Source organism: Protomyctophum parallelum (assembly GCF_964188405.1).
Source record: "Protomyctophum parallelum genome assembly, chromosome: 21".
Lineage (NCBI taxonomy): Eukaryota > Metazoa > Chordata > Actinopteri > Myctophiformes > Myctophidae > Protomyctophum > Protomyctophum parallelum.
The window spans coordinates 19,967,845-20,112,023 of NC_139713.1; the positions used below are offsets into that span (position 1 = coordinate 19,967,845).

The 144,179-nt window shown below is 43.3% G+C and overlaps 2 protein-coding genes across 4 annotated transcripts; one reads left to right on the top strand and one right to left on the bottom strand.

The window, feature by feature from the left end:
• The first annotated feature begins 11,266 nt into the window (after positions 1 to 11,266).
• LOC310879387 (matrix metalloproteinase-17-like) lies at positions 11,267 to 115,162 on the top strand. 3 transcript variants are annotated; one of them, XR_014571004.1, is made up of 11 exons: positions 11,267 to 11,824; positions 59,303 to 59,435; positions 60,031 to 60,166; positions 77,544 to 77,830; positions 96,219 to 96,395; positions 98,544 to 98,646; positions 104,065 to 104,147; positions 108,030 to 108,182; positions 109,560 to 109,817; positions 112,754 to 114,230; positions 114,439 to 115,162. XR_014571004.1 is itself a non-coding variant. In XM_083794012.1 (10 exons), the coding sequence occupies exons 1-10, from the start codon at positions 11,678 to 11,680 to the stop codon at positions 113,077 to 113,079; spliced, it is 1,803 nt and encodes a 600-aa protein (XP_083650138.1). In that variant the 5' UTR covers positions 11,267 to 11,677; the 3' UTR covers positions 113,080 to 115,162. The 3 variants fall into 3 exon arrangements, 1 of the variants encoding a protein (XP_083650138.1); XR_014571005.1 differs by having other exon boundaries at positions 112,754 to 114,162; positions 114,559 to 115,162; XM_083794012.1 differs by having other exon boundaries at positions 112,754 to 115,162.
• Positions 115,163 to 118,368: 3,206 nt separating this feature from the next.
• Positions 118,369 to 120,879, bottom strand: LOC310878866 (conserved oligomeric Golgi complex subunit 3-like; the record flags this gene model as incomplete). Its single annotated transcript, XM_083793283.1, has 1 exon — positions 118,369 to 120,879. One exon carries the CDS (start codon positions 120,877 to 120,879, stop codon positions 118,369 to 118,371), a length of 2,511 nt encoding a protein of 836 aa, XP_083649409.1.
• Between the last annotated feature and the right edge of the window lie 23,300 nt (positions 120,880 to 144,179).

Genomic DNA, 144,179 nt, shown 5'->3' on the forward strand with positions numbered 1-144,179 from the left:
GTCCAAAAGGCAGGGAAAGGGGCTGAAACCCCCCGGAGCTTTCTTCCGCTGCTTGGACAGGAACAGGGCAGAGTCACAGGGTCCAAAGGGCAGGGAAAGGAACATAGAACCTGGGGCTGAAGAGGTGTTGGACAGTCAGCTCTTCCACAACAAGAACCTCTGAGGAGTGAGGTCGGAGCATCACAACCAGGACTTCGACCCCAACATCCAGTAGCTGGAGCTTTAGATGTCGACTCGATTTGACACCCCAATACCTCACCAGGTCTGGACAGGCTGTGGCCAAAGTGCTGTCCGCTGGGTCCAGTCTGGTCCAGTCATTCTGTCACGTTCCGGTGGTGTGGTGAGGACCCAAATGCAGGACAGCAAGCAGACAGAGTTCAAGATGCAAGATGGGTGATTTATTATAAAATAACAGGGAAAACAACACAAACACTGAACAAGGAGTGACACCAAGAAATTACTGGACAAGGACTGACTGGGGAACAAGACTAATATACACAGGAGGGCTGATTAGTGATTACACATGAGAAACACCTGGGGAAGACAACATAGAACCAAAACAACTAGAACATAACATAGAATTACAAGAGCTAGACAGCCAGAGTCTGTGACTGTGACAGAAATTCCCCAGAGATGCCACATATTACAGTATCTTGCCACCAAAGCACAGCATTAGCATAACGTGTGACTGCTGTAATTATGTCATGCCATATATATGCCATATTGCCAAGCATATATACGGGAAGAGTTACTGTAGTTATGCGGTGAAATAGGAATCCTGTCCCAACCTAAAACTTCACAATTTTAATTCAATTCCTGAACCTCTGCTGGCGATGATTCACTGCATAACCCTTCATAGTTAGATATAATCCATTTTTAGCTTTAGATTTTGAATCGCAAGGTTCTGGGTTAAATCCCGGGCACTGCCAACTCAGCATATCTAGTAGCACATCTTGATGTAAGTGCTCCGCCTCAGCAATCCATCTCCCAGTGTGTTGTAAAGGGGATGCACGCCCTGATACTGACAATAAGCCACTCCAACCTCCTTACTTATTCATGGAGCCCCTTTAATCACTTATAGTATCTTCGCACAGCAGCGTCTTGGGAGATATAGCGGCCATTTGGGAACTGTACGTTTCCCTGTAGTAATCCTCGGCTCTTCCTGGCTTATTGACAAAGTGTCCTTGAGCAAGACACTGAACCCCAACTGCTCCCTGGGTGCCGTTCAATAGTTGACCAATGCTCCTAATAGTTATAGGATGGGTACATGTAGACGTTAGATTCAAGGTACTGTATGTGCAAAATGTGCACATACAGTAAAAAGTTGGAAATCCATGCCCCACCGGCACCCAGGTATGCAATAACCGTTGTACCCTTCTGTCTGCCTGTCTGTTTCCGGTGTGTCTGAGCAACCAGATTGCCATGATATGCCATTGGCGTATCAGTGGTGCTGGAAAAATGCCTATCCGACCGTCTTGACACTGCACTGCCTTGGGACTGTCAGACGGTTCTCGTGATATGTGAAGTGAACAGACACATGTACACACGTACACATGCACAGACAGACATATGGGGATGATTGAGTTAATTCCCTTTTCATTCGGTAATAGCCTTGCCATTAGAATTCACTGCATGGTTTCACTTTTACACCTTCAGTTTTAACCATTACAATTAAGTCACGTTTTATAGGTGTGAATAATAACTGCCAAGCATCTGTTGACACTGTTGACAGTGTTTTAATTAACACCCAAGAGTATTGGCGGTAATAGTTGTATCTATTACTTTAAAGCACCCTTTGTTTCCATACTTACACAGTAGTTATTATGAGTCATGAGACAAAACAGCAGGCCAGCCATTTGGCCCAGCACTATTATTAATGGGATTACAATTTACACATTGCAATGCAACACACATTCAAACGAATCCGCAAAAACGGAGTACATTTTGTCATAAAAAGCAGGCTATGTTTCCACAAACGGATGCATTCCTCATTTGTTTTCTCGTCTGCATTTGTGACATATGTTGTGCCATAAATACTGGACTATCCTTCACATGCCGGTTGTACAGGAAAACAGAAAGATCATCTGTAAAATGTATACAAACAAACAAGGATGGTACTGTGTTAAAACAACAACACTACTAGGGCTTTGACAAAATCTGCCCTATTACAGTATGTCCAAATATAGTCCATGATAGTGGGAAAGATTCATCAAGGCCTGGACTCTGTGGGACTTGTAGGAAGCTGTGGACTGGTAAGGTAATTAGCTTGAGAACTAAAACGATATTAATACCAAGCTTTTGACTGTGACTGACTATATTAGACTCTACTTGGACTCATCAGTTTGCCTCCATGGCCTAATTCTGCCTTTTGCCACCATATTCCAATGAAATGTGTAAACAGTAAAAAGAAGACATTTTTACTTGTAATGCGTTGATCAGAGCTATGGTCACAGAGATGTGGCCATGTTACAGTGTTACACTCTGCTGTATAACACTGCTTTACCCCTAAGTGCTTTTTTTTTTCCTAATGCCAGACCCCTGAACAGGTTTTGGTGCAGATCGGAGTAATGGTGTGCCTTGACAATGTGTGGCCGCTGGAGGTCCCTGACACAGTTGGCTGGAGTTGTGAAATGTGGCCCCTGGTGTGATTATTCTCATATCAGGAAATATGAGAATAATTTCCTCCTTCGTCTGAGTGTGGAATACTTTGGTGTGTCGCGACTAAACAGCACACATCTCAGCCTCGGTGCAACTTGAGTTACAGCCTCTCGAGTTTAAAATCGCTGATTTTAAACCCTCCTTGCAGGTTTTACCAGAGTCTAGCTTTTTGGCTTCCTCCTTGTGGAAGAAGTGGTTTGGGCTGCCAACCCTCTGTCTCTCCGGCCGTCCTCTGCCTCTCCAGATGTCACCACACTCTTCATGGTCGTCACCCAGTCTGCTCCTGGTTGTCACTGGTACTTCCGCTCCCAGTAGTCTTTCAGTATATAACATCTACTGATGCACAAACTTGGACACATCATCAGTGTTGTGCAACATGGCTCCTGGTGTGACTATTCTTATAGCAGACCCCTGGACAGTGTTTGTGCCAAGTTTGGTGCGGAGCAATGGTGTGCCTCGTGCCTGTGTGGCTGGGTTGTACAACATGGTCCTTGGTGTGATGTGTTTGTGTCCACCATCCACCGTCAGTCCGCCACCCTCAAGGCAATTTTAAATCAGGATGTAAAAGCCACATAAAATACCTTATCTCTCCTTGCAAAAGTGTATCTATAATGTGAAGCGTAAATATTTAATTGACACTATACTAGAGTATATCTGTCTGTTCATAGTCAGCATCATTTTATTTTTTACCAGTGCGTACGGTGAAGGTGTTCCAACAGACTTAGTAGTACACACACACACACACACACACACGCACGCACGCACACACGCACACGCACACGCACACACACACACACACACACACACACACACACACACACACACACACACACACACACACACACACACACACACACACACACACACACACACACACACACACACACCTTGTCCCATAGACAAGATGTATTAACTTGAAATGAACCTATAGCTCTCTTTCCCCTTCAGCCAAAAGCAATAATTAGCAAAAGCAAAAAAAAAACATTTATCCTAACCTTAATCAAATAATTACACTGCCTCTGGTACTTGCAGCAGGGTCTCAGATTGTTGCTATCCTTTTCAATTTCCTTTTTTTTCCTTTTTTTCCTCTACTCCAACACTGTATAATACCAGATTTTCTATCCAAAATGCATGCAACTCCGTCATTAATCACAGCCTTCTCTTTTGGGAGGCAGTGCAGGGACTTTTCGGTAGCCTGCCAGCCAGGAACAATATATGTCCCATGGGCTAATTTACTGCTCATTTTATGCTATCTCTGTACTACATTAGATACTGAAGCTGCTATTTCACCTTCAACTTGAATTGGGTTTCAACACGCACTGGCGCCAGTGGCGTGGCTACAACTATGATTCTATTAACCTTGTTCTGCTCAAAGATGATTGGTCAGCCTCCATCGACATCTAAAACAGGATGAAATACCAAATGGCTCGTAAAACAGATGATTTTTCCTTTCTTTCTGTCTAGTTGCAGATGAACTGAAAACAAAAAGTAAATCTTACTTTTTGTCAAATCAACACCTGAGGCTGAGTGCGAAAACAATGCAAAACAGAAACAAGTAAAAGCATTCTGACCACATGGGACCTTTAAAATTCCTATGATGCATTACTTTTTGATTTATAGGTTTATTCATATTATAGTCATCTAAAATGTTTTAGTTTTAGTCTAGTATTAGTTGAATAAATAAATACCATACTATTTTAGTCGACTGAATCTACAGTTGATTCTAAAATGAATTTGGCTGGCCGCTATGATGGCGTTGAAATGCTTGATTTATACTCAGCTCAGTCAGCTTTGTGAAAAAAGTAGATCTAGAAGCACAATCAACTATATTAGGCAGGGGGCCACAACTGTAGAGTGTGTATGTGTGTGTGTGTGTGTGTGTGTGTGTGTGTGCGTGCGTGCGTGCGTGCGTGCGTGCGTGCGTGCGTGCGTGTGGCGGGCCACCAGTTGAATATCCCGTTTGTAGAATAACAATCACAGCAACAACACTGTAGACCTCCTTAAACTCAAACATATCTAACAATTAATTCTACAAATATCTGTGTGTCTGTGACTGTATCTGTCTGTCTGTGTATCTGTCTGTCTGTGACTGTAGGCTATCTGTCTGTCTGTGTATCTGTCTGTCTGTGACTGTATCTGTCTGTCTGTGTATCTGCCTGTCTGTGACTGTATCTGTCTGTCTGTGTATCTGCCTGTCTGTGACTGTATCTGTCTGTCTGTGTATCTGCCATTCTGTCATAACATCTGTCATACCTCTTCCGTATACCTCCATTGTATTCCTCCCATTGGCTGCCGCAGATCACGTGACGCGCGAGTCACGCAGTGAAATGTATTTTTGTGCAACATCCCTCACGTCCTAACAACACCACAATGACGGACATCATCCACTAAGGGCACGGACACGCGTTATACAAACAGCACCATCTGTTTGTTTCCTTTGAATTTGCCTCTGGGGGCAGGCCCCAGTAGAATGTGTATAACAGGATGTTGGCCCGTTCGGCCCAGCCTCAGCCCTCCACTTCCTTGTGCCTGTGTTTTCATTCCCACTATCAACAGTGTATACACATTCTGAAGGGCCTTGCTGACAGATAGCGCAGTACAGAATCTGTTCTTGAGAGATTATACCTAACCTAACTACACTACACCACAACAACTCGATCATGGACACGACGATGCATTACGAGCAGCGCAGGGTCGTGCATGCATGTGTGTCAGGCAGCGCTGACGGGTGGCAACTCGCATGCTCGTGCGTGCGTGTGTGCGTTGTGCAGACGGGATACATGTTAGGTATTGAGTGTGTGTTGCTTGCTTGCTTTGGCAATGTAAACATATGTTTTCTCATGCCAATAAAGCCTAATGTCAGTCTATATTAAATTGCATTACCGACACTGTACATCATTTGGTTTTATATTCGAACGGGTAAGGACTAGTACACATAGTTTGTCAGTTACCCCCATAGTATATTCAGACTCACAGATAAACTTCAAATGGAATCAGACAGCAATCTCTGCCTCATTCATTCTTATTTGTCTGATTCTGTGTTTGTGTTCCAAACAGTGAATGAAAAGGGGGGTGGACAAGACGCATGTGGAGTCTTGGGAATAAATTAAGTTACCTCTTGACAGCCGTAGAAAGACCCAAGCTCAGCCTTAAGAGCACTGCTCCCCAATCTAAGAGGATTCTTTACAGCAAACCTATATCGAAAAGATGAGAGGCCCATATCTGTTGCCCACATATCACCAACCTTTTGGATTCTATTATTTTAATATCCTAAAGTGTGCTTCTTTTAGACTCAAGGGATGAGGAAAAGATTGTAATTTTATTTTATTTTATCTTTTGAGAGCAGCTTTGCTGTCTCTCTCTCTCTGCCTTCAGCCCTTTATCAGCTGGGACATTTCAGTTGATTGTATCGGTGTTGGGTTACATTCAAAGGAATTTCCAGCACTCACAGACGGGGTACCTTCAGGTACTTTATTTAATGGGTACGGGCAGAGCCATAGAGTAAGACAGAGTTATGACAAGTTAAACTCCGTTCACTTCATGGGGCCAGTCCAATGGCGGCTCTTCTACATAGAAGAGCATGGCGAAGAGCATAACAAGTCCTGCATGGACCGGAAGTTGGCAGAAATGAATTGGACTCAGGCAACAGCCCAGCTTTAATGATCTAAAATCCCTTTATTTTAGATAGTTTTTTAGTAATAGTACATAATTACAGAGACTTTAGTTGTTACTGTGCAATACTTTAACACAGTTGGTGTGTTGCACACATGCCTAGAATTGCTCTTATTTGCGCCGCCCTTGTTGAAAACAATGTATTTCAAACTCCAGCTTGTCCCAGTTCAGGCTGCATGAACAGCGCTCGAGCACTCAGCCCCCTCAATGTCGTAACTCTGTCTTACTCTATGGCTCTGGGTACGGGCAGCACACAATCATATATGGTATGTATGCTATTTAGATAGATGCATGCTGGTGAGAATATAATTTAGAGCAGGTCTGTTTACTTGACCACTTAACCTGTTGGTGTTCTTGCCACATACTCTGATCTTGCACTTTATGTCACTCTGGATGAGAGCATGCTAAATGCCTTATTGATTATAATTGAAATCATTGACCTTCGTCATTACTTTGCTTAGACGTTGGTCAATTAAATGAACAATATCGATCTGGATATTAAAGTCATGTGTCGGTAATAGAGTTATAATCAATGTCCCAAGACAGGTTCACAGAATGCTGATTTTACGGGGGCCAGTTTCAAATTGCAGCTGTCCGTAGGAGCCCTCTGAGAATGGTTTTGAAGGAGTCAAGGGAGTCTGAAGGAGTCATGGGAAAAGCCTGGTCTTTCTTTCAAGGTCACGATCTAAACGAACCTCCCCCGGAAGTTGTCCTTTTATCCGCGTGCTCGCGAGTGCGTGCGCGTGCGTGTGAGAGATGTTTTTACACCCAGTGTAATCCTATTAGGTTTCTGACATTTTGATCATTTTAGAACCAATGATACTTGTCTTGTCTGATATCATGGATTAGAAGTGCATTAAGCCTTACTGGTCCGGTGTAAATTGGCATTCAAGAGGTTGCAGCCAAAAAATAATTTATGCTCAGCATCAAATACTATGGAGCCTTCTGTCCATTCTCATGCGTTCATTACATTGGTCTTTGTGCCCATTTTGTGAAAGCTTATGAATACACACAAAACAGCAGTACAAGATGTACTGCAGTTCAAGTGAGACATGACAAAGACTAATTTGTTTTTTTATATGGCAGAACCTTTTGAGAAGAGGTTGTGCGAGGTGAGAGCTTTTATATGAGATTGGGATGAGATTGATTAGGAATTAAATGTGATCTGTACAGTACTAGCCTCGCGTAGCCAGCTACTTATCTGCCTTTGCAATGCAAATTGCCCCAGGCAGATTGAGTCTGGTGTCGCTCAATTGATTGCGTATTTCGCGGACCCGCGGTAGCGTAAGGGTTCGTCTGGAACCAGGCTATAACCAACCAGGGCCCAGTATGCAAATATAGGGCTGGCGTACCTGTGACGTACAATGCAAGAGATTAATTTTTCACAACAAAGATGGATGCAGCCATAATAAACGGGACATTTGTGCTCGTACTGGCTAAATATGACATTAAATAAATATGAATTTCTATCGAATATCTTCGTTGCAATGAAATTGAGTTGAAGTGTTTTTTTATTTTAGGATTTTTAGGGTTAGGGTTGCGTTGTGGCAGTTCTGTGATCTCCCCCGGTCACCAGGCAAAATGGTGGCCCAAGAGCGTCTCTTCCTGTTTTTTAAACAGCTGGTGGATGGAAATGACGCTCGCGCATAGCTTCAACTTGCAGCGTCGGCAAAGCGTTTCAGTTTTTTTTTACGACACGTCAGGTTGCAGCTGCGAGCGAGCGTCATTTCTATGCACCAGCTGTTTCAAAACCCGGAAGAGACGCCTGGACACCATGTTTTGTGCATCAAAGGTGTGCTCACGCCCTCTGTCTGTCTGTCCGTCCGTCCGTCCGTCCGTCTGTCTGTGAACAGATAATGTCATTATCTCTGTTGTCATGTGATCAAGACTAGCTTCCAAAGTCTGTGCGTGCGCAGTAGTGGCCCATTTTGCACAAAACACGAACATGAATGCAGCGGCTGCGTTCTGTTAAACTTTGCACGTATACATTCCAGGAAGAATTGCCACCCTAAATCTATCTGTACTCTACTACTATTATCTGACAGCGTATTTGTACAGACAGACAGTGTATTTTATACTATCTGACTATGTGTTTAAACTTTGCAGTGTAGTACCATATGTGACGGGTGTTATCTGACAGTGTGTTGATTTGTTCTGACAGTATGTCTGTACTATGTGACAGTTTATTTGACCGTGTACATGTACTGATGGTGTATTCATTTGTACATCTTATATCTGTACTCTACTACTACTGACAGTGTATTTGTACAATATGACTGTGTGTTTGTACTGCCCAACAGTGTGTGCTGTGAATTTAACTATATCTCTGCGTTTGTACGTGTGTACTATCTGACATTGTATTTGACAGTACTAATACTATTTGACATGATCTGACTTGTCTGACTGTGTTTGTGTGTTACCTTATGTGTGATTTGTGCATTTATCCTAAACGTCCTTGCAGACTGGATGTGTTTTTCAGAAAAACAGTGGAAAAATGCAGCTAAAAAACCCCAAAACACAGCAGTGTGCACTGTGCAGACACCTTTAGTATTCAGATTGTCTCGATTCTGTATAATTATCTCTCCGGTTTAGCAAATTGTTTGTGTGCTTTCCTGTAATGGCTTCTCTTCTTTTTTTCGTGGAGATTGCAGAGTAATGAGGGGTAGAAAATAGTGTCTCTGCATTTCAGAAGCGCATGCTCTTTCTTCAGTCCAAGAAGCTAAAACCTGCTGATATATGTATATTTAATTAGGTGTCAGTTCACTCCCTGAACACTCCTTCTGGGAGCTCATGACTTAAATGTCAAAAAAATAAAAAATAAAATAAAAAGAACAGCCACAGCATGTACCGTAGAACTGGCTGACTAATTAAGCCGAGACAATAATGATATATCTGTTTAAAGATTTCAAACAGAAACTTCATGTGGAATGGAGTCCCTATAGCTATTAACCCATCGTTTAGCTGCCTCTTTTACTGTACATGCACAATATTTCTTCTCCATTGTTTAGCCCAGGTTCTCAAACATTCTCGCGGCCAGGGACCCCAGCATTGGTATGGCAGCGGACCCCGGCCCCCGTCTGAAAATAAAAGAGAACCCAATTTATTTGTTCAAATGTTTCAATAGTGATTCAAGATTTTCCTAAACATTTTGAAAATAGCAGATTAATAAGGTCACAGTTAACTGGAATCGTGCATTTTGCGTGTGTTGCTCTGGCACCATATATGGTAGAGTGCCTGGATGGTAACCGTAAGGTTGCCAGTTCGAACCCGGGCTCCCCCAGAGTTACTGTCGAAGTGTCCTTGAGCAAGACACTGAACCCCTAATTGCTCCTGATGTGCTAGTTGGTGCCTTGCATGGTTTCCGCTGCCATCGGTGTATGAATGTGTGTGTGAATGGGTGAATGTAATGCACAATCTCTGTAAAGCGCCTTGGATAAAGGCGCTATATAAATGCACCATTTACCATTTACTGATGATTTTACTGTGTACTATAGATGCAGCTGCTCTTCTACACACTCTGGTTTCCAGAGTGGATTTGTGCCTTTCAGTTTTGTGGTTGTTTAAAAATGTTAAATTTTAGTTCAGTTTTTGAGGTGCGCTATATGCCCAGATGTCCAGGTTTGTGTAAACACACAAACATTGAAGACAAAAGTGAAGACAGAAACGTGAGGATGCAAATTATGATTGGCCGGTGTGATTGGGTGGTAGATGTGCCATCGGTCGACGGTTGAGCATTGCATTACAACGATTGTTCCACGGGGACAGGAGGGGCGCTAGCAAAGTATATTGAAGATAAAAGTGAGGCCATGAAGTGAAGATGGAAAAGTGAGGACGCAAATTGTGATTGGCCAGAATGAGATGATGTGTGATGATAAGAGCGCCCCTCACTTCACACTGGTTATTTTTATTAGTTACAGTATAGCATATTTGTTGTTCCTTTTCATAATGATTAGTAGAAGTTCATAATGAATGCATGTGTACGTGAATGCAATCAATATAGTGACCTCACAACATTTTGTTTTATTTTGTTTAGTTAGTTTTGCAAGTATTGTTTCAGTTAGTAACCCCCTTTCAGTCAATGGTTGGAAACCATATGGGAGATGTGGTTAGACTCCCGTCTCACTCTATAAAAAGTGAGCTTTTTGGAAGCAATTTGTGTGCCACTGCCAAGGCATTTCTTAATGAAAACAATAGACCTTTTTCCATGACAGCCAACCAGCATACAATAGTAGAGTAAACAGGTGTTACCAATGCTACAAATTAAGGTTCCAGGTGAAAGTGAGCCTGGCAGGCTTCTATTCTTGTGCATGTTGGATCACTGGACAGGCTCTGCACACTAAATTAATTTTAAATTGTATCTTTGGTAACACCTGTGTGTGTGTACTGTCTGTACACCATTTTTCATGCCAATATGGCTGTTGTGAAACTTGATTTATTTTCATGGTGTTCCCATGGGAATCAATAACCCGGCCACTGCACTGGCCAATTAATTGTCAATGGCTACAAAAATTACCTTTTAATAAATTGTTGGCATATGTTGTTATGTTTTCCCCTGTACTAGGTAGATGATTAAACATACGCCCTAATAAACCTATAAACCTATAACCTATAAACCTTATGTGAGCACAGCAGTAGAGTGGAAAATAGGCCTATAACCGAATATGAATCTGCCTTGTCTTGGCAATCTAATATTAAATAAACTAAGACATTTTCTGATAGCCCATAATGGAGCAAGAATGGCATATTTAATTGCGACGGGGTCATTGGCCCTAACCCGGCGGCCCATTATACTTATAGCCCATATATTTGATGTGTGAAACTGCGTATGAAGCGCGTCATGAATTAAGAAGCCACTGCTGTGCTGAATCCCTCCTCCTCCAGTCTCAGCTACAAGAGAAGTTTCCCCCCACATTCTACTCTCTGCAGCTACTGTTGTTAGAGTCAGCTGTAGCCGAACGCACAGCGCCCATTTACCCATGTGGTTTGTGGGACAGAACTTAGAAGATACACCAAAGCTCGGATTGTTGTTACTACGGGACATATTTAAAGAGATTGATAATAGGCAAGCTCAAGTTGTATATGCACCGTCTGGGCTTCCAGAATATCGCCGTTATGTTTGAGCATTGGCTAAATTCTCTCTCAATCTGGCATCGGATGTGATGTGTTTCGTGCGTTTACGCGCAACAGTGAAGTATAGGGTTTTTTTCTGTTCTTTCCCCCCCCTTCTTCTTTTCTTTTTACCGGTGATTTCCCCTGCAAATGAGAAGAATCTGGACTGGTTCCCGAGAAGGCGAGGGTTGGACCCGGACCGGTCTCCTAGCCCTCCAGGAGTAGCCCGCGGTGGGGCATGATTCCTCTGATTTTCCAGAAGTGGAGGAGTGCGCGGCGCGTGTGGATTATTCACCCGGAGATGCTGCTGTTGTCCGTGTTTTGTTTTGTTTCTCTGGCAAGAGCGGCACCGTCTCTCACGACGGAACAGCTGGACATGGGGGTGGTAAGTTTTGTCTTTTCCTACCACACACACACACACACACACACACACACACACACACACGTGTGGCCAATTGGCCATTGGCATTTATTGAATTGAACCCCAAACAACCCGCAGCAGCTACGTTTTCTTTCTTTTTTTGGGTAGACGTTTATACAACAGATGAAAGAGCGTGTCAACTGTCAATAATAGGCTTCTACTCTAGAATCAGAATGTGAGGAATTTAATTTGCCAAAATTGAATAAATGCGCTGTGTTTCTTATTGGCAGCGTATAGCCTACACTGCCCAGTCTGCCCTACAGAGTAGGCCTACAGACACAGTCTACTGACATGTCACAAAATGTCACATGTAGAGCCCCTTAGGAGACGGACGGGACACAAAGCTACGCGATAGTAAACTACTATCATGCAGAGGGCTTTCTCACCAGAGCGCAAATCATTCCTGGATAGAAATAGTAGTGTATACTGTAGCTGAGCATAAGTGCATATGATATCTGATGCCAAGTTCAAACAATGGCTATTTTGAGCTAGCGTAGGCTATGTATGTAGTAAATGACTAAAACAGATCTAAGAATACCTGACAGTTGGTTGGTAGAACAGAAGGTATGTGGAACTTGAACTTGTTGTGGAAGTCAATTTCCGAATGAATCCTAGGGGGGCTACCAATATCTAGGCATACCTACCGCCCGGTATATAAATATTGAAAATCCTGCCAAAATTGATAGAATCAATACGAGTGACATTCCTGTTCCAAACTTCCATGGACATTTTTATCCATATTGCGCACGGTAATAATGCAAGAAAGGGCTTTGAAACGACTCCATGGAAGAATTATTTGACCAATTATTTGACCAAAAATAAGTGTGTGTATGTATATATATATATATATATATAGCCGGAGCAGCTTGCTATAAAAACCATGGCGAATTCTGTGCATCCCAAATTGTGTCTGTAGCCTATTGTCCCTTGTAGCTTCTGTGACAATTAAGGAGCATTTTGTAGGCCTATGTTCTTTAATCTATGCTTTATTACTATTTCCATTGCTCTTCTCTTTCCCATTTTAACACAGCATCCATTGTATTGCCAGGAGGAGGTTGTATTGTTAGACTGTCACTTGGCATTGGCAGGAAATTCGTGCCATTACAATTTGCAACCAGTGCTATTAGTCAGCATGGCCTTTGACCAAACTTAAGGTTTACAGGCAGAGGATCAAATGACCTTTTTACATTTATCTGTAAATGTAGAAAGATACAGACCACACCAATGCACTGTTTAATAGTAGTCTAATGCGTTACTGATAAATTGTGAAGTCTTCTGACACACACACACACACACACACACACACACACACACACACACACACACACACACACACACACACACACACACACACACACACACACACACACACTAAACCACCCACTTAACCACAAGTGCAGAGGCTTTCCATCAAATTACAGTCAGAGCATCAATATGCAATTTCAGCATTTGAGGGGATTAGGGGAACAGATCTTAAGAGTTACAATATAATCTGTGCTATGATTTCTGCTCATCAAGTCGTTTTACTCCTGGGGGCTTTTCTCTGTTTGTACAGAAATCCCAGGCTCCCTGGTGCACCGTTGATGTAACATCCAAATTAGTTTCCATTCATCCAGAAAAGGACACTTGGTTGTTTACACACTCTCTCCCGACTTTATCACGCACACACCCGTGCACACACGCACGCACTCATGCACGCACAGTCGCAAATGCACAGCAAGTGAGGAAAGAATATATTTCACCATCAATGATTGCTTTGTATTTGTAAGGAGGCAGTAAGGTAGTTCAAACCAAAGAGGTCAGTTCTTTTCTTTTTTTAGGGTGGGGGGGAGGGGCTTTTTCTGCATTTATTTGGTAGGGTACAGTAAGCTCACAGGAAATGGGGAGTGACATGCAGCAAGGGTCCTCGGGATCGGGAGTCGAACCTATGGCACGCTGTCAGGATTAGCAGCCTAGGTACCTGGACTGGACCGCTAGGCCGGCCCGGGCCAGGTCAGTGGTCTTGTTATATCATGTCAATCGATAATCACTCGATTGGGCTCTGGCTTGCATCAATGAAAGTAACATAGCATCATTTAAGCTCCTAGCTAGCAGTATCATAAAGAATATTTGGGGCCCCCTTACAAATTATCGATGCCAATAACCAATATACATTTCAGCAAGATCTGAAGGAGAAGCACATGTGGCATATTGACCTACTGTATCTATCAACTGACAATGTCACCAATGCTCCAACAAAGCACCAGGTGCGGTGTGTGTATGCGTGCGTGTGTGCGTACGCACGCGCGTCGCGCACACATACACGATAACCGTTACACAGTTCACGTTGAACTGTGTACCATTGAAATCCCCCCTGAGGTTTAGCGGTACACTAAACGCCACACCCTGACATCCTGTATCTGTCTTAAAGAACAGACTCTCATTTTGCTGCGTAATTTCTTTAATGAGACCACCATCTGGCCCCATCTGCAGAGGAGAAGAGAAGTGAATTTCACCCTTCTCACTTCCACCGTGCTTTTCTCGTATTCCTTCTCCCTCCCACTGATACTTCTTAAAACAACCCTGGTGTCTTTATTTTTGGGGCAGGTCATTATAGGCATTTTCCAAAATGTGTCTGTTGTGTGCTTCTATGGTCAACTATTAGTCATACACAACAAAGTATAGTTTAAGTGGTTAAATTACTGATGGTCTCTCCACCACCACTAGGCCTACTCTCTCATCATTAGTGATTCTCTCTCGCGCTCGTTCATTTTTCTCTCTCTCCCTCCCTCAAATTAGCAGTGTCACATTCACGCTTAATCTCATGCACCCACCTGGCACTCTCCCTGAGATCCAGATAGTAAGCTTTCCTTCACCGGCCATTTCCGGATCTTCTAATTATGCCTGCGAATGAGGGGGGAATCAAAGAGAAAGCTGGATTTATTGACAGTATAGAGTGTGCTGTGCATCAGCCTGAACAAAAGATGGTAAGGGAAAGAAAGCCCACACCGAACAGAGAATAACAGTATAACTCCATCTAGTCACTGGCGGACATATGTGACCAGTGCCAGTGATTTCAACCACAAGTCGCCAATACTTTAACTTCACAATTGAACAAAATACATTCTTTTTTCTTTTTTTGGTGGTTTTCGTTTTTAGCCACATTAACATTTATTCCATCAGAAAGTCAAATAATAATAATAACAACAGGCTAATATAGCTATCTTATTTGTACTCATCTGGACCATTTACATAAGCCTAATTTTCTGCCACTGTTTTTTGCCCTTTTTTCATACTACAAAATAAATGCAGTAGCCTATTTAAAAAAGGAGAGATAATATAACAACATTCCTAAAGTCGGCTCTTCGGTGCTACTGAAAGTTTCTGACGAGCCGAAATCATTTCGGCACTACAGCGGTAAAATAGGAGTATGAATTGGCCCTTAGACTTCCTATGAATAGAAACCAGTGTAAAATAAAGGTAAAGGGAGACGCTTTATTGTGAAGGGCCCTTCGCGGTGCCCGCCGGAAAGAGTGTTTAAACTGGGCTGCTTACTGGCTGGCTCGTCTGGTTGTGCGTTACAGAAATACTTGCTTACAGACGTATTTGCTCCGGTGTTGCTGACTGAACCGTTTTAGCAAGACTCTACAGTCGCCTGGTAAAGTTGAGTTTTGAAAAGAACCAGAACCACAGACTCTTTCAAAAGAGCTGGGCAAGATATATATATATATATATATATATATATATATATATAATATATTAAAGTAAACTTAAGGTGGCATTGGAAATGGAATCACAACAAACACAATGAGTGGAGGTTGAGTGAAGTCGCATGCCGGTGAAAGACAACAGTACCGGTAATCATAAAGATGGACACATGCCCACGTTAACTTTACCACTTGAACTGAAAAATGACTAATCAACTTTCCCGAATTCCGAAGCTGTCCCATTCATTGCCACAGCCACAGACGGCAGGCACAACTATATGTGAATAGCAGCCTACTAGTGTTGCGCGGGCCGGCTTTTTTGCATAACTCACCCGTCCCGTCCCGCCACGGGAGCCAGCCCAAACACTATTCCCAACCATTCTGCCCTGCAGCCCAAATGACTGGTTAATATCAAAGTAAAATGAGCAGTTGCTTGCTTTGCCGGTATTAATATTAAGTATCGCATCATTCGCAGAATCGCATGCATAATCGCACTTTCTTGATTGCCTGAGTGAGGAAGTGAGGAAGGTGATGGTCCCTCGAATTAACATATAAAACGTATTATACACAACATTCGTGAGTGTAGCTCTCCACTCGAAATGAATGAATGTCATGTTCTCATTTTAGTTTTGATTGTTACTTCAACTTCATTGCGCGGCGGTGGTACCGCACACCCAAAATAGCCGATCTACAAGCTCACAACTTGTAGATCCTATAATTTCCACGCCTGCACGGCCACGCGCTCAATTAAGAAAGATTTTTATAGATTTATGTATTTTCCGACTATCCTTGGGATTGTGGGTGGGGGGTGGGTGGGATAGGGGATGGAGTTTAATTTTTGATCCGCCCCGCCCGCCGCACGATAATTGCGCTGAAAACCTTGGCCCGTCCGCCCCGCGGGACAACCCGCGGCCCCGGCCTGTGCATCACTACAGCCTCAACTTACTAGCTCAGTTTGTAATGACTATTGAGCTATATGTCGATATTTCGATATGTTTCTTTCGATATGCAACCTGTGAGCCTACTGTATGTATTTTCATTGCCTCAGGTATGCTGCAGCTGAGTCACATTGAGGTTTTTAGTCCAAGTGGTACGGCCCCGGTCGGTGTTCACCGCGCGGGAGGTGGGCCTGGGCTGCCCATCTCGCTTTAGGGCCCGTGGGACATTCCCGCCACCACTGCATCTAGTCAACTGACAAACATAATCAATAGTGTTTCTCCTGAGATCGAGAACAAATGAACCAAGGGGACAATTTGCATCTGCAGAGAGAGAGAGAGAGAGGAGAGGAATCATATTTCCCTTAATTGTCCTCATCAGCTCTGTGTGAGTGTGCAAGATTGTAATATCCAGACATTCTAAAGTGCTGGATGATACCGTCTCCATGTCACTGTGCTCACACTCCCAGGCTGTAAGCCTAGAATACTCCTGTCCTACTTCTATCAAGTGCTGTGACCTTCTGTCCCTCACCATTGCATTGTGGGGGCTCAGATTTAGGGCAAAGAGATTATTTCAGTAACGTGTCCAGTGGGACAGGACAGCAGCTTTTAGGAAATAGAAAGATACTGTGAGAGACAATTAACTAATACTAATAATAATAATACTAATAATAATAAACAAGGTTACAAAGTGCTTTACAAATGACAGGAACAGTCAATAATCACGGATAATACTATGGAAACGCTATGGCAAAAAAAGTAGGCCTTCAGAGGTGATTTAAATGATGCCACTGGTTTTGTTACCCTCAGATCCTCAGGTAGAGTGTGCAAAGCCTAGGTGCCTGAGGGCCACAGAAGCCCGATCACCCGATGTAATGAGGAAGGATTTAGGAGCAACCAATTGGACGCCATCTGAGGATCTGCTCTCAGGCTCATACGGGGCATACTCGCATATCTCAATCTGACAAGGATCCTAACCTTGCAACACTTTCAAAGTCATCAGTGGAATCTTAAATTCAATTCTGATTCAACTCACAGGCGACCAGTGGAGAGAAGCAATCATATAGAAAGAGATGGCATTGGCAAACCCGTCCAAGTGTCACCCTAGGCTTGCTAAGTGTAAAGTTTTGCAGACAGTTAAAGTTTGAGGATTAACCCTTCGTGCCTGGTGCCACAATCCGTTTTGGTTTCCCCCCGGGACAGTTTTGTCAGCCGGGGGGGAGGGGTTGATGCTTCACAGTTCTTCTTCATTTCGGCGCTCTTGCGGCAATAGCTGAGTGAATCTTTTTTCACTTTCTCCATGCCATTTGGTGCCCCCCAACAAGGTTGGTGCCCTGTGCTACAGCACCTAAAGCCCTTCCGTTAAAGGACAACTTTAGTTTTTTTCAACCAAGGTTCATGTTTTAGGTTGTTATTAGAGAAACTAAAAGGTGAGTGTTAAATTTCTTTCATTTGCTGCTTTCTTTCGTTTTAGGGATTTTAGCAGTTTTTGACAGGGGGGCGGGGGCATTCGAGCATGGGGCTAAATATGTATTTTTTAACACAATTGTATGGTGATTTATGTTTTTATGGTTTACTATAGTCCTAATAAACGCCAGGAAAATACATCTGGCCACAGAATATCACAGGATCTATTGAATGTGACAAACTGACATTGAGCCTATACACTACAGTATAAGCCTTCCCTCAGTAGGCTACCTTCACATTCAGTAGATCCTGTGATCTTCTGTGGCCAGATGTATTTTCCTGGCGTTTATTAGGACTATAGTAAACCATAAAAAAAGAAATCACCATAAAATTGTTTTAAAAAATACATATTTAGCCCCATGCTTGAATGCCCCCACCCCCCTGTCAAAAACAGCTAAAATCCCTAAAACGAAAGAAAGCAGCAAATGAAAATAAATTAACACTCATCTTTAACTTTCTCTAATAACAACCTAAAACATGAACCTTGGTTGAAAAAAACTAAAGTTGTCCTATAAGCCGACCCTGATGGCATCTTATGTTCGGCTTTCACCTTATCACTCTGCAAGACAGTCCATCACTATGACTTTCACGATGGAACTGGCTGATGAAACTGAGACTCTCCCAAATCCCCTGGATAATTTGATTCAGAACCCAATCCCTCACCCTAACACCAACCAAAGTAACAATGCCTACCCCAACCCATCACAGTGAAATGCCTAACCTTCAATAAAATTGAAGTGAAACTACCAGTAAGCCATAACCTAAAACAAAACATATCTGCCAGGATTCTGTCTGTCTGTCTGTCTGTCTGTCTGTCTGTGGTCACGATGTTTTTGGGTTGTGCCGATGTATGAAAAGGTATGGGGCAATTGGGGGAGTTGCCGAATCTTTGAGAAGTGAACACACTGAAAAGTAGTGTTGTCATGTTGCCATCACTAGGACACATATGATGTTATAATTATAATATAGGCCAATTTGTCATAGTCCACATGTAGCATACATTCTGCAGCAGTTTGTGTGTGTGTGTGTGTGTGTGTGTGTGTGTGTGTGTGTGTGTGTGTGTGTGTGTGTGTGTGTGTGTGTGTGTGTGTGTGTGTGTGTGTGTGTGTGTGTGTGTGTGTGTGTGTGGACTGAAATTATGCAATAGTGGACCAGGCATCCACCTGGAAACGCAAAGCTCAGCGGCTTTACATTCACATACTGTACCAGTAATACACCAACATGAACCATTTGAAATGCTGTGTCAGCTGTTCTGTCTTTAGACATGTCAAATAATGAGCTTTGCGTGCTTTGAACTTGCTCAAATAGCGGACCGGACATACTGTAGCGATCTTAAATAAATGTCACGAATAAGTGACATTTATATACTGCTCATGTCTGCCGAAAGAGTTCTAACAAGTAGATCAAACAGCACTGCCCTCTAGTCTGGCTGTAACATAATGAATCCTATAGCTCTGTGGAAGGTTGGTTCATATTTAGTTATTTGATCTAAAAATACAATATACCTGTAATGCGTTATTTATTTATTGTTAAATAGTTGCACTATGACAGAGGGTGTGTTATACATTAAATACATTTCAGCTTGACCTTAAATCGTGAGTCTTGGCTTGTGTTGGTAATAATAATAATGCATTTTATTTATAAAGCACTTTACATTCTTTCGAATCTCAGAGTGCTACGTGACTGCACATCTCAGTGGCTTGTGTTGGTGTACTGTTTCTCAAAGCAGACAACTGCTCCACAAGACCACAACCTCTGAATGCTACATAGAGCCTGCAACAAACCTCCTGCATGCAGATACAGTAACAGAAGCTGTCATTTGTTTGTCATTTCTGTTCACGAAAATATATTTTAAGTCATATTTTTGAAGCAAGCAAGCATAGGCTTGAACTAATTTGATTTACAACACATGCGTGACTGCAAAGGCTAAATGGAAGTGGGTGTGAGGGTGGGGGGTGTGAGCATCCGCCTTACTCTGTATGATCTCCAGTGCTTCCGTTGCAGAGACTGTATGGTGCAAGCATTTGAAAATTGTATGAGCCAACGGTCTCGCTCGACAGACTAGTATAGCTGTTGCATGTCTGCACCTGGAGGGGCATTGTAATTGACTAGTAGTGCACACACAGAAATGTATTGTAAACCACACATCATACAGACATTAAGGCTAAAAGCATAACAAACTAGAAAAAGTGCCCTACTGGGCACAGGTCTCCACCAGGATGAGCAGATGTGAAGAATTCCAGGCAAAGGTTTTTCCTTGGCCTCTAGGGAGTTGGCATACAAAGTTATCCACAGATCCGTGCAGTTAGAGGTAAAAACACTTTTCGGCCAGTTATAGCGCCACCTTGAGGCTGAGTTGAAATTGTTCATGTGGCATTTCGTCCTCTGCCTAGTGGGAATGTGGGTGCACAATTTCACGGAAATCACGCGATGTGTTCATGATTTGCAGCATTTTGTTTGAAACTGAGCACTCCTGTGAACTTTGGAAGCCAATCTTAACCAATCAGGATGGAGTGTGAGAAATCTGAAAGACCGGTTTCGTTGAATGGCTCTAGAGAGACTGTGTACCAATTTGCGTGATGTTTGGACAAAATCTGTAGGTGTACTGTGCAAAAACTTGTTTTGCACAAAGCGGCCTCCTGGTGGCGCTATAACAGGCCGTTCTGGAAATCTGAAAGACTGGTTTAGTTGAATGGCTCTAGAGAGACTGTGTACCAATTTGCGTGATGTTTGGACAAAATCTGTAGGTGTACTGTGCAAAAACTTGTTTTGCACAAAGCGGCCTCCTGGTGGCGCTATAACAGGCCGTTGTGGAAAGTTTGGGGCAGAGGTTCATCGTTGGCATCCAGGGAGTGTGTGTGCAAAATTTGGCATCGACCGGGTTAACGGTGGCCGAGATTAGCTGCTAACGGACACACACACACACACACACACACACGGACACACGGACGGACGGAGTGCAAAACATACTCTCCCCCTAGCCTTCGGCTGGTGGAGACAAAAAGTCTGGGGGACTTATTTCCATTGTGTATTCAATTGATCAACATTGCACGCACAACACACGCACATCTCCATCTGCTGGCTGGAGTCACAATGGTTATCTGTTATTTGTCATTGCCTATACCATGAATCTGTGGGGTGCTTTTCATACGATAATGTTACCCTATACGTGTGAGAGTAAAAAAATTAAAACATTGAGCAGGGTGGCCTGGCCTGTGCTGGTTCAGTAAAATGATAGGAGGTTCAGTCCCCACGTTGGCTGTCCATCCCAGTCAAAGTGACATTGAGAATAAAGATGAACACCTGTGTGCACCAGCGGGATCGTCACCCCTCCGGTGAAGTGGTAACATATGTTTGGCTCAGAGACGCTAATTCCTAATTATACTTGCTATGATGGAGTGCATGAAGTGCACTACAAGCATTTGTCAAACAACGATGACAGGCAAAGATGGCAGAAGCTGTGTTGCAAAAGAGTACTGTGTCACACGCCTTTAAGCTCAAGCACTATTCACTCCCCAACATGCCAGCTTGGAGCGTTTCAAGTCCGGAGTGGCCTAAATGCTGCCTTTGCAGTCAACTCACGAGACAGTGATTCGTTTGATGTATTGGAAAACCAAAAGCGCCAAGCGGATGTCTTTACAGTAGTTAATGGATCAAACTGTGGGCAACTGAACAGAATTAAGTTCTCTCCGCAAGACGAGTTGCACGCGATCCTCCTCCATTCTCCATTGGCTCCTGCTGATGTCAATGCTTAACAGAGGTTTAGGAGCAAGCGGGGCCATTCCAAGACTCCCCTTATAGAAAACCCCAAATCAAGTCCATGTGGCGTCCCAGTCCTATTTTAACAGAGGGAGCCCCCCTCCCTCTCTCTCTCTCAGACCAGATCAAGGCCGTGGTCGTCTGTAGCTATCCAAAGGACCCAGCAGATCTAGTAATTACTGTGGGTTTTGGTGTTGGCTGGCGCGCATGTGGAGGCTTAAAATAACACAGAGGCCAGGCAGCTCTGCTGCTTTTAAAACACCATCAAGTAAACCCCAAAGCAACAACATAACTCCTATTAATTGTTTCCAGAAATTGTCATTGCGTGCGTGCGTGGGTACGTACATGCAGGCTTGCTAAATTACTTGTGTATGCATTTGCCAGAGTGGCCGCTAGTCAAAATGAAACAAGAAAAATGTATTTAATTGAAAGAAGATTCCCAACTGTAGTCCCTTGGGCTGAACAAGATTATTGTGTGTGGCTGATTGATGGCTCTGTTTCACTTTCTCTCTTCTCTCTAACTCGCTCTGACACACAGCAGGTGATCCTACAATTTGTCTCTTATGAGCATTAGTCAATTCTTAACAAGTTTGAGGAGAGAGGAGGGCAGAAAATAGTGGAGAAACCACTGATGAAGAAGTGTTTGATGTGCTGAGAGATCAACTTCCAACAGTCTATCTAACGATCTTGTGAAGTGCCCTCATTTCTCTGCAGGTCCAAGTGAAATGAGAGATAGAGAAGGAACGGGTGAGGGGGACATGGACAGTATAAAGTACAAAGATAAGAGAAACAGATTGAGAAGGAAGAAGACGGGGACAATATGGGAGTCCCAGAACATATTTTGGTTTGGGTAATGTGCCAGAGACCATGTATTTAATATTATTTTATTATAGTCAGTTTGTGCCAGAGAATAATATCAAGTTGTCTTTTCCCTCTTATCAACAATTGCCCCTTTAGATACTGTGGCCCCAAAATGACGGACCTGGACCCTAATGGATGTGTGAAATCCGTTCTGATGGATTCCGTCTTTTTTTTTTTTACCCTTTTTCTTTAATGAGGGACGCAAACCCTAATTGGACTCGTCAAATTAATTCAGCGATTTATATCTCAAGAGAGTAGCAGACCCGGACTGCAAGATATTACAGAACAGAGCCGACTGGCAGACTATTAGGCTATATGCTAATAGCTAATAATTACAATTGCTATGAAAATGCAGTTTTACCAGTAGATGCCAACGAATGGCTACTCCATTATGGAAGCTGGCAGCTATGTAGCAGATTAGCAGTCCACAATAAGAAATTAAATTGAATGTTTTCACCTCACAGAAGAAGGAATCGCTCACCTTTTGATCTGCTCTCAACTCAGCTTGCAGCCTGACGTGTGCAGCTCAACTTAAAAACTTGAAACGGGGACATTGTGCACAATACTTACGTAATACACAGTACTTTTGCTTTTGGTACATTAAGTATATTTTGATTCCAATACGTTTTAGTACGTTTACTCAAAGTAAATTTGATTGCCGGACTTTTACTTGTAATGAAGTAGTTCTACACTGCAGTATTGATACTTTTACTTAAGTAACAAATATGAGTACTTTTTCCACCACTGCCTGCAGTATGTTACCTCTGCCCTATATTCCCTCAACAACTAACCGTGACCCTATAAGCTGAGGGGACATGGGGCTGACCACCGACCCAGTAATGTAAGGTAATGAATTCCGAACCTATTTGCCCATAATAAAACACAGAATCCAACTCTGCAAGTCTTGGATATTTTCATTTTGGGAGGACCTGTGCAGAGTGCAGAGCTCTAGTCCTTGTCACACTACAAATAGAACACGAATACAGGAATAGTATCTAGATCTGATCAATCAAATGAGGGGGCGGACAGCACAGCACTGGTTGTAAATTTAGTAGCAATGTATGATGCAGCCTTTCAGCAGACTCATTGGGTCCGATACCATTCATACACTGTGCAGAATTTGGAATGTAAACAAAGCAATGTTTGATTAATGGAAAGAAAAAAGAAAAGAACATGTGGATATTTGAAGTCTGCATGCACTACCTGCTGATCGGAACACACAATACATTCTATGCTTGGTTTGATCTTGGTGCAGACTCCTCATTCTGACAGTGTCGGTTGAGATGGATTTCCAATAAATGGAGGACTACATGGTTATACTCTACATTTGTGCCGGTTCTGATAGAGCACGAGCGAAGCTACAGTGTGTAGGCAGTCATTCAGGTGGTACAAAGGAACACGTTGTATTTCCGCACAAAAGGGAAGCTGACATCTCTCCATACTCTCTCAACATTCAGTATTGATCTCTAGAGTTTAGACATGTTGTGATAAGAGAACAATAATTCCTGCTAGCGTACTGACAAACGTCTGAAATATTGTTCAACCAACTCCTGTATTTTCTTCACCCTAAACCTTTCCGACTTGTATTGCCTGCCATTTTCCTTCCAAGGGTAGATCCGTACTTTATTGTGGAGCCAAACTGAAAATAACACAGTTCCACTGTAATCATTTGTACACATGATTAAACCCCGTCTGACATTTCTGTCTCTCTCATTCGCTCTGTGGTTTTGTCTGGACCACATAGTCCCTGTGAAGATGCTTAGAAGTCTTCGAACTTGACATTTATTAACCGTTTGTAATTACGCTTCAGTTAGGAAACAAAAGATTAAGCATTGCTATCAATGATAAACAAAAATACTTTCAGTCAAGTCAGTGATTGGTTGCATTTTGCTGTGCTGCAATTTCCTGCAAAGTCAAATCTTTTTTGTTTTGTTTTAGTGCTGTTATTAACGGTGATGACCTGGTTGACCATCATGGACAAAGTGTATTGATCTAGTGAATAACGCATTTGACCTTAGAAAATAAGTGCTGTATAGGAGGGTGATGATGGCTGTCCTTGTAGATTCTTAAATCACTCTACACGCAACACCATCTTTACAGTCTTTTACATAGCTGGAAGCTATTCTCATTTAAAAGTAGGTCTAGAGGATTATCACTTTGATAATATATATAAAGCATTCAGGAATTGGAACAAATGTGCATCGATTCGTTACATCACATGATATGGTTTTTCGATTAGTGCTTTTAAAACCAAATACTGTAGCTCCATGAACCTATTTATGGTTCTACTATACGCTACATTACTTTTATCTGACGAAGAGTTACAAAAACATATTCATTACATTCCTTTGTTACCAGAGTTAGTAGGGGTTTCTCTAGTATATAGTACTCTCTTCAATTTATAACCTGAATCCCCTGTTATGAATCAGGTAGATAAAGATTTCCTGCCTCTGTTGCAGATGCTGAAGTCCATAGATATTGTACTGAAGGTCGTGTTATTATCATTTAACCTGAATCAATTCTATTTTACGCTGCAGTGCCAGCAGTTTGCAAAGGGCCATAACCATATTTTACACTTTGTAATGACACAGCTTTAATAAAAGGATCACCTTGGAATTAAATGGTTCTGTTTCAATAAGTGCCAATATGTCACACTAGGAATATATTACTGTAGTCTACTCTGTGCACTTGCACTAGTCATGTACAGATATCTGCATAATCGTTCTTATTTAAGTGAGTAGGTCGGACCGTAGGAGTGGCTTATTGTCATCAGCCGAACAATGAAGGGATGTATACCCTTTACAGTTTACACGGTATACTAGACCAGGGGTTCTCAACGTTTTTGTCCGGGGACCCCGGAGATACTTTGGCAGTGTCTCAGGATTTGACAATGTACCCCAAGGAACCCCATAAGAGAATATTTCTACGGCTCTAGCTCTAGCAGTGATTCTCAACCCGTTTCATTTCAAGGACTCCCCGTTTGACATGCATTAGGCTATGGTCCCCTATTTAATGGCATTTCTATCTCTGAGACCCCACTTTGTATTGTAAAATCAATGTTAATTTAACCCAAGAATGTACAAATGGAACCAAAGCGGGGGACCCCTGGAACTCTCTCAAGGACCCCACTTTGGGAACCACTGTACAGATGGCAGATGGATGGCTGAGGTGAAGCATCACACCTACTGTACTGCCCTGCTCCCAGTACTTACCGAGCATCTGACCCGAGACTCATGCACGCCACGATTGAAAGCAGAACATCACGATCCAAAGGCGAGAGCTCTTAACAAGTTGAGCTGCACTATTTCATTGATCTGTTGGGTTTGGGTTTGAAATGTTAAGACACGAGGGCCAAAAAAATAAGCTTTGTAAAGCTTTAGGCATTTTGCATCCGTCAACTTCGATCCGTTTCTGCTCAGTGCACAATGATTTTCCCACCAGCGTGGCATCGTGAACGCCTCTCGTCTCTCAGCCCAACACATACAGTAGCAGTAGAATTGTAGCAGGCCCCGCGGCTAGGCTATGCATGTGCTCGGCTTGGCAAGCAGCTCCTGACTGCATGGCTTCACATCTTTGTCCACAATAGTTTTTCAACAGGGGGTTAATTACCTGTCATTGTCTCCACCAGCCGAAGGCATGGGGAGAGTATGTTTTGCACTCCGTCCGTCCGTCCGTCCGTGTGTCCGTCCGTCCGTGACCAGCTAATCTCGGCCACCGTTAACCCGGTCGATGCCAAATTTTGCACACACACTCCCTGGATGCCAACCATGAACCTCTGCCCCAAACTTTCCAGAACGGCCTGTTATAGCGCCACCAGGAGGCCGCTTTGTGCAAAACAAGTTTTTTCACAGTACACCTACAGATTTTGTCCAAACATCACGCAAATTAGTACACAGTCTCTCTAGAGCCATTCAACGAAACGGGTCTTTCAGATTTCTCACACTCCATCCTGATTGGTTAAGATTGGCTTCCAAAGTTCACAGGAGTGCTCAGTTTCAAACAAAATGCTGCAAATCATGAACACATCGCGTGATTTCCCTGAAATTGTGCACGCACATTCCCACTAGGCCGAGGACGAAATGCCACATGAACAATTTCAACTCAGCCTCAAGGTGGCGCTATAACTGGCCCAAAAGTGTTTTTACCTCTAACTGCACGGATCTGTGGATAACCTGGTGGAGACCTGTGCCCAGAAGGGCACTTTTTCTAGTTAGTTCTTTTTTTTAAAGTACAAAAGCTGTGTGATCAAATGGAGCGGTTATCAACCGCAAGGAGGGATTCTCTCCTACCGCCTGTGAAGGCTGTCTCTATCGACCTGCCCACACTCTGTCGTCAACCACAGAAAGGAGGTGGGATGTAATTTCAAAGAGCAGAGCCAGAAGGAATTGATAGTATTGTGAACAACGTCCTTCATGCACACAATTGGATGAATATGGACTTCCCAGCATTCCTTGGAGAATGTTCTATTGTTGTTATTGTTGTTATTATGTTATTTGCCGTTGAGGAACGTCTTATTAGAATGCATGTGTTTTTATGTTGTGTACAATTTACAAATTAAAATCTAGTCAGAGACAGAGATTGATTTGATCTATTTTCATTACTTTTGCATATAAAATAGGTCTTACTCTCAACCAATTAACAATTTGGCTGCCAAGTTTTCAGAATAAAGGCCAAATAGAGTATAATATCCACTTGCGGCTTGAAAGGCCCTCCTAAAGGCCTCACGTGGGTATCGGGTGGTTTTTGGGCTTCCTCACGGCAGACACAGGCTGGGGCACTAACCCAAACTGCTCATTCGGGTGCAGTCTACATTCCGGCTGTCAACCATCTCTCGAGTGGTCCCAGCCCAGCCTCGTACCCTAGTCAAAATATGGCCATTGAGGAAAATGAATTGGGGAACCCTGCGCTACTGTATGTGCACATGCATACATAGGTGGTGTGCCTCTTTCCAGGGCCGGATTTATCCTCCCAAGGGCCCCCGGGCTAGACAACATTTCAGGCATTTTGGTCGCACGGCAACGCCGGCCCCTCCAAAAGAGAGAGGCAGGCAGGCAGACAGACAGACAGACAGACAGACAGACAGACTAGTCGCTGCCATGCACAGCGACATTGGCAGGGGTTTCCACTTTCCACAGCTACCCCACAACACAGTGTCACTGTCTGAGCAGAAGCTCTCAATGTTTTAACCATAATTCCGTGTGGCACAGTACCCAGTCAGTCTCATCCTCCTCTCTCTGACCTGGTCTGTGGTCTGTGGGAGGCCCCTATAGACATCCAAGTTTTTGATGTGGTCCACCCATGTGACACCAAGTGCCATTAAGTAACATTCTCGTGTAGACGCCGTCGAGGGCCTTTTCCCCGCTGTGCTATATTAATGTTTTTTAAAACCCTCATATTTTGACTATTTTAATCAACATAAACTTCACACTTTTCGTCCAGTTCAGCCAATTTTCAAACGCTTGTGTGATGATGACACTCACTAAAAATAACACGTCTTGAAAATTAGAATATGTTATTTTGGTCGAGCGTCGGTTTGTAAGACACGTTGACACCAAAGCGTAAATCAGGCTGTAGCCAAATAAAGCTCATGTGGCAACCAGTGGTATTCACCCCATGGTGCCACATTCTGTTACGCTACGGTACTGAGAGCTGTTTCTAAATAAAGCTTTGGCTTGCTTTCTTGTTCTTTGTGTGCATGTGTGTGTGTGTGTGTGTGTGTGTGTGTGTGTGTGTGTGTGAAAACACATTTTTACACTCTTAACAATTCAACTAATACTGAAGGATTCAGCTGTTTCTTGTTGTTTCTTTTGTTATTCTCTTTGTAAGATTTTTGGGGGGCTTTTTAAGTGTGTTTGTGTTTGTGTTTGTGAGTGAGTGTGTTTTGTGATTGTTTGACTGTGCGTGCCTCTCTCCTGTCTTGGTGACATATGGAATGTATCTCCCGGCGGGCTACTGGCCACTGAGCTTCATTCAGTAATTGTGTTTGTGGCCTTTGGCTGGCCACCACATGACACCACCACCACCCAGTAGCATCAAAGACTCTTTTGGTGATATCTCCACCCCCTTTATTTTCTCCTTCTTCTTTTGCCACATAGATTTTACCTCATGTGTGGAGCTATACTCGTGCCATATACTGTAGATACTAGTTTGTTCATATTTAACTACTCAAACCCTATTTTCAAACATTTTCAAATTGTTCAAAACGTTACAATACAACATATATATGTTTCTTTCAATATGGCCAAGCTGAGTTTGCACTGTGTGTCTGTATAAAGAGTGTGAAAGTTGGCCGGGTGGTTATTGATCAAACCCTTGTAGAAACATTTCCCCCTAGCAAATCTCTTCATCACATCGTACTTTTTATTTATATTATTTTGTGCAAAACAAATGCTTGCAATGGATTCAGAATCATGAACAACTCCTAGTTTGACCCCTCGGAAATGTTTCCCGCACAAGGTTAAGAGTACCCCAACTTTCAGCAGCTGTCACAGATTCCCCTAGGGAAATTATTTTTTTTCTGAGATTTCTTGGTAAGGAATTTATTCATTGTGTGTGTGTATATATATATATATGATGATTTCGGGTGTGACGGTACAGTACAGTAGAGGGATGCCCTGGGGACCCCCACATTTCTCAACCGTTTCGGACGTGGGGCGGCTGCCGGAACCGGGCCCGGACCCCTGGGCGGTCTGGACCCCACGGGGACCTCCCGGGGACACCCACACTGTAACTCTCATTGCTCAACCGTTTAGGACACGGGGCGGCTCACCGGAGTTGCACCACTCAGAATTCACACAGGTGTGATTTTTTTCCTTGACTACAGCTTCAGTACTGGTATCAAAACAACCATGTTCGTAGTCTGCTACAATTTAAAGAGGCACCTGATACTATAAGCCAGTGCATATCCATATTGAACAAACCTTCCTCTTACATGTTTGTATCCACAAAATGCCTGAAATAGAAACTTCCCCTCTGCTACATACACACAAGTTGTTGTCTCCAGTGGCGCCTTCAGCTAGTTGGCCTCTGTCAACCAGTGTAACAGCTGCACTCCAGGACAATCACACTCACACACGCACGCACGCACGCACGCACGCACGCACGCGCACACAGGCACTTCTTTCTGGATTTCCATCAATTATATTCTTCCCCTCCAGCTCCGTACATTCAACAGCACTGCGCAGATGACTGACCACAATAGCAGGATTGTTACCACACACACACACACACACACACATACACACGTGTACGGACATATACGAATGCACACATGCATGAATGCACACACAATTATATGCATGCATACCCTAAAACTCAAATTGATAAGATAAGAAACTTAACCCATTAAGATTCTACAAAATGCCTTCTAAGTGGGTAGTTCACACAAGCTCAAGGGGTTTCAAAGAAGTTTTAAAGCAAGCTTGACAGCTTGTAGATCTGCAAAGCAAGATGTTTTCCCGCTTTGAATGAGTTAAACATGGTTTAAAGCGTACCCGAGGATACAAGAAGCATTGTCTCCTCTGTGCAGCCTGACTACCTATCTCTTCAGCAGAATTTAAAGTAATTGTAAAAGAGAGCAGACTCAGACTGTAAGCCTCAATTACAAGTTTGAGAGAATATCAAAAGCCATCATACAAAGTACTGTATAGGCCAGGTGGAGCAGTTAGGGGATACTTTGTCAGGGACACTTCGGCACATTGTCAGGGGCGGTATGGAACCATGGAACCGGGTGGCCTCTCTATCCACACGGTCGTTAGAAACAATGTGTGTGTGTGTGTGTGTGTGTGTGTGTGGGATCAATCCTGCTATTGTGGTCAGTCATCTGCGCAGTGCTGTTGAATGTACAGAGCTGGAGGGGAAGAATAGAATTGATGGAAATCCAGAAAGAAGTGCCTGTGCCTGTGTGCGCGTGCGTGCGTGTCAACAATAAACCAATATTAAACCTATAAAACGTTTCTGAAAACTTTCAGAAACGTACAATGCCAACGTTTTTCTTTGGTGACTTGGCTGAACTGCAAAATAAACCTGCAGAACACACTTTTGCTATTACTTCAACACATTATAGAAATATACACACACCTGAAATGTTACAGCCTTTGTGAACATCCCGTTTGTAATTCATACCGGTGATTTATTTTAAATGTATTTTTTCAAACAGAATTCCAGATTTGCTAGAGCCGTCCGTAATCAGCTTACAGGTTGTTGACAAGGGTTTTCATGTCTGCTAAGCAACGATAGAACAGGTCCCTGTTGGCACCAACATCCCAAGGATACAGTGGTCTACCCTCACCTGATTTAGGAGCGCTTTGGCTGGCCTCCACAAACGGGACAGCAGCCCAAGCCCTTTGTGTGCTTGTGGAGCTAGGAGCAGACAATGGAACACATCATTGAAGCTTGCCCACTCCAACAACTAAAAGGAGGATTAGTCACCCTCCAAGCAGCAGAGCAGGAGGCAACAGCTTTGCTCGAGGACTTTTCATTCACCAAGTAAACAAATGGAATGTTCCCTCGTTGGTTCTCGTCATGTGGTCCGGCCGTCCGGGGGACCACCGGGGGTCCTTCATGGGGTTCCAAGGGGTCCCTATAGGTAAATGATTGATAGTTAGGAACATTTGTACACATTCAGAGTGCTATTAACACTGAGCATTGTACACGCTCAGAGCCAGAATGAAATGAACACTGAGGATTTTACTGTAAAATAAGTGTCCAAAAAAAGTTACATACCGGTATCAAATGGGAATACATGGCCTAATTTGTATCTAACTGGGCGTGGATTATAAAATTATATAACGCTTACAGTAGGTTAAAAAAAGCAATGTATTGGATCGTGTACTTGACTCGTGTACAACAGGCATTGTTGTTGGCTTTTTATTGCTTTTACCTTCAATACCCCAATGATTTCTCTCTTGGATGAACGTAACAGGATCTTAATACTTATCCTGCCCCTTTGGAACCAAAACAAATGAAAATCCTTTCCATCAGCACGAGTCTTGCAAGGCCCACCCACCCACACCTATATTCATTGAATGGAAATCACCAGCCTTCTCACAGATATCATATAATCCCCACTTCTTCATTTCAGTAGCTGATCAACTACGAGTGCACGTGTCCCTCCGTACTCTGGTGTCATGGGAATGTCCTCCCGAGCGACTAAGGGAATATGAATCCATACATACAGTACATAGGCTGTCGTCTCTCTGGTATGAAACTCTTGTTAACCGGTGACTGTGACGTCTCCATTGGGGCCTATTGGTGCGCGGAGGATACAGAAATATGGAAGCAATGTGAGTGTTTTTGTCATCAAAAACTCATCTCATCAAAACACAGGCATGCATACATGACTGTGCAAGTGTGTTTATTTCCTTGAGTGTAAATACTTATTCTCATACTGTCAGCACTGATCCAATGTTTGTTCGATGTGACTAAGAACACTTAAAATGAGTATAAATCTAAATTAGGTTACACCTTTACTTCAGGCCCAATCAAATGGAATAGTAGTCTTTATATGAATTCAAGTCTTAAAGCTTAAAGGCAGCTGCCGTGTGAGAGGCCAGAATTGTCCATAAAGAACAGAAGCCTTTCTGCTATTTATGCACATTGTCCAGACAAACGTCATTTAAGGAGATTGCTATGCAAATCCAGGAAATAATAGGTTACACGTTAATTACCTACCTGGCAGGTTTTACTCTTTGTGGAGGTGATTGGCAGCCATGCATGGAAGTATAGGAATGCATAGAGTTGCACAGAAAAAACACGTACGCCTACAGAGTCAGACATGGCAAAGAACAATGGTGTACTGCTATAAATTATCTGTGGTAGCCTACTGTACGTATTGTATAAAACTCATCTCTTTTGTATAAAACTCATCTCTTTATCTTCTGACTTTCATATTATCTCTGCAGCTTTAGAATCTAGATACTGTAGATTAGATTAGATGTCTTCTTGTACTGTACCTGCTATTTAGATGGATGTAGGGGTTGTTGCTCGCTTGTCCACACTAGATGCGATATGCTATTTGGACAGATACTTTGACACCGGCTCTAGTTATTGTGTAGCAATTTATAGTTTTCTTTGCATTCACTGTGTTTGACCACTTACCCTGTTTTAGGTTATTTCAAGATATTTACGCAGATTTCGAAGTTGCTCTGGACAAAGAGTGTCTGACAAATGCCTGAATTGTAAATTGTACATCTCTGAATCATACATCTAGCGAGGGACTTATAGGCCTACTGTAGTACTGTACTATATGGCCATAAATTTGCAAACAACATTGTAAAGCTGTCTGTGTTTCTGTACGGAGGAGAAAGAAAGGCCTGAATGTAAATCAGCCTAAAGCCATTATATAGCCATGATATTTGTTCATGTCCAGATTACATCCACATTGAACAATCTTTGGATCTGAGGATTTCTGTTGCATGTAACGCGAGTGAAGGTGTTCTGTGGTATTATTAATAATATGCATATCGTACATACTGTCAGAGGTCGACATGAGCTATGATCTCCCCGTTTACACTGGGCCCCTGATATGCAGTAATTTATTTATTCAGCTGCAGCTGTGTAGTGAGAATCACCCGATTCAGTCGTCTGTTTCCGCTCTATCCTGTTTGGCAGGATAACTTGACGTCTTGTTTAAGGCAAGCTGGAAACTGAGAATGGACAGTGCCATTCACAGCACTTGAAAAAGGTTACCAGCTGTAAATGGTAAATGACATTGAGTCATTGACAATGCACGAGCTGAAATGAAAGATACTATATTTGGGAGAACCACATCGCTTTACCATGAGAAACAACTGCTCCATTCAGTGTTTTACCAAGGAGGAAGTTTGACATTATTTCCCCAAAGGTTTTGACTTCCTCTTCCTGGAAGTGTCCAATTTAACTGAAAGGGACACACTATTCCATTATTCATGGTTAGGGTGAGTGTTAACCACCACATCTGTGTGTTCATCTTGTTCATGTGTGTGTATGCATTCATACTTTTCATAGGCATTCAGTAACACACTATATTTCACACAAATCTCAAAGTGCTACATTGATTAAAATATAATTATACATAAAAAGAAATTAAATTAATACAATTCTGAAGAGACATCCCTTCCCAACTAAACATGTGGCTAAGAAAACGTTCCATGTTTAAAAACACACAAGGCATCAATACGTCCATTTAGGAAAATGCCTCGTTGAAAAGAAAGGGTTGTAGGAATGTAATATTGTCTATGTAGCTACTCTCACCTGAGGGAGAGAGGCAGAGAGGCAGATGACTGATGACCCTCCAGAAGTGTGTATTGCATAATACTGGTCGGTGTTGAATCCTAAGCAGCATGTTATTGATCAGAAGAGTGTTTGTTTGTTTGCGCTGCCACCAGCCATGGGACTATGAATTCCCCAGAGCAGGCAGAATCCGTCTATCTGACAGAGACCCCATGGCTGGATGAACTGGAGGAACAGTGAGTAACCACTCGGGAGGTGGCAGTGATACAGAGGGCGAGATAGGGGGCTTGTGAGATAGAAGAGACGGTGTCTGTTAATGAGTGTTAATTAATGCTACTGCTGATGGATGCTACAGGATCTTATTGGACTTTGATCAATATCCTAATTAGCATCCTGTCTGCTGTCTGGTATTGTGCTTCCCTCAGGGAGACTGAGGCCCACTGCAACACTGTGTGTGTATACAGGCTGACTTGTCTGGTATTGTGCTTCCCTCAGGGAGACTGAGGCCCATTGCAACACTGTGTGTGTATATGGGCTGACCTGTGAGTTGTGACGTTGTTGAATCCACAGTCAGCGGGAGGCGTCTGATGGCAACCGGTGGTTCTCAAAGTGGGGTCCGGGGGCCCTTCTTTGAGGGGGTTCCAGGGTGTCCTCAGCCAAATGTGTTAACCCATTCTGACCTGAGATCAGATTCTAAAAATGTCTTCTACATCCTGACAGTTTTCTGAAAAAGCTATGTTTCTATGTCAGTCGATTTTTCAAAAATAGCAAACCTACAAGCTTGTAGCGCGCCACTCGGTGGCTCGCTATGAGCTTGTAGATCTGCTATTTTTCAATAGCTAAAGCATAACATAATGCTAACACCAAAAGGGGTTCCTTCCCAAAATGGACATCAGCTATTTACAAGCTTACAACTATTTTCGAAAAATCTTGGAAGAAATGTGAACATATTGGAATATCTTGGAAATATTTTTAGGAACGGAAATCCCTGGCACAAAATGTTTGCAGATGGGGTCCGTGGCCAAATACTAATTTGGGGGTCCTTCCTTGGCATGAAGACGTTCAGTTCAGTGAAAAAAGTGACACCATGCATCCCTGCTAATGTCCAATCCACCTTCTTGCCCGCCTGGTTGCCATAATATGTCTAAAAACTACAATTTCAACCTACATGGTTTGTGAGGATAATGTCAAAACGGTTCGTAAATGTTAAAAAAATACATCTATAAGCTCACAATACACCACAATCCTACCACTTGCCTCACATTGTGAGCTTGTTTATTGGATATTTTTGCCTTATTTGCAAGACACTCATATGACGATAAAATATGGCATTTATTTATGCGGGGGGGGGGGGGGCATACAAGGCTGTTCCTAGACATTGGTTGTAGCACTAACCACTAATTACAGAAACAAATTGACCTAACCTAGAGCATGCAGCTGGTACTAATGAGGCTAATGAGAACTTATAGAACCAAATAAGACTAATGTGAATTTATGGAACCTAATGAGGGCAGCAGGGTAAGTAATTATTCATGTGGACTAATTTATTCTTAGGAAGGTTTTGGATTCATTTCACACCTCAGGTTGTGAAAAAATGTTTTATGTATTTGTTTTATAATCCCCTTTAAAATAAAGTTAAAAAAAGGCCTTAAGTGATTAAGGGTTAACAGCTACTTTGCTCAGTTTCAGTTTGGAGTGATTCAGGTGTTGCTGAGGCATGTGCACAAATAGACATCAAAGGGGGCTTGAGCCCCTGCCCCTGCCCTACCCGTCTGGCTTCCAGACAATGAATGCAGCATTTTCTATGGTGCCATGCCATACCCGAAGGCAGCATTCAGGAGAATTTCCATGTCGTACACTGCATCTCCAGTAGCTAAAGAGTGCAGGGTTGCTCCTCTTAAGTAGCTCATCTACAACTTCTCAACAATAAATGAAGTGAAAAATCTAAGAAATTTCTTAAAAATACATTGAAAACTTAATGTTTAAGAAGAAGTAGGGAAATCTATCTAGGTCTCACTAGTTTGGGTCCTGGGAAAATGTTGAATTTCTCTTTCGAGTCTTGAGCTAAAAGGGCTGGGAATCTTCACCTCCAGAAGTATATAATAATAAAATAATGATGTGCTTCAGCACCATGGCCAGCTCCACTCTGCTCTAACCTGGAATAGACCTGTGATTCAGCAGCACCATGGCCAGCTCCACTCTGCTCTAACCTGGAATAGACCTGTGATTCAGCAGCACCATGGCCAGCTCCACTCTGCTCTAACCTGGAATAGACCTGTGTAAGGCCCTAGTGTACACACATATCAGACGAACATGCTCTGTGCCGTCCGTGTTTCATGGCCGTCTCAATGCTTTTCCAATGGAAGTCACGTGGTTTGACCAAACACTTGTTTGATGGGGGGAGGGGGAAATCAAACAAGTGTTGGGTGACTGGGTCAAACCACGTCCAAGGAGTCTTGGGCTAAAAACGGCCATTGCAATCATCACAAATGTGATGAGGTCACAAGTGGCTATGGCCGTTTTAGCCCAAGGAGTGTTTTTTGTGCAAAACTAATGCTTGAAATGGATTCAGAATCATGAAAACCCCCTAGTTTGACATGTGCCATGCTACATAAAGCATAATGAAAATTTAAAAATCTTGCCTTTATATACAGTAGGATGTTAATGGTATGGTCACATATTCTCTATTAAACAAATTGCTCAATGCCGACAGCCGGTCAGCAAGTGGATTCATGAATGTATAGACAATATTTTAGGCCAATAAAAAAAGACTATATACCAAATGTCCCACTTTAAAGGAAAAGAAGCCTGTTGGCTGGCGAACTGTTATGTGATCCGGCAGCACCATGGCCTCTGCTCTAACCTGGATCAGAGTGCCCACCCAGCAGGAGCAGAGTCATTCAGGCAGTCCAGTCGTGCACTCGTGCAGAGAATGTTAGATAAGAGAGGCATGGGGGCTGAAATAAATACCCTAAAAGGGAGCTAAACGCAGCCAGAAATACATCTGGCAGTAAATGAGTTGATAAAGTATTCAATCAATCACGAGAAACGTGTTGGATTCCATTCCAACACAGTGGGCTTATACATTTAACCTTGTCCTGATCCATCTGCTGTGATCCTTCAGTTTAACAAGCGTCCCCAAGGGACTCTCCATCCCAGAACACCTTCTGATGAAAGCTCACTCGCCCGCCTTCCATTCTTCTGATATGCGCTATGCGTGCACGGACACACACACACACACACACACATATACACTCAATGTGTAAAGATATTGCGTCAATGGCATATGTGTTCATTTTCTATATGCATTTAATATCACACACCCGATAAGCAAAGCAGTGACCATTTTTGTTCCTTGGACTTTTGTTTGTTTATGCAATATGCATTAAACCTTGGACCTCAGTGTGAATGCGGAACGTTTTTTTGTGTGTTTTTTTTACCATTACTGACTGCATCAGTAATGGTGTCGATGAGAAATACTTGACCCTGTTGGAAAGATTTGTAAGATAAGATCTAGCAGCAACAGCAGTAAGGCAAGGCAGTAAGCGTGAAACACGGGAGAGGTACAGGAGAGAGAGAGGAGAGATAAGACTAAAGATGAAATGAAATAGTCTCACAGTCTATTCTGTGGCTGAATGTGCTCCTCAGTCCCCATCCCCGCTAGCACATTGTATGTGAGGGATGAGAGGGTTCACTGGGATGGGGTCGAGCTCTGTAATCATCCTCTCCTTCGCAAACCACCTCCAGAATATCCAGTTAACTCTGAAAAGGCTGGTGAGGACGGCTATACCTCCATATTCAGTTTGTTAGCATCCATTTTGCATTGGTCTACCATTGTCCACCTCCCGATGATGATGACAATGCACAAATAACTAAGTCTACCAAATAATGTCTCACTGTTCTTTTCACTTTGTTATTTTTCAAGAACACACACACCCACCTCCTGTACGCACACACACACACACACACACACACACACACACACACACACACACACACACACTAAGATTTGTACTAAGATGTCTCAGAGGAGTTGCTGAGCTGTCGTTGCTCAGGCTAACCTTTGATGAAGGATAAGACGTCGGCTGCAAGCTGATACTCTGTGGGAGACGGCGTCTGCAGATACAGTGCACTCAAAGATCAAATCATGACTTTTAAGAGGGGAAAGAGGCAAAAATGCATCAAACAGATCATCTCAGACAGATCATATCTAGACAGCGTGCCTTTTCATTCTCACTTTTTACCGCCCGGTAAACCGGCTTCCAATTTAGCGTCGCCAAGCCTCAGCAACAGCCTCTGGTTGTCACCTCCAATCTCCTTCTCTCTCTGTCTCCTTTGGCCGGCTTTATTTCTCATCTGTTTTCACAGGTGAAATCATCCTTCACTAAAAATGTGTTTACCTTCAAACTCTGGCACTGGTTGTATATTCAAGTGCTTCCAAGACACACAAACATGAGCAAACATTCATTGGGCCTCATTTATCAAATGTGAAAAAGCATTTGGTCGTGAATTGCTCGTAAATGCATTCATGCAAGCAATGTGGGATTAAAAAATGTTTTTGTATAGCTTGCCAGTTTGTTTGTAGGATCCAAAGAGATTTCACAAGTGCTCTGTACCGTTTGTATATTTGTATGCATAAATGTCAAAAACAAACATGTATTATTATTTAGTTTTAGTTTATATCATTCTTTTAGTTGTACTATGATGGAGCCTTGGCACTAGTGTCAGCAGAGGCTGCTGAAATACCGCTTCTTCTCAAGGCGCAGAAGAGACAGCTTGTTGAATATTCAAACAAATGTGCTCTCAACATCGGCACAGGAAAAAACCCACTTAATAATAATTAAGTAATTGTGTTTTCACTGAAGCTAAACGTAAGCAATCAACACTTCACCGAATCCAAAACAGTGCAGAAGTAGGAGTACCGTAATACATTTAGGTTAAGCCATTAAGCCACTTAAACTCACAATGCCGATATCGATATTGTCAGATAATGGCAAATACTAGATCGGCCAAACCCATATGATGTGTATCAGGCGGGCTCTAATCCAATGGATCACAATGTGGGGTCCAGGGAGTGGGACCCCTCAGTTGTTCCTTGAGGGGGCCCTAAATGAACCCTTACAGGTCCGTAACTCTGCGTACAAAATACAAACGGAACCAAACTGGAGTTATGGTGGTTGGAGCAGTGGCTCACAGTGTAGTCACCCCTCTGGTCTGTGGTGCTTCATAGCTTTTGGGAGGGTCAGGGCAGGTCACGGGGTTAAATGTCTCCTGATGACTCATTTCCCGTCAATAAGGCTGGAGATGGAGCACTCTGAGCAGCTGCTGTTCGGGGGGACACAGACACAGACAGAGAGGAGCTTTGTGGGACGGAACAGGTCATGTTCACAACAAATTCAGCTTTTCAGAGAGGTTGCCGTGGAAATTCCAGGGTGGCAACTGCCAGCTGACAGCTCTAATGTTAGCTGTGTGTGTGTGTGTGTGTGTGTCTGTGCGTGCGTGCGTGTGCGGTACTGTGGCTGTGTTTATGTGTGTGCTTGTGCACGTGCGTGTTTCTTGCTGAGTTGTGTCTGTGCCTTTGTGTGTTCATGCATGTGCATGTGTGCACACACACACACACACACACACACACACACTCACACACGTGTGTGTGTGAGACATGCAGTTTTGCAGTAGCAGTGGGTTCCTTTGAGGACGGAGGAATTGGGTGTGTCGTGAACTTTGACCTGTGGGGAATCAGGAAGACGGTTGGGCCCATGTGAGAAGAGGTGTTATGTGGTTTTTGACATGGCTGTCTCCAGTCTGCCGCAGGGAGACAGTGACTGTTGTGACCAGGGGTCACAGACACCAACACATGTTTACTGTTATCAGGGTGTTGTTTGAGGTACTAGACAATAATGTCTAGTACCGCAGTGGTAGGCGACCTTAGGCACGGGTGCCATCATTGGCACATGGGAGGGTAATCACAGGCGTGAGAGATTTTTTTTGTTTTTGTTTTTTGTAGTAAATTATATTATGTACTCTAACACATATGTACTCTAACACACACAAATTACATCCTGCGAATAATCATTCGATCTATGACTGAGGAATGAGTCTGATCTGAGTCTAACTCTAATGATCATAAACTGTATGCCCTGATGAGAAAGAAAGTAGTTCTGAAGAAAAGGCTGGTATTATGGACAATATAATATTGATATAGCACGCTGACAATCAAGGAAATAAAAAACATGGCACTTCATGTCAAAAAGGTTGCCGACCCCTGGCCTACCTCAACTGAATCTGATCTACTCCAGGCATCAAATCCCAAAAAAATTTTTAAATGCCAAGTACATTTTCTATGTTCATTTGACCCATTGAAACCTGGGAAAGCATCTCTGTCATTTTAGATTTCATACCATAATTGTATACAAAACTCTTGTGTGTACAGCATGGAACCAAACGGACCCTTATCCATTTTGTACACACTCGGAGTCAAGTGAGCATTTCACTGGGCATTTTACTGTGTAGGTGAACATCACTGCATGATGAGAAGTGTCATAATGACTCAATCAATTATGCAGGTGGTGAGAGCCCACGCCGCCCTGCTTCGCCACGACTGCCCCCTCAACACTCATTTCATTGCATTGTTCATTGGTGTAATGGGCGGGAGAATCATACTCATACTCTCTTTCCCTCTCGTTCTCTACTCTCTCCACTCTCCCCTCATATCACTCTCTCTGTCTCTCTCTCTCTCTCTCTCTCTCTCTCTCTCTCTCTCTGTCTGTCTCGTGTTAAGGTCATGGGCCACAATGGAAATTGGTCAAGGACTTTATCTCCCCCTCGCTGGCTCACTCACATTGTGGCGTATAAGATTGCCATGCCAACACGATAGTGTACACAAAGGTGTCGCACGCGCACAGACATGTGAAGTGGGTGCAGTCATCCTGAACATCTGACTCGAATAAGAACGATTCTGTAAAAGAGTGTGAGTGGGTGCACGCACACGTCTTGTGACTTGATCAGATACTCGCAGTTGTGTGCTTTTTTTTTTTGCGGTGGCATAAACGGCAAGATGGAGGGAATAGATTAAGGTCATGGCTGCTCCTCGTACCCTTTTCATGTGACATGTGTAACACAGCAGGAAAAACATGAATTCTGAGTTTCATGTCTGCCTGTTCGCTTTACCTTCATCTGTGTTTACCCCAAATTTCGCACAATCCTATATTTCTTAAGCCCTATACTTTGTTGTATGTTGTCAATAATAATCAGCTATTTTCACTGAATGCACACATGACTGTCGCTGGATGTTCAGCTATTCTGCCGTTCCTATAGAATAGGGCCATTATAGGGTTCATGTGGTTAATTTGCTTGGACGTATAAATCAGAATTTTGAGGTAATGCAATCTCATGGGCCAACCACCCTACCAGATCCATACCTTGACCGTAACCTCGCCAAACGCAAAGTCTCTCAACCTCTCCATTCCTCGCACAAAGGAGCAGTTCATCCACAAAATTGCTTATTTTCTATCAATTCCACACCCCCTGAAGCCTTGAATTCGTGGAGATGTATTTTTTAAATTTGTTTACTGGTGGAGACTCAAAGAGTTATCAAAGAGTCTCCTTCTGACCGATGACCCGGTCATCAAACGATTAATTGGCTTCACTCCATGAAGTGAATTCAAGGCTTCATGGAGTGTGTAATTGATAGAAAATAAGTAATGTTTTGGGTGAACTACTCCTTTAATGACTAAACACAACTCATTTTAACCAAGGCCATGTGTGATGTGCCTGCAGTCTATTTAACATTGTGGGTATGTTGGGTAAGAGAGTGGCGACACGCTTTGATCTCGCCACAAAGCGGGGTGCCTACATATGGTCTATAGTTCCAAACATTGGAACTATCCCATTGAGATAAAATGAGCACTTCCGCATTCCATTGTTACAATGGGAGTCAATTCAATTCAAAGGAGCTTTATTGGCATGATAATACAAATGTTTACATTGCCAAAGCAAGTATCACAGTACAATACGAGTTGAAAATGGGGAAACTATATACAGTTGGAGGGGGTACAGCATTTTGTAAAAAATTGTCACATTGCATCGTTATGTACATGTTATAACAGGGTATAAAGCTTTTTTTTTTAACAAATAGCAGCACTTTTTTGCAGTCAACTGAACTGGGGGACAAATGGCAGCATTTTTCTCAGGGCTATTTAAATCGTTTACAGAAAACACAGATTTCAGATCTGTTTAAAGGTAGCAACTCTGTTTACATGTGCAAGGTCCAGCGGTCTACTTGGTACAGATAGTAGTCAAGGAGTCAATGCTAGTGTTGCCACTCTCTTACTAGATTACTCTGGGCCCACTGCCAATAGTTAATGCAACTCTGTCAGCCATCTAATAAAAGCATGTGCGTGCGTGCGTGCGTGCGTGCGTGTGTGTGTGCGTGCGTGCGTTTGCGCGCGCTATAAAAGAAGAGTGCTGTGCATGCACGCATGTAGTGGGCTGCAGTACTATGATGTAGCCCCCTACATCACATCTAGGCCACCAGCTGAAGTGGGAATTCTACACTCGACAACACATTCCTGACACCATGTCTATCCCTGTCTCTGTCCAACCGACACCACATCAATTCAGTAGCAGACCCAGCAGCGTGTCTGTGTCAAGCGTGTCTTAAACCCAGTTTGCTCTACTAAGACCGCTAATATTTTGGCCACATATTGGACTATCTATTTGTATCTTAATGTGAAGTGCACTTGGCACATGCCATTGTTTTATTATGCTGTACGGCATAACGCTGATCTTACGATACTGTAGGCTGCCTGGAGTGCAACCTTAACAGGTTCAAGAACTGTTTTGTTTCCCCACTTCCTGAATTTCCTGAATGAGGGTGGGATTTGACCTTCTTCATACCAGCTCAGTGACCTTGTGGATAGAGTGTCCGTCCTGAGACTGTGAGGTCGGGGTTCAATCCCCGGCCGTGTCATACCAAAGACTATAAAAACATTGTTACCCAATGCCTCCCTGTTTGACACTCGATCAGCATAAAGGGTTTGAAGCGTCATGTCCAGGCTGTATGCTTGTACATTTAATTGTTATTGATGACTGTCAATCTCATGGTTGGCTGTCAGCTTGCTAAGCCATTTTCACTTTTCTTCAAAACACATTTTGACTTTTCGGTACTCATCATTTCTGGCCCTATCCGATTACAACATCACAGGCATAATTTTCATAATCCGTATCGTTCGGCTGTAATCGGCTTCTGAAGTTAGTGCGATGGGCCTGTTTCACACAAAATGACACAAATCACGAATGAATGTCCAATCCCAAAAGCAATTCCATTTTCATCGATAGGGGGCGCCGTCAAAGTTGCCCACTCCTGATCTATAGCTGGTGCTGTATGCCTGCAGTTAAGCACCGTAAGGCTGTGTACCGAACTGTACTTCTTCAACAGCACATTGCACACACCACAATATGTGCCGTCCCAGACTCTTCTGTCTTCGTGATAACATGACTGTCACACTACCTCACACCAGACACCGGTCAAATCCTCAAGTGTTAACCCTGAGAGTGTACGTTCAAATGTAACCAAATAACCAGATAAGAGTGGAGCCTGTGCATGCATACGGTACACCCCAAACGTAAATACTATTACATATTGATTCTTGACCTGGCCATGATGAAAGTGATGATGTGCAGTCCTGTTGGTTCTATTCAAATACTGAACCCTGATCAGATTCTAAAAATGTCCATCCAAACAGTTTTCTGAAAAAGCTATGTCGATTTTTCAAAAATAGCAGATCTACAAGCTCGTAGCGCGGGAGCAGACATGTACATAACTACATGGAATACACAGTGTTTTTTGTTTTTCCCAACTTGACATTTATATCATTTTTTTCTTTTCGTTTTAATGGCGGAAATATCACGCTGGCAATTAATCTGTTTATTTAATGCCAATACACAAGGCTACAGTAGTCTTGTTACTAATTTATAAAATGCCAGAGAGCAACCTAACACCCAAGTTGTGCTCACTGATGCTGCTTATTTATGAAAGACTTAATGGAGAAACGGTTATTTTTTTCTACAGCAGAGCCAAGTGGAGCATGAATAAAAGGTTCATCGGCGTTCACCGCGAGGTGTGAAATGAATCCAAAACCTGCCTGAGGAGAAATGTGTCCATGTGAATAATGACTAAAAGCCCTGGCCTCATTTGGTTCCATAAATTCACATTAGTCCTATTTGGTTCTATAAGTTCTCATTAGCCTCATTACCATATGTACGCTCTAGTATAGGCCTATTTGCTTCTGTAAGCAGTTAAGTATTGTGAAGTGCTGCTAAAACACATGGTTAGGCGTGTAGTCTTCATTTAACCTCTTGAACCCCAGCATCCATATTATGGCTGGGAACATATGTATTGATATAGTTCAGTAACAAGCTCTGCTCTTTAGTAAAAAAGAAAATGCAGGATATCAATTGTATCCAATCAGGGGAAACACAGGATTCAGGACAGTGTTGATTTCGTCGACTAAATCTAAGACGAAAAATGTCGTTGACAACCATTTTCCACTGACCAAAACTAAAAGGAAACTAAATGAAAACTAAGCTATGATGACTAAGACTAAAAAAACTAAAATGGGCAATTAAGTCAACAAATAAAAAACTAGACTAAAATGTTAGGAAGGGACTAGTGGACAAGAGATCCAGTGGACAAGAGATCCAGCACAAGTCATTTTACACTTGGTTGCATGCTGAAAATAGCAGCTATTTTCAGAAAGTGTAAAATCTGTCATGACGGCATCAAGGCCCGCCAAAATACATTTTAGTCGACTAAAATCTTATATTTAGTCTAACACTAAAACATTCCAGATGACTGCAATGTGACTAAAACTAAATGAAAACTATTCAAGAGACTATATGACTAAAACTAAAATCTAAATTTGCTGCCAAAAACAAGACTGATACAGGATGAAGAAGTGAAATTGGAAGTGATGAAATGAACACAAAAGAATAACAGACGAAACTGGAACCGAACACCGTGAAATTGAAGCTCTTTGGGGTTCTCTCTGCTGATTGGATAAAATTGGTACCATGACTTCAAAATGGAATATATAATTTTGTTTTCCACTTACACCAAATCTGCAATTTATTTTCTAATGGAATATAGAGCTATAAAAAACATTTTCTCTCAGAGTAAATGTTTTAAGTAAGCAACATGCAATCTAGTATCAATAAATCTATTAAAGGAGAATTCCATACTAAAAGGCTTTCTTACCTTTCTTTGTAGTTGTTACGTCCCCATCAAAGAGGTCCAGGTGTCATTTTGTGCAAAAGCTCCTTATTGGCTATTTCCCCTACCATAAGCCCTAAATGAATTGCATTGAATTGAATGGGTTGTATGGGGTGTTGTGCTAATTCGCTTATTTCCATCGAAATAAGTAGTAAAGTGTGCCGCTTGGGTTATTATTTACACTAGTCCTTACCCGTTGTGAGATATTTGCCCCCCCTTGTGGCCGTGAAGGGTGCGCCCGGGTGCGTTTGTAATTGACTAATAAATAAATAAATAATCATTAATGTGTCAAATCGAAAAAACGCCCTCCATATGCATATGGTCAATGCCTGTGTGAAAAGTGGGAGTGATTGGTGCACGCATTAAGGAGTTACGGCACTGTTTCTGACAGACACACGGACACACACACACTCAGACATTCGGTTAATTATAGTATGATTATGAAGAGAGGATATATACAAAATAATTATAATTTTGAGCGATGGAAATAAGCGAATTAGCACAACATCCCATACATCCCATTCAATTCAATGCAATTCATTTAGGGCTTATGGTAGGGGAAATAGCCAATAAGGAGCTTTTGCACAAAATAACACCTGGACCTCTTTGATGGGGACGTAACAACTACAAAGAAAGGTAAGAAAGCCTTTTAGTATGGAATTCTCCTTTAAGTAACTCGGACACTGAGTAAATATCAAATCTAGCATTGCTAAACAATATGCTATGTAAATGACATACATTACATAATACGTACATATTCATGAACAAGTAACTACCGGGTACATACATATGGATGTAGTAACTAACATCTGCACAGGCAACAACTACTAAGAAATAACTACGTGCCCTTTGTGTCAGACAGGAATAGCACAAAAAAAAGAAAAAAACCCTATAATGATAATTGAACTCAAGCATTTTTACACTCTAGTTTGATGGCAGAAATGTTCATGTTTGTGCAGTTGATGGGTTTGAAAGATTGAGACACAGCTGCAGTAGTGGAGCCCACAGTTGACGCCACATTAATATTAATATAAGTCATGCTGTGTAACTTTTTCAATTAAACTAAAGCTGTTTTTTTTATACATCTTTCACTGGTATATTTTTCACAATAACCATTCCACATAAATGTGTTTTTCTGCTCCATATGCAGTCACTCGTGCCAAAATGACGCAAGGATCGGAAATTCATATATTTTCGTTTAAAAATAACCCTGGCAAACTGGTGATAGGACACTGCAGTGCTTGTTTTGGAGCGGTATCTCCTGTGTTTTTGTTTTAAACTGAATTCTCATTTCCAACTTCCAACAGAAAGAGGTGTTGTCAAAATAAACAACTATTGAAATGGATGTTACACGGTGGGACTTTAAATTTGTCTGTGCATCCTATCCTTTTGACACGGTTCTCCAACTAAGAGTACAAGGGATGTATCATTTGTTTGGCCGGTTAGATATGACTATAATTAAATACTGTCAGCAGCATATTGTTGTCACTGTGGTTAAATGCTTAGGCTCTGATGTATGTCCCGGGTTCAATTCCCGAGCCGAGAACTTTGTCAGTTGTCACTCCCCTACTCTCTCCCTGTCTATCTTCACTGTGGACTGTAAATAATGGCAAATAATGGCTCTGGCTCAGAAATAGTGTTTGAAGTGTCCTTGAGCAAGACACTGACTGAACTTTGCTCCGATGAGCAGGTTGGTGCCTTGCATGGTTTCCTCCGCCATCGGTGTATGAATGTTTGTATTTATGGGTGTAAAATACCTCGGAGGAAAGCCGGTCTTGGATCAATGAACAGCCAATATAGTGTCAGAGCATCAAAGGGAACAAAAACACAGGTCTTTGTATGAGCGTCCCACGGTCTCCCACTGGCTTCAGCTCTCCTATTCTCCTATTCGCTGAGCTTCTATCATACAGTAGGTCTCTTTGGTTCCATACTGCAGCTTATAGGCCAAGGTAATGCACGTGCGTACGTGTGTGCACTGTCGCCCTTGAACCTGGACCCATTGAAACTGGGGAAGCATCTGTGTCATTTTAGTCACTTTGAGCTAAAAAGCATTATTCTATACTTTGGAAAGTCCAAAAAGCAGATATACAAGCTAGTTGTTGCTTGTAGATTTGCTATCTTTTTTAAATCATGAAAATGTGTGCACATTTTTGAATATATGCACATACTATGTATACTTTTAAAGTGAACATGTTTAACTAAAATCTTTGCTTCTGGAGGTCCCTGGAACAAACTATTTTGAGATGGGGGTCGTCGGCTAAATACATATTACTTTTGTTATATATTTGGGGGCTTTTCTGCCTTTGATAGTGACAAAGTAAGCACTAAGCTGACAGGAAATGGGGGAGAGAGATGGGGAGTGACGCGCAGCAAAGGACGTCGGGATTGGCAGTCGAGCAACCCAGGCCATTTAGGCGGTCTTTGACATAAAAAGGTTTGAGCACCACTGATTTATAGCAACATACATGTACGTATTTTCTCCAGAAAACTGTTTAGAAGACAGCCGGCCTCGGGTCTTCAAGGGTAAAGTTGCTAGGCCGTGTTTTGTAGTGGTGGTTAAGGTCACAGAGACCAGTGTCAGGATATCATTTCAGTGGTCTGCTTCTCCACAAGCTTAGCCCTTCACACGCCTTCTGCACTGGTTCAGAATGCTGATGTGCGTGTCGTCGTGTTATCGATTGGATCACACCGGTTTATGCTGCTGTCTCACCTGTGTGAGTATTGATATGTGCTAGTGTGTGTATAACCTAATCATCCTGTTATAGCCACTAACCAATCTCCCCCTTTCTCTCTCCTGCCCTCATTCTGTCTGCTGTGCTTATTTCTGTCTGAGATCCCCCGGTGCATCTGCTCTGCATGCTAACAATTAGGGCACAGGTTTGGATGCGGTGTGTGGTATCATTGGTAATCCGTGGCATCTCACAACGTGTGTGTGTGTGTGTGTGTGTGTGTGTGTGTGTGTGTGTGTGTGTGTGTGTGTGTGTGTGTGTGTATAAACAATTTATCCATTCAGCAGATGCTCTTACTCCTTCCCTGCTAAGGGCGAGATTAGACAAGATAAATGTATGATCACAGATCGCCTAGGATGAAATCGGACGAGATAAGGGTTTATAATGGTTTTTTACCGGCTCTTGGCGTCATCGTCGCCCGGCAACGCTTTCCTTCCGCATTGGTGATGTCATCGATCATTTTCCATCATCGGGTCCCGGGCTAGCGTGATCCAAAAAAACGTTGTATTGGCATTTAGCTCAGATTGAGTTGATCGCACAAAATATCCATGTTTTTGGAGGTCAATAAAAAATCATCGTGACCTCGCGGGACCGTTGCCAGCGCTTCCAACGAAAGTATCTGCCCTGTGCCCCGGAAATTATTCCAGTGTAGTACGTCAATTCCAGTGGTGTCGCTTCAAATAGGGGCCAGCCATGCGGCCTGAAAACCGTGATGCTCTGAGCCAACATCGCCATCTAGTGGTCGGTGGGGAAGATTCAGTGCAGGAGCAGCAGGTGGGTATTGCGGTCACTATATTGCATTGTTGGGACAAAAAATAGACCTGAGTCAGAAGGCAAAGCTCTCGATATACTGACTCGATATTCATTCCTACTCTCTCACCTATGGCCAAACCGCTTGTATTGTGGATACAAGCGGTTTGAGAACCCCTGATCTATTGGGCATTCCATGATGAAACATAATGCAATGCTGGCATGAAGTCACTATAACACTGTCTGCTGTGGCATCAATTCTGCTCACCCTGGTTGTTTGACAAGGGGTTCATGGCACTTTCTCTGACCTTGCACTCTGTAAGTCGCTCTGATAGGAGCATGTGGTAAATGCCTAAATTATAATTGTAATAATCATTCCACTCCCAGGCACAGTATGAGTAATATTACAGGCTTGTAATAGTCTTATAGAAAAAGATTCTAGTGGATATTAATTTCCATAGGAGCTCTGTTTCTCAGTTCTGATTTAATCACTACTCTACTTTACTCTAATTTAGCGTCCATGGATGAGATTAAGTTTTTTTTTCTTTCTATTTGACTATTTTCAAAGTACAAATGCAACCTGGAAAATGTAGATTATTGTGCTGTCTATGCATTTAATCTAAGCCAGGCCTAGAAGAATGATGTATGGTAGCAACACATTTGACAATAGAGCGCCGCAGTCCCTCCCCCTTTCAGAAAAACTAGTGGCCCAGGAAATGAAAACCCAATGCATTCTCCCATCGGCACTTCTTATTTAATTTATTTAAAGACGGTTACGCCACGGACAAAGCCAACTTGGATCGTGACAAATCATGACAATGAAGACAATATTTTGGGCCGATCAAATCATTAGAAAGAAGAAAAGAAAGTCAGGAGACAACACTATTTGTTTTGTTTTTCGTCTTATAAATTATTTGATCGGCCCAAAACATTGTGTTCATTGTCATGATTTGTCACGATCCGAGTTGGCTTTGTCCGTGGCGTAACCGTCTTTAAATAAATTAAATAAGAAGTGCCGATGGGAGAATGCATTGGGTTTTCATTTCCTGGGCCACTCGTTTTTCTGAAAGGGGGAGGGACTGCGGCGCTCTATACCGTTGGCATATAGTATCGGTAGTCCCTGTGGTTCTGGTACAGCACCAAGGGGCAGAACCCCACGCTGGAATTGAAGCTCACTTCCAGGTTCTTTCAGAATGGTGGGACCTTTTTTGCCCCGGTGCCACACACCATGCCTAAAATCTCTGGCACCATGCCAAGACAAGCCAAGAAAAAAAGGGGAGTGAAATGTTTAACATTATACTACAGACAATTGGTTAAAATAAGTCCTCAAGCATGTGCTGAAATGGGCATGACGGAACACCTAGAGAGACGTTAATAGAAGATTTGAGAACAGAATAATCAAAAATCAAAAATAACAATGTGTGTTATGAAACTTCTCTCATCTGACTCCTCTTCTATTTTGAGGGCAATCGTAATGAATTAATCAAAATTTATCAAATTAATGAATTAATAAATCAAAAAATGATTCTCCCCTCAGCCAGCACCGGGGCAAAGCTTTTTCCTCAATGTATCTCAATGAGGTTTTGGGGCAAACTTTACACTTGATTTTATTACTTTAGTAAACTTTTACTTTTTCCATAAACGGCTGCATGCGGTTGCAGCCAATAGCATTAATTTCCGTTTTCATTTCAGACTGGATATAGAAAGATGGCAGATTTGAAATTGCTGAAAAATATTACAATATATATATATATTTACGGTCTGGAGAAACCAATAGTCACTTTGTCCATATGTTTTTTACGTTCTGTGCAGCACTGTCTGGATGTGTGTTTGAGTGGAAAGTGGAAATGATAGACTGTCGGTTTGGACATGTATTGCCACATCACATGTTTACAAGATTACCCACTTGGTTGGCTGGAGTCCCTCAGGGCTCTGTTTTCTACATTAAACATCTTCACTGAAAATAGCTGATCTACGAGCTCACAATGCATCGATTTAAGATCTGTTATTTTCTGCCAAAGCTTTCCTCAGAATAAGGATGGTGGCTGTGGTTTAAGTGGATACAAAAGTTGGTGAAATACTTGTTGCAGTTTCAAGGTGGAGAAAGAACAAAACACACAGAACATAATAACTGTTTTAGGGACATAAACAGGAGGGCTTTCAATATTTTCAAGAGGATATGATTGAATATGCTGCTATTGAAAACACTCATCTTGTCTTCTTTTTCCTGCTTGTTTCACTCTGTTGTTTCAAGGTTCAAGGTTCAGCTTTATTGTTCCACTAGGGAAAATTGGGTTTGCAGCCACAATAATCCGAGCAGTCCCCAATTTAAAAAGCACAATACATAACAGACAATACAACACAAAACAAAATGGCACACTACAAAACTTCTTTTCACTCTCTTCTCTCTCCCTTAAAAAGTGAAAGCAGCATGCAGACAATGTGCAAAAAAGCAGCATGCAGATAAAGTGCAAAAACAACGCTAACCATGCTAACTGAACTCTCCATGGAATTCACAGCTTATTCTTTGATGGAGTTTCTCTTGTTTAACTTTCATTGCTCTTGTTTCTATATTATTCCTCTTGTTTCTTTCTCTTGTTCCTCTCTGGCTTCGGGTGTTTCATGTTTGGTAGGTCTGTAATAACAAAACACACACACACACACACACACACACACGCGCGCACACACACACACACACACACACACACACACACACACACACACACACACACACACACACACACACACACACACACACACACACACACACACACACACACACACACATTCACTGCGTTGCTATCAGTGTGAGTCTGACAGTTAGATAAATGACATGGTTTGCTATTCCTGTGCAGAACTCTGACTTTACGGTGTGTGCACACAGAGTAAGCAAGTAAGTAGATTGTGCAAGCACACACGCACAACACCCACGCTCAGACACATGCGCATACACACGAACAGTCTCAAGTTTCATTTGCATTTATATGTACAAAAATATATGTATTTTTTGGGGGGGAGAAAGACCTCAAAAATCTACCAGGCAGCTGGGAGTGATGTCCTTGGGCATACATCAAACAGCACTTTCTCACAACATGACAGCTTTCTCAGAGCACACCTTCAGACAGAATTGCATGGTGAGAGGCCATTCTCACACTTGACTTGTTGTGTGAGTCGCATTGAATGCTAGAGCCAAAACCTGTTTGTTTATTCTGTTTGGTTTGGTGAGGTGAGAAGAACAGACACACTCGGGTGACAACTCTGGGAACCAGATTAAACGTATTCAGCATACAGTATCTGAATGTTGTCACTTCTGTCACACAAGAAAGATGATAAAATATCAGTTCTTCAATGCAGTATTTGTAGTTCTTATGAAGGAGTGCAATCATTCCCACACGTTCAGGTGATAGGAGCGTAGTGTACAAAGGCTGTTTGTTCATCGTCTGCCCCACAATGGGAAAACCTGGGCTTGAACCGAGGTAGCCGGTATCACCAGGTACTGCTTTAGTGAAACAGAGAGAGAGAGTTGCACTGTTGCCTGATAATTACAATGTGGAGCGTGTGTGCATGCGAGAGACAGAGGGGAAGAGGGGGAGAGGGGGAGCCGTTACGTTACATGATTACCTTCTGAGAAAAGTAACTTGTTCGATTATTTTTGCGTTGTTTTTTGCATCGACAATTAGCGTAAAACCCGCCCTCGAGGAAAAATAATGCATCCCACCATGTGTTGTGGACTGTGGAGCTGCTGCATTGACATTGATGATCTCTTCCCCAATAAATCCAAAAATAGGGTGAAGAATACTTCCACAGCCTTACTAAAGGAAAAACTGTCCGTCTTCTCTCAACACTGCGACAGGTCTTAAATGTAACTAGCAGTAACGGCATTGTTTTTGGAAAAGGTAACCCGTTATATAATGACATTATTCCTAGCGCCGTTACACCCAACACTGTCAAGAATTACAGTTGTTGAGGTCAATACAACTGGCATTCTGTGCAATGATTCTTGTCTATGGACCGTTACCCTTACAACAGTCGGTCGGTTACCTTCCATTCTGCCTGAACGAGAACCCTTCGGAGAATCCCAATGGTTTTGGCCTTACTTTGCCCTGTCAGCGGAATGAATTGCTGATGTCGTTGTTGTTGTTGTTGTTGTCGTCAGACCTCTGAATCAACTGACATTACTGCAATCTTTCCACTTTTTCCCATTTCATTTTCCCCCTTGTTACCATTACTCCTGGTGACATCTTGCTCTAAAATCAATGTTTCCTGGTTGCCATCCCCCGTCCCCACGCGTCTCTCTCCCAACATATTTGCTTCTTCCTGTTGATATTGTATAAATGAGATGTAGGGGAATTAGGTAGATGATAAACCCCTTTTCATGCACTAAAAGACATCTCGAGCAACCAATGGCTTAATTGCCTGCACCCAAACTCATTCCGCAAAACATGTGGGTGCTGACTCCTGTTTAATAGTGCAAGCAGTAAAGCTATTAGATCTTTTGTATTATTGAATTAAAACTGGCTAGGGTCCATGATAGCTTCTAACTGTAACCAGCAGTGATGGTTTGCAAATGGAATCCGAAAACGGAGTCGGCCCTGCTTAGGTACACAGCTCAGATGTACTCTGGAAAAACACTCTCAAACACAGAGCTTCAAGCCCATCTCTCTTCCATGACATGTGTATCCATGCATGCAATGTGCACACTGGTATTTCCATATGCAGCTCCTGTACATATATTGCTGCATATGGGAATACATTTTGTGAGGTAAACCATGACACTGGGATTGGGAAAGCTTTTTTTTAAGGTTACGATTTTTATCCTATATTAAAATTGGCTTCAAGGTGGACCGGCAGGCGGACGGACCACGTCATCATGTCACCATGACTCAGCCCTAACCATATCAGGAGTTCCCAATGCAGCTACGCCCAAACATGTCACCATGACTCAGCCCTAACCATATCAGGAGTTCCCAATGCAGCTACGCCCAAACATGACTCAGCCCTAACCATATCAGGAGTTCCCAATGCAGCTACGCCCAAACATGACTCAGCCCTAACCATATCAGGAGTTCCCAATGCAGCTACGCCCAAACATGACTCAGCCCTAACCATATCAGGAGTTCCCAATGCAGCTACGCCCAAACATGACTCAGCCCTAACCATATCAGGAGTTCCCAATGCAGCTACGCCCAAACATGACTCAGCCCTAACCATATCAGGAGTTCCCAATGCAGCTACGCCCAAACATGACTCAGCCCTAACCATATCAGGAGTTCCCAATGCAGCTACGCCCAAACATGACTCAGCCCTAACCATATCAGGAGTTCCCAATGCAGCTACGCCCAAACATGACTCAGCCCTAACCATATCAGGAGTTCCCAATGCAGCTACGCCCAAACATGACTCAGCCCTAACCATATCAGGAGTTCCCAATGCAGCTACGCCCAAACATGACTCAGCCCTAACCATATCAGGAGTTCCCAATGCAGCTACGCCCAAACATGACTCAGCCCTAACCATATCAGGAGTTCCCAATGCAGCTACGCCCAAACATGACTCAGCCCTAACCATATCAGGAGTTCCCAATGCAGCTACGCCCAAACATGACTCAGCCCTAACCATATCAGGAGTTCCCAATGCAGCTACGCCCAAACATGACTCAGCCCTAACCATATCAGGAGTTCCCAATGCAGCTACGCCCAAACATGACTCAGCCCTAACCATATCAGGAGTTCCCAATGCAGCTACGCCCAAACATGACTCAGCCCTAACCATATCAGGAGTTCCCAATGCAGCTACGCCCAAACATGACTCAGCCCTAACCATATCAGGAGTTCCCAATGCAGCTACGCCCAAACATGTTGGCATCAAACAAATCAGGTACCGCCATAAAAGTGCACAAAGGGGGGCATATAGTGATGACATCAAGGATCTCCATATATGGGTAATAAAGGGACGTGGACTGACAGATACAGAGATCTCCATATACATTATCAATGCCTGCACCAGATCTCCATATACATTATCAATGCCTGCACCACTTCCCTACAAACTTTCAACCTATTTACAAACTTTCCTTGAACACTGTGCTAGCATGCCCTTGCCCATTTAGTCAAGGGAATTGATTCGCCTCCCATTGATTAGCCTCCCATACATCGGAATGGGCCAATGGTCGGACAAGCCCATATCAGGTACCGGAATGTTAAGGTCATTTAGCTAATGGAATTCTCCCACTGTTGTTGGTGGAGGAGGGTTCCTTACCATCGATCCGAGTCACTCACCTTTCAGTGCTGATCAAAAACCCATTTAAAGTCAACCACGTCTGTCTGGCCATGTGATCTGGAAGGAGGGCAGGCTCAGCTGTTGTGGAACTGAACAGACGAGGAGCAGAGCAGGAGAACGAGAGACTCAAATTCCTGCTAATACAATCTTAGTATAAATTTAGGAAACCTCTGCCTGTCCTCATTAGTATTCCCCCTCCTGAACATGAGCATTGGGCATTCTTCATCTGATTATTAGCATTTCTGTGAACTCTCACTCTGCTGTGGATGGAAATCCCCTCCATTTTTCTCCTTAGTGGGTTGACCAATAGATTTCAAATTGCACACTGACATTGACCTATGTACTGTATATGCAAAGAGTGAGGAAGCGGATTCTTCCCTTTCCCCAAACTTATAAGCTCTTTATAAGCATTTCTGTGAACTCTCACTCAATTAAGACTGCTGTGGTTGGAGACGGGGGGGGGGGGGGGGGGAATTAAAAAACTTCAGTGCACTGTGCCTACACATGTTGCGACCTGCGCAACATGTGTAGGCACAATGCAAGGAATAAATGCATTCGCCATGTATCCGAAGGAAGTCTGATCCAATCATTTTTTGATTTCTCCAGTTTAATCCTGAGTTTAAGTTTTGTTGTGTTCAAGATCTGATTTTAGGCATGTTTAAGCCTCCAGGAAAATCCGTGTTGAGGTTCTTAATCCACTGTTTTTCATTAAAACGTCTTTGTCCTACTGTAGTGTCCAGTTGGGATTGTGTTGAAGTCCAGCGCATTTTAGAGCTTCAATGCCGTGAGCCATGAAATGTTGCACAAACCTTGTGGTTGTCTTTTTTCCATTGTTAATATTGTATCTGTGTTGTCCCAGCCTTGTACCTATTGTTTTACCCGTTTCTCGGACATATTGTAAACCACATTTTTCACATGTGATTAAGTAAATGCAGTTGCTGGTTCTGGTTGTTATTTGTTGTTTAATCTCTAACACGCGTTTTGTAGTTCTATTTTTGACTAATTGTTTGGGTTTGATTGAAGTATTCTGGTCCCTGGCGTGCTGGTGTGTTGATTTATTTTAGCTTGCTGTGTACTAGACAAGTAAGACGCGCAAACGCGGGAAGCGAACGCAGCTCGTGTGTGTGTGTGTGTGTGTGTGTGTGTGTGTGTGTGTGTGTGTGTGTGTGTGTGTGTGTGCTACAGCTGCGCCCTGTGTGTGTGTGTGTGTGTGTGCTACAGCTGCGCCCTCTGGTGGTGGGCGGGTGGTGTAACAGCGGGACAGACACACACACACATACACAGACATTCAGCCCTTGCTGTCATAGTAAGTGGCTCACTGCGTTCGCAATAATCTTTAAGGTTTTTGTTTTTTCTGTAGGCCGATATAATTTTATAATCTTTTAGAAGATCATCCGTTCGGTTCTCAAAATTCCTTTTTATTCTGTTGTTGACTAGTGTGCTCTGTGTTGAATAACTGGTTATCAGGGCCAATTTAGGGCCTGGATCCCGCACTCTTATTTCTAAGAAGGTACTTTGAGCTTTCCGGAGGAATGTCCTAGTGTATCCTCTTAGTCTGAGGGCCTTAAATAGTGTTTTACAAGCTATTTTGAAATCACAATCCTATGGAATCTTAGTAGTTGTGATTTGACTATCCCTGTGTAGGAGTGTGTCGGGTGGAATGACGTTTTGTGTAATAGGGCGTGGGTGTCTGTTTCTTTAAAGAATACTTTTAAGTCTAGTTTCCCATTTGTGTTAAAGTTTGGGCCCTTGAAGATTGTTACATCAAGAAAGTCAATCCTTTCAGTGTGTGTCACAAATTTTATCGTTATGGATCTATGATGGCTATTTAGAACATCAATAAATTCCTGGAATTCTTCTTTGCTATGTTCCCATATTCCAAATATATCATCCAGAAACCTATAGTAATGTGTTGGTTTAAGTCTGCATTTTTCTAGTGCTGTCTGCTCCCATATGCTCATGTAAATGTTTGCATAAGATGGTGCAAATCGCTTTCCCATGGCCGTCTCTTTGATTTGTAAATAAAACTTGTTGTTAAAGGAAAAATCATTCTGGGTTAGATTTAAGTCTAGTAATTGGAGTAATTCCTCCTCTGGTCGATTTGTGTCTGGGTATTTACTAAATACTTTTTTAACTGCTAGTAGGCCTGCTTCTGTCTCAATGTTTGTGTAGAGGCTGTCTAGGGGAGTGGCTCATAGGAGAAGTGGCAGGTTTAATTCCAATATTGTGCTTTGCTCTTTATAGTAGCATGCTGTACCTATACCTGTGCTCACCGCTCAGGGTTATACACACAAACAGCACCACAGAGAATGCCAGCAGTGTGAGAAAGACAGCTGAGTCGATGGTGCAAAGTTATTAAAAAACAACAACTTTGATTAAAAGGCCTAACAAAGCAGCAGACTCAGCAAGCCTGTATGTGTGTTATTCATGTGCAGCTTAGCTTTAATTATAAAACGGTCTTATCAATCGTGTCGGCAAGAATCGACCCATAGAAGTGACTTTGTCCGTCCCTGGTGGTGTCCCTGTGTCACTATGTATGTTTAGGGTACCAACAGGGGGCGCAGTGGCACCACTCACTTCAGATTGGTCAGATTTTTTACAGTTGCCGTTCTCATGCATTGTCTCCTCAGTGGGTCGGTATATGCAGGGCTGCACACAACTTTTTTGGTCTAGTACTCAGAGGAGCACCTGGAGGAGTTACTTGGTGCTCCTAAAAATGCGGCGACCCATCTCGCCGGATGGATAAAAGAGGGATGCATGAATAACTTAGCAATAGCAAAAGGGACTGGGGAGTCAATGGAGAGTATTGCAACTCTAGATTCATCCCATTATAAAAAGAATCTAGAGTTGCAAATTGCAGCTATAGGTCCATGTGTATTCCAGCCCTATGCATTCTAATACAAACTTCTTATTACTTCCTAAGGAGCATCAAAGCAATATATATATTTTTTTAAACATATGTTTATTGATTTTCTTTAAAGTACAAAGAAGTATTTTCAAAACAATTTACATATATTTTTCCCCCCCACATCCCCATGGCAGCACAAATACAAACAAAATCTTATCACAAAATGATTTGACAATAAATACAGTACAAAAATAATAATGACAAAACTAAAAATAAAACGAAAATAAAACACATTACATACAGTTAAACAAAACACATTACATTCAGTTAAACAAACAAATGCACAGTTCCCTACCCCCACCCCACAGCTATCAAAGCAATATTTAGATACTTTTTTATTTTTATTTTATTTAAATAGCCGATCTACTAGCTCACAACGTGTTGCGGAGGAGACACGTTGTGAGCTTGCAGATCAGCTATTTGTTTAACATACGACACATTGTACGGCGAAGCATACGTCAGGCTTCCCTTTTGCTTTTAGCCGAGGCGATGTACACAGTCACCACAGAGTCAGACACACATGGCTCCTCGGTGCAAAATAAACAGTGTACACTACCCGACTTTACGATAATAAGGGACAGTATGTCGGGACACGCTGTTGTCATGTTGATAAGCTTCATGTTGTGCAGCAGCAGTGCCAGTCCGCAATGCTTTGCACTGTGAGAGACGGCATCGCACACGAGAAAGTTGCTCCAGCACCCGGAAAACAAACACAAGCACAGCGGCGAATGGGAAGAGTGCAAAGCATCCAAAGCATGCCCTTTTACAACTTTAACTTTTTAGTTCGCTCCACATCTGAAACGGAGAAGCCGAATCATTTGTGTCAGGTTTTTTGATTGACAGCACATAATGAATTTTGACGATCCATGCGCACTGGCGCACCGCTTATGTGCAGCCCTGGGTATATGAAATCTGAAATTGATTCAACTTGAACTTGAACTTTTGACTTTCTCCAAATGTAAACTGTTTATTTTTGCCACAGGCGATATGATCTGTAGTTGTGGTCACACGTCTGAAGACAAGTCTGCACAGAGGTTCGGTGTGTGTGTGTGCTGTGCATCGCGGATCTGGATTAGTAGGCAAAAAAAGACTAAAAGAAAGACACTGTCAAATCAATAGTGATTATGAAAGGGAAATCTAATTATCGAGCCAAAAATAATTCAACCTGGTGAATATTGCTCTTTCCATAAATATTCAGCAGCCAAACGTCTTAATTTGTACAAACAAGCTTGCACACATACAAACACACCCACACAGACACACCTACTGCACACACACACACACACACGTGCCTGCGTGCCTGCGTGCACGCACATAACTGTCGGATAAACAGCAGGCTAAATCGGATAAATGCCAAGCAGGTGTAATTCATTCTCTGTGCTTTGAAATGCATGCCTCAGGATCAATTTGTGCTTTTTTAACCCGCAGGAGAGTGTAGATTTGGTTGTGTGTACAACTACAAACTGTACATACACTCTCGGAGTTAAATTAACACTCCGGATATTTCTGTGTAGAATACTTGGAATACCCTTGAAATGAGTGGAATGACAGTTTTAACACTCTCGTGTGTCAATTGTTTCTCTTCCAGGATTGGCTGAGCAAGTTTGGTTACCTCCCCCCGTCTGACCCAGTGAATGGCCAGCTTCAGACCAAGGAGGCTCTGACCGAGGCCATCAAAGCCATGCAGAGGTTTGGAGGCCTGCAGGAGACTGGCATCTTAGGTATGTCACTGTGTGTCTGGGAGGGTTTGGACTGGAGGCCTGCAGGAGACTGGCATCTTAGGTATGTCACTGTGTGTCTGGGAGGGTTTGGACTGGAGGCCTGCAGGAGACTGGCATCTTGGGTATGTCACCGTGTGTCTGGGTGGGTTGGGAGGTATGTGATGTGCACAGTAAAATCCTCCTGTTGGTTTAACTCTGAAGAGGACCGGTAATTGTGTCTGAGTTACAAATGGATACATTAATTCCAAGGATTCTGAACCCCAGCATGGGATGCACACACATATCCGACACACCAAAGGTCCGACATGTGGAAATCACCCGTCGCTCCCGACAATGCGTTGGTCCGACATGCGTTGCACCGTGTGGTTAGGTTTTGGGTAGGGTGTCGGACCAATAGTATGTCGGAAATAAGGCATGTATTCCCCCCCATCATGCCTATTCTGGGGATAACTGTGAGAACAGAATCAGTTTTAATTGTATGTCAGCTTTTTAATGTCTCTAATGTTATTGATCACATTGATCAGTTTGTTCATATTGTGCAGACCATGGCTGAAAGTTACACGTTGCTGTTCTGCTCTGTTCTGCTCCTTTCCAGACCAACCTACCCTGGGCCTGATGAGTACCCCCAGGTGTTCCCTGCCTGATGTGTCCGAGACCGAGGTGGCGAGAGGCCGCAGGAGGCGAAGTCCCACTCCCCTGAACAAATGGGCTAAAAGACATCTCTCTTGGAGGTAAAGCAGGTTTCTTGTCTGCTATGTTCAGCCTGCAACCAAGCATACGATGTGTTGTCTTTTAGTTCTACTCCATCTCTTCTCCACTAGTCCCTCCCTAACATTTTAGTCTAGTTTTTGTTTGTTGACCAAAAGAAAATATGGTCTTACTTTTAGTTAACATACTGTAGCTTATTCTTTATTTATTTTTGAGTGGTGCAACCACTCCAAGGAACAGCAATGTATGTCCGCCTATGTATGTCCACCTATGTATGTGGCCATGAGCACCAGAATGACTATGAGTACCAGTAGGGGCGCTGTTGTGCCAGAAACAGAGAGAGAGATAGTATTAGTGCTGCACTGTTGCCTGCTAATGAGAGAGAGAGAGAGAGGGAGGGGGGGGGGGAGAGGGGAGTTGCACCACTCAGTTCACACAGGTGTGATTTTTATTTAGTTTCCGTCTGTAAAAAAAGGGCAGTCGAAGAAAATTTCGTCGTCATAGTCGACAAAGTCGGCACTAGAGCAAAGGCCTCGTCACTCAGTCATTCCGTAATGGATCCGTGTTAGCCCGGCAGCATGGAACATCTGTCACAGGATAGGGTTAAATTATGGAAGGAGAGAGCCAAACAGATGCTCGGTCTCCATGCTGATTTACACACGTTATGAGCCTGAACCAGCTACTTCACAGCAGCCAGGAGAGTGAGGAATGGGAGCTATAGCTGTAGTCTGGTCGGTGGAAAGACACCACTGTGTGTGTGTGTGTGTGTGTGTGTGTGTGTGTGTGTGTGTGTGTGTGTGTGTGTGTGTGTGTGTGTGTGTGTGTGTGTGTGTGTGTGTGTGTGTGTGTGTGTGTGTGTGTGTGTGTGTGTGTGTGTGTGTGTGTGTGTGTGTGTGTGACACAGAATGAGAGATAGATGCTTGGCGAATTGTGTGTGCGTGCATGAGAGACAGATGCTAGGTAACATCAACATGTCTTATGACATTTATCTTCTTTGTATACCACACACAAACATGCCTCTCACGTTTATTGTCACAGATCATGCAAACAATAGTTTGTAGCAGCATTATGGAAAGTGAAACTCTTGTGCACTTCCTCAACAGTGTCTGATATAAAACACCTTGGTGGTGGCTAACAAGCTGCATTAGTCAGTCCTGGCTTCTGTCATTTATCCCTCTCTCGTCAGCCTCCCCTCTCCTCTCCTCTCCCCTCCCCTCCCCTCCCCTCCCCTCCCCTCCCCTCCCCTCCCCTCCCCTCCCCTCTCCTCTCCTCTCCTCTCCTCTGTTGCTGTCTCACTTGTGTACCGGTGCCAGTCAAACAGCTTGCTCCTGTCAGCCCTTCACTGCCGTCTGTGCAGCCTGTCTGCTCAGATCGCAGGAGCCACCTTTATATTTAACAAAACTGCAAAAGGAAGGACATCAATTTATTCACCCTGGAGCCCACTGCCAGACTACACAGATGGTGTATTTATTGTAACTTTATGATAAACTCCTGTGGAATGTGTGTTGACTTCAAACCCAGAGAGATCGCCATATGGTGTCACTAAAAACTCCGTAGCAACATGTTGATATTCTGTCCATGTAGGTCTCCTTATTTGGGCGTGGGGGGAGTTGATGATAGAATTTTTAGTCCTGTGTGTTCTTTAATTTCATTGATTTAATACCTGTTTTATATCAGCGCTCTCCCCTGGAACACAGAGATAAATGAAATGGATAGTTCTGGTGTTACACGTTTTTGTTTTCCCTCAGTTGGCAGTGGAAGAGTGACACTCATTTCGGTTCCCTCGGCATCCTGCGTACAGTATCTGTGCCAGGTTTTACATTACATTACATTTGAAATGACTCTGAAACAAGGCAGATATTCCTTGTTTGTGCAGGTCGCGGGGACTACTTTCTTGTAAATAACAATGTTTATACGATAATAATAATTTCTACAACTGTTTTAACTGGAGCATGGTTTCGGGGATTTTTATGTTGCCATTTTGGTAACCATTTAATAAAGACACGCAAGGCCCCATGGTTTATCTGTGATTTCAGAACAACTAAGGGGGTTGTAGGCACTCTGGGTCGTGCCCAACAACAGCCTTTAGCTGTTCTCAAATCACTGTGAACCATGCACGTCGCACGGCCTCTTGGGGCATATTGCTTTTATTTTTATTGTTTCCTCAGCACTTCTCATATAACATTTGGAAGATTGTTTTGATGGTTTGATGGTTGTATAACACTTCTGCCTTTATTAGGATAGCATACACCACAGGGAATGACAGGGCTAAGCAGAAGTGAAGCAGTAAAGTTAATACGCCAGATTCAAGACCACAGGTCCCACGCACGCACGCACGCTGTATACAGAGAGAGAGAGAGGCAGAGACCCCCCCACCACACGCACGCTGTAAACAGAGAGAGAGAGAGGCAGAGACCCCCCCACCACACGCACGCTGTATACAGAGAGAGACAGAGGCAGAGACCCCCCCACCACACGCACGCTGTATACAGAGAGAGACAGAGACCCCCCCACTCCCTTGAGTATAGGGATGCTTCAGTAGGTTTCATGTGGTTACTAAAGCGCTTTTCAATGTGTACATTCTCTCTTTCTCACACACCAGGCATCAAACTGCTCGTCAGGAGCAGTTTTCGGGGTTCAGTGTTTTGCTCTCAGTGTCTATAAAGTATACACTTTGATACGGAGCCATGCGGGAATCGCACCGGGAACCTATACCGGTTCCCTGGCGGCCGCTTTATCACATAAGCCATAGGCTAGTGACGATGGACCCAAAAATTGGAGATACCCCTACCGGAGGTAGAACCAAACGCAACATAGTTTTTCCTCATCTCTAAGGCCTCCCATACATGAAATGGTGAAAATAGTTTACTGCAAAAGTGGTGAAATTGATATATAAAGTTATACACCCCAAACTAAAAATAAAGCCTGTCCGTCTGGGCACTCTAAGTCTTGTAGATTCACAAAGGACTGCCACCCCAGAGAGAGAAAGAGAGAGAGACTAAGAGAATGAGTGAAGCTAATACAGTCTCGTGCTGTTTTATTGACTGAGATGGATATTTACCAGTGGTCCAGAGGGAACATCAGGAATGATGATCAATACAAGGACAAACTGCAACCACAAGCTGGCAGCAGAACAGCTGCAGGAAAACATGCATGCATAGATTATCATAAATTCTGTAGATTTTTCTGAAATTGTTCTTTTCTTCTTTTTTCATTCCATCATTGCGTCATTGTGAAAAGGCAAATATACATTATTGTATATTGTTGTAGAAGGGAATTTAAAAGAAGAATAAAACAAAACAATTGCTAATATGGAAATATGGAACAGCTCTTCCCACATTCCCGTTTCCCTGCATGGCTTTGAGTCAAAGTGTATAGTTGAGAGCAAAGTGTCGCATTATAAGTATCAGAGCAAGAATTTCCTTCAGTGTAACATACTATACATAATATCGTCTTAGCTTAACCCTGGGATAGACGTGTCTATATAAAGCATGTTTGGATTAATGATGTGAAGATTGTAGCGCTTCACCAACAAAGTCGTTTGGCATAGTGGACCCTAGACCTCTTCAGTAGGAGTCACTAAAACACAATTGAACACAGTACATTTAAAACGCATTGTGAATGCGCGCAGACAGTACATGCTTTAGCTGGCAAGCATAGCTGTGTTCATTAAATACGAACATGCGCCCACGTGTGGCACACACGCACAACCTGAATGTTTTCTTCCCACTGGGACTCCCTGCTCGGATGAACTAAAGAGAATCCACGCGCAGCGGCCTTATACCGTGGATGCGTTGAAAGTGTCACCTCGGGCGAGGAAGAAGAGCTGGGGTGCTGCACTGCTGAGGCGCTGTGCCAGCCCGCCACCCCCTCCCTACACACACCCCGAGGCCATGTTCTTCATGGTTTCTTCAACCAAGCTTATCCAATACTTTTTGCATATCAATGTGAACAACACACAGAGAGGAAGTATATATCGATTCAAGTTGTTTTACTCCTACAACCTGCTTCCTTTAGGCAAAAGTTGAAGCAAGCATGCTGTGAGGCTGATCCCATGCTGGTCTGACCAATCGAACAGCATACCCAAATAGTACTATACTGACTTCTTGAGACAAATGTGAGTCGTGACCAAACGGCAAATGTTTGACTGGAATGTGGAAAGTACAGTTCTCAAGTCATAGAATTGTGATGTTCCGCAAAAAAACAAAACAGTTGGCACTGTCTAAAGCAGATGTGAGCCACGAGAGGCACCACCGAGCAAGCCGTCAGGTGAGTCGCCGCGCCCAACGTTGCGAAGTCGGCTTCAGACGACTCTGCGCCGTTTGAGAATCGTAACGTCCCCTCTAGTCAACATGTGTTGTTGCGTGTACCCCCGAGAATCGTAACGTAGCGTCGTGGGTACCCTCGAGACGTAATTTGCGAGTGTGAATGGACGTTCTATAATAGGTCAGTAGTGTTTTGATCATGTGGACTGGGAGATATACCGTGAGTCATCGGATGATGATGGCGTCGATGAGTGTGCATATACGCGGTCATGGGATTCATCCAGAAGTGTATAAAGGACTGGGTGTTATCAAACCAGAAGCCGTGGATTAACAGGTACGCGAGACATCGCCTTTGCCTCCGGAGACAAAGCAGAGGGGAAACAAAGCGGCTTTGCCCCTCCACCACAAAATCTCCTTATTTCTCACATAAGTCGTTGGCAGGTACGAAAAGCCTGTTATGTTCTCTGCACAGTGGTCACAGCAACTCAACTGTAATATTACAGCCAGAAGACTGAGATACTGAGATGTGTGGCAGTGACTCGTGTAGCATGTGGCCGGCACTACACACCAGATCGGACCGCGGGAGTGATAGGACTGCCAACAATGAGGACACGGCTAACAGAAGAGATGGCAACAACCTGAAATAGCGGTGCCATGCAGGAGAACATCGACGTCAATGTCAAACAATACCAACGACCAACGAGTAGATCGTGATACAGGAAGAGAGGAGGGAGGGAGGCAACACTCCATCACCGGGTCTGCTGGAGAGAGAGAGTCAGAAACTTCCAAGTTCGTCTGCAATGTCCGGACCAGCAACACAACACAACGCACGCACACCAATGCGGCACGCAACACAGGCACACACGCACGCATGCCAATGCGGCATGCACGCACGCCAATACGGCACACACACACATCTTAGACACACTGCACGACTAGTTAGCATCAGGCTAATCATGTTAGCCCATTATCATCCAGCAGACTGGCAGACGTGCCAGAGGCTAATCAGCTTATTACCAGATGTATGGGTTCTAAAAATGTGAGGAGAGTAATTGCAAAGAAAAAAAAAAGTGTGGATTTAAAATGGTGCATTATGGTAAGGGTCCATGTTTAGGATTGTACTGTGTAGTAATAGAGGATGGAGGAAGGGTACAGTACGTATGAGAGGAAGAAGAGGATGGAGGAAGGGTACAGTACGTATGAGAGGAAGTGGCTGTGTAGTAATAGAGGAGGGAGGAAGGGTACAGTACGTATGAGAGGAAGAAGAGGATGAGAGTTCTATGTATCTAGTGGTGGACAGTAACAGTACATTTACTCAAGTACCCTAAATGAGTGTTTACTTGAGTAGTAGTAAGTACTTTGGGAGACTAAGTGGATATTTGGTGGAGACTTTTCCCTCCACTGTATTTTTATTATTATTTTTATATATTTAGGAAAATTCAATACAGCAATGCATTGACATTAAAAAGTAAATTAATTGTAACCTAATTTGTTTTTAAAGTAAGTTGCCTACTCAAGTACTTTAACTCATGTACACATTTGACAGAGCAACTTTCACTTGTAGTCGAGCAATATTTGACCAACAGTATCTATACTTTGACTCAAGTACTGTAGGTTTGAGTACTTCGCCCACCGCTGCATTTTCCCATGCAGCTGCAGTAAATGACTTCCACACTTCCACACACAGATTGGGTGCTCTCATTATAGATAAACAATGGCTGAGCCAGTGGAGAGTGGATGTCTTTGCTCGTCGAGTCTCACAAAGGTCTTCTCCCTCTCTGGTCCCAGACCGGCTGCAGTGGAGACCACCAGCCTGGAGTCACTGATTGTTGTTATCGCACAAAAGAAAATGGACAGGAGGTGTCATTCTCGGCGAGGGGAAAAAAAGAGGCTGAGATGGAATCACTAAAGGCTCACAGAGAATGTGAGAAAGAAGAGAGGAAGATATCTGGACTCTGGAGAGAGAGCAAAGGAGGTTTTACAATAGAATCCTCAGTGTTAATTCAAGTATTTTTGAGGGCTGCTAGCCCCTCCTATGCCAAGCTTTCCTTTCTTGTAAACACAAACATTGAAGAGTGATCTTTTTTCTTCTTTTTTTTTTAGGTGCACTAGCCCTTCCAACGTCTGGCTTTCAGACATGGCGTCATGCGGCAGCCAAGTCTATGGACTTTTAATGTTTGTCTTATTCATGCTCCACCCAAAAATCAGCAAGCCCCCAAAAATCAACGGGCCAAGTTGCCACTCGTGGCAGCCAAGTCTATTGACTTTTCATGTTTTCTTTAAATGAACAACTACTACTAAAGCTAGGACATTCTGTGGACCTGGTTCCACATAGAAAGGTTTGGGCCTCCACTGTGTATTTCAGACTTCATGTGTCTTCATGTGTCTGTGACTTTGGGCACGGCATGATCACAGCCCCATTGACCGATTATATCATTTGAGTTCCAAAACATTTCAAAATATATAAAAGATAAACAATAAAAAAATAAATTGTGGCGGTACTTCTGTAGCCTGTACTCTGGCAGTGTGCATACACAGTTTGGCACTCATCCGTTTAGGGATTTTCACGACTACGATTATCTCTGGACAGACAGACATTCTGTAATAGACCCTCTTGGTGATTTTCAACCTAAATTGTTACCTAAATACCACTGTTTGTTGTTCTATGAGAAGATTAGTTCTTTTATGAGAAGTGTGTCGTTCAATGTCTCAGAGAGAGGAGAAAAATAGAAACAGATACATAGTTTTGGAGAGAACGGGAACCCTTTAATGTAGAAACATCATTCACTTATTTTTTAGATGCGCTAGCGCCTCCTATAAACCGCTATAGTGTAGATTCTGTCTTAACACAAACATTAAATGCCATGACAATGCTGCAAATCGGCTGTCGGAATGTCTGTCAGAATGTCGGTGGAAACCATTGGCCAATAAGGGACCACCATTGTTGGTGACGTAACTACGGTATGTTTCAAGGTTGGTATAAGCGCCCCTCACTTCACACGGGTGTGATTTCTTTATTTGTCTATGTTGACGGGACAAGCATATTCATGAACATTACAACCAACTTAATACTTCATCTACTGCGTGTGTGCGTGCGTGCATGTATGCGTGTTATTATTATGAATTAAGCATTAGGTGCAAAGCCTCCACTCCTTAGAGCACTACCATAATGGTGGTAGACGTTGTTCGGTCTCCGTAAAATGTCAAAGTTGATGACCCCCCACTTCTATCTTTCTAAATGGTACTTTGAGTCAGTGTTAACATTTTCTGCAGTCGGCTGTTATGGCAGACAAGGCCATAACAGCTGACACTCTCTCTCTCTATCTCTCTCTCTCAACCTCCCTCTTTCCACTCCTCTGTGATTCTGTCAATCTCTCTCTCCCCAATACTAATTATATCCACCTGAGTCATCAGGCAGAGAGTCATTGTGGTTGTGATTGTGGGGGGGTGGGGGGTTGAGGAGGTGGTGACAGTGCTATCTAATTAAATGTCAAATAGGGACGAAGAAAGTACAATGATTGTTAGAGAGAGAGGTGTGTGTGTGTGTGTGTGTGTGTGTGTGTGTGTGTGTGTGTGTGTGTGTGTGTGTGTGTGTGTGTGTGTGTGTGTGTGTGTGTGTGTGTGTGTGTGTGTGTGTGTGTGTGTGTGTGTGTGTGTGTGTGTGTGTGTGTGTGTGTGTTCTCACACGTGCCTGTGTGCTCACAATGTGTCACAGACTTGTTGTGAGCTTGTAGTTCGGCTATTTTCGGAGCGTGACACCAACACAGCCATGCACAAAATTACTTTTCTTAGGTCGCATTCTCACCTAACACTTTGGTAGACTCGATGCGACTGGGCAGCAGCACGCAGCAGCAGGGAACTTCATCAATGTGTTCCATTCATAAAGTACACAGTGAAATCTATGGTGTGAAAAATAATACTTCGGTCTTCGAGTAATAGTTAGGACGTAAAATTAGGGTAACGTGTGTCGGGGACTAGACGTCTCTCTCTCTCACTCTTGTGTGCGTGCGTGTGTGTGTACGCAGACAACAACACAAAATGAATTTTGTTGAGTTTAATCGACATGAAGAAAGTTCCCACTCCCTCCCCACACAGTGACAGCACGATCACTCACGTTATCCGTCTGTGCGTAAACATGGAGTACTGCATATTTACGCACAGACAGACTGAATATTCTGTACACTACAGTGTTTTATATGCGTTTCCTTAAGCAATTGATTAATGTACTCGTCACATTTCAATGAGGGCTTCAGTCTCCTACTCTCCTTATTTGCCCACGTCTATCCACGGTTAAACAGGACATCTTTGCGCTGCGTAAAATGAATATCCCTTCTCCGTCTTCAACTGTGTTTAGCTTCATTTCCTTTATTTGCTGCGGATTGCATTGCCACCTGGCCTGCACCGAATCGAAATCAAATGCGATTGGAAGTGAAGCGAAACCCCCGTTTTTTGGCGGAGTAGAATGCGGTTCTTTGATGCGCATTTCGAATGAGGCTTCACACCTGCCAACTGAAGCGCACTTTCCGACAATGTGCAGCAGGATTCGTTTTAATCGCAGTAAAGCTTTCTGGTGTGAAGGCGACCGTAGTTATCCACCAATCCCTCCTTTTGTCTAGTTTTTGTTTGTTGACCAAATTGTCTATGTATACCGGTAGTCATAGTTTTGGTCATTCATCATAGCTTAGTGTCTATTTCACACTTAAAAAAGGTAGTCAACAAACATTTTTTGTCATAGTCGACAAAATAGTCGACAACGCACAAGCACAGTCTCCCACAGTGCTGCTAGGTTAAATGGGAGTGAAGCAGCCTTTATCCATCCATCTGTCTGGCTGACTAATGGACCAAAATGACCTTAAATCACATCCAGAATAGGTCACAGGTCTGTTCCCGGGTGGAGGCTATTGTTACTTTTTGATTGTTGTAATCCTGCAGATGACCACGTCTGGTTCCCATGGTAATAATGTAAAAGTACACTTAATGACCTCTGTCCCAGGAGGGAAACCCTTACATGTTTCCATACCTTCACTTTTGGACAAAAATAGCGAAAATAGCAACTTGTAGATCAGCTATTTTTGGGGCGCAACCCAGCACTCTTTATCTACTGTAGATGTGGTGTATGACATGGATTTCTAAACAAATTAGTTCAATGTAAAATGCTGCGTTCAAGTTCAGGAGATTTCGGGGAAAATAGCAATTATCCTGAATGCTGCCTTCCGGTATTTGCATTTCTTTCACTGTAGTAAATGCTGCATTCATGGTCTGGAGAGGGCAGTTGTTTTACAGACGGGTAAAAGGGCAGGCGCTGAAGCCCACTTTGATGTCTGTGTGTACACGTCCCTGCATACCTTCCTGTCATTATATGAATTCTATTCTCTCTCTCTCGCTCGATCGCTCGCTCGCTTGCTCGTGTCCGTTACACAGCTCTTAATTACAGTTCTGTCAGTAGAATCGTCCGGCTCACTTGTTCTCCTTTCTTGTGTGTACACATCATCACTATCCTTGTATTTCATCTGTCAGGTGGCTATTTTCAGCAAGTGTAAAATCAGTTACGACGGCATCAAGGCCCGCCAAAACACATTTTAGTCGACTAAATCAACTGTAGATTTAGTAAGCTAAAATCTTATGATATTCAGTCAACTAAAACTAGACTAAACATTCCAGGTGAATAAAATGTGACTAAAAGTAAATAAACGTTTCAAGAGACTAATGACTAAAACTAAAATAGAAATTTGCTGCCAAAAACAACACTGATCTCAGGGACGCCATTAGGGAATTTCATTACATTTGGCACAAATGTTCACTTGGTTTCACGGATTAACTGACTGGAAAGTAGTGTTTTTTTGTTTGTTTTTTTTGCATTCGTACTGTACTATATTATTTCTAGTTAGTGTTTCCCTATAACACCTGGGCCCAAGAGTTCAAAACATTGAATCCCTCTCTGGATTAGATTTGGATTTTGACTTATGACAAACTTATATATTTTATTCCTATTGACACAATATTTGCTGTGTGTGCACATCCCTTTTTTAAACATATGTTTATTGATTTTTCTTTACGACATAGTATTCTTAAAACAATTTTTCACATATACTTTTACACTCGAATGGTAGCACAAACACTAAAACTAAAACAGGATTATGTCCATGAATACAAGAAACAAAACACATTACATACAATTAAACAAATGATAAATGTCCCCATCACAATTCCTTACCCAACAGCTGACAACTCAAATTAACCACTATGCATCCAAAGCCTCTTCAATGTCACCCCGCTTAATGAAGTCCAAGAACATCTGTTTTACCTTTTAAATGGTGCCCCATTTGCAAGGTACATGCAGCCGTTTTGGCAGAGAAGATTGGCAAAATGTTTGTGGTCCCAAACCACATACTATTATGCTACATTCTGTATTTTTCTTTTCTTTGTGCCGTGGAAAGGACTTGTCTGTATTGTCCCACACCTTGTCGAGAGTCTTCATTCTCAACTCAGAGAAGTCAGCAGTGCAGCACAGATTCATAGAAACCTTATGGTGTCATGGATGTGGGGGAGGATATATACCTTTGATGTGTACAGGTGAATGAAAGATAGAGACTAATCCTGTCCTTGAGCTACAGGCAGTATGGGTTTCAATTAAATGAGGAATGGATAGAGAAACGTATCACACTGCCGAAGGGGGCATTTAGTAGATATAGATAGGGAGCTAAAACAGCACACATTTAAGATGATTCATTATTATTAAGTTACTTTGTTCAAGAATGGAACCTTGATGATAAATTCTAAAATGCAGTGGGTAGGCCAACGTGAGGACACGTTTGTTGTGGTGCATGTAAGTGTGGAAATCCCAAATCTCTCTCTCTCTCTCTCTCTCTCTCTCTCTCTCTGTCTCCCTCTCTTCATCTCACTCTCTCTCCTCTGTCCCTCTATCTATCTACAGTATCTCCCTCTCTCACTGTATCTCTCCTGTTCTCTCTCCATCTTCATTTCCGTCTCTCATGACCCCGTCTCCATTTCCCCACCAACTTTTCAACCGTACATATTTCTTCCTCGTCGTCACCGTCCTCTTCTCCATCAAACCTGAGAATCATCTCTTACCCTCTCTGTCACTTTCTCTCATTTCCACCTTCGCTTCCTGTTACCGCGTCACCTCCCATCAACTTTGGTGCCATTTCCCATTCCGTTAGCTGCAGAGAAACGTGGCATAATTTGTGCTCCTACTTTGTGGTCTCTCTCTCTCCTCTCCCCCCCCCCCCCCCCCCCCCCCCCCACACACACACACACAATATTTGGATAAATGCCTACATAGTACTATGCTGACAAAACACACATTATCCTGCAGTCCCTCTCTCTCTCTCTCTCTCTCTCTCTCTCTCTCTCTCTCTCTCTCTCTATCTCTCTCTCTCTACAACACACAGGTTCAGTGTTTACTTGTGAATTCAGAACCCACAGACAGTCAAACGAGCCAGATAATCAGTCCCTGGGGACAAAACCCACAGACAGTCAAACGAGCCAGATAATCAGTCCCTGGGGACAAACAAGGAGCACTGGAGCAGGCTAGGCAGGTAATCCAAGGCCTGGCGTTGCAGTCGGGGCGTGCTGTACCAAACGGGCGGGTCAGGACAATCGGAAAACACAGAGATTAGTAGAACACACAAGACAAGAGAGAAGCACTGCGGCTGCGTTTATACAGGGGGAGTCGGTGAGGGAATGGAAGGAGACGGCCGGGTCTGATTGGCAAATATGATCTGTGCACAGGTGAGCTGATGAGGGGATGTGGTCAGATCTGGAAGAAAAGGACGCAAAATATAGACTTTAAAAGGCCGGAATTCACGCCAAGCACAATACAACAATCAGTATGTGAGAGTCCACACTGGTGCTGAAAGACACATGCAATACCATATGGATAATCTGACTGGTTATTAATTGTAAGGAGGCGAGATAGGCCACCTGATGTAATGCCAGCCTACCAGCTGGCTGTAATCTCCTAATCTCTCTTAATGACAAAGCTATCACTGATAGATTTAAGGCTCATTCATACTCCAGTTTTAGGTGATAAGGTGACCACAGAAACGGTGGTTAGTAAAAACAGAGACGTGTTCGGGTGAGCCGTGAGTCTCTTATCACCATGGCGTGACGTCATGTTGTAGTTTATGGAGTACGATGAGGCCTTTAGCCTAATGACAAAACTATCGCCGATAACGGGGGTGCGGGCAATTGCATCCCAGATGTTCTTCTGATGGATTTTGATTGGATTGACAGTGTTGAACGTGATCCAAATGATATCTTTTGCCACTATCACTTTGTTATAGTTGTGGTCTGAGTGAACTCTGACAACCACTTTGAGTTAGAATGAGTTTTTAAAATGGCATTATCGTTCTTGATGTGAATGTTAGGATAATGGGATGAAATCTCTCTGTGGCTGCATGGGTCTGTCATTATATTTTGCAGTATAATATATTAGCATTCAAGCTTTGTTTGTAAAACGGCAAGTTGAAAATACCACAAAGGGAGAACCAATGGAATGATGTTTTCACATTATGATATACGTGATACTATTGTCTCCAAGTGAAGGAGCAGAGTGTTCTATCAGATTACCCTTGACCTTCTTCTCCAAATGTAGTTTATCGATCTAAGGCTTTTTGAGTGCCTTCTCCTGTAAGAGCATTATCGATCTGCATGTTATAAGGCAGCTACTTGAGCTCCTTTTTGAAGGTGCATGAATATATGTTGTATATGATGGAGCGGACAATTTCTGCTTTAAAGGAGCATTCAGTGATTTGGGTGATTTGGAAAACCCCCCCGATCCTCCCCAGTAACAAGATGTGCACATGCACATGCTCTACAGTGGGACACACACACACACACACACACACACGAAACACACCAACAGCACGTGCACCAAGGTCCGCCCCCTATCGATCCTGATTGGATGAAGGCTGGGCCCTCTAGCCAGGGAGGAACTCCTTATATGGTCAGCACAATCTATAGTAGAGAGGATTATCAAAAAATTAAATGTGATATTTGAATTAAGTGAAATCACTGAATATACCGTTTAAGTGAGGGGAGAGTTGAAGGATGCTTGATGTCAATGTTGATCCCTCTGGTCTCAGTCTAGAGGCATCATGCAAAACTACATCTTTCATACAGTAGGTTGTACCCAAATGACCAGGGAAGCATGACTATTATACAGTATGGAAAAACCAGAGTTCTTCATAGTTGATTATCCAAAAATAGCACAAGGGACAGTTACATTGCAACCAGGGTATTGGTGAATAGTACCCTCTAATATTTGACAGGCAAATGTGTCAACAGACTCAACACTTTCAAAAATGATCAAAAATGATGATTTTTCAATGCACAGATACAGGCAATTAGGAAAGCGCTTTGGCAAATGAGCTCTTATCAGCATTTTCCTCTCATTTGCTACAACAAACATGTTATGCCCCCTTCTTGATAATAATTGATTTTAGTGTGAGAATAAAGGGGAAAAACACTTATCATCATCTCCCTTTCGGTCCATTTGGACCAATACTATGTCTTGATATTGGCTGGTTTGTGCAATGTGAGAGGAGGCCGGGGTCTCTGCTCAGTTGCCTGCATGGTTTCCCACCCAGCCAGCTTCAGCAGATGAAACTGATTAAATTCCCATCGATTGAGTATACCTGTTTTTCACATGTGCTGCCCCGGTGCGGGTTGCTGGCTTGATCGAGTGGACAAATAGCCTTGGTAGAGGGGGTTATTGTGTGTGTGTGTGTGTGTGTGTGTGTGTGTGTGTGTGTGTGTGTGTGTGTGTGTGTGTGTGTGTGTGTGTGTGTGTGTGTGTGTGTGTGTGTGTGTGTGTGTGTGTGTGTGTGTCTCAAAATCCTCACAGGCAACAAGGTCTTATGTCAGAGACACTAGATCAACATACGTTGGTCAGCACAAAAAAAACAGCTCTAAATACATGAATAAAACAATCTGTCATCGTTATAAATAACCAAATATAACCAAATGTAAATTGACAACTGTCCGCCTGATAGCAGAAGGAATGAAGGATTTACTGTAGCCACTTTGTTCTCCTAAGGAAGCGGAAAATTATAACCCTGGGCTGAGGACGTTACAGTGAATCCACGGGACAGAACATGGTCAGGTTGGCGAATAATTCCTTTCTGGGCCACCTGTTTCTCCCAAAGGAAGCACACGTCTCTTTGTTGGGCTCCAATTATTTTGAAGCACACTTTCGGAACGCCATTTAGGCTATTCAGTGTCCTTGACAGACAATCCATTGAACCAGCAAGTAAATGAGAAAGTTAGAACTTTCAATGATAAAATACATTACATCAAATAAGTCTCCAGATAGAATTATTCTTTATATGAACTACTCACTCTGTGCTGCCTAGAATTCATGAATGCTTTTTTTATCTTCACATACCCCCACAGGGAATGAAGAACTGAAGATATTTGATGAGTTGGAGAAGTTAATAGGGGACCAAGTTTAACAACAGAAAAAATACACCAATAGATCTGAGTATATTATTAATACTCACAAAACTCCCACAGTAACTTAGCTACTTTATGTATTTCGAGGTAGTCCGTTTCAAGGACGAACCAGGAGAGCACATGTGTGAGCGTGTGCGTTCGAACTGGGCTCGTGTTGGTGATGTAGTGAAAATGAGGATACATACAAGTGAAGGTCTGATTGATACCTAGTTTATTGAAATGTTCCTGCTGCTGTGTAGTCAGAGAGGAACGGTGATAGATAGAAAGGTGCTAAGAGGGAGGCAGAGAGAGGATGAAAGAAAGCGAGAGGTCTGTGGGGAGAAGCACTGAATCTGCAGCTGAAAGCTTGTTTTTGTGATCTCCTGCCAGAGTTCAGTTCAGAGCAATGCACAATACATATAGAAGCCAGGTATTGTCCACATGTCTATCAGGGTGAGCGAGCAGCAGGCGCACCCAGCATGAGATAGACAACACGATGACATCACAGCAAATATGCAAACCAGGGCTGGTGACGAATAAACGAAACAGAAAACATATCGCTGATGCCTCATTCATTCATTCATTCATTCATTCATTCATACATGTTGATGCCTTTATACTTATCTTGCTACATATTATAATCATGGTTTGTGTGCGGATGTACTAATGACACAAACAACCAGTCGTAGATGAAGTACTCAGATTATGTATAGAAGCACCACAAGTAATAGCCTGAGTAATAATAACGAAATACCAAACTTGTATCGATGCGACACATTGAGCTTGTTGTATTGAAGTAAGTGGTTAATGCATGGTATTATTATTACTATTACTATTACTATTATTATTATCTCTACTAAAGTAACTCTACAAAGTTAGTAGTAACTGAAGCTGTCAAATTATTGAAGTGAAAGCAAAAAGTAAAAAATGTCATCCATCGCGGTGGCAACAGCTCCACCAGAGTGCTCCAGACTTCCCTCTCCAGAGCAACATTAGTACCTTCCTCCTGGGGGATCCCGAGATGTTCCAAGGCCAGAGAGTCGATGTGATTGCTACAACTGCGCCTCCCCCGTGGGTCTCCTCCCAGTGGGACGTGCCTCCCTATAGGGAGATGCCAGATCCCCGAACCACCTAAGCTGACTCCTTTCCAAGCAAAGAAGCAGCGACTGTACTCCGAGTCTCTCTCACACGACTGAACAACTCACCCTATCTCTAAGGGAGATGCCAGCCCCCCTGGCTTCGACAAAAAGTAATTTCGTCCCCTTCTATTCGCGACCTTATTCCTTCGGTCATGACCCACACTTCATGACCATAGGTGAGAGTAGGAACGAAGATTGCTTCGTAGACAGAGCTATGCCTTCTGGTTCAGTTCTCTTTTTGTCACAATAGTGTGGTACAGCGACTGCTGCTGCTCCAATTCTCCGGCTGATTTCCTTCTCCGTCCTCCTCTCACTCATGAACAAGACCCCGAGATACTTAAACTCCTTCACCTGGGGTAATTCCAAACTTTCCTGCACAATCTGCACAATCCATCAGTTTCCTGCTGAGAACCATGGCCTCAGATTTGGATATTACATTATTATATTATTTTTTTATTTGGCTAGATTTGGATAATACAATATTTGCCTCTGAGATATTGGAATAGAAGTACTTATGAAGTATTAACCGATTGACATACTTAAGTAAAGCAAGTACAGTACTTTGGTAATTGTAATTTGTTACTTTCCACCACTGCAAACATTTTTAGGGTGAATAATTGATAACATGAAAAATTCTGTGTGTAATAAGGGTCGTTAGTCTAGACTAAGACAGACTTTGGCTCCCACAATTTCCAAATGCATCTGGTCATCTGGTCAGGGTAATTTATCCACTCCCATTTCGCCTGTACAGACAAATAGATGCTTAGCAGAAATTAGCAAAATTCTCATCTTTTACCCGGATGGAATCATGAGGTAATGGAATGAATTAGAGACTCTTATTATCTTGCACTCCCCTATAATCTTTCTCATGTCATCTCCTCTGCATGCTTCCTCAGAGGGCAGACAGAAATATAGAGAAATGACTTAAATATGCAAAGCCTATTGATGCCAGGTTGAACGTGCGCAGACAGTAACCTGGAAATAATGATTGATTTCATCCAGATGTCTTTACAAAGGTGAAAACTGCTATTAGCTCAAACAATAACGATCAGACAATTATGTAATCATTTGTCTCTTTCGGTTGGAAACCTCATATGTCCAAAACGGTTTATTTTCAGGATTAAAATAAAAAGAATAGCGCCTGGGCCATGGCTCAATGGTCCTTGGCTGGTAATCCAGTCTGGCAGTGTGCCGCGGGTTCGACTTCCGATCCCGACAGCCTTTACTGCATGTCTTCTCCCCATCTCTCTCCCCATTTCCTGTCAGCCTACTGTCTGTCCCTCCATAAAATTTTTTAATAAAGGCGAAAGAATAAAAATAGCTAAAGTAGCATTTCGACAAACTAGAAACGCGAGCTGCCACTTTTGATCCTTTCGTGTGACGGGCCTATACTCTCCCTCTCATCCCACAGGGTGAGGACCTTCCCCAAGGAGTCACCTCTCATATACTATCTATACTCTCCCTCTCATCCCACAGGGTGAGGACCTTCCCTAAGGAGTCACCTCTCATATACTATCTATACTCTCCCTCTCATCCCACAGGGTGAGGACCTTCCCCAAGGAGTCACCTCTGCTGGGGAGAGACACGGTGCGTGCTCTCATGTACTACGCTCTGAAGGTCTGGAGCGACATCGCGCCGCTCAACTTCCACGAGGTGGCGGGCAACGACGCCGACATCCAGATAGACTTCACCAAGGCGGACCACAACGACGGGTACCCCTTCGACGGCCCGGGGGGCACCGTGGCACACGCCTTCTTCCCCGGGGAGCGCTTCACCGCCGGGGACACCCACTTTGACGACGACGAGGCCTGGACCTTCAGGGCACCAGGTGAGGCACGTTGGTCGCCGAGAGCATATAGTGTGTGGCTGTGGCTCGTGCAGTATCTACCTGCGTATGCATCCGTCCATACAGTACGGTGTGTGCGTGTTTGTGTGCGTGCGGCTGTGCTGTGATGATGAGATGATATATATATCAAACCCAAACGTCTAGTTGTCTGTTTTAAGTAGATTTCAGGAAAACGAACAAGATGGTTATAGATATGATCTTATTAATCACAAATCCTCTCCTCTCCCATCTCCATATCTTGTTGCCCCATCAATTTCCTCTCCTATCTTGCGCTTTCCTCACCTCACTTGATCCCTCCCATCATCCCACATATCCCTCTCCTCTCCCTTTAATCTGGTCGGGTGGACTTGGAAAACATGACTCATGCTGCCTCACTCCATCATCCGCTCCCCCTCTGCCTGTACCCCTGTCTCTGAAAGATGAGAGCAGAGACTGAGGGAAGGGTGATGAGGGAGAAAAGGATAATGTGACGCTCATGGGGAACATTTTGGCCAAAACATTCTAGACTCCCAAGGTAGGCTGTGAGCGCGAGGCAGGGCATGGCATGACTAGAATCATTATAGACGAGGAAGGAGAGCCAGTTTTTTGTTTGCCTTCACAGTTGTCCCAGTCTGTTAACTAGAACAGCTCAACTCTTCTCAAAAACCAAGCTATGCATGTGTCTAGCCTTTGTTCGTGCTCCATATTCACTGTTTAATGTTTGATTTATTCAAACTATGTATATACAGCAGTAGCATACAACTGAAATAATGTAGGCGGATAATATATTGGTTACAAGCGATGCTTGTTATAAAGCGAAGAATTGTTCAGTCCATTCCTTCCCATTTCATCAAGAAATTGATGAGGCAGAATTTTAATCTGCCGATGTTGGAAGCTTGATTTTAGAGAAAGAACAAAAACAACATTTAAATATCACAGCAGCCAACACATTCAGAGACATACAGATGGTGTATTTTGATGATAATTTGGTGATCATTTTGAACACATTTTGAAGAAGTTAAATCTCAAGTCCATATTGATGAGGTGCTATCAATCAAGGAGAAGGTTGGTGTTGGAGGAGTGGAGGCTTTGAGTGGCAGGTTTTGGGGCGATGAGTTCTTTAAGTTGGGGGGGGGGGGCATTTACAGGGATTGAAGATCAACGGTTTCGCTTCTGGGGGCTCCTGACACATAATATTTTGAGATAGGGTATGTACGTCCGCAGCCAAATCCATATAATTTTGGGGGGTCCTTGACGTAAAAAGGTTTTGAGCACCCCTGATATACTGTAGCAACATATGTTTTTCAGAAAACTGTGAGGTTCGGAAATGTGCTACCTGCTGTTGGCCTACTACACTTTTGATGCGTGTGTAATAATAAAGCTCAAAGGAGCATTTTCCCCGCCCGGGAGTGCTCGAGACACCGCAGGGACGCACGCACATGCACTGGACAACCCCAACTTTCTGAGTAGGGTCGGTAAGTGCAGGCACTCAGCACACCCGGGATGCAGCGCACTAGATTTTCCAACGACAACACGCTGTGAGTGACACTGAATAAACAAATGACAAGAGTGCACACCAGTGCGCTCAGTGCGAATTCCCAAACGCACGTGTCGTGTAATTTACTAACCATACACTAACTATAACTTAGACAACAATAGACAAAAAAGGCTGAATGAGTTTCTCTATACTAAACGGCATACTGCAGGAAAAAGTAACCAGGCAATGGCATCAGACGCTCAGATGAAGGAGCACGCAGAGAGATGAGCTGAAGTGTAGAGTTTGTATTTATTGCAGCAACCGAGACAGAGACAGAGAGCTTCCCGCGGCCCAGCTGTGGCCGCGGAGCACATAGCACAGACTGACCGTGATCCTCAGCCTGCACCAACCAGTCCCCTTAACATTGCAAAAACAGACATTATATGCGTCTAACATCAAACAGAGGTGTTTTACACTTTTACATATCAACAGTGGGGGAATGCATAAAGAGTGACGTCTGAGATGTAATCAAGTGACCTGTTGTTGAGACAATAGTATGCAAACAAACAAAAGGCATGTAAAACAGGCCAACGACACCTTGACTTTAGATATCAAAGACAGGCCTCTGAGACTGACTGCCTTGAGAAACATGAGATATGCAAAGAACGATGGTTCCCAGAGTACTATTGCTTTCAGCTAGACAGACAGACTACTACAGCTTACTTAGCACAGAAATGTAGTTTGATCCAAATTATAGAATGATTATAGTATACAAATGATTGAGTCCATATACGACACACCCTTAGAAAACATTTGTAGAATCGGCCTCAGGACCGTCTTGATGGGTTCTACTGTACCACCTATTAAAACCAATTATACAGGTCGTTTCGAGGAAGCAATCTGATTGGTTGAAGCAGCCTTCTAGCCGTGGTTCAAACGAGCACCACTCCACAGTCCACACCTAATCAAAACAAAGAATTCAGCTGCTCTGTTTTCCCAGAGTGCAGCAAACTAGGCTAGCTAGTTTCTTGGGACATTGGTGGACGTAGTGACTACGTCTGTCATTAAAAAAATATGTTTTTTCAGCGATTTTCTTAGTTTTAAGGGTGATTATTGCCACTTCAGTGATGCTTGCGGAACTCGACTACGTCTCGTTCCTGACCGTATCACTGTCGTGGCAATAATCACTTTTAAACCACACCCTCTCGTGTAATATTGCTTAATTAACCCATTTAGGCCTGACGTCGAAATTGAATGTCTTTTTTTCTGAAAAACCTCATGTTTCTATATCAGTACTGGTTCTCAATATTTCATGTGAAGGACCCCAAACATTATATGTAATATGCCGCCGACCCCCATCTGAGAATATGTTGTAGGGACCCACCAGAAGCAAAGATTTGAGTTAAATACTGAAACTCTGAAAGAATATTCAAAGATTTGAGCTTGTAGATCTGCTATTTTTCAATAGCTAAAGTATATAACATAATGCTTAAAACACCAAAAGGGGGTTCCCGCCCAAAAACACCTATAACATCTTTATAGTTTTACTACTGTACAACCATAACCATGATAACAACATGTCTGCAAGGATGAACACATTTTGTGTGCACAGTGGCTGTGTCGGAGCCCCAACATTGGATATTGATAAGCTCTGATGTGGAAAGACACATGAAAACAGAAACAGAAGGTCATCATGGGTTCATGAAACTCTTCAAAGACGGTCGGGAGGTCCTTCAACATATTTCATAGTCCAGTGGCTTTGAACATATTTTCCATTAGCAATTTCTCTCTCTCTCTCTCTCTCTCTCTCTCTCTCACTCACGCAAACACAAACGCACACAAACACACTCAACACTCACACACTCACACGATGCACACCGGTGGATGCCCTTTAAATGTTATCTTATTCTTATCATTCATATTCTAATTGAATTTAAAACTGCTACATTGAACGTGAGTGATGTGTTGATGATGACATTTGGTTGCAAGCAGAGTCTATGCATGTTTTGAACCTACAGTACGTAGATGCACATCTTAATGGGAATAATGCAGCCTGTGACGAGATTCTGACCTACAGTGCAGTCACTTTATGCTGCAAATGCTTACAGTATGCTTCAAAATTGAGTAAAAGTAAAACAAAATATTGGTAGCAAAATATATATCCTTACAAAAGTAAAAGTACTCATTATGCAGAATGTCCCATTTTACAAGTTTCTAGCGTTGCATTGTGGGTGTTGCATTGTTCAGCGCTTCCGTTTTGGGCTTCCATTCGTTCCTTCGCACTTTTTCATTTTTTTCATTTACGCAACATCTATAGAATCCGACCAGTCCTTTCGACCCCTAACCTTCATCCTTTCATCCCGTTTGGACTAATGTAACGCCCTCTATTCATCACTCAGCAAAGGATCCATACACCGCCTACAGTTAGTACAGAACGCAGCCGCAAGACTCATCACTGGAACAAGAAAATCTGAACATATCACCCCGGTACTGGCCTCACTACACTGGCTCCCTGTACATTTTAGAATTGATTTTAAGATTGTAATACTGCTCGGAATGGCCTGGCACCGCAATACCTAGCGGATCTTCTTAAACCCCACCAGCCTGTTCGCCAATAATGTATTAATGTTTTGTAATAATAATCCAAATCTACAAAGTAACAGTAAAGTAAACAGTTTTCAAATAATTGTATGGAGTATATTAAAGTAAAGGTACTGAAAATTGGAAATACTAGTACAGTACTTGAGTACATGTACTTAGCTACTTTACACCACTGTATATATGCACGTTTTGTCAATAAAAGAACATCATCATTATCATGGAAATGTGCCAACACTTTGCCTGACCACTCCTCACTTCCCTACGAGCTCGCCCGTGGGTGCACAGAAGGACACAACTGCATTTGCTTCACAACATGGTCACGCAGCATGACAATGACAAGTGCGACAGGTGTAAAATAGCAATGTTTTGTTCTTCAAGATTAATGTGGCATCCAATGCCCACAGCTGCTTGAAAGATTTATTTGAACACGTGGATTTGTGGAAATGTGCAGAAATAACCACATAGTGATTGAACAGAGTTGAGCAAACAGAGAATAATTGTATCTAGATTTGTAATTTAGACTAAAGTGAAGTGGTTTAAAGTGGCTTTAATTTTTGTATTGGTTTACTAATGACTTTGTATGTTGTCCAATTTGCTGTTCCAAAGGTTCTATACCTGACACTATGCTAATCAAATTAATACAACAATGTTGTCAAAGCTTGATACAATTAAGTATTCCATAACATTTCAGCACTTGCACAGCAGACCCAGGATCAAATAAAGAAAAAATACCTAAAAGTTGTACAGTACAGTACAGTACTTAGTAACTAGTAAATGTCCTAGTTACTTTCCACCACTGAATGAGACCGTCGGCTGCTTCTACGGCAGCCTAACGTAACTGAGACCCTCTTCTACGGCAGCCTAACGTAACTGAGACCCTCTTCTACGGCAGCCTAACGTAACTGAGACCCTCTTCTACGGCAGCCTAACGTAACTGAGACCCTCTTCTACGGCAGCCTAACGTAACTGAGACCCTCTTCTACAGCAGCCTAACGTAACTGAGACCCTCTTCTACGGCAGCCTAACGTAACTGAGACCCTCTTCTACGGCAGCCTAACGTAACTGAGACCCTCTTCTACAGCAGCCTAACGTAACTGAGACCCTCTTCTACGGCAGCCTAACGTAACTGCTGCACCGGCTTAGGAAGTCTCACCTTGCACATCATCATTCATGCGCGCTTTCACTTATCTAATCAACCCCATCCCTGTCCTACAGCACACGCATCTAATATGTCTCTTATGTTATTGAATAGTTTGGCTTTGATATGTTTAGCCCCCATCCTGTGCTTATTGCTGTGTTTTCCTGTCCTCTCTCTGTTAAGTGACAGATGCGAGGCACTGAGGCACAGGGAAGTAACTTAATTAAACAATGCTTCATTTTCTCTGAAGTCGCAGTCTGTCACGTCCACCTTGCTGCAAGGCCCAGTTGATGAATCATGTGTCCCATGGCATCGCCGCCTAGTCCGTAATTCAGACGACGTCTAAGCTGATGTTCTACTTCTTATCAACACCTCTTATCTTATATAATATCGCGTATAAGGCGGGAAGCTTGAAGTCCTCCTTGGTTTAGCATTCTTCCTCGTAAGATATCATATATCAGCACGAGTTGTTGTTCACATCAACAACTTTTTTCCTGCATCCAGATAACCTAAGATTTAAAGGTTAGGTCAGCTTTAAAGTTGAAAAGTGAATGTTTTGACTGCAGCAGATTGCAACAGTATAATCTTCTCAAGAGGGATGGATGTTATCAGATGACTGCAAAGCTAAATAATTGCTTTTGCTTTAATATGCAAAGTGTTTAACAGTGGAAATACTAATCCTTTTTGCTGTATTTTTCATCTACAGTCCACCTGACCCAAATGGATCATATTTAACTGAAACCTCCTTAAACTCTACAGATTTATGTCATTGCCAGTGATTTTAACATGTTGGTGATGATGGTGCTTTTTAATGTTTTATTAATATCAGGTAGTTCTTTAAAAATGGCCCAGGACATATACTCTGGAGTCTTGTTTTTGGTTTGAATATTGATTATTTATTTTATGGATCACAACTGATTTGATTTGTCATTTAATCCAGTCCCTTGCCCTGCCTGCTATCCAGAGCCGAAGAGTTTGATCAATCCTCAAGGGGGCCCGGAAAAAAAGTTGTTGTTTTCGCTGGTACTTTTAAAGCAGCTTCTATAGGCCAAAACTTTCAGGACTATATTATAATTATTATTATTATGAGAGGGGGAGAGAGGGAGAGAGGGAGGGAGGGAGAGAGGGAGAGAGGGAGGGAGGGAGGGAGATATATATATACGGACTTACGGAGGGAGGGGGAGAGAGAGAGAGAGGGAAAGTGAGAGGGGTTGCTGGGATCGGTGTGGAGTGATTGATCGATTGATTGCGCGGTGGCGGCAGGCAGCCGGTCACTCAGGGGAGAGAGATACGCTGAATCACTTTTTTCTGTGAGAAATGTCACGATTACACTGTAGTGTAGTTGGAAACAATTGCTCTCAGCGAGGCTGCTCTCACGGTCCAACACGTGGGGCACAGCGGTTTCAAAGACGAGTCTCTTTGGTGAATTCTTGATCAGTGTTATTATGTCACGACTCAAGAACAACTACCATGAAATTCTGACACGCTTTGATGTTGTGGACATCTGGCTAGGTGAAAACAAAAGAAACCCGATTAGCATTTGAGTACTTGGGTGGCCGCACCCAACACTTTTAACACCTCTTGGACGGCCGGCGGAGTAGTTTCTCAAGACAGACTGTTGCCTCGCAACAGTTGAGGAACAACAGGGGAGGCGCTGTTTTCCCGAATATTTGACGATGGGATTCTCAGATTGCCGGCGGAGAGGTCCAAAATGTTTGGAATTCCCAGAAAATCTGTAATGTAAATGTAAAATGTCCACGAAAATCTTCATGGGGGCCTAAAGGGGCCCTGAGAGTCTTCATGGGGGCTGTGCCCCCGTGGCCCCCACAGACTCTACGTGGTTGCTGCATAGCATTAGCTCCCACATACTTGATCACCTTTTTGCTGCAAGTTTCCTTTCCATTTTAACTGCTTTATGCACAAGTGATGTTGACTACTTGGTGCAGTCTTTTAATGAACTCTGCCTCTCAGCCATGGATAAAGGGACCCCAATTAAAACTAAATTGGCTCCTTTGATCAAGTCATCCCCTTAGATAAATTACAATATTCGCTCTCTATAGCGAGACTGCAGGACAGGTGAATGCCTGTGGAAATCATGTCTGCTATCTTTTATTTAAAACAACTTCTAATAATGTGCTAAACTATAGCACATTATCAAAAGTTGGCTAAAGGATGTTAGTGCTACTTACTTCTTTAATCTTGTGCCTAAAAGTCAGCACAGTAGTTTTATTTGACACCTTTTGTAACTAGAGGTTCGAGCCACTATGCAGCCCTACACCACTTATCCGACCAATATGTCTATGCCTGCCGGCACTCCCATTAGACAATTTTAATATAGGATAGGATATTGTTACTCCTGCAGCTGTTTCTCACCTGATGAACGTACCCCTCCCCCTCCAAACAAACAAACTAAAACTAAAATAAATTACATTCACAAATAACATTGTATGAAAAGTTGTGCTATACTGGCAGTCAGAGCAGTGACGGTTGTTTTCATTTTGAGAAACATTGCAAAGCTCAGGCCCATTGTGTCGAGTGGCGATGAGAAATGTTGTAGCGTTATGTGATACGCGAGTTTCACCTGTTTTGATTAAGACAAAGGGAGGGCAGGGATATCTTCTTTGCCACTGTGAGGCACTCGAACGAACGCTACATGTATACAGAACTGTACGTGCCTCTATGATGGCATTAAAAACATATAAACAAAGCAATACACGCTGAGCAAATCACAACCACAAATTACACATATTGCACATGCTCCAGTACATATAATGCAAGAAATTATTATGTTGTTGTTATGTTGTTATGTTAGTGATGATGTACTATGTTTGCGCAAGCCCTACAGCCTCAAGCACTGCAATTACATTTTTAATTGGTACAGTAGGTACAACTTTTTCCTTAATGGTTAGGTTTACATTGGAGTACTCGTAACATCTCAGCGCTTTCAAGTAGAAACCTTGTGTCTCCGCAGTTTGTAGATTAATGCCCTGTTCTATCATAGTGTAGTTGTCACACAAAAGCTGCGAAAATAGCCGATCTGCAAGCTCACAGCGTATTTGCGTTGTGAAATAAAAAGTGGTTACGTGTTTATGTGGGGTTTTTTTATGGATATTGAACCGATGAAAAGTATTAACAAGAACCGGAAACTAAATAATAACTACATTGGATCCATTGGGGGACACACAGGTTATTTTTCTAAGGTTTCCACCCGGCAGCGATTGTCTGCGGGACGGTAAGAGAAGGAGAACAATGTTCTCTGGGCTTGTCTGAGAACAGACCACTCATCCATTCACTATACTATGGCGTTCTTTCCTCCTCTGTCTGTACCAGACGAGCAGTCTTGGATTTGTATTCTGCCGTATCATGTTGACATTCTTTGCCCAGTTATGCTGTTAAATATGGCCTGGTGGTAGAATTAAAATATGATCCTCTGATGCACACCATGCACCCCTAGAGTCTGCATAAAAGAGGCAGCTAGCCGTTGTGCATTAGTCTGAGTATAGCAGCCATTTGAACATTTTAATAATGACTAGAAAATACTGTTCCTGAAGAAACGGTGAGGGCTCGAGTAGTTTGTGGCGCGGTCCGTTTGGAGCCATGCCGTCATTTCTAACAGCAACCTTGAACTTGTCACCTCCGTTGTCAGGCCCCACCCTGACTGGCACCCCAGCAAAAAAAAAAAAAAAAAAGGTACCATTCAAACCGCTACAAGTTCTCTACTCGATGATGAGGTATTGACCCACATGGTGTCACAGCCCCGCTCCTTCTGTCTTCCTATTGATTGACCCACATTTCGTCACAGTCCAGAGGGTAAACGGCCCCGGGATAATTAGCAATAGTGGACTCGCTACTCGAACCCACAACTAGAAAGAAGAAACAGTGTGGTTGCAGTGTGATTGTTCTTCACTGGCTCCCGATGGAATTATTATTGGGGTGACTTACAGCTCTGTATTGATCACCTGCCTACATTAGAGCTCTACTGTACAGTATGTCTCCAGCAGGTCTCGTTCAGGTCCTCTGATCAGGACCCACTATAACTAAACTAAACTAAACATGTGTGCTTTGGAGGTTGTTGCGTATGCACTTTGGATCTCTCTCACTTTGTACTTAAGGACACCTTTAAAAAGCAGCTCAGCAAACATTTTAGACTTGCCTTTGTGTAGTAGGCCTATTTAATTGGGGGGGGGGGGGGGGGGTTTCAAGCAATTACTCAGTGTTACATACTTAAAACACATTGAATGCCGACTGATTCTCAATAATGGAAGTTAAGGGTGCTAAGGTTTTTTGTTCATTCATGACTACTTTTTCAAGGCCCACAGCAAACGTTGTAATCACACCACAAGAAAACACCAAACCAAAGCTTATGTTGCTGCCTTTCTTCCATCCTTGAAAGAATCGGATCGATCCTTTCAAGGATGGAAGAAAGGCAGCAGCAGCAATGATCAGTTGCAACCCCTCTGTAATCCGGCCGTATATAAACCGTTTAGAACGCGATTTTTTTTTTTTAGAACCGGCCTTATCACTGCAATTATGATGAATAATAAAGTGTTACAATCACTATAGTCTGGTTGCACTCCACACTAACACTGATTATCTGTGTCAAGACAATCTAAGTCCCAGTGCTTTCGATCGTGGCCACCGGCTGGCATCAGCCCCGACCCGGCCACCCGCTGGCATCAGCCCCGACCCGGCCACCCGCTGGCATCAGCCCCGACCATGCCACTGCTGGTCACGGTCCCTCAGAGATACAATCCGTGAAATTGTGATCTCGTTTGTTGGTTATCTTGTTTGTTCGTAGTATGAAGAAGGAAAGGAGCCATAGATCTGTCCGACGTCGGTCCATGAGTGTTGCAGTGTCAAGGCTGTTAAGATTGTATGTACAACACAGCATATGGGCGCCGCCATTGTCCCTCTATGCTCTAAACACAAACCAACAGGAGGGGAGGGGGAGGGGGGGGGGGAGCTGAAGGTTTCGAGTTGTTCACGTGATCCTGGGTGTTGCAGTGTGATTCAGGCTGACTGGAGTATGTTACGATCCTATACAGGGCATGGACGCCGCCATCCTGTTTCAGGAGGGGAGGGGAGACCCGGGAGAGGCAAGCAGTGTGATTCAAGGGTGAATGGAGTATTACGATGCTGGCCACACAAGTGACCGAAAAAAGAAAAGAAAAAAAAAAACGCAAATCACGTAAAACTACGGGGTCTGCATCGGAGCGGATTGATGGATGGATTCAAACTGTGTGTTAACATTATCATAATTGTATCCCACCCCAACTCCTCCCAGTGCAGCCAGCATGTTATATTTATTAAATTCTTTGTTGTATTTTATACACTGTATGTTTATATGCTATAATTACTGTGTAAAGCACTTTGTGACATATCTGCTCTCGACTGGTGCTTTATAAATAAAGTGACATGCTCACTTACCTCAAACTGAGGTCACCCAATGCCATCGTTAAATGTGCACAATTAGTGCTGAGTTAGCAAAATGCTAAATGCCCCATTTATTTGGGCAGCTATTCTCCTGCTGGTTGATTGATAGTTCAGGTATCCATGGAACTTTTCTGGGGTCATTTAAACGAGGCCTGGAATTGCTTTTTTGTTGTTTTGACAGGCAACAGATTGCCTTTATTAATTATCTCTCTAACCGATGCCCTGCAAAGACTGCAGACTGAATACCGTGGCTTCAACAAAAAGCCTCATTAAGCAGTAGTTTTTATTTTCCTTCTTTTTTGCATGACTTCCAAGTCATTGCTGTGTGTGCGTGCGTGTGCGTGCGTGCGCACACGTGTCTGTGTGTGTGCACGTGTCTGTGTGTGTAGGTGAGGTGGAGTGATGAATGAGAGCGTAACAGATGTGTTTCTACATGGTTGGTGAACATGTAAGCTGCAGTAAGGGGGTGGTCACACCCACACAGGCACACACATCACTACAGATGCAGCTGCTTCAAGACGCCTCGGCAAAGCTGTGCCGGCAAAACAGTGCGGCGTGCCTGCCGTTGCTGTGCTACTGGATAAGTGTTTGAGAAATGAGTTTCCCTTGAGTTATGTAGTTCATCATAATTATACCGGGGATATAAACCTTTCGTCTTCATTTGCCATAGTCCCACCGTTCCTGCCACATCTCCTGGCAACAGGAAGAGGTGCTGTGACCCCCACGCCTTGGAGCGGGCCGTACCAAACAACGGTTTCACTGGCTACACATTTCTTGGTTTCTGTAGTTTGTATTGTACCCTTTGGACAAGTGGGAAATCATCTTTGTTCCTTATGATATACAGTACTCTTGATAGTGAAAATGTATGCACTGCACAAACGCCTTGAAATAATGTCTGAAAGCATAACCATCCTGGGCAGAGGTAATACGCATAACTATATATAACTATATGAAGTTATCCAACCATGGCTCTGGCTCATACACTATACCCCCAGGCATAGTTTAGATAAGAAATGTAGAGTCTAATGTCACAGTATACATTTTATGCTGAAAGGTGCCGTATTATCCCTGGAGAAGATACGGCGGTTGACCAATCAGTGTAAACTTTAAGCCTTCTCGGTTTAGTCTACCACTCCCTCAGACTGGGAAAGTACAGTAAAGGCTGGATATGTGATGATGATAATACTGTCCAAGTGTCCATGTGCTGTTGCATGTCCCCACGTTAAAGGGTAGAATTTCAATCATCTAGAACATTTCAGCAAAACACATTTTCAAACTAATCCAAGGGCCAAATCATGCAAGCAAGTAATAATTATAATTTCTTTCCTCTTATTTCAACCTATTAGTTGCCAATTTACGTAATAGATTGTGTGTAATTATTGTGACAAATGTGATAAGGTGCTAAATACATAAGCCTAATATAGGACTGTGGTTCCGTGAAATAAAGAGCATTGAGAATTATGTGAGTCGTCATGAAAGGCTGGCCACTAGCTGTGCTTGTGTTTTCTCTCTACAGTGCTGCATCGTCATTAAACTTTAAACACGCTTCTGTGGGTTACATATTGTACATACCATACAGTAGTTCTTAACGCATTGGAATTCGGGAGAGCATGGCCTTGCGGTCCGGGCACCTACAGTAGGCTCCAGTGTAGCTTGACAGCGTGTTACATCTGCTTGTACATCTGCTATTTTGGGACAAAAGTGAGGGGTGTCTTATCATCATACATCACATTCGGTGCTCAACAAATCAAATCATCACAAATGGCATTCCGGCCAATCACAATTTGAGTCTTCACTTTTCTGTCCTTGCTTTTAACTTTTGGCTTCGATGTTCACCAAAAGCTGGACATAAGAGGGGCTCAAAAATCGAGACGTTGAATAATTTTGAATTGGGACAAAGTTTGAGAACTACTGATTCAGAAGGCATTTGTAGAATGGTCCTCGGTTCTTAATGGGTTAATCAATCTGTGTCCCAGTTGCAGTACATCTAGATTCTTCACCTTCACGGTACTGACTGCACATTAAACAACCTCAAACATATAGTAGGGGACTATGCATTTCACCAAGCTCTTCATCATCCTACATGACGTCTGACGCTGCTGATAGACCTGCTGTAATATTGTATCCGCAGGAGCGCCATCCATCAATGTGTTTACTTGTGAATTCATTAAGTGCCCTGTACTAACCCTGGCAAGTCAAGTAAGCCGTAGTGTATGTACGTATTTTGTATTGTATAATAAAGTCATCTCTAAAGGGGCATTTCACCTCAAATAAAAAGCCTTTTCCTGATCTATACTGTAGCCTACAGCTGTTGGCAGGCTTTTGGCATATTGATATTATCGTTTCTGCAAAGAGACTTTGCGGTTGTGTTTTTAAAATGTAGTTTTTTCTCACGTTGTGTTACACAAACCAAATGGCATTGAGAGCTTCATTGCCCACTGAAACTATCTGAATCTACAGCACCAAGGCCATTTTGTAATTCATCAAAATTCCACTAGTCAGAGCCACAGGGTCACCCCACACAGTAAAATCATGAGTGTTAATTATTTTGTTTTACATTTATTTTAGTGTAAACATGGACCTGCAAGGTTCTCTCAGTCTGTGAATCTTACTGTGCATCTCATCAAAGTTTTTTTTAATGATTTTCAATAAAGCATACAAAATTGACTTACACAAAAGAAAAAGACAAAAAACAAAACACAACTAGCAGTCCAAAAAAAAGAAAACCCCTCCACACTCTGTTGTTGACACTCGTGGTTATATCATATACAATGTACCAATACAAAATGTACTGTGCATCTTAACATCATACAATCTTTCATGAAATATTTTCTGACAGAACGCCTTCCTGTGAATCTCACTCTCTTCGGTAGCATGTCATTGTTCCGACCTCCCGTTAGTCCGACTGATTAACACTATCCCCTAACCTTAACCTCCGTCTTAACCGGCCGCGTATTTCGAGTTACTGGGTTCGATTCCCGCTAGGGACGTGTTCTCTCCTCCGCGTCATCAGTGCCCATACCTGAGGCGGGGTTGGCAAAATTGCCTTTCTGTGTGAAGTTTGCATGTTCTCCCCGTGTCCCCTAGGGTAGGTACCCTCACAAAAACATGCAGTAATCCTGGTCTCTAAACTACCTCCCCCTGGCCAGCCGGGGTGCCTGATGGAGGGGAAAGGAACTGGTTGGAATAACGTGTTCCTTCCACGCGCTACGTCCGGCCGGGGAAACTCCCCCCCCTGTCAGGTGAAAAGAAGCAGCTTGGACTCCTCTTGCATAGAAGGAAGCATGAGGTCAGTCTGCTGCCCCCCCAGGTTGGCAGAGGAAGTGATTACATTAGATAATTGACACTGGGTGAAAAAGGATTACAGTTTTCATCATTCATAAAGTTTCATCATTCATAAAGACTGCTGTAAATTAAACTAGAGGGCCGTTAACAGTGTTGGGCAAGTTACTTTGAAAGCGTTGCTTGTAAAGCTACAAGTAGCTCACCATGGCAGTAGCTTGATCAAGCTACATAGCTACCCCTGGAGAGATGTAGCTTGTAAAGCTACAGCTACATGGAAAAAGTAGCTCAAAGTAGCTCAGCTACTTTTTATTTTTCAGCGTTAAATTGAGAATGTACATGCGGGAGACCCCTCCTCCCCTCTGGGAGACCCCCCCACCCTGCTCCCCTCGGGGAGACCCCTCCTCCCCCCTGCTCCCCTCTGGGATTCCCCTCCCACCCTGCTCCCCTCTGGGAGACCCCTCCTCACCCTGCTCCCCTCTGGGAGACCCCCCCACCCAGCTCCCCTCTGGGAGACCCCTCCTCCCCCTGCTCCCCTCTGGGAGACCCCCCCACCCTGCTCCCCTCTGGGAGACCCCCCCACCCTGCTCCCCTCTGGGAGACCCCTCCTCCCCCTGCTCCCCTCTGGGAGACCCCCCCACCCTGCTCCCCTCTGGGAGACCCCCCCACCCTGCTCCCCTCTGGGAGACCCCCCCACCCTGCTCCCCTCTGGGAGACCCCTCCTCACCCTGCTCCCCTCTGGGAGACCCCTCCTCACCCTGCTCCCCTCTGGGAGACCCCTCCTCACCCTACTCCCCTCTGGGAGACCCCCCCACCCTGCTCCCCTCTGGGAGACCCCCCCACCCTGCTCCCCTCTGGGAGACCCCTCCTCACCCTGCTCCCCTCTGGGAGACCCCCCCACCCTGCTCCCCTCTGGGAGACCCCTCCTCCCCCTGCTCCCCTCTGGGAGACCCACCCACCCTGCTCCCCTCTGGGAGACCCCTCCTCACCCTGCTCCCCTCTGGGAGACCCCCCCACCCTGCTCCCCTCTGGGAGACCCCTCCTCACCCTACTCCCCTCTGGGAGACCCCCCCCACCCTGCTCCCCTCTGGGAGACCCCTCCTCCCCCTGCTCCCCTCTGGGAGACCCACCCACCCTGCTCCCCTCTGGGAGACCCCTCCTCACCCTGCTCCCCTCTGGGAGACCCCTCCTCACCCTGCTCCCCTCTGGGAGACCCCCCCACCCTGCTCCCCTCTGGGAGACCCCTCCTCCCCCTGCTCCCCTCTGGGAGACCCCTCCTCCCCTCTAGGAGACCCCTGCTCCCCCCTGGGAGACCCCTCCCACCCTGTGATACCAGGGCCAATCAGAGGCCAATTAGAGGCAGCTGTCAAGTGCTGATATGCCCTCAAAGCAATCAGAAAAAGGAACAGTCCTTGATTTTTCAAAGGGGGTTCTAGTACAAGAATTAACACAGCAACCAATGGTCAAAATTAATATATTTCTTTCATGTTATTGCCCAAAATTGTAGCTTGTAACTTGAGTAGCTAAGCTACAAAAAATGACCCAAAAGGTAGCTGAGCTACTTGACGAGGTACACAAATATGAATGTAGCTAAAATACCACAAGCTACAGCAAAATGTAGCTCAGCTACGTAGCTCAGCTACATGTAGCTTAATACTCCCCAACACTGGCCGTTAATCATCCACCCACTGCATAACCCTGATCAGTGAGACGGTTTACTATACAACGACAGCCCACAAACATCTCTGTCCTTGTCAGTGAGACAGTTTACTACAACGACAGCCCACAAACATCTCTGTCCTTGTCAGTGAGACAGTTTACTATACAACGACAGCCCACAAACATCTCTGTCCTTGTCAGTGAGACAGTTTACTACAACGACAGCCCACAAACATCTCTGTCCTTGTCAGTGAGACAGTTTACTACAACGACAGCCCACAAACATCTCTGTCCTTGTCAGTGAGACAGTTTATTATACAACGACAGCCCACAAACATCTCTGTACTTGTCAGTGAGACAGTTTACTATACATTGACAGCCCACAAACATCTCTGTCCTTGTCAGTGAGACAGACAGTTTACTATACAACGACAGCCCACAAACATCTCTGTCCTTGTCAGTGAGACTGTTTACTACAACGACAGCCCACAAACATCTCTGTCCTTGTCAGTGAGACATTTTACTATACAACGACAGCCCACAAACATCTCTGTCCTCGTCAGTGAGACATTTTACTATACAACGACAGCCCACAAACATCTCTGTCCTTGTCAGTGAGACAGTTTACTATACAACGACAGCCCACAAACATCTCTGTCCTCGTCAGTGAGACATTTTACTATACAACGACAGCCCACAAACATCTCTGTCCTCGTCAGTGAGACAGTTTACTATACAACGACAGCCCACAAACATCTCTGTCCTTGTCAGTGAGACAGTTTACTATACAACGACAGCCCACAAACATCTCTGTCCTTGTCAGTGAGACAGTTTACTATACAACGACAGCCCACAAACATCTCTGTCCTTGTCAGTGAGACGGTTTACTACAACGACAGCCCACAAACATCTCTGGGAAGCTTTCTATGTCATCAGTTCTCAACGTGGGGTCCGGGGGACACGCCAGGGTCCTTGAGGAGGTTCCAGGTGTCCCCAGATTGATCGTTATATATAGGAGCAGACTCACAGCGCTTTCTTTAGGTCGGCTACTTTCGGCACCAGTATAAAGTATACATAAGGTATATATATACGTAACCACGGTCTGTGGACCTCACCGATGCACATCATAAATACAATACATTCAAGAAAGCATGTATACATGTGCGGTCTCTCTCTCTCCCTCCCTCTACTGTGATTCTCTGGGTTCTTGTGTCCATCTGTTTCTAGTTATTATATGTATGATCCCTCTGTCTCTCTATGCACTCTTCTCTTCTCTTCTCTTCTCTTCTCTTCTCTCTCATTAAGCTTACATCGCTGCTATGTTTCTCTCGCGCGCACGCTCACAGCCCCCCCCCCCCCTCCCCACACACACACACACACACACACACACACACACACACACTTTCTGTTACTGTTACAAGTCTTCAGAACTTGGCTCATCCACCCAAATCTGTGAGTTCTGACTTTGATGACAGACATTAAAGTCCATCCTGTGACCTCAGAGATTAGAAACTTGCTGGTATCTAAATAAGATTACACACTACTGATTTCCCTTTACTGTACGACTCTCTCTCTCTCTCTCTCTCTCTCTCTCTCTCTATCTCTCTCTCTCTCTCTCTCTCTCTCTCTCTCCCCCTTCCTTTCCACTCCCCACCATGTGCTCCTGTAGATTACAGTCAGCATTTTGGCCGCTGAACATATCCCAGCTGACTACTGTAGCCATGACTGCATCTCATACATTGTCCTTTGTGAGTGTAGAAATGAGGTGTCACTAAGCCAAGTCCACTGTGAAGGCTAAAAGCCTCCTGACTCCAGAAGCTCTGCCTCTGGAAGCTATAAGCGATTGCTCCGTCACACGTTAGCATTCCATGCGTTAGCGTTTTTTCCTTAGCGGCTCTCTCGCGTAGCGGAACCAGACAACGGGAGGGGGGGTGGGGGGGTTGTTGCTTGGTGGCTTTTCATTTCCCAAATGTGCTTGGGGGGGAAATGCTTTTATAAGCCGCACAGTCTCCTCAGGTGTGTCTTTCCACACTCAGATTTTGATTGGCAGCCTGAGGGCTCAGGTAGTATTACCATAGTTATCGCACACAGCACCGTGTGCCTGAAAGCATTCAGAGCCTCCAAGCTGTCTTCCGCAACTCTTAACTTCAACTAGATAAATATTAGTTGAAAAAAAGGCTGGTTGAATGTACACTTCTGCAATGCAGGAGGAGTTCTTACCATTACAATGTGTTCAAATACATTATACAGTAAGGCAGCCAAGGTCCACCTGGTTCCATTTCTACACTTGTTTAATTCAAAATTGTTAAATTAATAGGATTTTACTATGTGATACTGATTCTATTCGTCAGTGATATGCGACCTTTGTGATTTGAGAATGATGTTGATGTCGTGAACTGATGATTAGGGTGAAGTATTAATCATGAAATCATTCTAGTCAAAGTGAAAATGCACTCCACTGTCCTCCCTCCCTCCTACCCCCCCCCCCCCCCCCCTCCTATTGGCCAGTCAGATGAGTTAAGAGGCCATACATGTGCTAAGTAGCAGCAAAAAGAACACTTCACTACTCATACCATAGCTAAAGGTGATTTTGGTGATTCTGTGGTTTCCTTGACAACAAGAGGAAAAAGAGACGGCCTGCAAAATGCATTATTTTGTATAGTGATCTGAACCTAACTCTGTACTCTCTCTCTCTCTCTCTCCCCCCACGCTCTCTCTCTCTCTCTCTCTCTCTCTCTCTCTCTCTCTCTCTCTCTCTCTCTCTCTCTCTCTCTCTCTCTCTCTCTCTGTCTCTCTCTCAGATGCTCATGGGATGGACTTGTTTGCCGTTGCTGTCCATGAGTTCGGTCATGCCATTGGCTTGGCCCACACGTCAGCCATGGAATCCATCATGAGACCATACTACCAGGGGCCCGTGGGCGACCCCCTCAAGTACGACTTACCCTATGAAGACAAGGTCCGCGTCTGGCAGCTTTACGGTAGGGCTAACCGATGTGTTTTGAAATCGATCAATATGCCGGTTATTTATAAATGTCATTCAAAGTACACTAAGAACTTTATTTGCAAAGCATCTTTCAAAAACATAGTTACAAGGCGCTGTACTGTGCCTGTATATGAATGAGAGAGTGCGTATTGTTCTTGTGCATCTCTTAATGAGTGACAGAGTGTCTGTATTTTGTATGCATATCCTGGCCTAGTTTTCCCCCTCATCTTGTGTTCCACCTTCTCCTTACCTCCGCCCATCTCCTCCCTCCCTCCTTCCCTCCCCTGCACTCATGTCCTCATTTCCCTCCCTCCCTCCCTCCTTCCCTCCCCTGCACTCATGTCCTCATTTCTCTCCTCCCTCCCTCCTTCTCCATCATCTTCCGCCATATCAAGACCTTTCCTTTCACACCAATCCCGGCCACACTGGTAGCATGGTTCGTGGTTGTAGTGTACTGTACACCCCTGGCATTTATTGCATCAGACACATCTGGAACGACGCATCCTACGTAGTAACAAAAACCCTTTTATATAATTCAGTCTGACGAGAACCCAGTACTCGATGCCAGTACTTGATTCAAAGTGTAGACACTCTTGGTCAAATATTATCACCTACAAGGGAAACTGGGAAAGTCACATTTTTACTTTGTAATTTGTCTTTGAAATGTAGTGGAGTGAAGTCAATTCCAAAATAATTCATACTCGAGTCAAGTAAGAGATACTCAAACCAACAATAACAATGAATGACCAGAGTATGGGATATCAAAAGCAGATGCTTTTGATACTCCCCCCGCCCCCCGCCTGAAGATTTAACCCTGAATGCAATATTGTACTTGCTGCCGTTGTCCACGGTTTTTGTGTGTGTGTGTGTGTGTGTGTGTGTGTGTGTGTGTGTGTGTGTGTGTGTGTGTGTGTGTGTGTGTGTGTGTGTGTGTGTGTGTGTGTGTGTGTGTGTGTGTGTGTGTGTGTGTGTGTGTGTGTGTGTGTGTGTGTGTGTGTGTGTGTGTGTGTGTGTGTGTGTGTGTGTGTGTGTGTGTGTGTGTGTGTGTGTGTGTGTGTGTGTGTGTGTGTGTGTGTGTGTGTGTGTGTGTGTGTGTGTGTGTGTGTGTGTGTGTGTGTGCGCGCGCGCGATGCGGGAGGCCTCATTAGTTTCTTTAGAAGAACTTTATTGATTTATTTAGCTTAAAACTGGAGAGTCTGGCTGGAGAGAGGAGGTTTAATTGCCATTCCATATGGCATCAGCCTGTTATAACACCACACCATGATAGACGCCTGGCGATAGTGGATAAAGTAGGAGAAAGGAGGAGAGGGAGATGAAGACTTCAGGCTAATGAGACGGAAAGAGTAAACAATGGCTGTGAGCAACGTAGACCAGCCGCTGGTAGAAGTCCTTACATGAGTTCACCTCAGTCCACTTGGGTTCGCTTCAGTTCAGTTACGGGGTGCCATTTGTGATCCCATGCCGTGCCACCCCCTACCGTTCACATTTAATGTCAAATGTCCTTCTTTGATGCATATTTTCCTCTACCTTTGAATTAATTTTTTTTTGCAGATCAATCTGTTTTGAGGCACAATGTGCCTCTAGATCCACACCTTATGACTCGTTGTGAGCTTGTAGATCAGCTATTTTCACGCATTTTGAAATAGTGTTTATCTTTTTGCCACCTTCTATTGAATTTTACATTTTTGCTGTCTGTGTTTTATCTATTGTTCTTTTTTTCTCTTTCTATCACTCTGTATATCTTGAACACAAAGTAGTTGTGAATGTAATGCCATTCAGTTTAATACTGTTAAATTCCGTTTCATGAAATTTCATGAAATGTAATTTCCATCAATTCAGTAGATCCCACCTAAACTGACCTGAACCGACCTAAACTGAAGTAAACTGAAGTGACCTACTGTACTGTACTGTACTGTACTGTACTGTACTGTACTAGAAGCGTAATTTCAGAAGAAACAAAAACGTGTCAAAAATGGAAATAACTGCAATGTGTTCAGGAGAAAAAATGGGAAAGAACAATTACATAAAATAGACACATTATAGCAAAAATAAACCATGCATACATAATAAAGTGCATAATGAACTGTTCATGGCTGCGGTGGTCGGTGCGTGGCAGTTGACCCTTGACCCTCGCCCTCTCCAGGTGTCAGGGAGTCTGTGTCGCACACCAACCGACCAGTGAACCCCTCCCAGACGGAGGAACCCCCTGTCCTGCTAGACCTGCCGGAAAACAGATCCACTGTTCAGTGAGTACAATCCTGTATAATGTCCACAATGCTTCTCAAATGTTTTTTAATTTCAAAGTCAGGTTTGGTTTGCACCGTTCAGGCCACGGAACCCCGTATCTCAGAGTGTACAAATGGAACCAAATGGAACCAAATCCACTTTGTTCCATTTGTACACTCGGAGTTACAGACCTGTAGCTGATATGTATTTACATGACAAAGACATGGTAAATATTCCGTATTATTCAAATCAACAACACTTTTATGGGGGCGCAATTAAGTAAATTATTTAGATCAGTCTAATGTCATTTTCATTTTAACCAATTCAGTCAGACAACTCACGAATAGATGTAACCAATATTTATTATAGAATGAGAATACAAGTGCACATATGATATTTGACTTGGCGTTCGGCTCCTGCTGCATTTTCTCCCTGCTCGGCACGATTGAACACCATCATAAAACATTAAGAGCAGGGAGATAGATATACAATAAAACCCATTGGGGAGCATAAATAACAGGTGGTGCTGGGGTGGTGGTGGGAGCAAACATCACATAACAACCAGGAACCATATGCAGAGGAAGGCAGGTAGAGCATGCAGTCTAGTGAGCTTAAGTAGCCTGCCCAATTGATCAGCTGACTGCCACGTCAGCGAATGACGTGTGGGACTTGCACACAATTATACACCCACATAGTAATGCAGCATGTTAACCCCTTGAGCACTGCATGAACCCCCTCGAGTATGTCTGAATTAACTAACTCCGCAGGCTACGCATCATTTATGTACAGTATGCCCTATACTGTCTGGAATTTATACTTTGAGGTACTGTGCCTCGCATTGCAAGGCATCATGAGTGAGTTTGTCTTGCCCAAAATAGAGATGCCAGGTTAAAAAGTGGTTAAAGCTGTATTGTTGGATACACAGGCCCTATGATACACAAGCAGGATTATCATTACAAGCCAGTGGGCCTGGAAATAAGGCATCTCTCTCCCTCCCCTGCAACACACTCCCCTGTCTATCAAATTGCCTTGACAAAGCAAGACAAATTTAGCTTCTGCCTGCAGTTTAGTTTTTTGTGTCAAGGGAAAAGGTAGTGAGGTTAAGAAGTCATCTTGTGCTGGAAAATCCACCAAAATGCAGTAGTGGGAGTCATGGTGGTGGAGGTGGTGGGAAGATTTTAACCATTAAACCATTAGTCAAGTCAACCGGAGTCCCCCAGGGGTCTATACTTGGCCCGTACAAAAATGGCCTTTCTACAGTACAAGCTAAGCTTATGGATCAGCTATTTTCACCGAATGTTTTCCTGTTATGACATGCCCAGAATAGAGACACTAGGGTTCATGTGGTTAGATTGCAAGGGAGGTGCCACTGCCAAGGAGATTTTACAAATCTCGTAAGAGCTTTAGGAGAGGAGGACATAGGCCACAACGCCACGTTTAGATAACAGAGGTCTCGAAGAGTCCCGTTGTGTACTCCCTTTTTATTGTGACAGTGAAACACTGTAGTGTGCATGCCAGGTGGTTAGGTCGGTGGCGGTGTGACGCACTAGATAGACCAGTCACGCATGTGTAGAACCACTTCCGCTCTAATTCCTATCACACGGCTGTTTGTTTACATTAACCAATCAGGGGCGTAACTAGCGTGACAAAGATTGCGTTGGTCGACCAGCCTGTGTGGGGGCCTACTAGAGCCCTGCACGGGCCCAGATTATGGGCCCTGGCCCCGGCCCGGCCCGATCCCATGGAATTAAGGCCCGCTGTGGTTCCGCCGTTTTAAAGCCAGGCCCGGCCCGAAGCCCGACACCTTTTCTAGCGAGTCGCTGGCCGTGCATTCACAGTGCGCGCAGCGCAGCAACAGCAACAGCTGAATTGTCAATCAGCAGCGCTCTGCAGGCTCTCGCGCACTTACATTTTCTGTGTGTGTGTGTGTGTGTGTGTGTGTGTGTGTTTGTGTGTGTGTGTGTGTGTGTGTGTGTGTGTGTGTGTGTGTGTGTGTGTGTGTGTGTGTGTGTGTGTGTGTGTGTGTGTGTGTGTGTGTGTGTGTGTGTGTGTGTGTGTGTGTGTGTGTGTGTGTGTGTGTGTGTGTGTGTGTGTGTGTGTGTGTGTGTGTGTGTGTGTGTGTGTGTGTGTGTGTGTGTGTGGGGCCCGTTGGTCAGGGACAGAGTCAGCCCGGGCGGGGCCGTTTTGTCAGGCCGAGGCCGGGACCTTGCAGGGCTCTAGGGCCTACTGACGTCTAGTCGTTACATTTGTATTCCTAGGATGAGCGGGGCGAGGGAGTGCTTGCTCATTCTAGGAACTAAAATATCAACTACAGCTCTGCTCCAATGTAATAAGCATACACAACGTGAGCCGATGTGAGCCATGACATTCACAGGGAGTCCCTCTCGTACCCGTTCACATGGAGGCGGAGCATTTCCAAAGATTTCCAATCTGGAAGTAAAGGGGTGACTTGATCTAAATAAAGTCATACAAGCTCCAATAACAATGAACAATACAATCAAAACAACAATATTGATTCAACATTCACAAAGAGGTCTGACAAGAATACCACAACTTTCAATTCAATTAAAGTTTATTAAAGTGCCAAATCACAACAAGTTGTCTCAAGGCACATTACATGGAGCAGAGACTCAACATTGTGCCACCCTGAGCAAGTTATTTGCCAATTTGCCATGAATCTTCTATGTGAGATATCAGACCATAATTTTACCCTATGGACATTCAACCAAAAATTCAAGCAAAAACATCTCACTAAGCCCTTTACTTAGTGTTCCAATAACATTTGAAGAAGGCATTGGAACAATGTGATTGGTCCAATGTTACAGCGAATAACTAAGTTTAGGAAATCTATATAACAGTTTTATTGAGTGACATGTAAGTTAAGCTGTAGTTTGCTTTACATGAAAAACACCTTAGCTTGGCTAAGGGTTGACGCGCACGCACGCACACACACACACACACACACACACACACACACACACACACACACACACACACACACACACACACACACACACACACACAAACTAGAAAGGTTAGTGATACATGCTTTTTCATCAGGCCAGGTGGCCTATCCCAGGCTGTGTAAACGTGGGTTGCAGCCGTTGTAAGCCAGAGGAAGTAAAGTTGTACCTTTCTTTTCACTTTCTTTTTCATTAAATGATAGATGGGGCAAATGGAAAATTGATCTGGGAAAAAACTTTAACTTGATAGAATGAAACAAAGACACCAAATCCAATGACGCTCCATGTGAATTGTGCTCCGACTAATGACATTATCGTCAGCAGCTTCTACAATGTTTCGACTGAGCTCAAGTTGAAGAATTGACAATTCACTTTGAATGCCTTATCGATGGCAGAAAACCAGTGTTTAGTCTTAAGGGGATGTATCTGTTTATGAGGTTGTAAAAAATAAATTTGTCTTTGAAAAGTTCTAAAGCCACGTCTGGACAGTAACTTTATAAAGCACCGTAGAGAGGCTAATGCACACCCAAATGAACACCTCATAAACCTGTCCATAAAACAGAGTGCCATCCATCTGGAAAACTGCAAAGGTTACCCCTGTCTTTACCCCCTTAAACCCCTTAAGCGTCCGTATTCTGGCCTTGTGATAATAGCAGTAACTTTAATAGCCTCCCTCCTGGCCAGCCGGGGCGCTTGGTGGAGGGGAATGGAACTGGTTGGAATAACCTGGGAACCCCCCCCCCCCTCCCCCTGTCAGGCATTGAAGGAAACATGAGGTCAGTCCGTTGCTCTCCCCAGGTTGGCAGAGGCAGTGTAGTGCCCAGGATTGGACTGGGTGACAAAAATGTTAGTTTTTTTGGGCGGTCCAAACCGGATATCTTTTGGCCGATAAGTATCTTCACCATTTATCTTACCAGTTTTGTCAAAGGTGACTATAAGAAGTAGCCATGCAGAACAACAGAACAACATCACTATACAGTGAGATTTATTATACGACCAGGGGTGACTTTAGAGCTTTCACCATGATGAACCGTGATGCACTTCTCTCTTGAAACTGTCACACTTTGCATTCCCCTCTGCTGGATGGAATCGTTAACGTCAAATAGGAAAAGAAAAATGGCTAATGCTGACGTGCTGATAAATGTGCAGTTTTGTGCACCATCCCAATTCAGTACAAACATTAAATCAATTTGTGGAGAGGCACTTAGAGCTAGCAGAAAAAACATGGATGGTTGTCATGACGTGCACATATTTGTTGGTATAATTACATCTCATTGAAACCAGAATGCATAATATTGGCATGAGGATCCACAGACTGACTTGTCTTGCATTTACTTTCTTTCTAGTCCAGCATACAATGTTACTGTACCTACTGTAGACCAGGGATTCTCAACCTGGTCTACAAGTTTATCTTTTATTATTTTTTGCAACAGAATTGCTGGAAAATCGAAATGAAGAGTTTACATAGTACACATGGTACATGCATAAACTTTGATTATATCTGGTTTCAGTATTTATGTATAATGTATTTTTCTATTTTTAAGGTTTATTGTAGCTGTCAATTTGTATTGGGGTGGGGAGGGGGGAGGGGGTTGGGGGCGCGAGACATGGCCAAAGCATTTCCCAGCCAAAAACGTTGAGAACCCCTGAACTGTCCTAGACTACAAAATGAAATGCCTTCATTCGGCATCTGATACTGACGCGCACACATGCTGGATACACGCACGCACAGCACAGACAGACAGTAAAAAAACATGTTTGACTTACGTGTGAAATGTCGCTGCCTGTGTCTCACCTCCTTTCAAACATTGACTGGTTCAGCGGCTCACTTCTTGTCCACGGCTCCACTTGTGAAGGAAGTGTGCAGAAGGTGGATTAGCGCTGCTGACACAGGTCACTGACGTAGTCCTCTCTGCAGTGACATGGAGTTGTGAATAGAGATCTTTGTTGATAGGATCACTGGTGGGCTTCTAGTCACACAGAGAGCCCTGTGGTGGTAATTGCCTCGTCATTTGCATGCCACTCGTTTAAACCCCTAGAAAGCCACGGATCAATGCACTGGGGGAGCTGATGTCATGCTGGTCATCACGTCTATAATGAAGTAATGATATCGCCTGGGTGTGATTGAAATTCAGACACGCATGCATGCGCACACGGCACACGCACACACGCACACACACACACACACACACACACACACACACACACACACACACACAGTGTGCTGTGCGTTTGCTGCATACAGATGCAGCACATACATACTGTACATACATGGACACATACATTCGGTATTTCAGGCGCAGATGGTTAGTGAAGACATAATGAACAAGAGTAACGTTATGTTGTTATGAATTATAAGTCACAAGCTACAGGCTTGTCCGGGCTGTTTCATGACTGAAATATGATTTTGTTTCCCCTCTTCTTTCCTTTTTGTCTTCCCCTCCTCCCGTTCTCTCCTCCTCCTCTCCGTCTCAGACTGGGATCAGACGCCCCAGACAGATGCACCAGTAACTTTGATGCGGTGGCCCAGATACGAGGCGAGGCCTTTTTTTTCAAAGGTACGGAAACCCCAAATTAAGGAAAGCGTGAGGGAGGAGAGCAAGGGGAAGACCAAATGAAGAGTTTGATTAGACCAGTGGTTTTCAACCAGTGGTCCGGGGACCGCCGGTCGTCCTTGGGGCGGTTCCAGGTGGTCCCCAGCTAAATGATGGAGAGTTGATCTTTAACTCTTGAGAGTGTACGGGACTTACATTATTTTTCAACATCTACAGTACATTACTTAATTTACAAGAAGTCTACACAATGTAGAATTGTTATTTTGAACAACGTTTGTCAAAAGCATGGAATTGTAGACAAAATCCAACGACAACTCACAAAGAACTAAAATATTCTTTAGTCCGTGACTCAAAAGCCGAATAAATAATGGGCCTTGAAATGAAAAGCGTTGAAAAGCACTGATTAGACAATGAGAGAATGAGAGGAAGACGGAACGTGCGGCGCAGACTAAACAAAAACAATCGATTGTAAATAGCGAATACAGCAGATCTACCAGCTCACAATGTGTCACAATGTCACGCATGGTGAGCTATTTGCGTACCTTCATTACCTACAAAGTTTAATTTACTACAAAGTTTAAAATATAGGGATTAATCAATCTAATCGATGTAGTCTGTATTATAAAAAGAAACTCCATTAGAATGTGTGCGCAATGATGCATACTTACTTTTTATTATAAAAAAGTACTTCTCTATTATCCCATTTTGGGCGGGAATCCCTTTTGGTGTTAGCATCATGTTATGCTTTAGCTATTGAAAAATAGCAGATCTATAAGCTCGCTAGGAGCTTGTTGATCTGCTATTTTTGAAAAATCGAAGAACGACTGCCATAGAAACAGCTTTTTCAGAAAACCGTCAGGATGTAGAAGACATTTTTAGAATCTGATCTGATGGATTATTTGATTAATCAAAAAAACGATAAAGTGATCACTATGAAGATGATTGATGGTTGCAGCCCTGAGGCCGTAGTCGTGGTGACTGATTGAGATCCCACTATTCCCGCTCATTCAAAGGGCTTCTGATAACTTCTGAGTCTAAGGATATCAATGTGTCCGTATGGTTTCATCTCAATTTCCTATTAATCACAATACATTTTGTACAGAACCGCTGCTGTGTTTGTAGAAATCCTTGTGTTAGTTTAATTCGGAGAGTGTGGAAATGTAACCAAATCCTTGCTTTTAACAATGTGTTACATTTTGAACACTTTCAGAGTTACAAATGTACAAATTAAGGATTTTTACTGTGCATGTCTGTCAGCAAGCTTTAGGAGCTGCTTACCGCTGCTGCCATTTCTCACACATACTGACCTTGGGGCGGAAAGTCATTCAAAAGTCATTTCACTCTCTTCCTCAAGACTCAAATTACTTTCTGGCATAAGACAAATGTCACTCTCAGCTCCAAAATATATTTAGTTCACAATGCAGTAGCTAGTTTCTTACTGGTGTTAACAGAGAGCACATCTGACTTCTTTCCTTTGGCTCAAAGTTCGGAATTTCTTAAATCTGTTTCGTTTAAGAATTTATATTAACCTTAGAATGTTATAATGTTGCTGATGTCTGAGGTGGGTTGTCTTTCAGTACCTTCATGATGCTCAGTGATCATCATAGAAGGTACAGTAGGTTTGTTTCCTTGCCCACATCCCTGTTTCTTTCTACAGGCAGGTGTTTGGGTGAATTCCACAGACTGATATACCAACCTACACTGTATAGAAATAATAGCCAGTTCTCAGCCCATCTGGCATTTCCAAAGTCTAGGCTTAATATTCCACCGTGCATTGGATTTACCTCTCATTGCCAAACAAAACTTGGCCTTGCTCTCTCTTAGGACAGTGAGTCAGACTGTAGTGGTCAATGCCAGAATGAAGTGAGTAGGTCACGCAGCTGGAGAACTGCAGTCCAACACAGCCCAAGGCTTCAATACAAACAGTAATTCAGTATTTTACCTGTGACGTGAGCGCCCCCTCCTGAGATACTTCCGGGTCCTACTTTTGTGTCGCTTTTGTGTCCCCATGGAGTTATACTGTGACGCTCCGTCGGACTAAATCTGAGACGAAAACAACCACGAAAGTCAAATTTTACCGCTTTCCTCGCAACAACAAAGCTGCGCTGCTCTCCCAAATCTGACAGTGACAGGCCGTCTGTCCCACATGGAATACTATCGCCATTTTATTTTATTGTGTCAAATAAATCCTCATAATGAAAACTAGATTCAACATACTCAAGCCTGCACACATTCTAAATATACCCCAGAAATATTTTACCGATCAAATGGACTGTTGCCACCTTCAATAATAATGATAATAATAGTCTTTATTGTCTCCACATCATATATTTTTGTTGTCATGGACACTTGTACAAAACATTAATAATTCCACTCGAGTTGGAAGCATTAAGACCCATTTTAACCCTCAATGGCTTCCTTTCTGAAAAATAACGTCACTGTAAAAAGATTCACGCGTTTAGATATTCAATTTACAATGAGATGCGGATGGGAGCTGGTGCCACTTGGACCCGGACGTAACGTAGCACTACAAAATGACGTCGGACTTAAATACTGAATATCCGTCCCTATCCTCAAGCTGAACTATGGTTCAGCTTGAGGACAACTACACCAGATCAAGCCCCCAGGGCAGCCGGTGAAACCTTGAAGCCATCCCACCCTAGTGGCCAAAGCTGGAACAGCAGGTGGGGCAAAGTCTATGCACGAGTAAAAGAGCGCGCAGCTGGGGTTTAACAGAGCGCTCATTCATGAATCGATTCAGGTGTGTTCAGGGAGGTTTTGGTGCTCAAATCAAGAAAATGTAGACCCCCTTGTGAAAGTAGAGTGTTCTTCCGGATGCTTCAAACGCCACTGAGCAACTTTAATTGGAATTGATAGCTGGGGTGCGGCAGTCCACTCTCTAGTTTATATATAACTCTATGCACCACTAACACACTTAAAAGCAACAGTAAAGTGTGATCCTAAATTGTCGCTGTGCTAGTCATGACATTTTCACCATGCACGTTCTCCTCATTGGCGTCTTTTAAGCCAATGAGGAGTCTACAATGCCTTCCCATACTCTGAACGGGCGTAAGAGCTCCGGTCACAGAATTTGATGCGTCGTCACATCAGTCAGTCCGGAACGTCCTCTCAGACTATGGGGTCACATGACAACTGCCGTGCTACATGGAGTTGTGCATCAGTTGGTTCAATAATCTATTTCAGAACATTTACATTTTGATGGAACAATCAATCAGTCCTCTCTCTGGTCACTGTACCAGCACATTTGCATTCAGTTGACTTGCCTGTTCTGTTTCCCATTTTTTTGCCATCATGTCTAGACAGTAGACACATTTTAGACGAGGTACAATTTTCAGTACACAGCAGTGCTGAACCGTTCTTTTGGTTGCATCTGTGGAAATATCATGTGGATTAGTGTAGATGTTTGGGGGAATTGTACATGTATACCTACTGTATCTGCTATGGTTTTTGAGCTGTGCTTAACCGCTCCAATGACTGGCCACGTGTGTCTCTATGTGTGTCTATGTGTGTCTGTCTGTCTGTCTGTCTGTGGACAGCCATTATACCATTGGGTGACCTATCAAGTGCCGCTGTTTTTGTATCCTTTGAAAGTATTGTGAGGTTACAGGTGCATGATGGGAAGCCGAGTTTTTAGTCTAACACCAATGTCACTTTTTTATTATTATTATTATTATTATTATTATTTATTTGTAGAGTCGGCATCAGGTCTTTAAGCATACAATGTTTCCAAAGATCAGCGGCGATATCCGTTTATTGCTTTGACAGCACGGAAAATGGATCCACAGATCCGGCACGCACCACTGTGTACTTCTTTTTCCTAATTGCAACGTCTGTGTTTGGTCTCTCTACTCTCTTTCCACGCAGGGAAGTATTTCTGGCGTCTAACCAGAGAGAAACACCTGGTGTCTCTGCGTCCCGCTCTGATCCATAGCTTCTGGAGAGGCCTGCCAGCCAACCTTCACAGTGTGGACGCCATATACGAGAGACCCGGAGACCACAAGATCGTTTTCTTTAAAGGTATTCTAAAGCAGTGGTTCCCAAAGTGGGTTCCGGGGACCCCTAGGGGGTCCTTGAGAGAGTTCCAGGGTGTCCCCAGCTAAATGATAATTAGAAACCTTATGGGTCTGTAACTCAATCAATGTTAATTTAACTCTGAGAGTGTACAAATGGAACCAAATGGACCCGTTAGTCCATTTGTACACTCTCAGAGTTAAATTAACATTGATTTTACAATATAAATTGGGGGTCCCAGAGATAGAAATGCCATTAAATGGGGGACTGTAGCCTAATTCTTTCTTGAGATTAAACTGGTTGAGAATCACTGCTAGAGCCGGAAAAATCTTCTCTTATGGGGGTCCTTGGCATATCTTTTCAAATGGGGATCCGTGGGGCTAATAAGTGTCAATTTGGGGGTCCTTGACATGTTTTGGAACCACTGTTCTAAACAAAACATTGGACGCTAGTTTATCTATACAGATCTGTCTTGGTCAGTTGCCCTCGGGTTTTTGTTAGTTTTGTTTTTCTTGACCACAAATGGTGAGAATTTTTAGATGAATGTACAGTTCGCCAAGTTGCTGTGGATGAGAGCGTCCTTCTGAGTCATTTTAAAAGCAGAATAGCAGACAAGACAGTTTCAACAATTTCAACACAAAGGTGCAACATACTTAACCACTTCAACCATGACAAATTAACCACTTCAACCATGGCGCCTCATACACGGCATGTCAATATAGCCGTAGCTCCATTAGATGACATGTTGTGGGCTTGTCTTTCAGCTATTTATGAAATCATTTAGAAAGGGTTTAGTGGTTAAGGGGTTAAAGAATAAAGATGAAAATGTGCTGTGTGGCGTGTAGTAGAGAGACATGAAGGAAAAAACTCTCTCTCTCTCACATACACACACACACACACACACACACACACACACACACACACACACACACACACAACCTTGTGGTGAAAAAAATATTTTAATTTAGAAAGTGTGCTTATATACAGTATCTAACAGATGGTGACAGAATAGTATCCCACTGGGTTCGTTCTTCAGTGCTACGATGACAAAAACAAATCATCTTCTTTATTACGCCCAGCAGGTGAAAAATGTCCTTTGATAATTTGACATCACAAATACATCATCCGTCAGTGAATCATGGCGTAAACATGCAGATATTTGATTTGATTGTCTTTCATACAAAAGCAAATTAATCTGGGTAATAACATAAGCAGTTTTTCTGCAACACACCAATATTGTTTTGTCGACAAAATCAACTGTAGATTTTGTAGTAGATAAATGTGAGCAATTTAGGGAGAACAGTAGGGATCTACTTTGGTTGGGGTCCTTGACTCACCACGCCTCTCTGTCCCCCCCCCCCCCCCCCCCCCCCCCACACGCAGGTCTAAACTACTGGGTCTTCAAAGACAACAACGTGGAGGAGGGATACCCCCGTCCCATCAGCGACTTCGGCCTGCCGATGGAGGGCGTGGACGCCGCCTTCGTCTGGCTGCACAACGACAAGACGTACTTCTTCAAGGACAATCACTACTGGCGCTACGACGACCACCTGAGACGGATGGACCCGGGCTACCCCAAAGACGCCACGCTGTGGAAGGGGCTGCCGCCGCACCTGGACGACGCCATCAGGTGGTCTGACGGTGAGTGTCCTGAACGCTAGAGAGCAGGGCTCCTCAGAGTGGGCGCCGCGTGACGGCAAGTCCAGGGCAGAGCCGTAGAGTAAGAATGAGTTACGTCGTCAACTCCGTTCACTTCGTGGGGCCAGTCCAATGGCGGCCGTTCTAAATAGACTTCTATTGGCGAAGAGTGACAATGTCCTGGACCGGAAGTTGGCAGGATGCGCTGGACTCAGGCTACAGCCCAACTTTAATGATATTAAATGCTCAGTTTTCTGCCCCCTCAATGTCGTAACTCTGTCTTACTCTATGGCTCTGGTCCAGGGGTGGCACAGAATGCACAGAATTATAGCATCAGTTTATTAACCACTTAAACCCTCTGTACTTAGTCAAATGGACGCGAGTTGCACTGTACTTGCATGCCTTCTTTTTCGATCTACACCAAATCTCTCCACCAAAAATGGCAGATCTACAAGCTCACAACGAGCTTGTAGATGGGCTGTTTTGGGCGAATGTGCTCCCCTGAATAGGGATGCTGGGGTTAAATGACATACTGTATCTTCACGGGAAAGATTTACATACTTACGTACTGTAATATGACCTAAATGTATAGGTGCTATGCAACAATGTATTCAGGATGAAAACGTTATATCCCTGAGCCAAAAGGTTTTGAGAACCACTGCTGGCTAGAGTCCCTATTCTGGGCACAAAGTTTCTGCGAAAATAGCAGATCTTCATCATGTTGTGATGCAATATGTTGTGAGCCTGTAGATCAAATATGTTATACATGTGACAACGATATACTGTACTGTACAGGGAAGTGTAAATCAGGCTTAAATATAATAATTGATATAAAATAATTGACACGAGACGCTGAAAAGAATGATTCCATCAGTGCTCTAGTTCAGCTGAAACACTACTAAATGTTCAGCTGGAGGGGAGCTTTAGCCTTTAGGTGCACTTTCCCAGGGCCGGATTTACCCTCCCAAGGGCCCCCGGGCTAGACAAAATGTCAGGGCCCCCCTGGGCGGCAAAGCAGCGCGGCCGGAAAAATATTTTGTATTTTGTTTTAATTTTGCTGTAATTTTGGGGTACCCAGCCCCCCAAAAGAGAGAGGCAGGCAGGCAGACAGACTAGTTGCTGAATGGATGCAGCCACTAGTGCCAGTAATGCAGCAAAACATTTCACAATGTCCACAATGTATAAAATCACAGTAAGAGAGATGAGCAATAAAGAAAGAGTAAAGCCACTAATAGTGCACTAATGCAGTTGCCAGCTTTTCAGCAAAATATTGGGGGTATTTTATTAAAATGTTGGTGTACCCAGCCCCCAGAGAGAGAGAGAGAGACAGACAGACAGACAGACAGACAGACAGACAGACAGACAGACAGACAGCTGTGCATGCATGGCAGGCTTTAGGGCTTCCCACAGCTACCCCACAACACAGCATCACTCATGTCTGCAGTGCAGACTGCAGAGCAGAAGCTCTCAATGTTTAACCATAATAATAAATATACAATAACTAAACATAAATCAAATCATATTAAAAGCCCACCCTAGCCCAATGGTAAGTCTGCCTCCATATGGCAAAATGTGTTGTATTTTATATTGTAAATATCAAGAAGAAACATTTAGTACAGCAGCGTGTGCCCACGCGGTCACACACAAGCGAGCAGGTTAATATTAGGTTAGTACTTTGTGAACGTTCCCAATGCCGTGAATTATGCATGTGAAGTGTACATGAATTATATGAATATGAATACAATTAAAGTAGTAGAAATACAGTAAGCGAGGTGAGGAAAGGAAGGCAGAGGATCAGATGTATTACATGAATCTACAATAACACGTAGGCGTTGTTACTGTATGTTATTTCCCCTGTGGTGACCGCCATCGATCCATGCCCTCGCTGGCTCGCTTACTGTAGATATTGAAGTTGCACCTGCAGAAAAATCTATATATGTTTTTATTTGTACACTGTTATTATTGGTTAAGGTGTGTTTAATATACGCACGTGTTTAATATACGTGTGTGTAACTGTGTATGTGTGCGTGCGTGCGGGCGTGCGTGCGGGCGTGCGTGCTCGTGCACACTGTGAAATGTCTGTGCTTGTGTGCAGATCTATATGGCCCAAGGACATGGTGCTTTATTGACATTGCATGATAATAGATGATAATGCATGATAATAGACTGATATGAGTACATGTGCCAATCCTTTTGATGAAGAATTGAAAAAACAGGATCTGAGCAAGCAGTTTGAGCATCGACTGCAGTGCATCAAACCCTTTGCCAAATGTGCCCTTTGAAGTGTTGCAAAGAAATTGAGAATACAGACGATGACCTTATGCTGAGCGAAACAACAACTACTTTGTTTTACGAGGTCATGGCCGGTGTTCTGTAACAGGTCTGGGAGAAAAGGCTAACCACTGAAAAGCAGACAAGGCTCAAGAAGATGGCTCACGCATGGTCTCACACGTGTTGGCACTTAACCCGCAAGTCGCAACCCGCTTTCCCATACGCATGTGGGCAGGATAGCAATTTCAGGGATAGCGCAACAACACATGGCAACATTGCAGGCTGTACAATTCTTGTCCACAACAGTGTGTCAACAACACAAATACAATTGGAATTGGAGCTGTTTGCACAGCTAGTCTCAGTCAGAGAAAGAGAAATGGAGATAGAATCTATAAGAGAGGGGAAGTATTATAGACTAAAGATAAAACGGAGAGAGAGAGAGATGTGAGGAAGAGGAAGAAAGGGAATGTTGTGATAAATACTGGAGAGGAAATGGGAAACGTCAACTTCTCCAACTCATTTAGTACTCATGGTAATAACAGCATGTGGGTACAAGTGCATGCTCTTGATAATGAGCTCTATACTGTATGCTTGCTCCATCAGTTTGAATCCTTTTTATATTTATTCTCTCTCTCTCTATCTCCCCCTCTCCGCCCATCTTCTTGCAGGCTCCTCCTACTTCTTCAAGGGGAAGGAGTACTGGCGTGTGCTGGCCAGCGACATGGAGGTGGAGGTGGGCTATCCCCGGCTCATTGCTAAGGACTGGCTGGTGTGCACGGAGATGCAGTCGGACTCCCCGGACACGGAGTCCAACGGCACGGCGACGAGGGTCAACGGGCAGCACCACCCGGACCACGCAGAGAACGGCTACGAGGTGTGCTCCTGCACCTCGGACACGGCCTCCCCCCTGGGGGTCCATCGCTCCCCCTCCCCCCTCTGGCTCCTGACGCCGCTCTGGACGCTGTCACTGGCCCTCCTGCCCTCACTGCTATGATGTTAAAGAAAGGGAAGAGACTTTCAAACTGAATCAGGAAGTAGTATGGCCAAGTCGGCTGAGAGCGGGGTCGATGGCCCGTTGACTCTTTAATCACATGAAGCCTAGCGTCCCTATTCTGGGGGGCCAAACATTTGCTGAAAAATAGCCGCTCTGTGAGCTCACAAGGGGGGTCGCCAGCACGACCCCCCTGTGAGCTCGTAGGTTGGCTGTTTTCGCCGAAGAGATTTGGTGCGGAGGAGGAAAAGGAAGGGTCCTGGTATAGACCCTTGGGAGACCCCGGTCAATGAAGTATGAAGGGTTTGTTAAGGGTGGTTAATGTGAGGACCAGTGTTTACTCAGATGAAACCGCAACAGGATAATTTGTTCTTGTAATTACAAATCTGTTGATATCTTTTAGTTGTTATTTATTTCCCATGATATCGAGTGAATACTTTTTATAGGAAGCGTACGTGTTTTTATTGCAGCTAACATCAGTGTGTGCGTGTGTGTGTGTGTGTGTGGGGGGCGCCTAATTCTGGAGATGTTGGTGGCACGCTATGTCAGTTACACATGTTTACAGCGACAGTATCTGGCCACGACAGTGTTGACAGGTGAATTGCACCCTGAAACTTAGAAGGGTAAAACAAAATGCAGTAAATGGCACCCAGGAAAGCCATCACACATCCTGTGTATGTTTCCTGCTATTACGATAAGTGCTTTAATATCATCCATGCTTATTTAAATTGTATAAGGCCTAAAGTAGCTGAAAGAACTTATGGACAACATGATGTTCACTGGAATCAGGATGAATGGATGGATGGATGCTAACTCTTAATACCATCATAACTTCTCTCCCATGGCCTTTTGTGATCTTTGCTTTGTGTCCATGGAATCATGAAGTAAATTCTCTACCCATATCAAAGTGAGCAACAGAAAGAAAGATGTTTTCTGAGAAAAACATTTACAATAATGGATGAGGGAAGATAATGTCATAATGTCTCCAACAGGGATGCTGTGGGTGTGTGTTCTCTCCTCCGCGTCATCAGCGCCCATCCCTCTAGGTGGGGTTGGTGAAAGGGCCTTTCTGTGTGGAGTTTGCATGTTCTCTCCATGTCTCCTAAGCCAAATTCCAATACCCAGAATCTCGGCTACTCGCTCACTCGCACTCAGTCACTCCAGCAAGGTGGTGTTATGGTGGAATTGGTGACCTGCTGAAATATGTGACAACCTTGTAGACAATCACATAATGTAAATGTGTCCTAATGTCAATTGTTGCAGTTTGTTCATTAGCAGAGTTCAACCTAACTGTATTTAGGCCATGTATTTAAAGACTTCCATGTAATAGTTGTGTGAACAAGATGGTCACATATTTGGCAGGTCACCAATTTCACCGTCATTTGCCATGCTGGAGTGAGCGAGTGTGAGTGAGCGAGTGGCCGAGATATTGGGTATTGGAATTTGGCTCTAGGGTAGGTACCCTCACAAAAAAACATGCAGTAATCCTGGTCGCTATACTGCCTCCCCCTTATCAGCCGGAGCGCCTGATGGAGGGGAAAGGAACTGGTTGGAATAACGTGTTCCTTCCACGCGCTACATCCCACCATGGAAACTCCCCCCTGTCAGGTGATAAGAAGCGGCACCGCTCACTCCTCATGCATTGAAGGAATCATGAGCTCTGTTCGGGGCTCTCCCCACTTTGGCAGAGGGAGAGTAGCGCCCAGGATTACAGCTTGGGCAATTGAAAAAATGGGTTACAAAAATCGTGGGATATTTCTTTTTACAAAACAAAAATAATAGTCAGACCAAGGATTGGATGTACAGCATAGGAGAATGTCATTAGATTGCTTTTAGTCCTCTCAACATGGCAACTGCCTGGATTTATTCTTATTATTGTTAAAATATGTTTACATACACTACAATATAAATAGATACATACATTTGAATTGAAAAGGTCTATGGCTGTTTAAGAAGATTATTGTGAGCATTTCAGGCTGTGTTTTCTATTAAACGTGAGATATTTTTGTAGAAAATAAAGAATCACAATATCTTGTTTGCCAAAAATAATAAAACCGAATGTTTCTTGGTGATTCATTTGATAAACTAGAAAGACTGTTGTCACTGTGTACTGAGTACAAATCTCTGTCAGGAGTTCTCCCACCATCTTTCTATCTGTGGAGCATATTGCAAAGAAAAAGCATGGGAAAATGGAGGGAAGAGCGATGATAAAGGATTCTGGTTATTAATGCCTTTTTTCCAATTATATGATGTTTGTACAGGCCGGACTGGGAATACAAATCTGAAAAAGGCGTGCATGTCCGTACAGTACGTGCGTGCAGAGGGAGAGGGAGGTCTGTTGACGAGGAGGTTTATTGGAATCTGTAGGAATCTGAAGTTATTTTGGAAGCACAGAATTGGCTCCTGGGGACACCTGTGGACCAAGCCATCCGTGGCAGAACGTTCTGGATGCTGCAGGGCTGCATAGAATAAGCAATCAATCACCCTGGAGATATATTGCACTGCTACTGAAGAGTATACAAGTCGAGAGCAATCCCAATCACCTGAAGGAGCCTCTCTGCTGCACTTATGCAGTAGCGTATTGATCACAGAATTTTATGGTGATGATGTCCCCATGTCTGTCATCCATTGACTTACATTATATCACTGCATTGCAGTCAGTTTGGCCCAAACTTAAAATCTATGTCTATCTGTGTCAGGAAAATTTATTTTATTTGTTTAAGGCACTGTCAATGCTTTCAGGGGAAATGATTTAAACCAGTTACAAACTGCATCATTTTGTTGGAAAGTTTGACTAAAGTAAGCATGTAAGAGCAAGCAACTCGTAAAAGTAATTCTTATGTTTGTGGACACTGGTTTTGAAAACACTGGATATACCTGTAGCTTTTTAGGTTCAACAAACAGTCTTACACTGCCCTCTTCTGGTGGCTACAAGTGGTGAACACAACAATGATCCAAGTAATCAAGTTTATCAGTTTGGGTGATGAATAGCTCTAAGATTAGGTTTAGCCTACAAGGAGAATCACCTGGACGATGTAGAATTAGTGAAGTCTACTTAATTTCAATAGATAAAGTAAGAAAGACAATGGCATCAATTAATTAGATCAATTATCTTTTCTAAAATAAATGATTAAACACAGGCAACGCTCTTTTGAATTGAAAAATAAATCATTGACCTCTGTTCTTATAGAGGGTCCTATTACAATAACAACATTTCAAAGAACCTCGTGTGTGTGTGTGTGTGTGTGTGTGTGTGTGTGTGTGTGTGTGTGTGTGTGTGTGTGTGTGCGTGCGTGCGTGCGTGCGCGAGCGAGCGTGTGTGGCAGCAGGTGTGCTTGGATGATTGTGTGAGTGATTTTGTAGATTGTTGGAAGGAGCTGATTGGTTCCAGGCTTCTGGAGGCAGTTTAAGGTCACATTCTCACCTAATACTTCGGTAGACTCAGATCCGTATGGGCGGGGAATTGGGATTATTGCATTTTTAATTGGCTGGGGTTTGCCTTCACACTGTCATTCGCAGCAATTGGAAACGCAGCAGAGGGGACCTTTATCAATGTGTTCCATTCATAAACTATAGCCTACACAGTGAAATCTATGGTGATAAAATTACACTCATATAACGTGCATGTGTCGTGCCGTCTGGGACCCCCCCCCCCCCCCCCTCCTCTCTCTCTCTCTCTCTCTACGCACGCAGCCGCCACACACTGTTCTTTTGGGCATGGAGGCACAGCGCTGCATGAGCGCACTGATATAACTCCCCAGTCCCACACAGTGACAGCACTCCATGTTTACGGCACGCACAGACAGACAGACAGAATATTATGTAGGCTATAATACACTGCAGTGTTTTTATGTGTTTTCTTAAGCAATTGATTAATGTACACGTCCTCATTTCGATCAGGGCTTCAGTCTCCTTATTCGACAACGTCTATCCACAGTAACGGGACATCTTTGCGCTGCGTAAAATATGCCTTAACCGTCTCCAACTGTGTTCAGCTCCTCACCCGCCACATTATGTTTGCTTCATTTCCTTTATTTACTGCGGATTGCATTCACACCTGCACCGAATCGTAGTCAAGTGCGATTCGAAGCGAAGCGAAACCCACGTTTTTGGGCGGAGTAAAATGCGGTTATTTGCTGCGCATTAGGATTCGAATGAGCCTTCACACCTGCCAAACGAAGCGCACTTTCTGACAATGCGCAGCAGGATTCGTTTTAATCGCAGCAAAGCTCTCTGGTATGAATGCGACCTTAAAGGCCATTTTTCATTACACTACAGCCAGCTGCCACATTTTGTATGCTTGTAGAGTCAGTTCGGAGAGTTATGGAGGTCCATGCCCTAATGCTTACCGAACCGCAGGGTCCTAGAAATATCCATCCTATACACAACAGTCTCCAATTAAGTTGATATACACATTGCACCATAAGGGTCCGAGCACAGCGGCATCAAGGAGCATGCTCCTGCAGACATCAAGTGCACTGGTCAATGACATTTTGGCAGGCACGTGCAATACACCATGCTCTCACTGCATATCACATACACTATACTGAAGTATTTCCTGTTAAAGTCAATTTGTAGATGTTGTATATCAACAAACTAATCAAAGAAAAAAAAGGAATAAAGATATTTTGGGAATGTTGTTTAGCTGCATTTTCAATGTTCATTTCTTTTTGAAAATGTTTATGTACACGTACGTACTATAACTATTTTAGTTTTATACTGAGGAAGACCATGGGTAAGTGCTCAGTCCAGATTGTGGACTACACACAAACACACTTGGACCCCTTTTCCACCGGTTGGTTCCCAGTGGGAACCGGTTCAGTTCTTTTTGGTTTTTAGTCCATGAGCCAGAGCTCCAAAATTGGTGGGCAAAACTATACCCTATATTAAATTGTTTATAGGATCAATACAAGTAAATTAATACATGATAACCCTTCCACAGTAGTAGCTTTTTCATGTTTTTGATTATTTTGCATATTTTCCTACATAATGCCTCATTTGCATATTTAAAAATGTAAAATTTGTAATACAATAAATCATTGTCTTCGTGTAAGTACTCAATTGGGAGAGTTTAATGGTGATAACAATCTAATATAGGTATGGTTTTGCCCACTCAATTCATAATTCACGTTTCAATTTTGGAGCTCTGGCTCATGGACTAAAAACCAAAAAGAACTGAACCGGTTCCCACTGGGAACCAACCGGTGGAAAAGGGGCCTTGGTGTGCTGGAGTCACAGCCAGCCCCACTATGCTGTGAAGGAAATACTCCACAGTCACAACAAGCCCGGAGGCTATCTATTCACAGACAGCAGCAGGTTAATCTGTTCTGTAGCGGGACATGCAATTATTTGAAGATCTTCTCTGCTGTATTCCTCCTGAAGCAAGGTATGGAGTTGCTGGAATACTCGCTGGATGTTATTCTGCACAGGCTTGAGAAGAAGGGACTCTGTGTCTCTGTTAGCCAGGTACAGGGACATGCTCTGTAAAGTGGCTGGCAGCTTGCTCTCCATCGCCCGGTAAGTAGACGTCACCATATCATTGATCTTTGCTGGCTGTGCCCAATGCTGCTGGGAGAGATTGTATGGAAGACCTTCTTTGATCGCCATGCTTTTCAGATCTTCCACCTTGGTGAGAAACTCCTGAAGGTTCCCCACGAAGATCTGCGTCTGCTGCTGTATGAACTGCTCACAGCTGACCGTGAGTTGCTCGTCCACATCCTTCTTAGAGTCAGTGCAGTGCTCCTTTATCTCCGGTCTTCCCTCTAACAGGAACTCGAGTATGGCATTGTAACTGTTGTATCTGAAGAATCTGGTAACAGCCCTCGGGGTTAGTATTTTAAATGCTGCATTTCGCGTTTTCTTTAGGTCCAGTGAGATTTCTTTGATGGCGAAATCAATGCGGTAGGGGGCAATCTGTTGGCGCATTATCATCAGGTGTTTGATCAGGAACAGTTGCCCATTTACTTGGGTTTTGTTTTTAGCGATGATATCGGAGGCTTTAAGCAGTGACTGTATGCAGGCAGATAAGGCTTCTTGAGATAGACCCTGGAAGACCACCCTATCTATACTCCTGTAGAGCTTGGACAGACAAGACAGTGTTCTTCTGACCGTAGGGTACCACATGCCATGCAGGTCAGCAGGAGAAAGGTCATGTATTATCCCAGCATTGCTGTTTCTCCTGGCTACCAGACCCTCAAGCTGCACGTCAGAGAGTGAAGAATCGTGCGACGCCACCTTTAAGCTCCGAGAGATTCTCTCCATCGTCTCCAGTTTCTCCGGGTAGGCCAGGTCCCCTGGAGCAGGGTTGTAGCCAGAGATATCGGTCTGAATGTAAATGTGAGTCCTGTAGACGAGTCTCTCCTGGACATCCTCCAGCATCTGCTTCAGCAGCACTTCAAAGGCGCCCAGCTGACAAGCCTCGTCGTGTACGTGATCTTCCAGCATCTCGTCCCCGAGGATGCAACAGAGCTCGGACAGCGTCTCCAGGTGGATTACGTGGATGACCAGTGGTCGGAGCACATCATACAGGGACGAGCACAACTTCTCTAACCGTTCATCTAGCTTGGTCGTAGGTTTAGAGAAGAACTTTTTGTACAGCTGGTGCTCATCCTGGCAGACGTGAACCATGAAGGCACAGCTGCTGCGCACCAGCGCGCAATGGTCTTTGCTGTTTAGACGAGTCAGTTCGGTAACGGTGGACGTGATGCTGGGACTGAGCAGCTGTTCTCTGTGCTCTAGGTAGCACAGGTGTATCTCATTTAGGAGTTGATAATACTCTGGGATTGTCTCAGTCCGCTCCTCTATATGTTCAATGAGGGATCTAACTTTGGGTGCAGCAACTCTAAACCTGGCATAGTATTGTGTAAAGGCATCCTCTGCGTTGGCCGAGCCCAGCAGATCCTTCCTGGTTAACTGGCTGGTGAGATTCTGCATGGTGTTAACAATGTGGCGCTTCATTAAAAGCGTAGCTTTGGAAATGCATTGTTTAAATTTGAGCATATGAACTGGGTAGTCTTTGAAGTTTGGATGGGAAGAAACATACTCAATGCAGTCATGCAACCTTGACAGCGTTGGAATAAAACCTTCACTGGCTACAGACAACATGGGTGCACTCAATTGTGTGTTTATGGTGTCCAACTCATCAAGGTGCGACAGTGTCTGCTGTATAGCATCTGCCAGGCCAACGTGCTCTGTCTGCTCTTTAAGCAGTTGCTGAAATGCCTCATGCAGGGTTCCTGTCTCAGTAGATACAAGCAGGTACTGCTTCTGAAGGGACTGCAGATGTTCCAGAGCAGCATTGACAGATTCCAAAATAGAATTGCATTGCTCCTGGTAGCAATTTAGATGGTCTCTGGTCTTCCTGTATTTCTCTGCCTCGTCCTGGTCCATTTTTGATTCTAGCTTGGCAAACCAGGAAGACATCTGTTGTGCAGTTTCTATCCTGTCATTCTCCATATGGAGCATTTGGAACCCCCTGAGCAGGACATCTTCTGTTGAGCCTGGCACCGTTGCGAATGGTGACTTTAAAGAACACAACGGGAAACTACACAAGTCCTCAGCTGGCAACTCGGAAGGAATTGAGAGTGTTTCGGCAGCAGCCTGGATTTCAAGGATGGAGTCTGATTGCTTCTCTGTGAGGGGTGCTATTGCGTTGTCACATAGATCCCATAACAAAAGTTTCTCACGCGTTTCATCCGAAACTGACGACCTATAGACACCATCCTCCTTCCGGACAGCACCGCCAACATCAGCAGCGACAAAGGGATTCTCTGATGGTGGTATGTGCTGCACTGGGCACACCATTCTAGTCTTAAGCCTGACTAGTGCAGTACCCCATTATCAGAGTAGCTGGAGGCAAGTCTATGACGTCAGTACAATTATGTCAGTCATCTCCATATTTGGGTATATGCAAACTTGAGTCCGTTCAGCGTTGTCCATGGGCAAACTGTGTTTTAATGAATGTGAGAAGCCGACAGACAGACAGATATACTGTACATACTGTATAGAGATTCCTGGAATTAGTGCAGTACTCATTATTAGACTCAGGGCTTGTTCATGCCGACCGTAGAGACCTGCTTCCTCGTCTGGCTAGTGGTGATGATCAGCTGCTGAGTTCCTTTAGGGAATGAGGATCAAATATGTTGAAGAACAGCTTGAGCTTATTTGCACTTACCACCCCCGTGCTTCACTTCCCCCGCAACACTCACATGCACACTGTGTGCGCGTGTGTGTGCGCGTGTGTGTGCGCGCGTGCATTCCTAACCCCCGGAGTGTGTGCTGTTCTTGGGCATGACACTTACAGTATCCCCTAATTGCTCCCTATGAGCAGGTTGGTGCCTTGCATGGTTTCTTCTGCCATCGGTGTCTGTGTGTGTGTGTGTGAGTGTGTGTGAATGGGTGAATGTAATGCACATTGTAATTTAAAGCACACAAGTACAAATTGTGAGTACTTCTTTTATCGCTGCTTTAAAGTATTACATTTTGTTGCCACATTGTACTTCACATTGTCACTTTGGTCATTTCATTCAACTTGCAAAAGGGGGACAGAACAACGTATGATAATATGTTTAATTAATTAGCATGTTAGTATAGTGAAGTCTGCCTTTCTTTTTTATGATCAGCACTTTATTTGGATTTTTTACAAATAGATAGAAAAAACAAACACAAGCAGCAACAACAACAACAATAACAACAGCATAATAAATATGCAACCGTATCATTATGTATACTAAGACGGTAAACAATCAAAAGGGCATTGCCTGACCATGGATCAACCTGCAACATGACTGAGGAACACGTGCCACTTCAAATCATATCTAACTGATTATTCATCTTAAAAGATAACTTCTCCAAAGCAGCCACAATACCAAGCTGAGTGAACCATACATGTGCTGGAGGCAAATCATCAGACTTCCATTCCTTAACAATGATCTTCCTGCCCACCATTAATGCTGTATGAATCCAGTCAGCTAGAGGAGATGGATCACCCAGAATAAACAGAGCAGGTGTATAAGGAATATCCTGGTTTGTGATTTGCATTATATTCTCATGAATAGCACACCATAGAGTCTGTACCCTAGGGCACTCCCACAATACATGAATAAGTGTACCGGGGTCCTCACCACACCTCCAGCAAACCGGACTCTCTCTGAGCTTAGCCCTGAACAGATTGTCAGAGTCAGTAGACGCTATTCATTATTTTAATAATAATCTGGTTCTAAGTTCATAGTTTGCCTTTCTAAAATGTGGTTGAAATTAAAGGGACATAAATAAATACTAACTATAAATAAGATATTTATGGTCATATTTCATTATAATAATGAATTGAATTTGGATTTCCTGTCTGCTGTCCTCTGTAAATGAAATGAAACATGGCCACCTACATTCAGACAAGGTTAGACCATTATTGAACCTAAGGGATTTAAATTGACTCATCAGTTGACAACCAGTTGACCAATAAGATAACAGCATATAATAATGTTAAAAGATTGTATTTACTTATGAAGACATATAGAACCTTGTAGGGTTCACAAACTTGTAATCACCACTATAGGTGTAGGAAAAGGTCAACACATTGTATTAGGCATAAGCAGTGGGAGTGGGGAGGTATACGTCATCATCACACATCAGCTACAATCACCTGGCTTTTATTAATAACCTCATTTAGTTACATTAAAGCAGCACTATGTTACTTTCCTCTTCTACCCTGGATTTGAACACTGTTTCCTGCTCCAAGTGCATTGACCTAATAGAGCCGGCCTGCTTGCTCTGGGAATAAATGGAATCTTGACCATCAGGTCAACATTTGTCAGATCCTGTGTATAGGTGAGACATGACCTTTGGCTTTGACACAAACTTAATAGTAGGGAGACAAATACAATCACCCCAATTGTATAAGTTATATATTGTATTAACATACTCTACCATACCATTGAACAATATTACATTTTATTCATGGAAAGTAGTTAGTAATTAGCAGAAGATACAGGTATGGGTAGAATATCAATCAATCTTTATTTCACTCCAATAGGTAAATAAACAATTCAGGGGACACAACGTAAAACAGCAACAAAAACATCTAAATCTAAACAAAAATCATACACTCTCCAGAAACACTACTGTAGGTACCTGATGCTGCTCTTCTTAGGCATGGTCAGTCATTATTACATTTTTTGAGACATTCAAACTCATTGTAGAGAAGCACAGAAACGTAGCAACAATAGTAACAAAAACAGTAACAATATGACAGTGAGTCATCCCTGAGTCTGTGCTTATTATGTAGACAGACACCTGCATTCAGATTTGATTTGAATTCACCTTGGCTTGACATGACAATTTTCTTTTCTTTTTTTTAGTATTAAACGTATAGTCAATAAATGAATTTTAAGTGCAAAGTAAAGAAGTGGTCAAAGTCTATGGTATTCACACCACAATTAGTCTATTCATGGACTGGTCAAGTGTGCAGCTGGTATAGACCACCAGTAGGTAGAAACATGCAAAGGTAACCAACAGCATATTTCTTTTAATAATTTCTCCCTGTAGGCCTGGGCCGTGGCTCAGCGGTCCAGGCACCTTGGCCGGTAGCCTGAGCCTGGCAGTGTGCCGCGGGTTCGACTCCCGATCCCAATGGCCTTTACTGCATGTCACTCCCCCATTTCTGTCAGCCTACTGTCTGTCTCTATACAAATTATAAAACGAAAGGCGAAAGCCGCAAAAAAAACATTTAAAAAAAAAGAAAATCTCCCTGTTCCTTGATCTTTTAGTAAACAGAAAATTACAGGTGGGTTGCCAATTTCATCCAATCACGAGAGAGAGAACCCATTTATCAGCTTCAATTTGATCTAGTTCCAATTCCAATTTTGCGTTTGTTTCATTACTTCCAATTTCATTTATTTGGTCTGTATCCTGTTCTCTCTGATTGGAGGAAATTAGTATCCTCCTGAACAGAAAATGTATGTTCTGTTTACTAAAGAGAGACAGGGAGACGCCTGGTACTGTAACAAATAGCAATGATTACTTTGCATTTATAGTAACAAAATAATATCACTTACAGCTGTGGTTTTCAACACTTTTCACATCAAGGCCCATTATTTATTCAGCATTTGAGCCACGGACCACCATTTGATGACATTTAGCCTCAGACCCAAAACTTGCAAATATTGATCAAAATAATTCTTCTACATTCTCTAATTGTGTAGACTTCTTGTAAATTAAGTACTCTGATTGTGTAGACCTTGAGAGCGTAAAATGTTATGCTCAAAAGAGTTAAAGGTATATAAGGGTCCATTTGGTTATCAACTATACATCATTTAGCTGGGGACCACCTGGAACCCCCTCAAGGGCTTTTGTTTTTGTGCACAGCAACACTCTTTAATACTGTCCAATACCATTTGTCACACTCATGCTTTCTAAGGTGTGATTTGGGGCCCTAAAGATGAATACAAAATTAATATCAACATCCTAATATACTGTCCAATAATTAGATGGGGAGGGGGGTGAAATTATGACAGGCAGTTTCTGTTGTCAAAAAACACTTTGAAATACACTCATGCTTTCTAATACAAAATCAATATCAACATCTTAAAACTAAAATGTATGCCATGAAATATTCTTTAAGGGCATGTCATGTGATCTACCTGCACGGCCTTTGTGATCTACTGGTAGATCACGATCTATGCACCCCTGTTCTAGACCTTTCTTTATACTATGCAATGTCTAGTGCTTTCAAATCATCTTTTTAAATGTTTTGTTGTACACAGGTTGAGTCCTCGTATAAGCCCTTTGGTCTTCCTGCCTCCTCCTTGCAATTTCATTTTTTATGTATTTTACCTTTTGTATTGTTTTGATACTGTGCTAAATAAAATTAAATCTAACTTTTTTCAGAAAGACATTTCTTTTTTTTATAATAAGAAAAATAGAGAAACAAATGTCCATTCAGCATTCATACTGCCTCCAAATGGTTCTGTGTTCTGAATGCCAGACCACGCCCAGACACTAATCTGATCAATTAATCGCAGCTGTAGCATCTTGCTCCATCTTCTACAGCGACTGAATCCAAGCCAGCAGAATGGATTTAATACCTGGATGCGTTTCTGACATACTGTAGGCAATCAATCCCTCGTGGAGGTAGGCAGATCTGAGAGACAACATGCAGGAGTTCTGAATGATGTAAATTTGTAGTTGTCTGAACGAAGTTCCGTTGGGATGGAGTATGTATTGGGCTTTAGGTCCAGGAGTGACCCGGTTCTATCTGAGGCAGGGTATCGATCTTCAAGATGAAGTCATTGGATGCACAGGATGGAGAACAGATAGACCAGGACGGGAGCCAACAGAGCGGTCAGCAGGATGGAGCAAGCCCTAGGAAAGAGAAAGAGAAAGAGACTATTTTTAGCATTTCTTGTACATATTTGAATTGGGGTGCATACTAAGTTTAGACTAGTAGTCATTGGTTAGACATGGGTTAAGGTTAGGTTTAGTGTGCTGCCCCGTGGGAGGTTAGGTTTAGGGTGAGGGTTTGAGATAGGTTGTAGTTGTAGGACTAATGACTGGTCTAACCAATGACTAGTCTAAACCAAAAACTGTCTAAACTAAGTACTGCACCCCAGCTTTGACATGGATTTTCACACTTTGAGCTAAACAAAAAACACAATAATTCTCTAATACTTACGATATCATAAATAATAATGTGCGTGTGCGCTCATGTGTACCAGTGTGCTGTAGAATAGCATGAGTTAAAAACGTACAGTAACACTGTGAAAGAATATATATTCAAAGAGTTGCACACATTTTCACTTTTTTTTTTTTGCAGATCTACAAGTTCTCATTTTCACTCTGCAGTCCTCTAGGAAAAGGTTGCAGTATCCGTTGCAAAAGTTTATTTCCCCAAGCCATCACACTGTGATGTGCAATATCCTCTATCCTTTCTCCTATAAGAGGACTGCATGTGTGCAATATTTGTCTCATTAAGAAACCGACTGATTGTATCAGTAGTGTATAGTATTGTAGTTTTAGATTATAGTAAGCCAGTGGAACTGAATTTCGGTCAATTATGCATTTCATGTACTGTTGCATGACAATAAGCCTGTAACCGAAAGCTTGTTTCTTGAAAGTTATATTTAAAATAGTATAGCCCAATCAGACCAATAAACCAGTGGACATACTGTACCCCTAAAAGACCATATGAGCCATAATATGTATTATTACTCTTGCCATTATCTTGCTGTTATATTTCAAATTATAGCCCAATCAGACCAATATACCAGTCATATATGTCCAGCCAGCCACCCTTACCTTCTTCAGTTGATGATGTGCAGAGAGAACAGGGTGCCCCCTGTTGGCCAGCATGGGAGTTACACCAGGGTAGCAGGGAAGAGACAGGTGGACCAACGACTATTTCTGTCTTCAAGCCAGATGAATGTGGCAACCAGCTCCTGCATGACAGAGACTAGCTATATAAACAGCATACAGTACACTGAGTGAGTACAGTATGACATGTCATTGTCAAATAAATAGTATACAGAGAAAAGAAAGCAGACATGCAGTCAGATATAGTAATAAACAAAACTAACTTGACAAAGCTGCATGCTGCTTTGATGCCAGTGGCTCATAGCTTACAAAACGGTTTCTGTTACAGTAAAGCTCTGTTTTGAATAGACCCATCAACAATACTAACGAAGCATTGTGATAATGAATGACATAACAGCTTTAATAATAGTTCTGACATTCCAGGCTCCATCTTTTTGGGTCTAGGAGATTCAATGTCATGCTCAAGTTTTTCTCTTTTCTTACTACATCTCAAAGGCAAATATTAAACTTTTCACTGAACCACATTAATTTGAAACCTTAGTTACAAGTTACTTTGCAGATTTACATTAAACAAATTAGTCAAATTTGACTACATTTACTTTGTTACTTTAAGTATAGATTAGATTTAAGCATAAGCACATTGGCTGGAGTCTCCTTGGACGTCCTCTGGAGTATGTTGGTTTCCTGTGGTGATTTTCTGTAACAGGTTTGTTTTAAGGGACGAGGTTAACCTCACTCCCAACCCCCAATATGGAGGACTAGGGGTTGTCCTTAGTCTGACCGCTGCCCTTTGAGCTGTCTGGCATGGTTGGACCTGCCAGGGGAGCCCTCTGGGTCAACGCCGGGTCACAAGCTCCGCCACCACGTCAAGGTGACAACCCATGGACGGAGAACCCAATTTAGTCATTGCCAATTCCCAATTGTCCCCAAGTGTCCTGAAGTCCCTGTTGCTGCTATAAACGGCTACAGTATGTGCATCAAGGATATTAGAGTTAACTGAAATTAGTGAATAACAAACATATTTGGGGATTTTAGTTTAGTTTTTTCCTACTCTTCCAGTTAACAGAAACAAATAAAAACTAGGGTAAAAGACTAATACAATTTATCTAAAAATCATATAGAGAAAATGTCCTTACTTTTAGTCAAATATTTAATACAAAAAACTATTACTACTGTACCAGTTTCAACTGTGACTATCTTTTAAAATGTCATGTTTTTATTACACAAAACCTTTTTTTAATTACCTTTCTGAATCTCACCCCCTGATAAATAACCCGTATTACAATACAAACTGAAACCAACACTACAATTAATATATACTAAACTAGAAACTAAGCCTTCTCCAAAACATAAAACTATAAACTTTAAAACTAAATTAAAAACAAGTTTAAAACTAAATTCAGAACTATAACAACCTTGATGTGCATCAGCAGCTTCCGCAGTGCAGCAAAAAGTACATGATCACTTGATCCATTGCCAGATTCCCACCTGCAAACACTGTAGCCAAATTGTGTTTGTTGGAGCGCCAGCCAAACTGGATGCACTGCTGCTGCTGGGTGTTGAACCAAGCTACCTGCAGTGGTGGGAGAGTGTTTTACCTCTACCGTCATCCAGACGCTCCATAATGTTTAGATTGTGTGTGCATATGTAGATAGAAAGAGATAGATGACAGACAAACGGAGACAAACAGATAAGATAGATGCACAGATTCACTTTTTCTTGTTTTTTGTCATTTATCATGTAAATCAGTAAATGTGCTTACACAGTAGCATACAAAGGTCTCTGTCCTTGTGTTGTGTTTGTGTCTGTGTGAGTAGGCCTGTGTGGGCATAGGAACACCAGGAGTGGTTAGGAGCAGGGCTCAACTACGTAACCCAGCTCAAGTGAGGGATTCAAACCTGGGACCCGGTGTTACAAGGTGCAGTCACCTGAAGAGCCAGGCTCACTGGCAAGTGGTAATGCAGCTGCCTTCATGCTACAGTTGTCCATCCTGCCTAGAAACACGTCCACCACGCACACCAGGAGCGGTTAGGAGCAGGGCTCAACTAACCCAGCTCAACTGGGGGGACCTCTGTGACCAATCAGAAGGGACTCCTCCTCACTCCTGTCGAAGTCCACTTAACACCCTTTCACACCCTCCACCGCATCCAAAACCTTGGCATAATTTTTGACCCCACCCTTTCATTCCTCCCCCATGTTAACCAAGTCACCAAAACCGCCTTCTTCCATCTCAAGAACATTGCCTGTCTCCGACCCTCTCGGTCATTCTCCGCAGCTGAAACACTCATCCACGCCTTCATCACATCCCACCTTGATTACTGAAACAGTATCCTCTACAGCACCACCTCCAAAGTTCTTAATAAACTGCAATATGTCCAGAACTCAGCTGCCCGTCTATTTACCAATACCCGTTCCAGAGACCATATTACACCAGTCCTCCGGTCAAACAAAGAATCCACTTCAAAACACTCCTGACCACCTACAAAGCACTAAACAACCTGGCTCCCCCATACCTCTGTGACCTCCTCAAACGTCATGTCCCCTCCCACTCCCTCAGGTCTGGTGATGCAAACCTCCTCGACGTCCCCAAGACCAAACTCCGGACATGGGGTGACAGAGCTTTTGCCTTTGCTGCCCCAACCCTGTGGAATGCCCTCCCTAAGGCACTCAGCAATGCCCCCACCCTCCAAAATCGCCCTCAAGACCCACCTCTTCAACATTGCCTTCCCTAGCTAACCTTTTTCACTGTCTTAATGTTTTTATAGCTTTTAGTGCTAATATCTAATAGTTGTTTTTATTTGTGTTACCTCTGTAAAGCCCCCCCCCATGTAAAGCATCTTTGGGTACTCAGAAAAGCGCTATATAAGTTTGAGATATTATTATTATTAACAACTGGCTGCCTCCAAGGCAATCCGGACATAGATGCACAGATTCACTTTTTCTATTTTTTTTTCATTTATCATGTAAATCAGTAAATGTGCTTACACAGTAACATACAAAGGTCTCTGTCCTTGTGAGCATAGGCACCCTTCCTAGGAACACGTCCACGCGCACCAGGAGAGGTTAGGAGCAGGGCTCAACTAACCCAGCTCAACTGGGGGGACCTCTGTCACCAATCAGAAGGGACTCCTCCTCACTCCTGTCGAAATCCATAGAAAGACACAAAGTGACATCCCAGTGTGGTATTCACATTTGTTAATATTGCCAATTCGGGCCAGGGGATCTACATCGTCAGGTCCTCGTTCTGGGTTTGAGGCTCAGCATGGCGGCTCCCCGCTGTCCACACGCAGCTCTTCGCTCAAGGCTGACCCAAGCAAGGCATCCCAGTCAAAGTCAAAGGTCACGATCACGTCCTCTATGGGGCTGGTGCTGCTCAACGGCTCTTCACTGTACAGACCCAGCTCCCCAATCAAGGTTGAGTCGACTGTAAGGACGTCCAAGTCCAAGTTGACCGTCAGGTCGTCCTCTCTGGGGCCGGTAAGGACATCCAAGTTCATGTCCCAGTCGAAGTTGACCGTCAGGTTGTCCTCTATGGGGCTGGTGCTCAGCGGCTCTCCGCTGTCAAGAGCCTTGAGCAGGTAGCCGAACTCCCTGCTCAAGGCAGAATCAAGGAGCTGATGGTGAACGAACGGACTCTGTGGGAGCCAACCCAAGGCACTGCTAGGAGGTGAAGGAGCCGCACAGGAGACTGCGGAGGTAGCAACACCGCAGAGCTCTGGACCCTGATGCTGCTGTATAGGACCGAGCTCCCTACTCAAGACCCAATCAAGGTGGACGTCCAGCTCTTTCTGTTCCTCTGTCTGAAGCACCAGGGAGCTGGATCGACGGGGGACTTTGGCCACAGTAGCTGTAGAGTCTGGACGCTTCTTCCTCTTGAGCTTGCCGATCTCCTTGCCTGGCTGTTTCTGTCCCACGCTGGTGGCGTCATCAAAGCCCCTGATCAACTGCTGCGACACAGACTGGCCTGTGGGGTTACAGGGACGACAAACCGTTTGCAGGGAGTTGGCTGGGAGTGGGATCTGCATGAGCGGTCTAGGCAGTGACGGGTCCTTCTTGAAGTCGGAAGTCCCCTTGTTGAGAGCACGGAGAAGGATGCCCTCGGCATACTGCGGGTCGACCGTCCAAAAGCCTCCCTGACCTGGGTAATCTCCCTGCCGAGAGACACTGATGAACTCCTTAATGGTGGACAGGTTGTGCCGGATGGAGCTCTTCCAGGAGTCAGGCTTGTCGTGGTGGCGGAAGTAGGGGAAGTTGTCCATGAACCACTGGTAAATGGAGGCGGTGGCGATGTTGCTCTTCCTGCTGGCTTGCATGGCCATGCAGATCATCATGGGGTAGGTGTACGGCGGCTTCTTTCCACGGGCGCCGCAGGGCACGATGCCAGGGAGGCTCTTCTCCTGCGTCAGGCTGCAGGCCAGCGTCATGGTCTGGAAGGGTGCTGGGTCCGCAGCCAGAGGGGACAAAGGCACCCGAGAAGAACTCACCGGCTGGCGGCAGCTGATGGCAGGATGCGTCTGGCTGGCCCTCCACCTGGCTGGGACCCTCTGCCGCTGGCACCAGGGACGGAGACGCCACAGGCCGGTGGCCTGAGCAGCCACTGCAGGCTGGTCAGGCTGTCATCCACGTTGACCGAGAAGGAGGCGTTGTCCGGTTCCTTGCCCCGGGGGGAGGTCGTCACCATCTCGGACCAGGAGACTGCACCACACAGCATGGCTCTACTCTGAAACCTCTGCTCTGTCACACCTCCCTAATCCTTCTCTCTCTCTGTGTGTGTGTGTGTGTGTGTGTGTGTGTGTGTGTGTGTGTGTGTGTGTGTGTGTGTGTGTGTGTGTGTGTGTGTGTGTGTGTGTACGTACACTAGTACTGGTCTATTGGCGTCTTCTCGTTGTCCTTCTTCCTCTGCTTCCTGCTGCACTGAGGAGAGAGAGAGGGGGGGAGAGAGAGAGAGAGAGAATTAACACACAAAATTCACACATAACTCACACAAGATTATGAAAACGCAACTCATTTGAAAGCAGATAACATGACCTTTTGTTTTAAAGTGGGTGTGCGTGTTATCTAGTGGTGGATAAGTTCTGTAATCAAAGTACAATACAAAAGTAATACCATATAAAATCATACATTTGGCATTAAAATACATTTACACGAAGGAGAAAGTAATTTGGTAGTAATTATAAATGGCCTTTTTCAGAATAAAATCAGTCAAAATTGCTCAAACCTTTTCAAAAATAGTATAAAATAGGGCTAAAGTTGTTGATTCTTGTTTTGTATTAATAATCTAAATCTGCAAAGCAATATAGTAATTAACTAAGGCTGGGGCAAGCAAATCTACCATAGAAACAACAACTGGCTACAAGCAGGAGGGGAAACTCATTCTATGAATATGTTTAAAGCATCAATGTGGTGTTTTAATTGAGATTTTATCATAAACCAAATGTAACAAAGGTATCTGTATAGTATACTCAGTCCTAGTCTCCGTTACGAACAAGTTGAAAACATCACCGCATCGAAGCTCAACGGTTATTTTGACAAGAGAGTAGCGACAGGACGATCGAGTTGAGTGATTTCATGTACAGTCATTTTCAAAAAATAAAAAAAGCGGTTCTATTTGACAAGCGACAGAAGGATAGTTGCTACGGTCCTGTGGCATATTTGTCATTGTCTAACTGTACACTAGCTAAACACTAGCTATAACCAAAACTCAGCCAACATCATTGACAAGCGACAGGATAATTTCCAACGGGACACCGTTATTTTTCAAATTTAAACATTACTCTAAAAACAAAACGGCTGTAAATGATCCACAACGAGTTCGGTTAGATAACATTTACATAACACACTTCACGCTACAGTCAAACATTATGCAAAGACAAATCATAAAAATGTCATGTTCCACCACAATTCCGTTAAAACGGCATTTTGAAGAAAATCAACTAACCTTTCAAACTGGTCGACGATGAACGTCAAAATGAACGTCAAACCACAGAAGCAGTAAGAAGAAGATGAAAGAAAGGACAAACGAATATGAAAGCAATGATCAGTAAGTCTGTGCTGTATCGTCAACGGGTTTCCTGAGGAGCTGATGGGATGCGACTTAAGTCAAACAATGTCTGAGAAGCATCTAACGCCAACGGTACCTCTGTTAGAACCTCAGTATACACCTGCTTCTCAAGTCCGTCCTGCAACGCCATTGGCCCGCTGCCTATGCTCTTCGCCTTCTGATTGGTCCCGGCTCTGATCACGCACAGTCCACGCAGTGAACGTCCAATCAGCAGCATGCTCCTTCCGCCTGGTCCCGCCTCAGAAATCGTCCGCGGGAAAACTAAACTACTGTACCGGTTCCGTTCCGTCCAGTGAGTCCATGAATGATTAGGTAAGCTAACGTTGTTGATTTATTACGAGAATGCTTATGCTACTAACGTATTATAGTTATGGTTGTTTGTTAAGCGTTTCTCTAAATTCAGTCACATTATTCACATAATATGTCTCCAGTAAACCGGGTGAAGCTGTTTCTTTACTGTACTGTTTTGCCAGGAACTACTTCATGTGGAAGAACCATAGAGTTATATACTCTAAGGGAAGAACACGTACACTGCTCGGTTCTATAGGTGCTGTTAGGCGCTGCACTGCCTGCACAGCTGTATTGAATTATCTGATTATCACAGAAGCTTCAAGCGTTGTCGCGTTCGCTCTGTGGACTCACTGGAGTGGGCTGACATTGAATACCACCACACCACACCACCACCAACAACAACAACAACAACAACAACAACAACAACAACATTGTAATCATCATTTGACTGTTATTTATGAGTGTGTATTTTGTGTTGTTGTCTTGTTGCACTAGTAAATTAAAAAGGGGGGAGTTGGAGTGTATAGTGTATGTAGGCTACTGTTTAGCCAGGAGCTACTTTATGGTAGAACAATGCAAATCAAGGTTATATAGCAGTCCTGTTTTTATGGAAACAAGCCATAGTGCTTTCTTGGGGTCAAGTAGACAAGTATTACATATGGGTATTACATGCGTTTGTAATAAACTGTACTCTTCTGTGCTTTTTTTTTTTTTTACTGCAAACTGTTAATACTCCATAATAATCATTCAATTCAAAAGTGCTCATGGTACCCAGCTCTCGCATGTGCTGTGCAGCTCCAGTATATGACGGCTTGTGGTGGTGGACATTTTTGCCACAGACATACAAAATGAGTGGACAATATTACCAGAAACGCATGAATAAATAACCCTGAATGAACAAAACAGGACTGTAACTCTGAGTGTACAAAAGGGGTCCATTTGGTTCCATTCGAAGGGGGTCTTTGCAAATAAAATATTTGAGAACCACTAATACTAGACTACTAGTTGACTCCTATTGTGCCATAGTGTCATAGTAAATAATTGTCATACATATTCTGAAGAAAACCTGGAGACAGTAAGTGGGTGTTATATGATCAAAAATAAGAACATTATGTTGTGTAAAATAAAATAAATGCCACGGACATGACATCTTTGCCACAGCACAGACACATTTGTCCGTATATGGACATGTTGGTGACCACTGCTCATGTGGGCCCTAACCACTCGGGTATCGGGTCACCCTGACAATTGAATAATTCCTGTTCTGTTTTATCTTTAACTTATAGTGCAAGAGCAAATCTGTCTGCCACTCGTCAGCCCCACCAACCTCCATGATGTGACGGATTGAGAGTCAGCGGAAGCGGGTGAGGGAGTGGACGTGGGGAAAGCATCCCAGGGCTGCCACAGCCCACAGGCTCATCTTTGAAGCCAAGAACCAGGATGCCTTTCCAGTCCTACTACCAAAGAGCAAGTCCACGCTAGTCCATGCAGGTACCCTGCCTCACACTTGCATCGCATACATGTTGCAACAACCGATGGTGTAACAATCACCCTGAAATGTCAGAATGTTAATGTTGAAGATGTTTATTTGCCACAAATTCATAATTGACAAATCCAGTGGTACATAAAGTAATACACCAAGGGTTTACTATCCCTTCCTATATCTCTCCCTAACAATCAAAACAAATGTCTTTTTTTGTAGTGTACTATACATCACATATTATAATTCAGTAACACATTAAAGAGCCCATGGGTCACACTGATTCGCCTACTATGGTAGATAGCTATTGATAGCTATTTCAACGCGCTACGCTGTTTTCAATGTTTGCAGGGTTCAGGTAATTGTAGGGGAGAGACAAATGGACATTTCTAGACTGGATTTCGAATCCAAGGATTTTCAAATCTTTTCGAAATTCATCCAATCTTTCCAGAGGGATTTTCTCAGAGAAATGTTGCTCAGTGTAGCCCCCTAGTGGTACCTGAGAGGTAGAGAGACAGTGGATTATGGAGAGGAGAAATGGGTCGAAAAAACTGTATAATATAACAAAGAGATGGACAGAGAGAAATCTAACCAAGATGGAGAGAGGGACAGAGATGACAGAGATGTAGAGTTAGACATAATTGGGATGCGTCGTTCTAATAATTACATAATCTCTAGGTGTCCTGCTGAGGAGGTAGACTGTTGCGAGGCCGTGAGCCGTGACGTTGACATCTGGTAAGGTAGCGAGGAGAGTATTTTCAGAACACTGACCCTTGGTGGCAGGAGGAGGGGACTGCAGCGACAAGGGAGCGTTGGGCATGAAGCCATAATAGTCAAACTGGATAGGAAAATAAATACAAAATATTTCAATGTAACTGTGTATACCAGTAGAAAATAGTATCATAGTAGAAATGTTGACCTCTTAGTTAGAAGTTGTGGGTGTAATAATGTACCTGACCATTGTTGACCGCGGCGTGCTGTACCGATGCTGTGAAGATCACCATGGTAATGAAGTATGACAGCTCATCAACACAACTGAATGACTTAGGGAAACCTGAGTGATGAGACAGAACAACGTACCATTATATCCATGCAAGCAGGGACGTGCACACATAGACATCAAAGGGGCCTTCAGCCCCTGCCCTTTTACCCGTCTGTAAAACAACTGCCCTTTCTAGACCACAAATGCGGCATGAGACAAAAATGCAAATGCCACACTCCTTTCCATGCCTTGCCGGAAGGCAGCATTCAGGAGAATTGCTTTTTTTCCGAAGTCTCCTGAGCGTGAACACAGTACAAGCACAATACAACACAAGTTCTCAACGCATCGCATCTCGACGCGTTGATTGTGATTATCATTGTGAGAATATAGGCCACAGTAAGTTATATAGGCCACAGTAAGTTATAAATTAGTCTTGTGTAATGCTAATAATGGTTCCCAAAGTTAAATGATAGTTTGGAACCAAATGGACCCTCATGGTAATGTAACTCTGTGTACAAATGGAACCAAATGGTTTTGTTCCATTTTATTTTGTACACTCTCAGAGTTAAATTAACATTGATTTTACAATAATAAATTGGGGGACCCAGAGATAGAAATGCCATTATATGGGGGTCTGTAGACTAATATGCATGTCAAATTAGGGGTCCTTGAAATTAAACGGGTTGAGAATCACTGCTAGAGCCATAAAAATATTCTCTTATTGGGGTTATATCTTTTCAAATGGGGGTCCGCGGGCTAATTAGTGTCAATTTAGGGGTCCTTGACATGAAAAAGTTTGGGAACCACTGACATACAGTACTCCTAACTTGACAATATCAAATATGTCACCCCTACTAGTACTAAACAAGCAAACAAGAAGAACAAAAAAATGGTGGTGAACCTTTGTTGTCGTCCGCAAGTCGTCCAAACACGAGGATCTCGTTGATCCAGCTCTGAAGTTCAGAATCCCTGATGACGGCATAATGGTCATGATAATAGTAGCTGACCACGCCCTCAACATACCTGCCAGCCAATCACAATGCTGAGTTTAGTGCATTGTTTTATTTTAGTTGATGCTAATTGATCTGCTTAAAGTGGCAGAGATGTAAAGCAGGCCTCTTGTGATGTTCTGATAGTGATTTCTGACTGAAACGGTTCTGAACGCTTGTCTCAGTCATTTAAGTTAACTGTAGTCGTAGTTACCACCAGCCACAGTACTCCTGATGATACTTCTAGTGTACCTGTGTATGATGTTCCAGAGCCTTAGCCCATCATCTCGGTAGTAGAAGTTGGGAACAGAATCCAGTCCTCTGTCGATGATGTCATCAGGGAGACATATGGACCTGTATGTCAACCCAGCCGCTGCCTTTCTCATGAAGGACAAACTGCCTGGACCACCCGCTGCCGTGTACTATAAATACAAACACACTGTTGATGTACACAATGGTATACGTTTCATGGGAATATGTCCATTCGATTTTCAGTATGGAAAAGGCCACAGTTAAGTGTCACTAAAATCAATGGTGTTAAAGTGACTCCAATATTGGATTTCGCTCTTGATTTTAGATGAATAAATACCTCTGTGAATGTTCCTGTGTCTGAAATGAGCAGCGATCGGGCCAGTGTGTCGATCTCCAGAGTGTAGCGGAAATGAGGAATAAGCAGCTAAAGAGGGAAGAAGATTATGAACTGCAGTACATGAAGAAGTATGAGAGATACTGTAAGCAACAGACAGAAAGCTATATTCAGACAGACATTAGTAGACTTTATAGATAGATGCACACTGTAGAGAAGCTTGAAGTATAAGTGTCATATGTATGGATTACTGCATGCACTTGTGTCTGGCCATTTCACCACATAGTTATTTTATGCTAAAACACACTGGGTTAAGTGCGTGAGTGCCACACCGTGTATTCTTGTTTTATTGTATTTTGATTTGGTACTCTCTAGTCCTTCACCGTTTGTTTTTGTTACCTCACTTGAAAATAATACACTGAATTCATGTTATCCATCAGTGTTTCTCCATTCACTGGATGTTTTCACAGACCACCTATTATGGACAGAACAATACAAGTGTCATGTTTTATTGTATGTGCACGAGCGCCTTCAACCTTGAGCCACTATACTGTACCTTGTACAGTGGGTGGACTGTGGGGAGGTTCCTCAGTGTGGCCATGGCAAAGACCTCGGATAATAGATGGGTTCGAAGAAAGTGGACGTTTAGTTCATGCTCAGCAAAGTCAGCACCCCGGACAAATATCTTTGCTAATATCCAGTCGTGTTGTGAGTCAGATGGGAGGAATATGGGATTGTCCTCTGAGGGTTCCTGATGTAACTGGAGAGAGACGCAGAGGTGGATTATTACTGCATTACTCATTAGTCCCTGCGACATACTAGCGTCATGTCCAGGGGGTGCACTTTTACATCAAGCTGCCTCACGCTACAGAAACAGGAGATAGGCTCCTGCCCTATGGCCTCATGGCTCGGCAAGGCTACTTACTTACTGCATTACTACTACTACTACTACTACTACTATAGTACCTGTATAGCAATGGGCACTAGCTGGTCTCGAGGAGTCAAGTAGAGCAGTACTAGTGGAGAAGACAGATACTGCTGTTTGCCATTGATGACATTGGGCGTCAGTCCATCCAACCTCTCGTAGTCAACCAGAAAGATGTTACCTCTCTGTTTGGACAATGGACATACATATATGGCCATTTCATAATTCATTCCATACAGTATGTTGATCTGACCCCCCATGCCAAAGCGCCAGCACTCGCCCAGCAGTCTGACCTCGCCCCAAAGAGCAAGGTCGGCAGCCCTCAGGGCGTCTTACTGGTTAGTAGTATAGTGGCAGTACTGTAATAGCAATAGAAGTAACTGTATTACCGCAATCTCGTCTTGAAGGCTGACCCCTCTCTGTAGTGAGAGTCGGACCATGTCGTCAGTAACAGGGAAGTTTGGGGGTGTCTGTGAACACCTCCTGATCAACATGGGGTTCACTCCATTCAGAAACTGTTGGCCAAAAAAACAGTCCTCCTTCCAATGTTTCTCTAGGTATTCTGGAAGATAGAATATAGCGTGGAAGGGAGACCTTAGCTTTGTTAAGTTGTTGTTGTTGTTGTTTTAGACTAGAGGGTTTAACCATAAATATAACTTACTACATGCACCAGATTTCTTCTCTGTGAAAACCTGGTGTATTTCATCCATAGAAGACCAGGGATGTTCTTCACATAGGAGTCCCTCTAGACCCAACTCTGCTAGACTATGGAGAGAAATAACAGTTACATCAACTACTGCCTATCTACCTACTGCATACTGATAACCACCAGTGCATCTATCACTGACACTGTTACTAATACTACCACTCCCACCACCAGCACTACAATGTACAATTTAGGCATTTAGCAGACGCTCTTAATCCAGAGTGATTTACAGTAAAGCAAGAATAACATGGTAATACATTGAATACAATAGTCAACAAGAATCATAAGGAAGCTTAACATCTTACACTAAAGCTATGAGTATACACTATAGAGGGCTATGAGTATGTCTACATAAAATGCTATTTAAGTCACATAAGTTGAGCCTTTGCATACGCCTGTAAGGTCGTCGAGTGCTAAGGCAAGTGCTACGGGTATTACGGGCTAAAGCGTTATTCATAGTCTGGATTTTCGGTGGTGAGGTGACCACCAAACTACAACATGACGTCACGAGCGCGGTGAAGAGCAAACCACCGCCCCAGCCCTTCTCTCTGTTTTTACTCACCACCGCTCAACATTATTTCAGCTCTGGTGGTCACCTCACCACCGAAAATCTAGACAATTTACAATTTACAATTTAGGCATTTAGCAGACACCACATTCTACAGCATGGGAATACATCACAACTATGACTATGAATGAGTCTTAAGATGGAGCCTGAAGAGGTGGCTTTTCAGACTACGGCACTACTACTACTGCTACTACTACTACTAGAACGATACCACTATACTTCCATGTGCACCACTTTTACAACTTACGCTTCTCCAACAGTTAAAATCAACTGTGTGGCTTTGGTGATGGAGAACTGCACCTCACGAGGAAGAGAAGAAAATCCATTTGTACGTATCGACTCTGGGAGGCCGTCTGCGTAGTTACTCCACCTACAGAGAGACAACATAACCTGCCACGTTCATGATGTACTGTAAGTGTGTGTGTGTGTGTGTGTGTGTGTGTGTGTGTGTGTGTGTGTGTGTGCGTGCGTGCGTGCGTGCGTGCGTGCGTGCGTGCGTGCGTGCGTGCGTGCGTGTGTGTGTGTGCGTGTGCGTTTCGTGTGCGTGTGCGTGTGTGGATGGAGATGTATTGAAATACCTGTAGACTTCACGTCGATATGCTAGCTCATGAATTCTTTGCTGTAGTAGTTCAGGCCTCATGTCCTCAAATATTAACTTGGCTTTAAGAAAAAAAAATATATACATGTGATTGAATTCATATTTTACATTTGATGTGCATAATAAGTCTGACAACATCCAGATTTCCCAAGGGTGCCAAGTTGCTCACTGTGACACTTACGGTATGGTAAATCTAACTGGATATTACAAAACATAATCCTATATTAGCATAATTTGGATATAGGTTTATCTTTGTCACCTACCAATCAAATAAATATGAGAGGGCTATGGATTAAGAAGAGTAGAAGGATAAAGGCAGAGAGAGCAATAGGTAGAGAAAACGTGTGATCATTTATTTTAAACAGAGTGAGGGAGAGAGACTGGATTATGGCTATGTACTTGTTGGGTTATATTGAAAAAAGCTAGAGAGACACATGAAAACGGCAAGATACACTTGGTTAAAATGAGAAGATACATTTTTCATAAGAGGAGAGAGAGAGAGCTAAATAAAGAGTAAAGCACTAACATAGACCATAACATTATATTCCCACTTGAAGAATTTGAGGCAATTTAAACGCTTTTTCTTTCCTAGTCAAAGAAGTAGTTTTGTGATTCACATGGAGTAAAAGGAGGAATGAGAGAAAATTTGATTGAATTTCTTTTCTGTATTTCTTTTTTTCACGGTGCCAACCTATTGCATCGCGCAGGGTGAGTGTGCGGCCGCCGTCGACAAATCGGTGGCAGGGGAAGACCGAGGCCCTGCCCTCTGGTGTTGTCACCTTGACCTTGGAGCAGTACCAGGCAGTGAAGGACGGAGGCGTGTCCAACGAGACAAAGAGAAGGACACCCAGGCTGTGTGGACAAGTCACCTCCCACTCCTCTACCTGGGAGAGGGGGGAGAGCCACGGGGGAAAAAGGCAAGTTTGTGTCGTTACGGAGAGAATTACAAATATTTCACGTAGATTTTTCTGTTGGTGGTGGTATTAACTGCAGCACCTTGTGTCACATAACTCAAGTGATTATAACCAGTGGTTCCCAAAGTGGGGTCCGGGGACCCCCAGGGGTCCTTGAGGGAGTTCCAGGGGGTCCCCAGCTAAATGATAGTTAGGAACCAAATGGACCCTTATGGGTCTGTAACTCTGAGAGTGTACAAATTTGTATACTCAGAGTTACATTAACATTGATTTTACAATATAAATCGGGGGTCCCAGAGATAGAAATGCCATTAAATGAAATTAAACAGAGAATCACTGCTAGAGCCGTAAAAATCTTCTGGGTACCTGGCATATCTTTTCAAATGGGGGTCCGTGGGCTGATTAGTATCAATTTGGGGGTCCTTGACGTGAAAAAATGTGGGAACCACTGATTATAACAACTATGCTGTCATGGATTTGTTATCATTATTTGAAGTTTGAGAAATTAATGAACATTCCTTGCTGTTAGCTAGAAAATAACCAGTAGAGTAGTAATGATTTATAACTTTGTATCGCACATAACGTGGAACTCACCGTTTCTTCTGCTTTACATGGTGAGCAACAGCAGGTATTTGTCACGGCTCTGCAGAACTGTATATAATGCTCAGACAGTTAATACAAATGTACAATTCAGGTTTTAAACAAAATGCTCTCATCCAGAGCGACTTACAGTACTACAAACAACATTGTTCAAGTGAGTGCACAAGCAAGAACCATGCTGCAAAGTAAAAAGGTCAACAAAAAAGTAAATAGTTATTTCACAAAGACACAGTAAGTTAGTCCTGATAAGGGTAGAGGCAGGATGGTGTAAACTGTAAAGGGTGATACAGTCCTGAACAAAAGTGATATCGATCCAAGCCAGCCAGGGGTGCACAAATCTTTTCAGAAATGAACCAGACATATTGATTCATGCTTGTCGTAGCTCAGTTACAACAATACGTGATAATTGTTTGACTGTGTGACAACACCCATGTTTTTAAAAAGCTAAGAAATGGGATAAACCATTTGTGTACTAAGCTAAAATTATTATTTATATTTATTATTATTATGCAGGCAAACTTTTACCAAATGTTTTGGTAAAGTTTTTCAAGGCACACTGTTCATAAAGTACAAAATCAAATGCAATGCACTTGATGTACTGTAGAACTACTGGAATGTACAGTATGCATTAATACAGTATGATAATATTAATATTACTACAGCTGCCATTATCACTATTACCAACAATCATTATCACTGATAGTACTGTAGTAGTCTAGTTTATTACTATTACTAAAGCCAAGGCAGACATGCATACCATACCACTTACCGACCAGTCAGCCAGTCTAACTTTATTACTGGAGCCGCTAGTTCCAGTTAATTGGATGTAGGTATGGTGTGTGTCTCCGGTCAAGAATAAATCTCGCTGGTAAACCTGGACGCTGTATTTGACCACCATGACAGCTGACAGAGAAAATAAATAATATAAATATAAATTGTACACGCACACACACAAACAATTTAAAATTTAAGGTGCAGGCAGCCTGCACCAACATCTCTTGTTCTACATCTCTCTACATCCATGATCTTCCCACAAAATGTGATGAAAATCCATCCCTGAATTCAATCCAAGTGAGTCTGCTGTCTCTCCTCTCTGCCCTTGGAGTCCTGTTTCTTTTCTACACTGTCAGAACGAAAAAGATAAAAGAAACAAACACACATACAAGAAGACAGGACTGATAACCCATGCCACGCACTGCTGTGGGCAAGGTGATAAAGTTAATTTGTATTACCATTAAATTAAGTTTTATAAATAAGGTGTCCAGGTGGCATAGAGGCCATCCACCAATGCAGAGGGAGAGGGTTCACTGCCGATGTGTATCTAGATGTAGGAAATTAAATTACACGAGATCACATCATGACACAGTCGGGCAACAAATCTCTTTATAGTGTCTCTCCAGATTTGTACTGTAAGTGAGTATTTAGGAGAAAAAAAGGACTTAACTTGCAATAAAAAAACGATTAAAAGGAAACAATGTTTGGTACACAGGCCTTCATCGGGTTATCAGGTTATCAACAGACCTCATAAACAATGAAGCCACACACTCTACAGCAGCGCATAAATACATTACACTATCCCATCCAACAGATTCATCACTTCACTTGCCGGCCTTTTCCTCAAAAACAATGTCTTTGATTTTGAACAGACCATATGAAAACAAATGTGTATGTTCTCTGCTAGGATGACAAGTTGAACCCATACAGATCATAATATACTGTAGTACAGTAGGTTGATAATAATGATGTGCAAATGCGAATGCAAATGCAAATGTTCTGGTCGGGTCTTTTCTTAGGATGAACTTTCCAGTTCCATTACATTCTGCTCAACACATGGAATTCAAACCTCAGTCACACTACTGTATCAGTGGTTCCCAAACTATTTCATGTCAAGGACCCCTCAAATTGATACTAATTAGCCCGCAGACTCCCATTTGAAAAGATATTCCAGGACCAGTGATTCTCAACCCGTTTAATTTCAAGGACCCCCAGTTTGACATGCATTAGTCTAATGGGGGTCTAATGCATGCAGAAATTTGATGGCATTTCTATCTCTGGGAGCCCAATTTATATTGTAAAACCACTGTTAATTTAACTCTGAGAGTGTACAAATGGAACCAAAACATTTGGTTCCATTTGTACACTCTCTGAGTTTCAGACCCAATTTGGTTCTCTAATTGAGCTAGGTACCCCCTGGAACTCCCTCAGGGACCCCTAGGGGTCCCCAGACCCCACTTTGGGAACCACTGCACTATATGGAGTCTTCCACAGAGTGACACAGCAGGAGGATAAAACACTGACCACAACCATTTTCCAGAAAAAGACCGTTCACTGTTCACCCCTTTCATGCTCATATACCACCCCACAAGCTCTAGAGACATCCTCTCCATTGGCCAATTATATCACCTTAGAAGGTTATGTTCCAGCAGGAAGGAATTTATAGTCAAAGCACAAGATATTCCAGGGCACTGCGGTCCAAGGAACGTGGTCCATTATTATGGTCTTTGATCCATGCACTGCATACGCCCTGTTGCTAGGCCTGTCACAATTATCGCATAATCGCCTGATCGCAATTATCTTTGCATTTCTTTTCCTTCATGAAGTAAATAAATAAATAATGGATGAAATTAAGAGAAATAATGGTCCAGAAACAGTTGAAATGGTTGAGCGACATAATGTATGAGGACTGGGATGTGTTTGATGACTAGATAGTACTTAAAGTTCATATAATCTTTTTTATTTTAGATATTTTTGGGGCTATTTTTATTGATAGACCACAGTGAAAAGAGACAGGAAATAGGGAGAGAGTCAGGGAGGTAATGCAGCAATAAGGTCCACTGGGCTATAGGATCGAACCAGGGACTCGCTGTCAGGCATCAGAGCTTATGTGTGGTTGTAAGAAATAGTAAAACGTTCACAACTTAGATTGTAGTTGTGAGCTTGTAGATGACAAAATGACAAATTAGAGACAAATGAGCAGAAGTACAGTGTAGTTTTTCTGATCTCTGATTTTATGGAATAAATAGACTTCACTTATGTTAACCCATTTAGACCTGAGGCCGATTCTAAAAACGCCTCTAAATCCTGACCTAAGTTTTCTG

Coding starts and splice junctions, on each gene's coding strand:
- LOC310879387 (XM_083794012.1), top strand. CDS start 11,678: ATGATTCCTCTGATTTTCCAGAAGTGGAGGAGTGCGCGGCGCGTGTGG. Junction 11,825..59,302: donor AACAGCTGGACATGGGGGTG/GTAAGTTTTGTC, acceptor TTTCTCTTCCAG/GATTGGCTGAGCAAGTTTGG. Junction 98,647..104,064: donor GAAAACAGATCCACTGTTCA/GTGAGTACAATC, acceptor TCTCCGTCTCAG/ACTGGGATCAGACGCCCCAG.